The 144179-nt window shown below is 46.3% G+C and overlaps 2 protein-coding genes and 1 pseudogene across 3 annotated transcripts; 2 read left to right on the forward strand and 1 right to left on the reverse strand.

Moving 5' to 3' along the window:
* Nucleotides 1-4438: 4438 nt before the first annotated feature.
* On the reverse strand, nt 4439-85778 carry LOC129710408 (myosin light chain kinase, smooth muscle-like). 2 transcript variants are annotated; one of them, XM_055657389.1, is made up of 13 exons: nt 85096-85778; nt 64483-64599; nt 61011-61163; nt 56741-56944; nt 50145-50238; nt 41165-41368; nt 36302-36519; nt 33514-33637; nt 27118-27270; nt 23994-24114; nt 22568-22664; nt 20476-20613; nt 4439-5386 (listed from the first exon to the last, which is right to left on the reverse strand). In XM_055657389.1, exons 1-13 carry the CDS (start codon nt 85223-85225, stop codon nt 5229-5231), a joined length of 1911 nt encoding a protein of 636 aa, XP_055513364.1. In that variant the 5' UTR covers nt 85226-85778; the 3' UTR covers nt 4439-5228. The 2 variants fall into 2 exon arrangements, with proteins under 2 accessions (XP_055513364.1, XP_055513363.1); XM_055657388.1 differs by lacking the exon at nt 4439-5386 and adding an exon at nt 9804-11882 and having other exon boundaries at nt 85096-85774.
* Nucleotides 85779-119777: 33999 nt separating this feature from the next.
* LOC129710043 (uncharacterized protein DDB_G0271670-like) lies at nt 119778-120385 on the forward strand (annotated as a pseudogene).
* A 16256-nt stretch (nt 120386-136641) lies between these two features.
* LOC129710044 (serine/threonine-protein kinase SBK1-like) lies at nt 136642-140643 on the forward strand. The gene is made up of 3 exons (XM_055656727.1): nt 136642-136807; nt 139239-139441; nt 140086-140643. Exons 1-3 carry the CDS (start codon nt 136642-136644, stop codon nt 140641-140643), a joined length of 927 nt encoding a protein of 308 aa, XP_055512702.1.
* Nucleotides 140644-144179: the final 3536 nt, after the last annotated feature.

A 144179-nucleotide genomic window follows, 5' to 3' on the forward strand; every position in this document is an offset into this window, starting at 1 on the left:
CGGGAGATTGGCGTGCCGTTGGCTGCTGCTGCCAGCTGCCCGCAACTCCGCAGTTCTCCCCGGCCAGCTTTTCCGCAACCTTCGTGGATCTGTTCCATGTCCCCACCTGTAAGGTAAGTGGAAGGAACGCAGAGTCTCCTTACCTGCTGTTCCCGGCTTTCAAATTCTGCCGCTAAGGGGAACGTCGTTCCCCCTGCTGTGACTCATTGCAATGCGTGTAGCGATATGACACGCATGTGTCCTGGCGGGGTTCTTCACGTAGTCACTCACGTGACACCGAAGTAAAATAAAAGTTATTAGTGTTTAAAAAATGTTGAGATTCTCTCTCCTGTCAATCACGCCACAAAGGCCACACCCCTTCTCGTGGGAGAGGGCGGGACTATAAATCCTGAAGTGTGTGGCTCAGTCTGGGCAAGATGGAGGGGGGAGTGGCCTTGCACCCTGCTTGAAATGGTATGAAACTGCACTTGAATTTTGTGGCCTTGCACCCTGCCTGAAATGGTATGAAACTGCACTTGAATTTTGTGGCCTTGCACCCTGCCAGCCCAAGAATCCATTCGGCCCACAATGTTCATACTAGCCCTCTGGAAACCAATTGGTGGAGAGGTGGAATATTGCGTTGGGAGACCAGCCCTCCCGTGTGATGCTGGGACCCAACGGGTCCCACTTTGTCAAGTTTAGTATATATTATGAAATTGTACACTAAGGTGCTATGCGTTATATACTGTCTTAATCTCTCCTGCTCTCGGCTGACTGTCAGTACCTCCACTGACTTCCAACCTTTACCGTAGCTGCTAATTACCATTAAACTGCTTTATGTGATTGGACACAATTCCCTTGAAGACAGCAGCTGATTGGACGGGAGGAGACCGATTTGTTGATTGGACTGGAATTTTAAGGGAAGCTGGTCAGTGATTGGTTACAACGCCCCTCGGAGACTGTGTTTGATTGGCCGCCGAGTGACCAGTGCATTATGTGATTTGACATAATGCCCTTGGAGACAGCGGCTGATTGGATGGGAGGCGACCAATTTATTGATTGGGCGGGAGTGTTAAGGGAAGCTGGTCGGTGATTGGACGCAACCCCCTTAGAGACAGCGGTTGATTGGCCACCAAATAATTGGGCACAAAAAATGGACAAATATGAAAACAAAAAAATCGGATTTCCGATTTAAATCTGATATCAGATACATAGGGTGGGTATCGATTAATTGTAGACTACAGATTATAAAAAATAATCCAACCCCATTAATTCACTCAAGGTGTAATATGATATGTTCTACAGTATGAAGTAGGTATGTTGCAAAACCTACCTGAATCGTCGTTGAGAATCTGCCCCAGGCCGTGTGTGTGATTTTGGCGCTGTTTAGAGGGGGCGGGTTTAAAACCCGCGACCTCTCGCAGCCCCAGGGTTTTATAAAGCAAACAATTAAAGGTATGTACCTTATTTTTACATTAAAAGGGGCTTCTTAAGAACCCTGTACATAAAGTTTTCTACAGCGAGTAGCTAATTTTGGGCTCTTTATATCCCGCAGTATTTTTCTGGGCATTTGAGGGCACAAATCCAGCACAATGTGAACGTTCTAAACCAGCGTGTTCACAGTAACCCACTAGAAAGCCGATTTAAAATTGACTTTAATTTACAGCAATTGAACACTAAATTCCTTCCATTTGGCCTATAAATTGATGTAAATGAGATTTTAAAATCATGTTTTATTGTAAATTATTTGTGAATATTATTTGGACACTTAGGCTATTTAAAAATGTTAATCATTTATTAAGAAATGGATAGATGTTTACATCTAGTAATTAAAGTTTGAAATTAGCTACAATTGGGTAACTAACTAATGATATGCTTTAATTTCAGGTCATCCAAGTAAGATTATTTTATATTTGTTTCAGAATGCTTCAATCTATGATAACTGAAAATTTCATTCAGTTCTCTTAATTTTTAAGAAGGTTATGGGCTTTTGACTGTCCATGATCACAGCTTTTTTGTTATATCCATAGAAAATCAATAGGGAACAAGATGCTAATTTCCGAGTATGAAAATGGCCATAACTTTTTTATTACTTGAGATGTGAAAGTGAATTAGGTGTCAAATTAAACTTATTTTTATGCTTTATCTGATGGGATAAATTGCAGACTTGATTTTTTAAATCTCACAATTTTGTAACATTGCTATATGAAGTGTACAGCAAAACTTGCACTTCCAGAGTGGTCTATCATGTTGTTTCAACAGACCACAGATTTATTTAAAAAGCAAAACATAAAGTGCTGGAGAACTCAGCAGGTCAGGCTGGATCTAATGAGGGTCTGAAGAAGGGTCCAAAACGTCACCTATTCCTTCTCTCCAGAGATGCTGCCTGACCCTCTGAGTTACCCTGGCATTTTGTGTCTATGGAGGGAATGGCTAGGCGACTTTTAGGGTCGGGTTCCTTCTTCAGGCATTTTTTAAGGGGTTGGGAAAGATCGTAAATTTCACGTATTTAAATATGTTGTTATGAATATAGTAGTAGTGTGGGAGAAAATTCCATGAGCCAAAGGAACGCGGCGTCATTAATACTTGGCCAAAATACAATTATATTGACTGAGGAATGCAGATTGATGTATTGGTGACACATTGTATAACTACGTGTTAACTACTGGCTGTTAACAAGTGCTAACAGTAGCAGTTAACAAATCATTTTCGTCTCAGTTGAATCAAGTGACAAACGACTGCAATCTTTCTGCAGTACTCATTAAACCCGAGCTGGAAACTGAAAAGTAGGGGCATGCCATCCCCCTGCGTACCCCCTCCCCCATTTCCATCATTGGTGCCGGTGACAGTTTTAAGAATTAACCGCGGGGCTGTGTTGTTGTCGGTGATAGAGTATGCTGCCCACCAGCCTTATGCGCGGGGCCCAATTAGGAGCAATTGGTCAATTGGCTTAAGGCCAGCCTTGCCTCAACTATCTCCTCTGGCAGCTTCATCCAAACATCCACCACCATTTGTATGAAAACATTACCCCCCCAGATTACTATTAAATCTTTTCCCCTTCACCTTAAACCTATATTCTCTGGTTCTTGATTCACCTACTCTTGGCAAGAGACCCTCTCATGATTTTATACACCTATGTAAGATCACCCCTCATGCTCTCCTGCACTCCAAGGAATAGAGTTCCAGCCTGCTCAACCACTGCCGAGAACTCAGACCCTCTAGTCCTGGCAACATCCTCGTAAATCTTTTCTGCACCCTTTCCAGCTTGACAATATCTTTCCTATAGCACAGTGCCCAGAGCTGAACACAATACTCTAAATGCGGCCTCATCAATCTCTTATACAACCGCAACATGACCTCCCAACTTCTATACTCAATACTCTGACTGATGAAGGCCAATATGCGAAACGCCTTTTGACCACCCTATCTACTTGTGACTCCACCTACAAGGATCTATGCAGCTGCACTCCTAGATCCCTCTGCTCCACAACACTACCCAGAGCCCTACTATTCATTGTGTAGGCCCTGCCCATGTTAGACTTCCCAAAATGCAACCTCACATTTCTCTGCGTTAAATTCCATCAACTATTCATCAGCCCACCTTAATAGATTGAAATCCTGCTGCAATGTTCACAACCATCTTCACTATCTGCAAAACCACCCACTTTTGTATTGTCAGCAAACTTGCCAATCTTGCTCTGTATGTTCTCATCCACATCATTGATATAGATGACAAACAGAAATGGGCCCAGCACCGAACTCTGAGGCAGACCATTAGTCACAGGCCTCCAGTCCGAGAAGTCCGAGAAAGTTCAGTCAGTCTTCCTCCATTCGTTCGCCTGTGTTTGGGGCCTTGACCCTCCGCAGTCGCTGCTATGGACGGCGTGATGTAAAGCCCTCTCGTTGGGTTGATCGAAGCTCCAATGTCGGGACGGATGGAACACACTCCGCAGCTTGGAGTGCCCGAATCTGCCACTTTCTTACCGGAGACTGTGGCTTCTCGATGTTGTAGGCCGCAGGCAGGCCAGCATTCGGAGCTCTTCTCTGGTGATCCCGGGTAAGGGATTCCTGGCTCTAGAATGGTAAAGCTAGAAGCTCTGCAGACTGCAGCATCACAATGTTAATGTCAGCATGCTGGCGGTCAGAGCCTTTCTTCTGTCTCTGCGATGTTAAAGCCCGTGCCAAGCCTGCTACAGAAGCTCTGAGCTGTCTCTGGGAAAGGCTGCAACAATCCAAGTTGTTAGGTAAAATGCTACTAGGTGTAAAGTCGCATCTCCGCCGAGGTAAGTGGCTGGAAACGGTTCCCCCCTTTTCCCCCTCACCACCCCCCCACATAAAAACATAGTTAAACAATAAAACAAACATAGTCAAAATAGCTGGCACACTGCTGGCGAGGCTGTCCCTCACGGTGCCACCCGATGACCTGAATGTATTTTATTACATTATTTATGTGTTTATTACTTTATTGGACTTCAATGGAATATCTTTACACTAAATGTCATACCCTTTATCTGTGCATCTTGAACGGCTTGGTTTTAATCACTGTACCTCAGTGCACATGACAATACAAAAACTAAGCTACTTGTAGAATTACTTATGGGTCTGTCCCACATGGGCGATGTTTTAGGCGAGTGCAGGAGACTCTGCACTCGCCACATGTTCGCTGGTGGTCTCTGGTGATGCATTTCGTTGTCTCTGTACTGTACACTGACAATGACAATTAAAATTGAATCTGATCTGTGAGTCTCTTTCATGGTCGCAAGGAGTTCCCGCATTCTAGTCGCGGCCTCAGTATGGTCGTCGCAAATGTCTCAACATGTTGAAACATTTTCTGCGACCAAAAATTGGTTGCCATGGAGAAAATCGATAATCCTGTAGTCGTAGGTGCAGTTGTAGTGGGGTCGCCATGTAGTTATGGGTAGTCGAGGTGGTCGTAGGTAGTTTTAGTTAATCGCCTTTGCTGACTGGGCATTTTCATTGGCTCATTGTGGAAAAAAAAGCAGGAGTTTTCAGAATCAAGGATAACCGATCGCTGTTAAATGTCCGCCGAACTTCACAGCTGTGTATCTCTAGCTTATTAAAAGTCGTCACTGGACACGGTCAGATTTTCGGAGCCCCGCGCCCCTGCCATACGGTGCCCGTATGCCTCAAGCGACCACGAGGTCGTGTAATTTGCGAGCCAAGGTCACGTAAGTGGGACAGGCCCTTTACTCTCTCATTGAAATGTTTGATCCCTGGGCTTGTAAGGATCACACATTGTGGTGGTGCATCTTTTTGTTGCTGCACACCATGGTGGTCCAATTCTGAGCCGTGCTGAACCTCTGTCTGACATGAAATCTGAAACAACCTTTGAATGTTGTTCTTCCACAGCACTGAACTTTGTTGCGACGCTGCATCACTGCGACACCTACAGAAGAATTACAACACAAATTGGGTGTGATGCTGACTAAAGGAATGTGATGAATATTTTATTATATATGTAAAAATGTCTTGACTTTATTTCTAAACCCTGGCATAATATCATTGAATTTAGGTTGCAATATGAACCTTTCCCAATATTCCTGCCAAATCATTACCAGACAATCCAAACTCATGGTAAACACACAGGCCAATGGCAGGCACTGCAAAACATTACTGATGCATTACCGATTACTCCTATCTTCATATTTTAATATTCTTATTCAGGACACAGCTTGGTAACATAATTATCGTGGAGACCAAATTACTGAGCAGGTAGCTCAAACCTTAGTGGCCACAATTATTACACACCCATGTCACATGAGATGGTTTAAGACATTATGGTAAAAGGGATGAATTAATTTCACAATACACAGTATCACTAAGGGAGCTTTATAATGTAAATTATGGCACAAATACTGTATAAGTGGACATTAGGTTAAATGTTTCAGTTTCCTGAAACTGCCTGACAAAAAAAGTATTTTGGAGAATAATTGTTCTACCAAGATTTTACAAGTTGAAAGCACACAAGTTGTTCAAAAAAGCCATGGTGAACCCTTCATCAAATGGAGCCAATCTTCCTGTAGGTACAAGTTAAGGTTAATTTTATTGTTTGAGTTTAAATGTAAGGTTGTTAAATTGGAAAGGGCAGATGTTATCAAAAATGAGTAGCACTCTAAACTATTGCAGATGGACTGCAGAGAGTTTGCGGCATGATGACAGAAAGAGATTTATAGGAACAGCAGTTTAATATTTAAATTTATTACCTGAGAACTGCAATTAAACAATGAAAAGGAGCAGGATTGTGCAGCTACATAGTGGACATGGTACCAGGTTCAATTCAATTCAATTCAAAGCACTTTATTCGTCCCCGAGGGGCAATTTAAAAAGGCGCATTACAGTAGCTTTTTAAAAAGGGACACAATCAACAAACATAAGCAGCACGCATACTGCACAATCAACCAGCACACGCATTTCACAGACACACTGCACAATCACACATCAACATTCAACACATATCAATAGTTTTAAAATGCTTTCTAAGTGCTTCAATTAAAAAAGTGCATATAGAAGGTTATTTCATTTCATATGTTCATGAGTCAGTGATCAGCATTAAAAAGCTGGACAGCCCTGGGGATGAAGGTTGCCTTCCTCCTCTGTGTCCGGCAACCCGGACAGCGGAGTCTGCGTCCTGAGGGGAGCCACTCAAACTCAGGAAACAGGATGTGAGAGGGGTCCTGAAGAATCCTGCGTGTTAACTTTAAAGACTGTTGGTCGCATAGGGCAGTGAGAGTTCGGACGGGCTGCTCAATTATTTTTGAGCAGACCTTGACCACATTCAACAGGCGGTTTCTGTTTTGCAGGGTGATGGAGTGGAACCAGCTAGTGAAAGAGAAGGTTATTACATTTTCAATGAATGCGTAGTAGAATGTAGTGAGAATGTCTTTGTTTATCCCAAATGACTTCAGCTTCCTGAGTAGGTACTGTCTCTGATGGCACTTTTTAAGGATTTCCTCTATGTTAGAGGAAAACCTTAGCAGGTTGTCGAAGGCTGTTCCCAGGTATTTGTATACCTCCACTATCTCCACTGGCTCCTGCTGGATGATAGTGGTGGCTGCCTCAGCCATCTGTCTCTGTTGGGGGGAAAAAGTCACAATCATGTCCTTGGTTTTGCTTATATTTAGCTCAAGACAAGACTTTTCACACCATACTATAAAGTCCTGCAGGGCTGAGCTGTGATGTTGTGTGTGGCTGGGAAGAAGAGACAGGAGAACTGTGTCATCAGCAAATTTTACGAAGTGGCAGTTTGGCTGGGTGGATCTGCAGTCATCAGTGTAGAGAATGAAGAGAAGTGGGGAGAGGACACAGCCTTGTGGAGAGCCAGTGAAGGTGAAGAGGGTGTCGGACAAGGTGTGGTTCACCAACACCCTCTGTGATCTGTTGGTGAGGAAGTCTATAATCCACAGAGTGAGTTGGTGGTTGAGATGGAAGCGGGTGATGAGCTTCTCAGCCAAAATATGTGGCTGCATGGTGTTGAATGCTGATGAGAAGTCTACAAACAGAAGTCTGGCTGTGGCCTTGGGGATTTCCAGATGCTTATGGATGGTGTTTAAGATGAATATTTTTGCGTCATCGACACCCCTGCCAGCCTGGTAAGCAAACTGCAATGGATCCATCATCGAGCCAGTTGCCTTGGTGATGTGCTCCTTGATGATCCTCTCCATGGCCTTCATGATGAGGGAGGTGAGAGCCACCGGTCTAAGGTCATTCAGGACCTTGGTGGTGCCCTTCTTTGGGATGGGAATCACTGTTGAGTTTTTCCACATCGCGGGGACTGTGCTGCTGGTCAAAGAGGCCTGGAACAGATGCTGGAACACACCTCCCAGCTGCTCAGCACAGTGCCATAGGGTCCGCCCACAGATGTTGTCTGGCCCTGGAGCTGTGTTCTTTTTAGTCCTTTTGAGGGCTCTCACCACCTCAGATATGTTGATGTTGAGGCCGGAGTCATCAGGTCTGAGTGTGGAGACGATTGATTCTAGCTGGGTGCTATTGTCCTTTTCAAATCTGGTGTAGAAGGAGTTGAGGTCATTCGGGAGTGAAGTGAAGCTGCTTCCTGCTACCTGAATGGGCTTGCGGCTGGTAGAGACAGAGTTCACTGCTGCCATGTTCTTGAGGCCCTGCCAAGCCGCACGGAGGTTCCCTTTTCCAAAGGTCTGCTCCACTTTGTTCTTATATTTCAGCTTGGCAATTTTTATGGCCCGCTTGACCTCTCTGTTTACCTCCTTCTTCTCAGCTTCAGAACCGGTAAAAATGTTCTCTTTTTCTTATTCAGTATGTTTTTCAGATCTTTAGTCACCCAGGGTTTATTGTTAGGGAAGATTGTGACTTTCTTGGAGGGGATAATATTGTCTACACAGAAAGTGATGTATGCTGAGACTATATCCGCTTGCTCACTGATGTTGGTGGAGGAGGATGTGAGGGTATTCCAGTCTGTGATTTCAAAACACCCTTGAAGCCTGTCAATACTGTCCGGTGTCCACTGTTTGATGTCCTTGATGACTTTCTCTGTTCTCTTTACCACAGGTGTGTAGGCAGGAACGAGCAGTATGCTGCTGTGGTCAGCAGAGCCTAGGGGAGGGAGGGAGACGGCTCTGTAGGCGTCTGGGACTGACCCATAGCATTTGTCCAGTGTTTTCCCTAGACGGGTGGTACAGTTGACATACTGGTAAAATCCTTTAAGTGACTTGTCAATTGAACAGTGATTGAAGTCACCCATGATGAATTTAGGGGCATCCGGAGATATCAGTTCGAGTCTGTCGAGCATATTTCTTATATGTTCCGTAGCAGTGGATGCATTTGCTCTGGGGTGGATATAAACCAGAATGAAAAACAGTTGTGGGAATTCCCTGGGCAGGTAGAAGGGACGCAGGGAGACAGCCAAGAGTTCAATGTCAGGGTTGCACAGTTCTTCTCTGACAACAACTGTCTTCTCTGACAACAACTAATGCAGAAATATAATGGTACACAAGTCCACATCCCAATTCTCCAACCATGACGTTGTGCACAGTGACTGTTACTGTAGTTTCAAAGCAGCTGGTCATTGCACTCTTCTGTACTGTATATACAAAGCCTTCAGCGTACATGAACTGTCAGCTGGCACCAGTGGTTAATGCGCCAGTGGTTAATGACTGAGACCAGGCTCCAGCTGGTTAGCTCCCTCGTTCTCAGCTGCTATTTCTGGACTGCCGTAGGATGTAACAGCCCAGGCAATCCGACAACTTGCAAAGATGTTGGTGAAAATGTCACTGCAGAAAATGTTATGGGATTGCGATAGAAAGGTTTATTCTCACAATTTCCTCGCCATCCTCAGGCATGCTCTCCTTTACTTCTTCCGTCTGGCAGACATGTCCTGGGACTGCAGGCTGGTGCAGAGGGGGGGTCTGCCCTGAGCCAGGCACTACAGCCCCTGCCGGCCTTTTCTGCCCCCTCTGTCCGAGCTTAGAGCCTGAGGTCACGGTCTATGCTGCATAGGACTGTGGCTAAGATCACGGTCTAGACTGCACAGGTCTGTGGCTAAGATCACGGTCTAGTCTGAACAGGACTGCGCTTTAAGCTGCACAGGACTCACGTCGTATATAAAGCATATTTTAAAAAAAAATTACATTAAAAACACTTAAAATTGAATGTTTAAAAAGAGTATTGCTGCCTCACCATTATCCAGGGATACATCCAATTGGTGCATTGTAGCAGGTGCTTTCAATTTTACCCCCTTAATCAGCTACTATTTGAATGATTGAATGATGAATGAATGAATGAATGAATGAATGAATGAATGATTGAATGAATGAATGAATACGTTTATTGGCCAAGTATTCACATACAAGGAATTTGCCTTGGTGCTCTGCCCACAAGCGACAACATGACATACAGTGACAGCTAAGAATGACACATAAAACATTAATAATAAAACATTATTGATTAAACATGTGGATGAAATAAAATACCAGAGCAAAACGAGGCTACAGATTTTTGGTTATTGAGTAGAGCCACTACTCGTGGGGAAAAAAGCTGTTTTTATGTCTGGCTGTGGCAGCTTTGACAGTCCGGAGACGCCTTCCAGAGGGAAGTGATTCAAAGAGGTTGTGGCCAGGGTGAGAGGGGCTAGAGATGATCTTACCCTGGTTAGCTTCCTGGCTCTTGCTGTGTACAGTTCATCAATGGAGGGAAGGTTGCAGCCAATAACCTTCTCAGCAAATCGGACAATTTGCTGCAGCCTCCAGGTGTCGTGCTTGGTGGTTGAGCCAAACCAGACCATGATGGAGAAGGTGAGGACAGACTCTACGATGGTTGTATAGAATTGGACCATCATTGCCTGTAGCAGATTGTGCTTCCTCAGCTGCCGCAGGAAGTACATCCTCTGTTGTGTCTTTTTGACTGTGGAGTCGATGGTAGCCCCCACACTTAAGGTCCTTGGAGATGATGGTTTCCAGGAACTTAAAAGACTCCACAGATGTGACTGTGGTGTTGTTGATAGTGAGCAGGGTGAGGGGAGGGGAAGCTCTCCTAAAGTCTACAATCAATTGAACTGCCTTAAGAGCATTGAGCTCCAGGTTGTTGCGATGGCACCAGGACGCCAGCTGTAACACTTCCTGTCCGTAGGCAGATTACTCCCCATCCAGGATCAGTCCAATCAGGATTGTGATGTCCGCAAACTTGAAAAGCTTGACAGAGGAGACCGTGGAGGTGCAGTCATTGGTGTAGAGAGAGTAGAGGAGAGGGGCTCCTATGCTGAGCGTTTGCGGGTCCAAGATGTGCTTTCCCAGCCTCACATGCTGCTTCCTGTCTGTCAGGAAGCTGGTGATCCACCGACAGAGAGGTTCAGGCACAGTCAACTTGGAAAGTTTGGAGTGTAGTAGCTCTGGCACAATGGTGTCGAATGCAGAGCTAAAAACAAAATCCTCGCATAGGTCCCCTGGTGGTCAAGGTGCTGGAGGATGAAGTGCAGGCCCGCATTGCTACATCATCCACAGATCTATTGGCCCGATATGCAAACTGCAGAGGGTCCAGCAGGGGGTTTGGTATATTTTTCAGCTTAGCCAGCACAAACCTTTCAAGGGTCTTCATGACTACAGAGGTCAGTGCGACAGGCCTGTAGTCATTAAGACCAGTAATCCTTGCCTAAATCTAAATATTTTCAATATATTTGTGTATAACTGTGTGAAGCATGCCGCTAAATGTTTAAACCTCAGCTTCTGCAAATCAAAAAGTAGGAAGTAACTGGAAACGGCAAGCGTCCGCATTATCCATTGCTGCAAGGAATGAGTAGAGTGAAATGGTTTTAAATGTTCTGGATCAGCTGCTGCATAGTTACTCCTGTGTGTGTCCAATGGACTCTGAGCATGTGATGAGAGACATGTTTAAAAGGCAGTCCCCACACTACAAAGGCAGTCCCCACCCTAGGCATTCAAGGAATGGTGAGAGTTGCGACCATCAATACCCTGAAATGTGCACACATAACTGTGGTGTGTAGGTTGGGAGCAACCTCCACCAACCAGTGTCTTCAGAATAGCCAGGGACCTCTGACATGGGAGCAATGGCTGGAGGCAGGCAGCAGAATACTAGTTTCTCAGTGGTGAATGTCGCTCACACAGTGACGTTGAGGGCAGAGTTGTGGGCAGTGACGTCCTGCACATTTGTTCATCTCCTGATGCCATGTGTCTAACTGCGGTGGGGCAGCTCCAGTGGGTAGACAACCAATGTTGCTGAGCACGTCTTCTCACCCAGATCGTTCAATGCTTTGCATGTGTAATAGCCAGAGTCTTCCTGAGTAACGTTAGTGATGATCAGCGAGCAGCTCCCGTCCTCCTGATAGTCTATTTGATAGTGGGAGGACTCAGTCAGTGCGTCACCATTCTTGTACCAGACCACTTCAGGGTCAGGATAACCTGAATCAGGACAGAAACAGGCACAGGATGACCATTTCCACAACCTTACATATGGGTTAATTTTCAACAAGTGATCACAACAAAACCTCCACAAAAATATTTCTGCTTCTCCCAAGCCCTACTTTTCCACGTGAATATAACCGAAACATAATTAAAACCCAATAAACTGCAGGTTCTGAAAATCTGAAGTACAAGGAAAATGCTGGGAACCCAGCAAGTTTTGCAACAAAGCAGATATGTGAGTGATATTTTTAAAGACTTTTTGATGTGCATATAGATGTGCAGGGAAGGTTATGTGCAGGTAGATAAGTGATGGTTTAGGCACCATGTTTGGCACAGACATTGTGGGCTTAAAGGCCTGCTATTGTGTAAGAAGGAACTGAGGATACTGGAGGAATACTGAAGGTAGGCACAAAATGCTGAAGCAAAGGGCCTGTCCCACTTTCACGACCTCTGCCCAGTTTGCCCTTGACTCATACTCGCAGCATGGTCCTAGGAGGTCGTTGGTAGGTTGTAGCAGGCCGTGATGCTAGCCGTAGGTATTCGTGGCAGCAAGTAGGTCGGGGTGTTTTTTCTAGCCTGATGAAAAATGTTCACGAGTAAAAAGGGTCGTGAATTAGGTCGTGAAAGTGGGGCAGGCCCTTTACTCGGTGGTACAGACAGTATCTCTGGAGAGAAGAAATGGGTAACGTTTCATTCCTCAGTCTGAGTCTGAAGAAGGGCCTGTTATTATGCTGAACTGTTGTCTATATTCTATCTGTGGAAAGAGAAACAGTTAATATTTGGGGGCTGCAAGATATAATTAAACCAAATTGGTTCATTGCCAAGAGTATCGAAGGAAAGTAATACTATGCGACAGAAGGGAAAAGGAGAGAATGTTGGGTACACAATATGCTCATGGCTTAATGAAACATCCCACAGGATTGCACCAACTGATTATTCAGGAAACCCTTGCAGTTGTGTACAAGTAAATGGGGCAGTCATTGTGCCCACAGCAAAGGCCTTCCCTGCTAATGATAATGAGAGCTTTCACTTATACTGGCGCCAGAACAGAATGATATTCATCTGGGAAATCCCCCATTGCTCCCCTCCAATATCTGCTCTAGTTCAGGAACAAGAAGTAATGGGAATAATAGAACAAAAACATTATTCCATTGTGTTTTGCTTTAAATCAACAGTTATTTAGTCAGTCATATAGCATGGAAACAAGACCTAAGGCCCAACTTGGTGGCGGGGGGTGCCAGCAAAGGTTGCCTCGCCAACAGTCTGACTGTCCCTTCCTTCTTTGGTGTTTTATAGTATGTGTTAAATGTATGTTTTAGTGTTCTTTAGCTTGTTTTATGTAGGGGTTGGGGGAAACTTTGTTTTAATCTCTTACCTTGACAGAGATAAGATATTTTAATATATCGTATCTCTGTCTGCACTGCGGCCTAACATCGTGAAGTTGGCGGATCAATCTCGGAGCTCCAACTGATAATATTGGCCATTTTAGTGTCTGACAAAATGGAGGATTTCTGTCTTTGCAAAACCTGCTTGGCATCTTTTGCCAAAGGCTGCAAAGACCATGAGGTTCATGGCTCCAGAATGTCTGGGTCCTGGGAGGAAGCTAAGTACAGGGTGATGTCCAAATGTCCCCTCAACTGTTAATATGTATGAGGGTTGTGCAGAAGGAGCTGAGCCCTGCTGCAAATGCATGATCAGGATTGGTTGGGGAATGGTATGTTATAATACCACTATTAACCATGTTACATGGTCTTTGAACTGTTATCTTGTGATCCCCCCCATGTATTTCGCTCCATGGGTCCAATACAGTATATAAGAGGGGATGGGAGTGAGAGTTAGAGTCCTTGCCTAGGGTGTATGGTGGCAGTTAGGCTCACAAGGCTTTTCTCTAGTGGGTAATTTCCCCACCCCTTAGTTAGTCAACAGCTGTTGCGGACGGGTACCATTGAGTTGGCCTGACACCAAAGAGAGATTTCAAGGGTTGGAGTCCCCGCTCAGACTGGGATAGCAGAATTGGGTACGGGGTATCTTATGAGACAGGGCTGAGTAGGAGACAGTGCTAAGAGAGTAAGTATTGTGTCAATGCTGAGGGTGCAATTGGAAGGACACTTTAGAAATCGGCATCAAAAGCCAGCTCGAAGCGGAGACGTGCTGAAGCCTAGTACTTAGCAGGTTGGAAGGAAAAGCCTAGGGTGTTGGAGTCCCCGCCTGTGTGAGTTGTATACAAACTTTGGATAAGTTTAAGAACTTCGGAACATTACTGGGAACTCAGTGTCGGCGTATAATTGGCTGAAAATACTTCCAAGCAACACGGAGAGGGGAATTGGGAGATGCGTCTATTATTATTAGGATTAGTGGGAAAGGAATTAAAATAGTGGGAAAGGTATTTACGGGGGTATAAAGGTCTAAATTCTTCGATCCAAATGTTACCAAATTCAGGGTGTAATATTGAAGGACTGGCTATTGTATACAGATCCTTTATTGATCTATTCCAGGCTTTCATATTGAGGGCACTGGCTACTGTATATTAATAAGAGTGTATATATTAGATCGTTTGAATTTGAAATTGTTTAAATATTAAACAATTGTAAAGTGTAAAGTGTGTCTAATATTGTCGTTGCTTTATTGTGTATTGCCGTTAATTTAGAGTTGTTTGAGTGCTAGATACTACTGTTTTAATTGTAATTTGAATCGTGACTGTATATTAATCTAGTGTGATTAAGTCTATTGTTGTAATTGGAGTCTGAATCGTGGCTGCGCATCAAGGAAGCATATCCTTCGGTTCCAGGGACGAATAATCTGTTAGTGGAATATAACTTGGAAGAGGAAAAAGTACCTGTTGGTGGAAAAAGTACCTTGAAGGGAAGTGTACCGTCAAGTTTATATTGGGAGAGGAATGAGTAGCAGTTAGCGGATAAGTACCTTGATGGGAAAAATACCACCAAGTGAAAAAGTACTTTGAAGGGAAAGTCTTTTCTCCCCGTGGGAGGGTTTCTTTGTCTGACACCAGCACGATTCGAGTAATTTAAAAATATTGTGATATATTTCTGTACTGTACTGTTAACAAATGTGTTATTAGACGAATGCTTGTGTTCTATATTGCGGTGTGTTTTTGCATGATAGTGATAAGTAGTATAATTTTGTGTTGGAGTACAATTTTGCTTGCGTGTTATGAACTCATCTGTCTGTCTTGATTGAAGAGTTTTGAGTGTAGGGGATTTGCTGCTGAAGTGTGTTTGATTGTTCCGTTGCACCTTAGATTAAAGCACCTTAGATCGTTTGCCGATTTAAGATTGTCCACAGACTTTGAAATTGTTTACAGGATTGAAAGCTTGTATGAATTTTTGTGCGTGAGATTGCGTGAGGAATTTTTGGGGTACCTGGCTTGAAAGGAGAGACCGATTAGATTTATTGTGTGCTGATTGTGTGAGAGACTTGCTGGCGCGTTGAAAAACTTTGGCCATTGTTTGGGAGCGAACTTGTTAATAGGCCATTCTCACGTTATGAGCTGACACAAGAGGTAACCCGAGTTAAACCTCGTGGTAATAACGTACGATTAACGTACGGCACTCGTGGACGCAACGTAGTGCATCGTGGTGCCAACGGCAGGTTCTCTTGTAACTTGTCTACTCTTGCAAAAAATCAAACATGTTTGAAATTTTCCACGAGTCAATTTTACTCTTGTGGTTAATAATTGAAACATTTTAACTCGATTTAAGAATGTAGTGGCCCGTGCGTTTATCTTAGTGTATCGTGAGCCTACTGTGGGAACTCTTTAACTCAGCGGGCAGGCAGCATCTCTGAATCTGCCACGCGAGAGAGATCATGCACTGTTGTAGGTCTCCTTTGCACGTCGGTGTTTCTGTCTTTCTCCACTCATTGTTGGCTCCATCTGTCACCACCCCCACCTACACCACTCTGCTTCCCGGCCATGTGTGTGACCCATTCCCTCCCCTCTCCAGCTCCCCGCCCATTGCACCGGCGTGGGGGCTTTGCACTGTCTTCACGTCGGCGATGCCAGCAGGTCCGTGCCAGTCACCGGAGACGTCAGGACATAATGGGACATCGACCCCCAGGCCCACCAGGCCCACGGAGAACCCAGAGACCCACAGCCAACAACAACTCCAGCCCAGCCCCGCTCCAACTCCAGAGGAACCCGGGTTGCGGATGAGGGGGCGCAGCTCGGGCTGTGGGCGAACTGCCACTTGTCGCCGTAGCAGCCCATCGGGGAGCGGGTTCCTGTTGGTCCTGACGTCTCCGGCCACCCCCCTGTACAGGAGCTGAGACTGGGAACTGTACCGCCCTTGCAGGTGAGCAGGAGAGTGTGGTTGTTTGCAGTTGCAGAGGGAGGGGGCAAGGGCGGTACAGTTCCCAGTCTCAGCTCCTGTCCAGGGGGGTGGCCGGAGACGTCAGGACCAACAGGACACCGACCCCCAGGCCCACTGCAAGCACGGAGATCCCAGAGACCCACAGCCAGCAGCAACTCCAGCCCAGCCCTGCTCCAACTCCAGAGGAACACGCTCCCCGTAGGGGCAGAAGCTGATGGTGTGCAAGGTACGTCTTGTTCTTGGGGTGGCGGATGAGGGGGCGCAGCTCGGGCTGTGGGCGAACTGCCACTTGTCGCTGTAATGGCCCATCGGGGAGCGGATTCCTCTGGAGTTGGAGGGGGAGGGGGGTATTGTGCTGTTTGATCGCCCCCTGCTATCCCTGGGACAGGGAGACACAGCGGCTTTTGAGACTGGTGGGCAATCACTCCCAAAGTTCTGCCCACACAGTCAGTACACCTCTCCCGCTCTAAGATCACCCCCCAGAGAATGATCCCAGCCTAACCCAAGAGCCATGTCACCCCAGACAGATTAATGACGCCCCCCCCCAACCTCTCTCCATCTCAACTCACGCCTGGGCACCAAAGCAACTCAGGAGGCGAACCTTGAACTCCGTCTCACAACAATCTGATGTGCACATCCGTCCACACTCAAAGATTTAATCTCCCGTCTCCCCGCAGTGTGTAGACATGGCAGTAAATTCAATTAAAACATATCAAACCTGTGTGTTTCAAACAAATCATAAGTATAACTGCTCTGGCACTGGATGGTGCGCATTTTCACATCAATAGATGCGACCTACAAAGCTCTGGACAGACTTATTAAACAGTGTGGTGAGTGCCTGGAATACACTGGGGACGGGGTGGGGGGTGGTGAAGGTAGAGATGATAGAGGTATTTAAGAGGCTTTTGGACAGGCATATGCACATGCAGGGAATGGAGAGATATGGATTATGTGCAGGTAGATAAGAGTTAATCTCAGCACCTTGTTCAGCACAGACATTGTGGGCCGAATGGTCTGCTCTCGTCCTGTATTGTTCTATGTTGCCAATGGGAATTTCCTATTTACTGAATATTTTGTTGCCTTCGAGGAAGGATGTGGCGCTATGGAGAGGGTGCAGAGCGGTTTACAAGGATGCTGCCTGGATTACAGGGTATGAGCTGTAAGGAGAGGTTGGATAAACATGGATTGTTTTCTCAGGAGCATCATGGGATGAGGGGAGACGTGATAGAAGGTTGTAAAGTTATGAGATGCATAGAAAGTGTAGTCATAACCTTCTTCCCAGGGTGGAATTATCAAATGAGCATAACTTTGTCAGAGGGGGGAAAGTTTAAAGGAGAAGCACAAAGCAAGTTTTTTTACACAAAGACCAGTAAAGGGCCTGTACCACGGCAATTTTTTCGGCGACTGCCGGCGACATATGAGTGTCGCCAAAAGATTGTGAACGTATTTAAATCCAGCGGCGCCAAAAGAAATGTTGCGACACTTGGAAAAACACCACACGTAATACGTCATCACGCCGCGTCACGGCGCATCAGCCGCGAGTTTTTCAGTGACATGATACGTCAGTCAATGATGCCGGCAGTCACCGAAAAAAATCGCCATGTGGGACAGGCCCTTTATTGTCTGGAACGTACTTCCAGCAATGATGGTAGTGGCAGGTACATTAGAGCAGGTATGATAGTAGCGTATAAGAGGCTTTTAGATGAGCACATGGATATGCAGGGAATGTAGTAATACGGGTCACATGCAGGCAAAGGTGATTAGTTTATCTTAGCATCATGTGTAGCAATGTTACAAAATTTTGAGATTTAAAAAATCAAGTCTGCAATTTATCCCATCAGATAAAGCATAACAATAAGTTTAATTTGACACCTAATTCACTTTCATATCTCAAGTAATAAAAAAGTTATGGCCATTTTCATACTCGGAAATTAGCATCTTGTTCCCTATTGATTTTCTATGGACATAACAAAAAAGCTGTGATCATGGACAGTCAAAAGCCCATAACCTTCTTAAAAATTAAGAGAACTGAATGAAATTTTCAGTTATCATAGATTGAACCATTCTGAAACAAATATAAAATAATCTTACTTGGATGACCTGAAATTAAAGCATATAATTAGTTAGTTACCCAATTGTAGCTAATTTCAAACTTCAATTACTAGATCTAAACATCTATCCATTTATTAATAAATGATTAACATTTTAAATAGCCTGTGTCCAAATAATATTCACAAATAATTCACGATAAAACATGATTTTTAAATCTCATTTACATCAATTTATAGGCCAAATGGAAGGAATTTAGTGTTCAATTGCTGTAAATTAAAGTCCATTTTAAATCGGCTTTCTAGTGGGATCCTGTGAACGCGCTGGTTTAGAACGTTCACATTGCGCTGGATTTGTGCCCTCAAATGCCCAGAAAAATACTGCGGGATATAAAGAGCCCAAAATGAGCTACTCGCTATAGTAAACTTTATTTACAGGGTTCTTAAGAAGCCCCTATTAATGTAAAAATAAGGTACATACCTTTAATTGTTTGCTTTATAAAACCCTGGGGCTGTGAGAGGTCGCAGGTTTAGAGAGTGATTTTTAAACTACTATAACTATTATACAAGGCCATAAAAACTAATAATACCTTTTGCGACGGGGACTTTCAGCGATTTTCCGTTAATCATTTACTAGGCTGAACATTTTCAATTGCAACAACCTAGTAAAAATCGCGTTTTAAACCCGCCCCTTCTAAGCAGCGCCAAAATCACACACACGGGGCTGGGACAGATTCTCAACGACGATTCAGGTAGGTTTTGTAACATACCTATCATGTGCGGCACAGACATTGTGGGCTGAAGGGCCTGTTCCTGTGTTATACTGTTCTTGTTCTACGAGGACGCAGAACATCCTTCCTCTTCTTCCCGATGTCGTTTTTGCCCACATGCACAACTGCTCACCTTCCCTCTCGAGGATGTTCTGAAGTCGGTCTGAGACATCTTGGACCCTGGCACCAGGGAGGCAACACACCATCCCCGAGTCTCCCCTGCCACCACAGTATCTCCTGTCCACATCTCGGACAGTGGAATCACCCCCCACTATGGTTTTGCCCGACGTCGGTCTTGCCGGTTGAGTCTCATCGCTAGGATTGGAGTGTCGTCTGCCCCGACAGCTTCCAAGAGGGCGTATCTGTTTGCAAGAGGAACTTCCACCGAGGTCTCCTGTACCCGCTTCATCCTCTTTCTTTCCGTCCCTACCCGTCGCGCCTCCTGCACTGTTGGAGTGTCAAGCTGACTGAAATCTTTCCCCTCTAACTTTAAACCTATGCCCTATAATTCTAAAATCCCCTATCCTGAGGAAATGATTGTAGCTATTCACATTATCTATGCATCTCATAACATTATAAACTGCTATAAGGTCACCACCCCTCAGCCTCCTATGCACTAGGGGGAAAAGGTCCCATCCGATCAAATCTTTCTTGTAACTCAAACCCTCCACACCTGGCAACATCTTTGTAAATCTTTTTTGCATGCTTTCACTCGATTTACATCCTTCCTGTAGCAGGGTGACCAGAACTGTACATAGTTTTCCAATGTGTCCTGAGCAACATCTTAATCAACAACTGCAATAAATCAGGCAATATTCCCATAAGCTGTGCAACCACCAACCCATGATGATTTTGCATCCTTAAGTTTTGATGAATTTTAAATGCTGTTTAACAGCCTGGAGAAGTAAGTAGCAATTACAGTGTAGAGTTTCAAATGCTATTATCTCGTCGGGCATCAAGTTGGTTTAAAGCATTTACAGCATCGCCAGATCATGAAGGAACAGTACAAATACAATCTGTGCAACTGTAATGTGCAAAACATCTTTGAACTTTAAAAGAATGCACTGTGGTCACTGAAGCCTCATTTTGCAGAATACAAAGTCAGAGACCGGGTTTGATCCTGACTACGGGTACTGCCTGTACGGAGTTTGTACGTTCTCCTCGAGATCTGCGTGGGTTTTGTCCGGGATCTCCGGGTTTCTCCCACAGTCCAAAAATGTCCAGGTTAAATAAAAAGTGTAGGTTAATTAGCTTGATATAATTGTAAATTGTCCCTAGTGTGTGTAGGATAGTGTTGGTGTGTGGGGATCGCTGGTCGGCACAGATTCGGTGCGCCGAAGGGCGTGTTTCCGTGATGTATCTCTGGTACCTGCTCTGGATATCAACATAATAAGAAGGACCTTGTCTCCAATGAGGAGTGAGTGATAATTTGAGAGGAGCTCACCTTCAACGTGACAGTGCAGGCAGCATGTACTGCTTTCCAGCTCCTCCACATCCTGCAAGCTCTTACTGAACAATGGTGTCCTCTGGATCTGCTCATCCTTGAGAGACAGCACCTCCTGGTGCTGGGTCAGACTCACCACTGGGATAGAATAAAGGACGGATATTACATGGGATCTCGTGTACAACCACATCCAGCAATCATATTGATCACATCGATCCTGGGAAGTGGGTAGATACCTTTACTTTCATTGTTTTTCAGCACATCACCCTTGGTCAGGGACAAACAGTAACAATGATAAAGGAACACATCAGGAGGAACCTAGACTTGTTGGACCCCCAGCAATGGCCTGGGAGATATTTGCACAGGGTCACAGAATCATACAGCACAGAAACAAGCCCTTCAGCCCATCATAAGGTCATGTGATTTGAGCAGAATTGGGCCATTCGGCCCATCAAGTCTACTCTGCCATTCAATCATGGCTGATCTATCTCTTCCTCCTAACCCCATTCTCCTGACTTTTCCCAATAACCCGACACCAATACTAAACATGAATCTACCTTTCTCTGCCAAATATATCCATTGATGGTCTCCATAGCCTTCTGTGGTAATCCCACTCTGACCGTTTTACCCATCTACACTGAATTCATTTTCCGCGGGAGGCCCAACAGCTTTGCTTGTTTGTGATATCCTTACCACGGGAAATTCATTTTGACTCACATACGCTTATACACTTCCATCAGGTCAGTCTCCATCACTGCACAAAAACAAGACCAGCCTATCCCAACTTTGTCCAGAACTGTCCTCCAAACAGGTACGACCCTGTGTTCATAAGTTATAGGAGCAGAATTAGGCCATTTGGCCAATCGTCTCCTCCACTATTCAATCAAGGCTGATCTATCTTTCCCTCTCAACCCCATTCTCCTGCCTTCTCCCCATAACCCTCGACACCTGTATTAATCCAGAAGTTTAAGAGTCTCCTCTGCACCCTCTCCAATACAGCTATTTCCTTCCTGTAGTGTGGCCACCAGAACTGCATACAGTTCTGTTTCAGTGTTACATGTCTGGGTTTTCCACAGCTAAAATCTTTCACAATTGAGAGACGTCACCATTGGGCATCTAGTCATATTTTCTGCATAATGTATCGCAGACAATTATTATGGGTAAAGAGAAGCATTGCTTTTGTGGAGAAACAAAAAAATGCAGACGCTGGAATCTTGAGCAAAACTTGAGTGCACTGGGGGAAGTCAGCGGGTCAGGCAGCATGTGTGGAGGGAATGGACATAAGGTCAGGCAGGAGGGCAGCAGGAAACAGACAAGGGGAGCAAGCTATGGTCAGGTCACTCGCTGTTTGTACACAAGCCATGAGTTATAATTGGAGATACATAACTATATACAAATTAAGAGCAAGTGATAGCCATTATCTTTGGTAAGTCAGAAGCAAATAATGTAGTTAGTGCTTCAATTTTAACGTCAGAGTTATCTGTAAGAAGGTTGCCCTAATTTAGGGACAAACCTTCATGAACAGGGAAATGGCTACTCAGATACAGTGCATCACTGTTCATCGTGTATGATGACAAGTTATCAGTGACTTCTCATTGCAAGCAAAAATTGATGGGCTGATTTCTCACAATTCATTTTTCTATATATCTAAAATAGGGCAGCATGGAGACACAGCGGCAGACCCACTGCCTTATAGCGCCAGAGACCCAGGTTCGATCCTGACTACGGGTGCTTGTCTGTATACAGTTTGTACGTTCTCCCCGTGACCTGCATGGGTTTTCTCCGAGATCTTCGGTTTTTATCCCACACTCCAAAGATGTACAGGTTTGTAGGTTAATTGACTTGGTGTCGATGTAAGTTGTCCCTAGTGTGTGTAGGATAGTGCTAGTATGCGGGGATCGCTGGTCAGTGCGGACACGACGGGCCAAAGGGCCTGTTTCCATGCTGTAGCTCTCAACTAAATTGCTTGTTGAGGTAAGATCATCGTTCAAAGGGGAATGGAAAATAAGGATAAAGAACAAAGAGGGAGCAATGCCACAATATTACTGAATTAATGACAGATATTTCTTTGAACTGAAACACATTGGGTTACCGGATTTGTCCTGAGGTTCGAGCACAGATTCTGATTCATCCTGCTTGCTTAACGGCAAAGCCAATCTGTTGAGGGCGAGAAGTACCTTTCCTGCTTTCTGCAATTAAAAAATAAACAGGCGTTGCTGTAAAGCTCACTCCAAAATATCACAGTTTCTCTCCAAAACCACTCCCTGATGACGGCTGTGGGAGGTGAAGGGTGACGTCGGTGGCTGTGACAATGGTGAATACACCTCTTCACAGAGTACCTATGATCCCTCAAGTCCCATGATCGGCTGGCGAAGTGGGACACAGTGACCTCGGCACAGCGAGGCTGCAGGTCGATGGCTGGAGGTGACGCACAGCATGGTCGCTGATCGGAGGCCGCCGCGGGAGGCCCAACAGCAGCCGGGAGAGCGAGCAGATTGAGCGCAGCCTGCGGCAGCTGCACTGGGCCAATGGCATGACGCTGGGCCAAGCCAACCTTTACTTCATCCATCCCAGTGCCGCCAGGACACCGGGCCTTAACATGGTAAAGTAAGAACTTGCCCACCCGGGCAAAACCAGACTTTTCACAGACTTGGAAGTTGCAAAGTACAAATCTCTGCGTGATGTACTGGAAGAGGATCTACTGTACAAAAGTATGGTATGATTTGACAGGAGAACGTGCAGAACAAGCATTTTACTGTAAATCTATACACGTGATAATATATAACCAGAGTAAAAGATCAAGTTCAAGTTCAAGTTCAACTTTATTTGTCACCCGAGAGGATAAAGTGCATAAAATGCATTGTGGCACAGAAGGAATTTTGAGTGCTTCCTGGTTATAGCTCATTTTCAGGACAAAAAAATCCCCCCCCCCTCTCTAAGAGTTAGTAGAAAACTCTTCTAACTTTGAACACCTCCATTACATTCAGTAGAAAAACAGGTACATATTCTTAGAAAATCAAGAAAGCAGCTGATATGTTAAGAAATACTCAGATCAAATCCAAAGGCATTTGAAGATGAGAGGAGACCATCAGAGACTTGGATTTCACTGGGGGCTCTGCTGAACCTTGTTTGGAAGCCAGCCAGAGATATTGGGCACTGACTCCTGTCATCTGGTCCTGGCATTGCCTTCAAAAGGGAAAATCAGGACAATGCCTGGGAAAAAAACTAGGCCTCCATTTGCAATTTCCATTTAACTCGCATTCCTTTTTGGTAACCTACCCCACATTTCTTTCAACCTTCAAAGAGACGAGATTACCCCACAACCTTTGTGAGGGGGATATAATTTCCAGTGGGTGTCAAAGTGGCACATACATAGATAGCACTGCTCTTACAGCTCCAGTGAACCAGATGTGAGCCTGTCACTGAAAGGGTCTTGTGTCATGGTGCCATGGACCAGTTGCCAAGTTACCCTCAGCTGGAAGGAAAGCGACCTCTCATTTACATGGTGAGCTACTTACCCGCCACTTCTGCCTGGCTAAGAATTGCTTCATTCTGTCCTTTGACAGCATCTTGGCTGAACTCTTTTCTCTGTTCTGAAGCCACGGATGATGCAGGCAGTCCTCGCATGTTAAACGCTTCCTAAACAGAGCAATGTTAAATGGCCACAAAGTTAAAAATACCAAGCACAGGACAAATATCACAGAGATTTAGGGAAATGTAATAGCTTTTAAGGTACAGGAAACCAAATACTCCTTTAGTCCAACTGAATCTCTTTGATGCAGTGGCCATACATGATTTAAATCACTGAATAGCCAGTTTGATTTGGATCATGATCGTGTAAACATGAGAAAAGCTAGGAAGTCGCGATATGCAGCGTGAGATTTGTGAAGCATGCTGTGGATCCAATGAGCAGAATCCCATCTCTATCAGAATCTTGGTCATAGTGAGTGTGGGACACACTCTCTGTCTCCCCGACCAACAAAGAGACACAGGAGTTCACACCACTTCACAAATATGACCATGAACAGCAGCCGATGATGATGATGGTATTTTATTGTCACATGATCCAACAAGGTTTCGCTGGAAGGTTAGATTGCATGGGATCCAAGGAGAGATAGCTGAATGGATACAAAATTGGCTTCATGAAATGAAGCAGAGTGTGATGGTGGAAGGTTGCTTCTCGGACTGGAGGCCTGTGACTAGTGGGTGTGCCTCAGGGTTTGGTGCTGGGCCCGTTACTGTTTGTCATTACATCAATGATTTGGATGAGAACATACATGGCACAATTAACAAATTTGCTGATGATACAAAGGTGGGCGGTTTTGCAGATAGTGAAGAAGGTTGTGAAAAATTACAGCAGGATCTTGATCGATTGGCCAGGTGGGCTACGGAATTGTTGTTGGTCGCTGGGGGGCGCTGCAAGACGGCTGCCCTGCCAGCAGCGTGTTCGTCATTTCTACTTTTTGAGGGGTTTTTTGGTGTGTCCAAATGTGTGTTTTAATGTCGATTGGTGGGTCTTGTGTGTGGGGGGGGGAAAGGGGGGGAACCACTTTCGGTCACCTCCTCCATGGAGAGGCGACTTTTTCCATGTCGCCTCCCGAGCTTCAGCAGCTGGAGCAGCGTGGACTTTTTTCATCGGGTAATGGGGTAAACCCATGCCGGGGTCGCCAGAAGGTAGTGCTCCGATCGATGGCCCGCGGACTGTTACAGCCTGAAGTCTGTGGAACTTCTAGCCACGTGCGCGGCATCCAGAGCCTGGGATCCCTCGTTGGGGATCCCCGGAGGAGAAGAGCTCCGACCGTCGGCCTGCAGCCTACAACATCCTGAAGCCGCGGTCTGTGGAATTTCTAGCTGCGGGAGGGGCATGGACCTACCATCCGGAGCGGGATCCCTCCCTGGGGATCGCTGGAGAAGAGCTCCGACCGCCGGCCTGCAGCCTACAACATCCTGAAGCTGCGGTCTCCAGTAGGGGAGCACCAATTCAGGACTTATCTTCCAGACGAGAGGGCCTGTACATCTGGCCCCTTGCTACGGCGACTGCGGAGGTTTATGGCCCCAACCACGGGGGAACAATGAAGGATGTTTGTGTTAAATTTTTATTGTGTATTGTGTGTTCTTTCTGATTGTACCGCTGCTGGCAAGCTCGTTTCACTGCATTTTATTGTGTATGTGATGAAAAAATCTGATTGATTGATTGATTGGAATTTAATACAGAGAAATGTCAGGTGTTACATTTAGGGAAGTCTATCATGGACAGGACCTATACAGTGAATGGTAGGGCTGTGGGGAGTGTTGTAAAGCAGATGGATCTAGGGCCAGCGGCTGCATGTGCTGGACTGGGGGGCGGCAGCTTCGACCACCCCGGGCCACGGTGTTTGAACCGGCCCGTTCGCGGGGTTCGGTGAGCCGTGGGACTGTTTGTACCATCGCCCGGTGGGGAATCGCCTCAGCGCAGAGGGAGAAGAGGAGGGAAGAGACTGCAGCCCTAAGATTTTTGCCTCCACCACAGTGAGGAGGTGTTTGGAGGACTCACTGTGGTGGATGTTAATTTGTGTTTATTGTTGTTTTATTATTGTATTATTGTATGTATGACTGCAGGCACGAAATTTCGTTCAGACCGTAAGGTCTGAATGACAATAAAGGAATTCAATTCAATTCAATTCAATGGTTCCTTGAAGGTCGAGTTGCAAGTAGATAGGGTGATCAAAAAGGCATTTGGCTTTCATCAGTCAGAGTATTGCGTATAGAAGTTGGGAGGTCATGTTGCAGGTGTATAAGACGTTGGTGAGGCCGCATATAGAAATATTGTGTTCTGTTCTGGGCACCTTGTTATAGGAAAGATATTGCCAAGCTGGAAAGGGTACAGAGAAGATTTACAAGGATGTTGCCAGGACTAGAGGATCTGAGTTATAGGGAGAGGTTGAGTCTCTAATCCAGGAGGCTGAGGGGTGATCTTAGTGAGGGGTATAAAATCAAGAGAGGAATAGTTCGGTGGGATGCAGAGTCTCTTGCCCAAAGTAGGGGAATCGAGGACCAGAGGACATAGGTTCACGATGAAGGGGAAAAGATTTAATAGGAATCTGAGGGGTAACTTTTTCACACAAATGGTGGTGGGAGTATGGAACAAGCTGCCAGAGGATGTAGTTGAGGCAGGGACTACCCCAACATATATGAAACAGTTTGACAGGTACATGGATAGGACAGGTTTGAAGGGACATGGACTAAACGCAGGCAGGAGGAACTACTGTAGCTGGGACATGTTTGCCGGTGCGGGCAAGTTGGGCCAAAAGGCCTGTTTTTACATCGTTTCACACTGTGTGACTCTATGTACTCAGTTCCAGTGAAATGCTTTGTATTTGCAGACAAAGTGCACCAGAGTCGCCACAAAGATACAAAGAGTACTCATCCCATCTTGCTCCCCCCCCCCCCCCCCCCTCCTCCCCACTCCTTGCCCCCTTTGTCCCTGGCAACCCCATACACTGTGTCCAGTTTGTTCACCTGGTTAACAGCTGCTGCAGAAATTCTGCTCTAAGTAAAATAGTAACACAGGATATTGCTGGAGGAACAAGGATGTACCTAGCCATGAAACAGGATTCAGGAAGTTACAAACTGAGTGTAGAGCTACAAAGGAACGTTCCTTACCTCATATCCTTCAGCAACAAATGGCTGATAAAATGCTTTGCCTTTCCAGAGATCTCAGCGAATGCATCCTCATCAAACTCCCAGCAAATGGCAGTGACATTAGTCAGGGTGTCCGCATCACTGTCACCTTGGAATGGTGACACGCCGCTCAGCCTGCAACGGGACAGGGTTCACAGTCAAAGCTCTGACACTCTGAGGTGTTTGCTACCACTGACATACTTCAGTCTGCAGCCAACGCTTAGTGTGGAAAACGTGACAGGGCAGAAATGCACTGTTTTTAGTTGTAGCTTTAGAGATACAGCACGGAAACAGGGTGTACAATGGGTGTACAATGGGTGTACATTGTGTTCTGTACTAAAATCTGCGCCCTGCATCATTAACTGAATCAATTTTGGGAGCAGGGTACATTGACTAGGTGCTACCTTATTTCTGTTTTAATGACAGAATTGGAGACAGGATGGAAAAGGCCCTTTAGATCAATGGCCCATGGTGACCATCAGAACTGTGATACCAATCCTAGCTAAACCAACTTTCGTTCTCCCACATTCCCAACAACCGTCTCCAGTTTCGACGCGGTGAGCAATTTACAGCAGGGAATGAACTCTCAGACATGGTCACCTGAGATGTGGAGGAAATGGGAGCACCTGGGAAAAGCTACATGGTCACAGGGAGAACACTCATATTCCTTTGACAGTGCTGGAGGTCAGGACTGAACCTGCTGGTGTGAGACAGTGGCTCCACCAGCTGCGACAGTGCCTCTTCTATTGCTTGAGGAGTGACAATGCTCTGCTTTTCTGCAAGACTGCCTTGGCGTGTTTTGCTAAGTGCCTCACAGAAGGAAACAAGACTTAGCACCTTACTCAAAATTCAGCACATTGGGATTGCAAAGGATAACTCAGGGAACATTTAGTGCTCAAAGGTGAGGGAGAAAATGAACAGTCAAGCTTTACAGCTGGGAGACAACGGCAATGATGATGGAACCCCAACATATCTAGGCAGTGGCGGACTGGGTCTAAAAATATTGGTTGCCAGGAGACAAAGGGGGCCCACACACAACTACAATGCTATCATTTAACAGGGGCCCACTTGCCATCACTTGCTATCACTTCATCAGGGGCCCACTTGCCATCGGGCAAGCTGACACCCTGGCCAGTCCGCCACTGTATCTAGGTGTGGGGGGCAAATTTGATATCATTGTGACAGCAATGCTTCTCCACCCACTCTCTTTCTCCAGCCCACTATACTGCTCCTTCTTTCCAGGCTACAGTAAATGTGAGAATCAGGAATAGATACATACAGAGGGTCAGGGAACATCCTGGAGAAAAGGACTAGGTGACGATTCAGATAGAGATCCTTCTACACACTGATAGTCTGGGGAAAAGGAAACGTGATATAGAAGATGATACAGAGAAATATAGAACAAATGAATGAAAGATATGCAAAAAGTAAACGCAGGTGTCTGTGGTAGCCAGTCTGTGGTAGCCAGTCTGTGGTAGCCAGTCTGGATTAAAATGTGATCATACAGCCAGAGAGTAGGAGGAATCACAGAGGGGGAGCAGCGAGAGAGGATGCTGCAGAACTCTCGTCAAGAGAGGAGCAGAGAGCAGTTTCTTCTCCAGAAGCAACACAGCTCACAAAACAATTATAAAATTTGTCGAATCCTCAGCAAAAAGGTTCAAGGTTCAATTAAAACTTTTTTTTTTTTATATATCGCTAGATGGCATTGCAGCCGAGGAGCAAAATGTTCTAACCAAGAGTTAAAGACCAAGCATCCTTACAGCAGCTGTGATGGATCTTTCAGTCACACCTTGGGGAGCAGTTAGATCACTCAAACGTGGCCCCGCATTTACTCATGGACCTGCCACACCGAATGGCATCAGTTACCATTAGCAGAACCAAGTCCTAGTCCAGATTAAGTAGACAGATGGACAACAGGAGAATATTTAGCCCAAAACATAACTGAACAATGAAGAATGGTGCCAGCAGAGTGCAGGTTGTGAAAGGCTTGGATAGTGTGGATGTGGAATGGATGTTTCCACTAGTGGCAGAGTCTAGGATTAGGGGTCATAGCCACAGAATTAAAGGACGTTCTTTTAGGAAGGAGCTGAGAAGGAATTTCTTTAGTCAGAGGGTGGTGAATCTGTGCAACTCTTTGCTACAGAAGGCTGTGAGGGCCAAGTCAGTGGACATTTATAACACAGAAATAGATATATTCTTGATTAGTACGGGTATCAGAGGTTATGGGGAGAAGGCAGGAGAATGGGGTTAGGAGAGCGATAGATCAGCCATGATTCAATGACGAAACTTGATGGGCCATATGGCCTAATTTTACTTCGGAGTCATGTGAGTGACTACATGAAGAAGGGCCGTCGTCTGCGTGCGCGTCATTACGTCTGAACGCAATGCGCACGACGGTCTGGCAGAGGCACTGTGTCCTCCCAGCCGTCGGGATGGGCAGGTAAGCAAAGTTGAATCACTTACCTGCGTTCTTTCGGGCTTGAAGCTTTTTGTAGTTTCAGAGACCAGATGTCGAGGAGACGGTCCGCGGGGAAGTCGGCTGCCGAAGACCGCAGCATTAGCGCCGGTAGCAGAATCAGCAGGAGACGTTGTGCAGGAGGAGGAGCTCCGTGGTGGTCCTGCGGGACGTAAAACCACCCGCAAGTCTTACAAACCCATTGACTTAGATGAGTCCGGGGAAGAGGTATACCCTCCCTCAACGGAGAGCGTCTGAGGACGACTCTCTCACATGGAGCAACTCAGGGAGAAGTTGCTCCAACAATGATCTGCTCCAAAGGAGGGAGCTGTATCACCAGGCACCTCTACAGCAGGCCGTGCTGGGAGCCTCACACATGGGGCAGCCCAATGTCTTCCCCATTGGAGGGGGGAAGTACATATGGAAGAAACCACTCTGAATCAGAGTACAAAAGCACAGGGGGGGAGGGGGAACCTTCCCAGGGACAAGCAGAAGTAAGTAAGTAAGTAAGTAAGTAAGTAAGTAAGTAAGTAAGTAAGTAAGTAAGTAAGTATAGCACTAAGTCAACTCGCATGACACCAAAGTGCTTTACATAAAATGAATAATAAGCTTCCATACAACCAAAAGAAAATAAGTACTTCTGGAATCATCCAGGTTCCACTGGGTGCTTCCCTGGATGGAGATCTAGCTAATTGACAGTCCGGGTATTATGGAGAACTCGCAGGCAGCGGCACCTGTTTCAGGGCTGCACAAATGTCTCCTGCTCTGAGGAGAGGAGCATCCACGGTCAGTTTCAGTCTGACCCAAAGCAAGAACCTCATTTAGGTCCGCTGGAGGGGTCATGTCAGCGCAGGTACCCTCAGGGGCCTGCGGCAGCACTTGTTTTCAGGGCTGTATACAAATCTCACTCTCAGTGGAGGGGAGTGTGAGTGATCAGTAGGTAACTGATCTCAAATTTAAAGTATGAACATACTGAAGCACATGCATATGGCCTCAAGAGCCAGCAGTTGGCAGAATATCCGCACAAATGCCGGCAAGGGAACAGCGCTATCAGGGTGACTTTGGAGAAACCAGCCGCCGAATCCTCTCTTCAGGTAAGACCAGAAGAAGGAAGCAAAAGCTGTCGGACCAATCAAGGTACCAACGACAAGCAAAACTTCATCAGTAGGCGACAACACACCCCACACCTCCATAGGGGGTAAGCGGTTCACTGAAGCCGGTGGTAGCTTGAAAGCTGGGCACGGAAATATGATCAGAGTCGTCTTTCAAGGCAGACTCAGAATTATGGCCAGAATTGTCTTACAAGGCAGGCTCAGTATGATGAGGTTTTCAGACCAAGACCCAAGCAGAGGTCAGGAGAAACATGGAATCCACACTCCCTACCAGTCCTACTCCCAATCAAGGAGAGAAAAGGAACCCGCATCAGGGGCCTTTGGGCTTACCACAAGACCACCAGTAGCCATGGAGGTAGGTGGGTCTGGATTTACTGAAACAAGGGATTGTGGACCAGTTACATGTTGGTAATTTTAGTCTTGTGTTTTTGTTTAAAATGACAATAACATGAATTTCAGATCTGGTTTTAAAAAACAGATAATAACATGTGATTATTTTTACTGCACAACCTACATAGGTTCCAAGCAGACTTGGAACTCAGACCAGAGTTGTCTTCAATGAGACAGCTCAAGGGAAATCTTGCTCAAAAGCCATCAGGGGTTCTTCAGACCAATGCAAGCGGCTAAGGATGGGGAGCCACAAACACAGTCTAGAGCTGTGGGGGCAGATGGAATGAGCAGGAGTCTGTAATTCCCCAACACATGGAATCAATTACCCAGAATTATTGGGGGCACAATATGGACTCAAGGTTTTCTGTAGCAACATGCAACCGGTGCTTGTTCAAATTCAGATTGATAACACCACTGCGGTGGCATATATTAATCACAAGGGTGGTGTAAAATCTGTATCTTACGACAGATTGTTGAACCTCATTTGGCACTGGTGTATCGAGAGGAATATTTGGGTTACAGCGGTACGAGGTAGATATAACACGGTGACAGATGCTGGATCACGAATGTTTAATAACAACACAGAATGGATGTTGAATCAGGCAGTATTTAACAAAATAACTACACGATTTATCATACCAGATATTGATCTGTTTGCATCTAGACTAAACATCAGTTACCCAGATATGTGTCCTGCGAGCTGGATCCAGGAGCAAAGGCAGTGGATGCTTTCTCCCTCAATTGGGGAGGAATGTTTATGTATGCTTTCCACCAATTTGTCTCACAAACCGATGCTTGACCAAAATCAAGCAAGACTAAGCCACAGGCATATTGGTAGTGCCAGATTGGCCTACTCAAGCCTGGTTCCCAAAAAATTTTGGGAACTATAGTCCAGCCAGTTATGGCTGTACCCAAGAGCAGGGACCTCCTAGTGAACCCAGTTACAGGGAGCAATCATCCACTACATGAACGTATTAACTTGTTGGTCTGCAGATTCTGAGGTGGCCATTTCAAGGCATAGGACTGTCCGAACAAATACAACACAGTTCGGATAACGGATGTCTTGGAGTTCCTATCAACTCTGTACTATAACTATAAACAAAGTTATAGTGCAATCTATGGTGCCAGAGGCGCACTCTCCTCCTATCTGATGCTGGAAGCAGGGCACGGGTCGATAGGAACGCACCCCTTTACAACAAAATTCATGAAGGAAATTTACAATTTAATACCTCCAAGGCCAAGGTACATGGACACATGGGATGTGAGCGTGGTACAAACCCTACTTTGACAGTGGGGTCCGCCTATAACTAACACTGAAGGTGGTATGCTGACAAAGAGTCCAGTCACTGCAAAAGCTACGGTTGGACTACATGACCACCAATATGAACAACATAACATTCGTAATCAGGAACCTGATAAAACAGAGCAGGCCAGGAATGCCAGGGATGAAGATCCAGTTCTTGGCATATCCAGAGAACCAATGGTTGTGTGTGTAGTAACATACTAACACTACTATCTGAGAGTTACGGAGAACCTCAGAGACTTAGAACAATCGGTCCTCATCAACCATAAAAAACCACACCAGAAGGTGTCAACTCCAACCATCTCCAGATGGTCAAAGGAGGTAATGGCGGTAGCAGGAGTGAACATTTATATGGTTAAATCTCACTCCACCAGGGCTGCATCTATGTCGGCAGCAGCTATGGACGTGCCACTTGACGACATTCTAGTGGCTGCAGGATGGACGAATGAAATAACGGTTCACCGTTTTATAACAAACCCATAGCTGGACTGGGGGTTTTTGCACGTACCATTTTAAGTTCTGTCCCCTAGTTTCCCCCCAAGGTTGGGAGGGGTAACTATTTTTAAAAAACGTTCTTTCATTTAAAGCATCAGTGTCTTTACTTAACTGCGTAATGTCTGAATGCTTCAATGATTACACGCATCCATTGTCAATCCATTCAGTGTGTGACGCCTGGATTCATAACCGGCGTAAAATCACAGAGCTTTGAAATCTTCACGTCATCACTCACGTGACTCCGAAGTAAAATAATAAGATTAAACGAGAACTTACCAGTTTGAAGTTTGATCTTGATTTTATGAGGAGTTACGATGAGCGATTACGTGCCCACCGCTCCCACCCTCATACTATCAAGGTCATATGGAAGTTCTAGTTTCTTCACAATCTTACTATTCTCAGGTCTTCTCTTTATCTGTGATTTAACACCGCTGCTTTGAAGATTGACGCGCACGCAGACGGACGGCCCTTCTTCACGTAATCGCTCATCGTAAATCCTCATAAAATCAAGATCAAACTTCAAACTGGTAAGTTCCCATTTAATCTTACTATACTCCTATAAGATTCATAATGATCTTATGAATACATTTGGTCTCCTTGTTACTATAGCCATATTCACTCACAGGATGTAACAGATAACACCAATGCTCCAAACGTCTGTAGGAAATCCGACAGAATCATAATTGATGACTTCTGGTGCCACAAACTCTGGTGTTCCAAACATGACTTTCAGGGACCCATTTAAATCTGCAGAGGGGGAGAGAGGATGGCAGTGTCAATATATCCTGCAGTACCATACAAACCCAGCATGTGGAGGTGGATCACTATCCATGGCACCAAGCACAGTGGCTCTGAGCTCAGGGCACTAGGGCAGCACAGCTCAGACATTAATTAACAGCTAACGGGATGGGATTTAGTGGGGTCATTGTAATCAAAGATAGACACAAACTGATGGAGTAACTCAGTGGGACACGCAGCATCTCTGGATAGAAAGAATTCCCTCTCTCCAGAGATGCTGCCTCCCGCTGAGTTACTCCAGCATTTTGTGTTTATCGTCGGTTTAAACCAGCTTCTGCAGTTCCTTGCTACACACTCAGTGGAAAACTAGGATAAACAGCAAGATAGACATAAAATGCTGGAGTAACTCAGCAGGTCAGACAGCATCTCTGGAGAGAAGGAATAGGTGACATTTAGGGCCTAGACCCTTCTTCAGGCTGAGAGTCAGGGGAAAGGGAAACGAGAGATATAGACAGTGATATGAAGAGATATAGAACAAATGAAAGAAAGATATGTAAAAAATTAACGAGGATAAAGGTAACGGGCCATTGTTGGCTGTGGGCTAGGTGAAAACGAGTTACAGACAATGAGACTCAACAAGACGGCTTTGAAACTAGTGCAACGACTTGGGTGGGGGAGGGACGGAGAGAGAGGGGATGCAAGGGTTACTTGAAGTCAGAGAAATCTGAGGGCGGTCATGCACAGCGGTAGAGTTGCTGTCTTACAGCGAATGCAGCGTTGGAGAACCGGGTTCGATCCTGACTATGGGTGCTGTCTGTAAGGAGTTTATACGTTCTCCCCGTGACCTGCATGGCTTTTCTTCGAGATCTTCGGTTTCCTCCCACACACCAAAGACGTACAGGTTTGTACCTTAATTGGCTTAGTAAATGTAAAAATTGTCCCTAGTGGGTGTAGGATGGTGTTAGTGTGCGGAGATCGCTGGTCGGCACGTGTAGCATCTCCTGCGGTTGCAAGGGAAAGTGCCCGGGCAGGGGGTAGGAAGGGTAGGAAGGGAAAAATTGACCAACGAGTTATGGAGGGAGCGGTCTTTGCTGCTTCATATCCCCCGTCAACTCCATTCAAGGACCCAAGCAGTCGTTCCAGGTGCGACAGAGGTTCACATGTATCTCCTCCAACTTCATCTATTGCATCCGCTGCTCTAGATGTCAGCTGATCTACATCGGTGAGACCAAGCGCAGGCTTGGTGATCGTTTCGCCAAACACCTCCGCTCGGTCCGCTTCAGCCAACCTAGTCTCCCTGTTGCTCAGCACATCAACTCCCCCTCCTATTTCGAATCCGACCTTTCTGTCCTGGGCCTACTCCATGGCCAGAATGAGCACCACCGGAAAATGGAGGAGCAGCACCTCATATTCCGCTTGGGCAGTCTGCACCCCAGCGGCTTGAGCATTTGCTTCTCCAGTTTCCGGTAGCCCTTGCTGTCTCCTCCCCTTCTCAGCTCTCCCTCAGCCCTCGGGCTCCTCCTCTACCTTTCTCCATCCTGCATCAGTCTGAAGAAGGGTTTTGGCCTGAAACATAGAAAATAGGTGCAGGAGGAGGCCATTCGGCCCTTAGAGCCAGCACCGACATTCATTGTGATCATGGCTGATCGTCCCCTATCGCCTGCCTTCTTCCCCATATCCCTTGACTGCACTAGCCCCTAGAGCTCTATCTAACTCGCTCTTAAATCCATCCAGTGACTTTGGCCTCCACTGCCCTCTGTGGCAGGGAATTCCACAAATTCACAACTCTCTGGGTGAAAAATATTTTTTCTCACCTCAGTCTTAAATGACCTCCCCTTTATTCTAAGACTGTGGCCCCTGGTTCTGGACTCGCCCCACATTGGGAACATTTTTCCTGCATCTAGCTTGTCCAGTCCTTTTATAATTTTATATGTTTCTATAAGATTGCCCCTCATCCTTCTAAACTCCAGTGAATACAAGCCTAGTCTTTTCAATCTTTCCTCATATGACAGTCCCGCCATCCCAGGGATCAATCTCGTGAACCTATGCTGCACTGCCTCAATCACAAGGATGTCCTTCCTCAAATTAGTAGACCAAAACTGTACACAATACTCCAGATGTGGTCTCACCAGAGCCCTATACAACTGCAGAAGAACCTCTTTACTCCTATACTGAAATCCTCTTGTTATGAAGGCCAACATTCCATTAGCTTTCTTCACTGCCTGCTGTCCCTGCACGCCAACTTTCAGTGACTGGTGTACAAGGACGCCCAGGTCTCGCTGCACCTCCCCCTTACCTAACCTAGCCCCATTGAGATAATAATCTGCCCCCTTGTTTTTGCCGCCAAAGTGGATCAACTCACATTTATCTATATTATACTGCAACTGTAGGCAAACGTTGCCCATTTCCTTCACTCCATAGATGCTGCCGCACCCACTGAGTTTCTCCAGCATTTTTGTCTAACATGGATAGGAAAGATTGAAAGGGTTTGGGCCAAACGGGGGTAGCTGGGATGGGTGTAGATGGAGCATCTTGGTCAGCATGGGAAAGTTGGGTCAAAGGGCCCGTTTCCATGTTGTATGACTGTGACCCTAGCCTGCGCAGCCTTTCCCTAGAGCACATGCCCTGGCCCAGCGGCTGTCCTCACTCCGCTACGTTACAGGTTTTACTCACCGAGTTTCCGGGCCAGTCCAAAGTCAATTATTTTGATACATGTGCTGTCCTTGTTGACACACACAATGTTCTCCGGCTTCAGGTCCAGGTGCACAATGCTTTGTTGGTGCATGAAGCTCACCCCTTGTAGGATCTGGCAGATGTACGAGATGCAGGTCGGCTCTGTCAGCTCAAAATCCTCGTTCACAATACGCTCAAAGAGCTCCCCTCCAGACACACTGTGCAAGAGCAGTCACATGAGATCACAGTAAATACAGGGCATCCAAATGCAACTACTGACCGGGCTGACCTGGCATCTGCAGCCACAACTGTGCAAAGACAATCTATTAAGTCCAGTCACCCACCCACCCATCAAATCACAGCAACTACAGGCTGTTCAAATGCAACCACCGCCTGGACTGACAACTTTACAAAGGCAATCTAATAAATCCAGTCCCCTCTTCCCCCCCCACCCCCCAAACTCTATCTTTCAGTTTGAAGAAGGATTCAGACCCAAAAAGTCACCTATTCCTTTACTCCAGAGATGCTGCCTGACCCATTGAGTTACTCCAGTATTTTGTGTCTATCTTCTAATAAATCCATTTGATCTTCATGGCAATAAAATACCAGAATCTGTCCTCGTCAGAGTGAACAAACCTTTCTAACAAGTAGAATACATCTTGATATATTGATTGAGATGCCTCTAAGATACATTCCATTGAGGACTGAACATTGAATGAATTTAGCACCACTGAGCAATGATGATCAGAGATATTTGAACTGACAGTACAGTTAATTTTCTGGGAACCAACAAAATAGTCAATGGAGCTTTCAGCATTTATTTCATTGAATTTACAGGTTTCCAATACAAATTCCGATAATAATTAATAATCGTGTACGGAGCAGAATTACCTGCAAGGTGCATCAATGAGTCATTCCATCTGACTGGCATCATTGAGGGTGACCAGCAGCCTCCGGGCTTTGCTTGCGACAAGCAGAGAGAACTGGGACTGAATGTCTAGAAGTGCACATGGCTTAAGATAAAATTGACGGTCGCGCACATAATCATTGTGCAATGGGGAGAACCTTTAGGCAGTGGGATATCTGATGCAAATTCACAACTGATCAAATGTATTGAATTATGACAGGATTTGATCTAAATGACCTCCTGACCCATTATAATTTGTGTCACACCCATAAAACCTGTCAAATCAATGAGATAAATGCTGGCGGCTCCATTGACCATTATGTCAATTCTAATGGCTGAACTATATTGTGAAATAAGAATGACTCTTAAACTCCCTGGTCAGTGGTGCAAAATCTGCTCTACATTCAATCCTCAATGGATATATTAATGGCATTAAAAATACTTTTGATGGGCATATGGATCTGCAGGGAATGGACGGACACGGGGTATGTGCAGCTACAGTGCCCTCCAAAATGTTTGGGACAAAGACCCATCATTTATTTATTTGCCTCTCTAATAAAGGCCATTTTTAAACATGTTGGTTTCACCATGGAGAAATGACTGCAGTGTTTATAGACAGTCCCCCCCATTTCAGAGCACCATAATGGTTCGAACGCAGCAATGTCATGTAAATGAAAGGAGTCATGTTTAGTATTTTGTTGCATAACCTTTGCATGCAATGACTGCTTGATGTGTGCGACATCACCAGTTGCTGGGTGTCTTCTCTGGTGATGCTCTGCCAGGCCTGTATTGCAGCCATCTTTGGCTTATGTTTGTTTTGGGGGCTAGTCCCCTTCAGTTTTCTCTCCAGCATATAAAAGGCATGCTCAATTGAGTTCAGATCAGGTGATTGACTTGGCCACTCAAGAATTGACATGTTTTAGCTTTGAAAAACTCCTTTGTTGCTTTATGTTTTATAGCATTATGTTTGGGATCATTGTCTTGCTGTCGAATGAACCGCCGGCCAATGAGTTTTGAGGCATTTGTTTGAACTTGAGCAGATAGGATGGGTCTATACACTTCAGAATTCATTATGCTACTACCATCAGCAGTTGTATCATCAAAGAAGATAAGTGAGTCAGTACCTCCAGCAGCCATACATGCCCTGGTCATAACACCCCCACCACCGTGTTTCACAGATGAGGTGGTAAGCTTTGGATCTTGGGCATTTCCTTCTCTCCTCCATACTTTGCTCTTGCCATCACTCTGATATGTTAATCTTCGTCTCCTGTCCACAAGACCTTTTTCCAAAACTGTGGTTGCTCCTTTAAGTACTTCTTGGCAAACTGTAACCTGGCCAGCCTATTTTTGCAGCTAACCAGAGGTTTGCATCTTGCAGTGTAGCCTCTGTATTTATCTTCAGGAAGTCTTCTGCAGACAGTGGCCATTGACAAATCCACACCTGATTCCTGAAGAGTGTTTCTGATCTGTCGGACAGGTGTTTGGGGATTTTTCTTTATTATGGTGATAATTTTCTTCTGTCATCAGCTGTGGAGGTCTTCCTTGGCCTGCCAGTCCCTTTGCGATTAGTAAGCTCACCAGTGCTTTCTTTCTTATTGGTAAGCCTAAGGTTTGGCTGATGTCTCTAACAGTTTTATTCTTGTTTCTCAGTCTCATAATGGCTTATTTGACTTTGATTGGCACAACATAGAAACATAGAAATTAGGTGCAGGAGTAGGCCATTCGGCCCTTCGAGCCTGCACCGCCATTCAATATGATCATGGCTGATCATCCAACTCAGTATCCCGTACCTGCCTTCTCTCCATACCCTCTGATCCCCTTAGCCACAAGGGCCACATCTAACTCCCGCTTAAATATAGCCAATGAACTGGCCTCGACTACCCTCTGCGGCAGAGAGTTCCAGAGATTCACCACTCTCTGTGTGAAAAAAGTTCTTCTCATCTTGGTTTTAAAGGATTTCCCCCTTATCCTTAAGCTGCGACCCCTTGTCCTGGACTTCCCCAACATCGGGAGCAATCTTCCTGCATCTAGCCTGTCCAACCCCTTAGAATTTTGTAAGTTTCTATAAGATCCCCTCTCAATCTCCTAAATTCTAGAGAGTATAAACCAAGTCTATCCAGTCTTTCTTCATAAGACAGTCCTGACATCCCAGGAATCAGTCTGGTGAACCGTTTCTGCACTCCCTCTATGGCAATAATGTCCTTCCTCAGATTTGGAGACCAAAACTGTACGCAATACTCCAGGTGTGGTCTCACCAAGACCCTGTACAACTGCAGTAGAACCTCTCTGCTCCTATACTCAAATCCTTTTGCAATGAAAGCTAACATACCATTCGCTTTCTTTACTGCCTGCTGCACCTGCATGCCTACCTTCAATGACTGGTGTACCATGACACCCAGGTCTCGCTGCATCTCCCCCTTTCCCAATCGGCCACCATTTAGATAATAGTCTGCTTTCCTGTTTTTGCCACCAAAATGGATAACCTCACATTTATCCACATTACACTGCATCTGCCAAACATTTGCCCACTCACCCAGCCTATCCAAGTCACCCTGCAGTCTCCTAGCATCGTCCTCACAGCTAACACTGCCCCCCAGCTTAGTGTCATCCGCAAACTTGGAGATATTGCCTTCAATTCCCTCATCCAGATCATTAATATATATTGTAAATAGCTGGGGTCCCAGTACTGAGCCTTGGGGTACCCCACTAGTCACTGCCTGCCATTGTGAAAAGGACCCGTTTACTCCTACTCTTTGCTTCCTGTTTGCCAGCCAGTTCTCTATCCACATCAATACTGAACCCCCCATGCCGTGTACTTTGGTCCTCATGTTGATAAAGAGCAATAAAAGTTTCCAAAGGTGATGGAAAGACTGGAGGAAATACTAGGTGCTGAGAGCTCTCTTATACCTGCATTAAGGAGGCAATTAAACACACCTGAGCAATTACAAAGACCTTTGAAGCCATGTGTCCCAAACATTATGGTGCCCTGAAATGGGGGAACTATGTATAAACACAGCTGTAATTTTTACATGGTGAACCAAATTGTATTAAAAATGCCTTTAATAAAATCTGACAATATGCACTTTAACCACGTGATTTTTTTCTATTAAAAATCTCAAATTTTGGAGTACCGAGGCAAATAAATAAATGATGGGTCTTTGTCCCAAATATTATGGAGGGCACTGTAGATCAGTGATAATATTGGCAGCATCTTCGGCACAGACACAGTGGGCCCAAGGGCCTGTTCTTCTGCTGTACTGTTGCCAAGCTCTATGTTGTATGAATGTTCACTCTCGTAACATTTAAGAAACATATAGACAAGCAGTTTAAGAAGGAACTGCAGATGCTGGAAAATCGAAGGTACACAAAAAAGCTGGAGAAACTCAGCGGGTGCAGCAGCATCTATGGACCGAAGGAAAAAGGCAACGTTTCGGGCCGAAACCCTTCTTCAGACTGATCGGGGGTGGGGAGGAGAAGAAGAAATGAAAAAGGAAGAGGAGCCCGAAGGCTGGGGGACGGGAGGAGACAGCATGAGGGCTGAGGATGAGGAGGAGACAGCAAGGACTAACAAAATTGGGAGAATTCAATGTTCCTGCCCCCAGGATGCAGACTCCCCAAGTGGAATATGAGGTGCTGTTCCTCCAATTTCCGGTGTTGCTCGCTCTGGCCATGGAGGAGACAAATAAACCATATAGACAAGCAGGACTGGTTTAGAGGGATATGGGCCAAACGCAGGCAGGTGGGACAAGTGTAGGTGGGATATGTTGGCCGGTGTGGGCAAGTTGGACCGAAGGGCCTATTTCCACTTTGCATGAAACTATGTATTTTAGAGTCATAGTTAATCAAAGTATCAAAATATATTCCAGAAATCTTCCACTGAGATAAGGATGATCACATGTTATCCATATATCCAGCTGCTCAGAAATTACATTTCTTAGATACAATATCTTACTTACTATTCCATCACCATGACGATCTCAGATCTGTTCTCGAATGCATCAAGGCACTGCACCAACTTTGGGTGGTGTAGACAGTTCATGATCTCAATCTCATCACGAGCGCTCTTCTTGTCTTTAAGTGTGCGGGCTTTGTAAAACTTGCCTGCTCGGATCTTTCCGCTAGATTTTCCCAACAACTTGTACACTTTACCAAACGCTCCTCTGAAAATAAATATGAATTGTGTGGTCAGACACCAATGGCAAGAAATTGAGTCGGCCTGATCTATTCAGTCAGTCCCAGTGTTATCTATTCTTAGAAACATCGAAACATAGAAAATAGGTGCAGGAGGAGGCCATTCAGCCCTTCGAGCTAGCACCGCCATTCATTGTGATTATGGCTGATTGTCCCCAATCAATAACCCATGCCTGCCTTCTCCCCAGAAGTTTGAGAAGCAAATTAATAAACATTTAAACAGGTACATGGATTGGACAGGTTTAGAGGGGCCAAAATCAGGCAAGTGGGACTAGTTGGTCGGTGCGCGCAAGTTGAGCCGAAGGGCCTGTTTCCTCGCTGTATCACTCTATATGCACCCATTCCAACGAAGACATTCCAACTTCATCAAGTTGCCCGGGGAGGTCTGGTAAAGCAAGCTGCAGACAGGACACCTCACGCATGTGACCCGGTCAAATCAGGGAGCATTTGAGATGTAGAGAATTCCAGATGTTTCTGTGCTGTATGGCTATGACTCGAGAGGCTTTGTGGAGGCAAGTACGAGGCTTTGGCTTGTGAGAAGAGTGGGACAGTGGAATAAGGTACGGTCTGTGTTCTTTCTTTCCGTGGTCTGGCGTAGTACAGGTGGCAGGTAGGGCAGCTGTGTGCTCCTTCTGCAGGATATCGGGGGTCAGGGAGACTTCCAATGACCCTGAGGACCACACCTGAGTGAAGTGCGTCCAGCTGCAGCTCCTCACAGACCATGTTAGGGAACTGGAGCAGCAGCTGGATGACTTCAGGACCGTCCAGGAGAGCGAGAAGGTCATAGATAGGTTTAAGAAGGAACTGCAGATTTTGGAAAAATCGAAGGTAGACAAAAATGCTGGAAAAACTCAGCGGGTGAGGCAGCATCTATGGAGCGAAGGAATAGGTGACGTTTTGGGTCGAGACCTTTCTTCAGACTTACAGACTGAAGAATGGAAGTCACGCCCGGGGTAGGGACAGAGAGTGGATGGGTGACCACCAGGAAAGGAGTACTGGAGGCCCCTGTGGCCATTCCCCTCGACAACAGCTATGTCTCTTTGGAGACTGTTGGGGGAGATGTGGTCAGGGGAAGGCCGCAGCAAGCATGTTAGTGACATTGCGGGGAGGGGGAAGTCAGGCAGAGCCATTGTAGTTGGAGACTTGTTAGTTATCAGAAGAACAGGAGACTCTAGCAGCAATCGAGACTCCAGGATGATGGATTGCCTCCCTGGTGCCAGGGACCAGGGCACCTCGGAGTGACTGCATGACATTGTCATGGGGGAGGGGAAGCAGCCAGATGTAATTGTTCACATTGACACAAGTTGTAGAGGTAGGTAAAGGGAAGAAGTCTTGCGGAGTGAATACAGCAAGTTAGGCAAAAGGTTAAAAAGCAGGACTTGAGGGCAATAATCTCCAGATTGCTTGGTGCCACGTGCTAGTCAGAGTAGGAACAGGAAGATAGGACAGTGTGACGCTGAGGAGTTGGGGCAGAGATTCAATTTTTTGGTCCATTGGGATCCCTTGTTGGGTAGAGGTGACCTTTTTCAAGAGGGATGGATCCCACCTGAACTGGAGGAGAATCAATATCCTGGCAGGCAATTTGCCAGTGCTATTTGGGAGGGTTTAAACGGGGTTGGGATCCTACACAGAAGTGAAGTAGGTGAGAGGCTGGAAGTTGGTATGGATGGTGATGAAAGCAAGTTCAGTGGTGCGGATAGGCAGGAGCGCTGCAGGGAGCGAGGAAAAACTGTGGGATTGAATTGCATTTATTTTAATGCAAATGACCTGATAGATAAAGCAGATTGGTATTTGCAACTGGAAAGTTAAAGCCAGTATGGAAACCTGACCAAGAAAGGGACAAGATTGGCCACTTAATGTTCCATGTGACAGGTGCTGCAGGGAGTTTTGGATAACTGATTAAGGAGGACATCACGGCAGAAGTCGAAGATGACATTACTGATGATTTATCACCCATCTTATATATGGGTGGAGCTGAGAAATAAAAAGAGGGTGATCACCTTGTTGGGAGTGCATTATAAGTCTCCAAACAGGTCCAACAGGTTGGGGGAGTGGGCAGATGCATGGCAGATGAAGTTTAACGTGGATAAATGTGAGGTTATCCACCTTGGTAGCAAAAACAGGAAGGCAGATTACTATCTAAATGGCGTTAAGTTGTGAAAAGGGGAAGTACAACGGGATCTGGGGGTCCTTGTACATCAGTCTATGAAAGTAAGCATGCAGGTACAGCAGGCAGTGAAGAAAGTGAATGTCATGTTGGCCTTTATAACATGAGGAATCGAATATAGGAACAAAGAGGTCCTACTGCAGTTGTACAGAGCCCTAGTGAGACCACACCTGGAGTATTGTGTGCAGTTTTGGTCCCCTAATTTGAGGAAGGACATTCTTGCTATTGAGGGAGTGCAGCGTAGGTTTACACGGTTAATTCCCGGGATGGCAGGACTGTCATATGCTGAGAGAATGGAGCAGCTGAGCTTGTACACTCTGGAGTTTAGAAGAATGAATGGGAATCTCATTAAGATTGTTAAGGGCTTGGACACACTAGAGGCAGGAAACATGTTCCCAATGTTGAGGGAGTCCAGAACCAGGGGCCACAGTTTAAGAATAAGGAGTAAGCCATTTAGAACGGAGATGAGGAAACACTTTTTCTCACAGAGAGTGGTGAGTCTGTGGAATTCTCTGCCTCAGAGGGCGGTGGAGTCAGGTTCTCTAGATGTTTCCAAGAGAGAGCTGGATAGGGCTCTTAAAGATAGCGTATTCAGGGGATATGGGGAGAAGGCAGGAAAGGGGTACTGATTGTGGATGATCAGCCATGATCACATTGAATGGTGGTGCTGGCTCGAAGGGCCAAATGGCCTACTCCTGCACCTATTGTCTATTGTCTATTGTCTATTGTCAAATAATCAATGGGAATTAGAAGAACAAATATGCTGGGAGATTGCAGGCAGCTGCAAGACTAATAGGGTTGGCATAGTAGGGGATTTTAACTATCCCAATATAGACTGTGACTGCCACAGTGTCACGGGTTTAGAGGAGGTTGGATTTGTCAAATGCATTCAGGAATGTTCCTTTAGGCAATATGTCGAGGGCCCTACATGGAAGAGGGCAAAGCTTGATCTATGCTTAGGAAATTGGGATGGGCAAGAGACTGGTGTAGCCTTTTGCGCCCAGCGACCACAGCTAATTAGCTTTAAGTTATGGATGAAGAAAAGTTATAGTTGATTGGAGTAGGTGGTTTCCAGGCAAAGACGCCCAGAAGTGGGATGCATTTAAAAGTGATGATGAGAGTTCAAGGCATGCATGTTCCAGTTACAGTGAAAGGCAAGGCAGGTTTGAAGGGAAAGGAAGCCTGAATGATGAGAAATTGAGGCTCTTGTCAGGAAAGAGGAGGCATTGGGCAGGCAATGGTCGCTGGGATCAAGTGTATCCCTGGAGGAGTTTGAGGGATGGAGGAGCATAAGAAGGAATACAGGGGGGCAAAGAGAGAGCTGGAGTATCTCTGGCAATATAGAGATTTCATAAGCACATGTTTTTTACAGTGGAGAAAAAGATGAAGGCCAGTGAACTTGGGAGAGTTAGTGCGGATGTCTTGAGGCCAGTCTATATGACGGTCGAATATGCTCTGGCACATAAATCTAGACAAATCTCCTGAGCTTGATCAGATATGGATGCTATGGGAAGCTAGATAGAAAATTGTGGAAGACCTATTTAATTAGTGAGGATGTCAAGGGTTGTGGGGAGGAGGCAGGAAAATGGGGTTGAGAGGGAAAGATAGATCAGCCATGATTTAATGACGGAGTAGAATTGATGGGCCGAATGGCCTAATTATGAACAACTCAAGGACAACATGAACTTATGAACCTAGCTGAGATATATTGTTGGACATGGGTGAGTTGTCGGATGTCTGGAGGGTAATTAATGCTGTGCCTCTATTTAAAAAGGGCTGAAAGGAAAAGCCAGGGAACTGTAGACAAGTGAGCCTCACATCTGCAATAGGGGCAATTTACTGGAGAGCATTTAGAAAGACATGGGCTGATTAGCGACAGTCAGTATGGTTTTGTACGTGGGTGATCGTGTCTCCCAAATCTTTTTTGAAGATGGTGGTGAGTATATGGAATGAGCTGCCAGAGGAGGTAGCTGAGGGAGAAACTATAACAACTTTTAAAAGACATTTCGACAGGTACATGGATTAGGTTTAAAGGGATATGGGCCAAAGGCAGGCAGGTGGGACTAGTTGATTGGAGTAGGTTGTTTGGAACAAAACAGAAGGTGATTGTGGAAGGTTGTTTTTTTGGATGGGAGGCCTGTGACTAGTGGTCTGCATCAGGGTAGGCACTGGGCACACTGCTGTCGTGGTTTATATCAACAATTGGATGAGAATGTACAAGGTACGATTGTAGAAAGTTTGTAGATGACATGAAAAGTGGTATTGTAGATAGTGATGGTGGTTATCAAAGATATTGATCAGCTGGGCAAGTGGGCTGAGCAATGCCTGATGGAGTTTAATGTCCAAGTTCACTCAAGGTGGCGGCTCAAGTAGATAGGATGGTAAAGCAAGCACATGGCATGCATGCCTTCATTCTAGGAGCATTGAATATCAGAATCAGAAAGTCATGATGCAACTCTATAGGACTGTGGTTCGGCCACATTTGGAGTATCGCAATTCTGATCACCCAATTACAGGAAACATGTGGAAACTTTGCAGAGAGTTTACCAGATTGCTGCCTGGATTAGAGGCTTTCACCTACATGGAGAGGTTACATGGACTTTGATTGTTTTCCTGGGAATGTCAGAGGTTGTGGGGAGACCTAATAGAAGTAGATAAAATTATGAGGGGCATAGAAAGAATAGACAGTTAGAACCTATTTCCCAAGGTGGAAATATCCAACAGCAGAGGGGGCATAGTTCAAAGGTGAGAGGAGAAAAGTTTAATGGAGATGTGCGAGGCAAGTATAATTTTACACAGAGATAAGTGGGGGCCTGGAATACATTGCCAGGGGAGTGGAAATGTGGATATGATACTGGCATTTAAAAGGCTTTGGATAGGCACATGCAAGTGCAGGGAATAGAGGCATATGGATTATGTCTAGGCAGGTGATGTCAAGTTAATCATGTTCGGCACAAACATTGTGGGTGAAAGGGCCCGTTCTTCTGTTGTACTGTTCTACATTCTATAAGTACGAGGAGTTGCATTTTGGAACTGTACCACCATCATGAGGTTAATCCCCAGGATGGCGGGACTGTCATATGAGGAAAGATTGGAAGGACTGGGCTTGTATTCACTGGTGTTTAGAAGGATGAAAGGGGATTGTATAGAAACATATCAAATTATAAAAGGACTGGACAAGCTAGATGCAGGAAAATGTTCCCAATCTCTGGCGAGTCCAGAACCAGGGGCCACAGTCTAAGAATAAAGGGGAGGCTATTTAAAACTGTGATGAGAAAAAATCTTTTTCACCCAGAGAGTTGTAAATTTGTGGAATTGGATGAATTTAATAGATAGAGCTTTAGGGGGCTCATGGAATCAAGGGATCTGGGGAGAAGGCAGGCATGGGTTACTCGATGGTAGGGAGGTCAGTGCCGATGATGGACTGGGCAGTGTTTACAACTTTTTGAGTATTTTCTGCTCCTGGGCGCACAAGTTGCCGAACCAAGCCACGATGCAGCCGGTCAGCATGCTCTCTACTATGCACCTGTAGAAGTTCGAGAGAGTCCTCCTTGACATACCGACTCTCCGTAATCTTCTCAAGAAGTAGAGGCGCTGATCTGCTTTCTTTATAATTGCATCAGTGTTCTGGGACCAGGAGAGATCTTTGGAAATATGCACGCACAGGAATTTGAAGCTCTTGACCCTTTCCACCATCGACCCGTTGATATAAACGGGACTGTGGGTCCTCATCCTATCCCTTCCAAAGTCCACAATCAGTTCCTTGGTTTTGCTGGTGTTGAGAGCCAGGTTATTGTGCTGGTCACATTTGGTCAATCGGTCGATCTCACTTCTATACTCTGACTCGTCTCCATCAGTGATTCGTCCCACAACAGTGGTGTCTTCGGCGAACTTGATGATGGAGTTTGCACGATGACCGGCTACGCAGTCATGAATATAGAGTGAGTACAGCAGGGGGCTGAGCACGCAGCCTTGAGGTGCTCCCGTGCTGATTGTTATCGAGGCTGACACATTTCCACCAATACAGACAGACTATGGTCTGTGAACAATTTGAGAAGGAGAAGGTTAAATAGGATGGGCAGTGATGCAGTTGAATAAAGGGGACTATGAAGGCAAGAGAGAGGAGCTGACCAAAGTAGACTGGAAAGGGAAACTAGCAGGAATGACGGTGGAACGGCTATGGCAGAAATTTCTGATGTGCTTTCTTTATGATTGCATCAGTATTCTGGGACCAGGAGAGATCTTCGTAAATATGCACGCCCAGGAATTTGAAGTTCTTGACACTTTCCACCATCGACCCATTGATATAAACCGGACTGTGGGAACCTATCCTACCCCTTCCGAAGTCCACAATCAGTTACTTGGTTTTGCTGGTGTTGCTGGTATTATGCTGGCACCATTTGGTCAATTGGTCAATCTCACTTCTATACTCTGACTCGTCCCCATCAGTGATACGTCCCACAACAGTGGTCTCATCGGTGAATTTGATGACGGAGTTTGCGATAAGTCCAGCTTCGCAGTCATGAGTATAGAGTGAGTACAGCAGGGGGCTGAGCACGCAGCCTTGAGGTGCTCCCGTGCTGATTGTTATCGAGGCTGACACATTTCCACCAATACAGACAGACTATGGTCTGTGAACAATTTGAGAAGGAGAAGGGTAAATAGGATGGGCAGTGATGGCAAGAATGTCCTTCCTGAAATTTGGAGACCAAAACTGCACACAATACGCCAGTTGTGGTCTCACCAGGGCCCTGAACAACTGCAGAAGGACCACTTTGCTCCAATACTCAACTCCTCTTGTTATGACGGCCAACATGCCATTATAGCTTCCGGACCATAAGGGGAGCAAGATTTAACAGGAACCTGGTAGGCAATTTTTCACACAGATATATTAATCGAGCCATCAGAGGAGGCAATTGAGACTCCATGTCCCTAACTCCCCAACTATTCTAGATTTTAACGGTACATTTACTTTTTCTAATCCCACATTTCTTTGTTACCATTAATAATCTTTATAGAGAAATAACTTTTCTTCTCATTAGATTCCACTATAATAAAAATCCAATGCCCCAACAAAAATGCATGGCCCTATATATTCTGCCCCATTTGATTCCTTGCTCACATTAAAAATTCATTTTTGGAGGTCTGAGGAAGGGCCCCAACCTGAAATGTCACCTATCCAGCACCTCCAGAGATGCTGCCTGAAGTGCTGAGTAAAGGGCCTGTCCCACTTACATGTCCTTGGCACACAAATTACGCGACCTCGTGGTCGCATTGAGCCGAGACGGTCCCGCAAAGGTCTGGCGCGATTTCATGTGTACGCACAGCCGTCTGGAGCGTGTGACGTCATTTGAAGATGGACACAAAGCTGGAGTAACTCAGCGGGACCAGCAGCATCTCTGGAGAGAAGCATGGGTGGCGTTTCGTGTCGAGACTCTTCTTCAATCGAAGACTCTTCTTCTTGACCCGAAACGTCACCCATTACTTCTCTCCAGAGATGCTGCCGGTCCCGCTGAGTTACTCCAGCATTTTGTGTCTATCTTCAATTTTCATGGCCCCGCTCTGGGAGTAGAAGTGGGGGCGGATCCGGACCGCAACGGCCATGAGTCCCAGGCCAAGTTCGGCGATCGTTTGCCTGCTTCTGCTGCTGTTGGAAGTGAGACGTTGCGTCACGCCAGGGTCTTGGGCTGGTCCCACTTTGGCCGTCAGTTCCGCGACAGGCCGTTGCCGCGCGAATATTTCGTTCACTACAAAAGTTTTGGTGCCCCGTGCGATGTCGCGCACAACTACATACCACTTCGCGGGGGCTTCTAAGTGGGACCGGCCCCACGCGGCCATACGATGCCCGTGCGCCTCAACGCGACCACAAGGTTGTGTAATTTGCGTGCCAAGGACACGTAAGTGGAACAGGCCCTTTACTCCAGCACTTTGTGTCCTTTTGTGTATTGACCAGCATCCACAGTGCCTGGTTTTCTCACATGTGGATCATTGGCTATGCTTGATGGTCACATTCTCAGCCACCCTTTTACCTCCCACCACAGTCCCCTCTCCCCAAACCATCGCTAGTCACAAGGCTTTGCAATGTAAATCCACTCCAGATACCTGAAAATCCAGCTGGTTTGAAACCTCAGTGCAGTACTGAGATAGAGCTGCATTGCTGGGGACAGTACATCCTGACAGCCAGGTGTGATACATGCAAAGATCCCGTGAGATGCAAATTTCCCTCCTCAACCCAAAATCAATATTTAACCTTCATCCAACATCAATTATCCAGATCATTTAGCTGTTAGCAGGGGCTAATCAGATGTACAAATAGACGGCCACATTTACAGTCTCACAGCAGATTCGCCACCACAAAAGATGTATGATTGCGAAGCACTTTGGCTCAGCTTGAGGAAGTGACAGTTTCCAAAAAAAAGCAAAGCTTTTTCCTTCTGGAAGCCATCCAATCAACACAGCTACGTTACTTGTTTCTACACAAATTTAACTTTGAAAAATGTTATTTCGGACGGGTTCCATCAGCATACATTTATTGACTCACTCAATGGGACAGATAGAGCCACAATGTAGGTACTTACACTCCAAGACACTCCTGCTGTATATACAGGTCCGTTAGCTTCTCAGAGGTGTTGATTGTTACACAAAACTCCACCACTTCCTCCTCTTCGTTTCCTTCAAAAAGAAAGAAAACTGTGTAAGTGTGGCAGAGTGGTACAGTTGGTAGAGCTACTGTCTCACAGTGCCTGAGGATGATTCTCAGTTGCTGTCTGGGTGGAGTTTGCATGTTCTCCCTGTGACCACATGGGTTTCATCCGGTTTCCTCATCCCAAGGATGTGCAGGTTTGTAGGTTAATTGGCTTGCTGTAATTTGTCCTAGTGTGCAGGGAGAGGGTGAGAAAGCAGGATAACATGTGGGCTCAACATGGATTTGGGCCAAAGGACCTGATCCAAACTGTATCCTTAAATTACAATTTCAATATGACATCTACTTCTTGATTCTCCTACCCTGGATAATAGATTCTGCGCTCATCAACTCTATTCCTCTCATGATTTTATACACCTCTCTATGTGCACAAAAGGGCCTTTTTATCTCTCAACTAAACCAGAATGCTGCCTGGATTAGATTGGGACCTATGGGTGAGTGGTGGAGTATTGCGTTCGGGGAACAGCCCTCCCCTGTGAAGCCACGCGCCCCCCCACTACCCCTCAATCTCTACCCCCATCCCCATCTCCCCCCTCCCTCTACCCTCCTTCTCTACCACCCTCCCTCTCCCATTGCGCCTGCGCAGTTGGGTGCTATGCGTGAATGTATAGGGTGGGGGATGGGGGAAAGGAGCAAATAAAAAATACTAATACTGCTAGAGAGGGGGAGAGGTGGAGAGGGAGAGGGAGCAGAGAGGGAGAGGGGCAGAGGGAGGTGGGGGCAGAGAGGGAGGAGGCAGAGAGGGAGGGGGAAGAGAAGGAGAGGTGGTAGATAGGGATGGTTTAGAGAGGGAGGGGAGGGAGTAGAGGGGAGGGAGGGGGTTAAAGAGGGAGGGGGTAGAGAGGGAGGGGGTAGAGAGGGAGTGGGTAGTTTGGCCCTTGTGGCTAAAGGGATCAGGGGGTATGGAGAGAGGGAAGGTACGGGATACTGAGTTGGATGATCAGCCATGATCATATTGAATGGCGGTGAAGGCGCGAAGGGCCGAATGGCCTACTCCTGCACCTATTTTCTATGTTTCTAGAGAGGGAGGGGGTAGAGAGGGAGAGGGTAGAGAGGGGTAGAGAGGGAGAGGGGTAGAGAGGGAGGGGGGTAGAGAGGGAGAGGGGTAGAGAGGGAGAGGGGGAGGAGAGGGGAGGGGGAGGGAGGGGGTAGAGAGGGAGGGGGTAGAAAGGGAGGTTAGGTAGAGGGGGTAGGAGGGGGGGGGAGTAGAGTGGGAGAGGGGAGGGGGGTAGAGAGGGATGGGACTAGTTAGGGAGGGGGAGGACAACTTGTTCTATTTGGGGCAAGTTTGTTTGTGTGTATTTTTAGTTAATTTATTATTATTATTATTATTATTATTATTTTATCCAGAGGGTGACTGCCTGGAACATGCTGCCAGGTTTAGGCAGACAAGATAATGGCATACTGAGGTAGTTGAGGCAGGTACTACAACAACATTTGGAAAAGTATATGGATAGGAATGGTTTAGAGCAGGGGTGTCAAACTAATTTTAAGGTCAGGGGCAAAATGCAACTTCATGCGCGCCAGATTGTGCCGCACACGCATGAACGCTGTCTGATCCGGCAGCGCGGACAGCTGTAGCCCGCTCTGGCATCGGGGAAATCATCCTGTTGGCCGGATCGGGCCCCTTCGCGGGCCGCATCCGGCCTGCGGGCTGCAAATTTGACACTCCTGGTTAGGGGATATGGGCCAAACTCAGGCGGATGGGCCAAAATAGATATGGCATCTTGGATGTTTCGGGAATGTTAGGCCAAAGGCCTGTTTCCATGCTGTGACTTTAACTCTTTCACCTCTCACTCCTAAATTCTGGAACTTCTTCATAGTAATTTGTGGAATGAGCTTCCAGTGAAGGTGGTGGAGGCAGGTTCGTTTTTATCATTTAAAAATAAATTGGATAGTTATATGGATGGGAAGGGAATGGAGGGCTATGGTCTGAACGCAGGTATATGGGACTAGGGGAGATTATGTGTTCGGCACGGACTAGAAGGGTCGAGATGGCCTGTTTCCGTGCTGTAATTGTTATATGGTTATATGGTTATATAATATTCTTCATAATAATACAGGCAAAAGTCCTAAATTATGCATGATTGTAATCTACAATTTAACCAAGCACACAAAACATATCTCTGTTTTGTAGTTTCCATAACCAACCAACTGTGTTTAATCTTTTTTTTGGAGAGACAGCATGGAAGCAGGTCCTTTGTGGCCCACCCACGCCAAACCATCGATCACCCGTTCACAAGTTCTATGTTATCTCACTTCCTCACCCACTCACTACACACTGGGGGTAATTTACAGAGGGCCAATTACCCTCCAAACCCACACATCTGTGGGATGTGGGAGGAAAAACACATCCTCGGAGGAAACCCACACAGTCACAGGGAGAACATGCAAAATATGGATCGAATCCGGATCTCTGGCACTGTGAGAGCAGCTCTATACGCTGCGCTAATTTCAAGTTCGTTATTTTCAAATTTAATTTTAACTTAAATTTTACTTATTTTAAATTTAAATTTCAGTTTGTACAATCGTACTGAATGACAGATTTTGTTCGATTTTCCTAACTATGCCAGAATGATCTCAGATAGAGTCACAGTGTGGCAGACCCTTCTTCTCGACCCGAAACATCACCTATTCCTTCTCTTCAGAAATGCTGCCTGTCCCGCTGAGTTACTCTGGCTTTTTGTGTCTATCTCTACACTCAGCACCCTGACGAATGAACGCCAATGTACCAAAAGCCTTCTTGACCACACTTTCTACCTGTGACACCAATTTAGGGAACTATGTACTTGCACTCCGAGATCCCTCTGCTCTACGACACTCTCCAGAGCTCTGCCATTCACTGCAAAGTTCCTGCCCTAGTTTGACTTCCCAACATTCAACACCTAGCACTTATCTTTATTAAACATAATTAGCCATTCTTCAGCCCACTTGCCCAATCGATCAAGATCCTGCTGTAATTTTTGATAACTATCTACAATGCTGCCCAATTTAGTGTAATCTGCAAATTTACTAATTATGTCGTTACATTTTCATCCAAATCGTTAATATAAAGCACAAACAACAGTGGGCCCAGCACCAATCCTGAGGCACACCACCAGTCACGGGCCTCCAGGCTGAACAACATCCTTCCACCAGCACCCTCTGCTTCCTTCCATAAAGCCAATTCTCCACCCAGTCAGCTCGCTCTCCCGACAGGGATGTAGCTATGAGTGTCTTATGTCCCCACTGTCGACAAGCTTGATCAGAAGTTTAATGGAAACCTGAGAAGTCTGAGCGCTGATGTTTGGCAACATTAACCCGAACGCACAACTTAATTTAAAACATTTCTAGTTTGAAATTGAGGAATTGATTACTTTAAAAAAAATGAGAAGTCCAAGAGAAGCAGTGATCATGTGCTTCAGGTAACATTGAGTGTCAAGCTCCAACACTCCAGGGCTGAGGCAGCCACAGTGCCCCCTGCAAGACAGCCATTCTGCCCTTCTGGGCTAGCAGCATGGCCGGGCTTCAACAACAAACACAACTTGTTGAAGTGAAAACAAGAAAGATCGCCTGATTTTGAAGGCAGCTTCTTCCTCGAAGGGAATAAAAAGAAATTAAGGCAAGAAGAGGTGACTGAAGGAAGCATGATGGTAAATGAAGCTGGAGGAATATGAACGTAATCTTCATGCAATCTCACTTTGTAAAGATGTAATTCTGTGCATACATTGGACAGCTCTGTGGTTCTCTCCGATTACCAAATCTGATTATTTAAAACTTTTTTAAGAATTGCAGGAGTTATATCATTCAAACCCTGAAGATACCTGGTGGCACATTGGTACAGAGGTAGAGTTGCTGCCTTACAGTGCCAGAGACCCAGGTTCGATCCTGATAATGGATGCTGTCTGTATGGAGTATTTACGTTCTCCCTGTGACTGCCTGGGTTATATCCGCAATCTCTGGTTTCCTCCCGCACTCCAAAGACGTAGAGGTTTGTGGGGTGTAATTGTAAATGGGTAAATAGGGTTTGCTTGGTATAATTGTAAATGGCCCCATTGTGTGTAGGATAGTGCTAGTGTGCAGGGATTGATGGTCGGCACGGACTTGGTGGGCCGAAGCGTCAGTTTCTGCGCTGTATCTCTAAACTCCTCTCATTGATTCAAGTGCTTGCACCATTCACCATTGACCATTTTGTCTTTACATGTGCAGTTTGCCAGAGGCGTTTTGTGGATTTGCTGGCCTCACTGTAACTGGGTCCACAGTGCTCAACTACAGGGTTCCAGCGTCAGACATGTTGTTGCTTTGGACATGCAGACCAGCATTCTCCATGACTGGATGATGTCAGCTCCAAAACGATCTTCCATGATCTGCATCAGGTCTAATTTAAACCTACTACCCACTCCTCCCCAATCATCTTATCTGTTTTGTTTCGCTCTGCTTGCAAATCTTTGTGGCTTCTACTGTTCTTTGATTATTCTGTACAAACCAATTGCCCATCTGTCCTTTATTTAGTATTCCATGTGAAACTAAAAATATTAGCTACTTATGAATCTAGACATGACTTTTAAACCAACTGTTGGAAGAACGATGGGTTAATGACATTTAATGCACTTTCGTGGTATGTTTTGTCCATGTTAATGGAGAATCCAATTCCAGGTGTGAGTGAAGATTTCAGACCTTCTACACCACCATCATCTTTACGAAGGAAAGAATCCCCCTTGCACGGCACACAACATTGGGGAAATACCATTGGTGGATCATGGTCGGACGGTGGTTTCAGCAGCTCGACTCTTCCCAAGATGGTTCTCACACACGAGGTCCACTCAAGGCCATTAACACTGTCTCCCACAGAGCCCAGTGGATGGAGTGATCTCATCCACGTCCATCCGCCACCCTAGCCGTAGTTCTCGTTTCACTGTCGTCCTGTTCAGTTTCACTGTTTGTATCACTTGTTAGCACACCTTCCCCTACTATGGACCACTGTGGGTTCCACCTTTCCTTGATCATCGTTGCTGGCTTTGATCTGTCTTTTTTGCATATCTCTCATTAATTTGTTCAATGTACCCTTTTCATTTTTCTCAGTTCCCTCTCCCCTGACTCTCAGTCTGAAAAATGTTCACGACCTGAAACGTCACCTACTCCTTTTCTCCAGAGTTGCTGCCTGACCTGCTGAGTTGCTCCAGCTTTTTGTATCTATCAAGAAGAGTGTTCCCTGAAGGTAAAATGGTAATGGGAGGATGTTGTTGGCAAGAAGGTACCTTATCCAGATGCAGAGATCTACTCTGCTGTTCTGGGGAGTCGGGTCTGAGGGTTACAGTTCTGCTCCAAAACCCCGAAAACTGGCAAAGCCAGAGTTGCGATCAAAACTGTCGAGGATTGGGGTAGGGAAGTCCAGGACAAGGGGTCACAGCTTAAGGATAAGGGGGAAATCCTTTAAAACCGAGATGAGAAGAACTTTTTTCACACAGAGAGTGGTGAATCTCTGGAACTCTCTGCCACAGAGGGTAGTTGAGGCCAGTTCATTGGCTATATTTAAGAGGGAGTTAGATGTGGCCCTTGTGGCTAAGGGGATCAGGGGGTATGGAGAGAAGGCAGGTACGGGATACTGAGTTGAATGATCAGCCATGATCATATTGAATGGCGGTGCAGGCTCGAAGGGCCGAATGGCCTACTCCTGCACCTAATTTCTATGTTTCTATGTTTCTATCACACTGCAGGTGAGATCATTTGTGGAGGGAGTTGCTCACCCAAAAAAGAGGAGGGAATGACAATGAGAAACCTGCTAAGAAGTTGCTCGTTAAATTCCCTGCGAACAACTATGACAACAAACAGTTTGGCTAACACTGTGAAGCAAAGCTTTATTGGGGACGATCAGCCATGATCACAATGAATGGCGGTGCTGGCTCGAAGGGCTGCATGGTCTCCTCCTACACCTATTTTCAAAAGCATTTTCAACCGCACTGCACCGCTTCACTTTTGCAGCAAAGGGATTTCTTGACTAAAGTGTCAACACCTATTCAGGAAGAGCAAATAAAATGAGTTTAACATTGGAAATTTCAAGTTCAAGTTCAAGTTCAAGTTCAAGTGAGTTTATTGTCATGTGTCCCTGTATAGGACAATGAAATTCTTGCTTTGCTTAAGCACACAGAAAATAGTACGCATTTACTACAAAACAGATAAATGTGTCCATATACCATGATATAAATATATACACACATGAACAAATAAACTGGTAAAGTACAAGTAAATAAATAATCACAGGAGGGAAGAAATAGAGAGTCATATCTGGCTGAAGATAGACACAACATGCTGGAGTAACTCAGCAGGTCAGGCAGCATCTCTGGACAAAAGGAAGAGGTGACTTTTCAGGTTGAGACTCTTCTTCATCTGGCTGGTTGACATAAAGTGAAGATGCATTTGGAAGCACAGATAACTCCACACAATAACTCGCAATTACAGCTAAGGTAAAGCAGACAAAATATTAAGCATTACCTTTAGGAAAACTTTTGTTCTTCAACTTTTGATTCCTATCTTCTGAACACAAAAGACCTGATGAAAATGGTGCCTTTTCACCCTGGCATTGCAAGCTGTAACCACTTGCTCCATGTCCTGAATGGGTTTTACCAAAGCCGCCCTCACAGTTAGTACTTCTCAACTCTTTGGGTAACTGTTTTGACCGTTGAAGTGTTTCAAAGTCTGTTAAGCAAAGGGCATATCTTAGTATTCATCAGAATCTGTTCTTACAACCCAAAGCAAAGAGAATAAAGTAGGCTTTCCCTGTGTAAAGGATGCCTCACCACTGCTTTATTCAGTGCAATTTTTATTTTTGCTAGATTACTGTCTGCATTGATGACCAAGCTGTCCACATATGGAGCACGTCAGGTGATTCGAGGATTGCTAAGTTTTGTTGTGCTCCATCTGCTCAGAACCAAATACTGCAGGAAATAAAGGCGCAGCAGACCAGTGTTTGAAGGGGATGAAGAGGATGGGGGTTATACACAGCAAAGAGTAGCCGGAAGCCAGAGGATTGGGAAACCTTCATAGGACAACAGAAAGGAACAAAACGGGCAATACGGGCTGAAAAGATGAAGTACGAAGGGAAGCTGGCAGGAAGTTAAAGAAGGAGAGTAAAAGCTTCTTTAGAAATGTTAAGGGAAAAAGAGTAACAAAGTCAAATGTGGGTCCCTTGAAGGCAGACACAGGTGAAATTATTATGGGCAACAAGGAAATGGCAAAAGAGTTGAATAGGTACTTTGGATCCGTCTTCACTAACGAAGACACAACCAATCTCCCAGATGTACTGGAGGACAGAGGATCTAAGGGGGTCGAGGAACTGAAATAAATTTTCATTAGGCGAGAGATAGTATTGGATAGGCTAATGGGACTGAAGGATGATAAATCCCCGGGGCCTGATGGTCTGCATCCCAGGGTCCTCAGGGAGGTGGATCCAGAAATAATGGACGCATTGGTGATCATTTTCCAATGTTCAATAGATTCAGGATCAGTTCCTGTGGATTGGAGGAATAGCTAATGTTATCCCACTTTTCAAGAAAGGAGCGAGAGAGAAAACGGGGAATTACAGACCAGTTAGCCCGACTTTGGTGGTGGGAAAGATGCTGGAGTCAATTATTAAAGAGGTGATAATGGGGCATTTGGTTAGCAGTAAAAGGATTAGTCCAGGTCAACATGGATTTATGAAAGGGAAATCATGCTTGACTAACCTTCTGGAATTTTTTGAGGATGTGACAAGTAAAATGGATGAAGAGGAACCTGTGGATGTAGTGTATCTAGACATTCAGAAAGCCTTTGGAGACTGGTGACTAAAATTAGAGCAAATGGTATTGGGGGTAGGATGTTGACATGGATAGAAAATTGGTTGGCAGACCGGAAGCAAAGAATAGGAGTGAACAGGTCCTTTTCAGAATGGCAGGCAGTGGCGAGTGGAGTGTCGCAAGGCTCGGTGTTGGGGCCGCAACTGTTTACCATATATATTAATGATTTGGAAGATGGAATTAGGAGCAACACTAGCAAGTATGCGGATGACACAAAGCTGGGTGGCAGTATGAACTATGAAGAGGATGTTAGGAGGTTGTAGGGTGACCTGGGCATGTTGAGTGAGTGGGCAGATGCATGGCAGATGCAGTATAATATAGATAGATGTGAGGTTATCCACTTTGGTGGCATAAACAAGGGGGCAGATTATTATCTCAATGGGGTTAGGTTAGGTAAGGGGGAGGTGCAGCGAGACCTGGGCGTCCTTGTACACTGGTCACTGAAAGTTGGCTTACAGGTACAGCAGGCAATGAAGAAAGCTAATGGAATGTTGGCCTTCATAACAAGAGGATTTCAGTATAGGAGTAAAGAGGTTCTTCTGCAGTTGTATAGGGCTCTGGTGAAACCACATCTGGAGTATTGTGTATAGTTTTAGTCTCCTAATTTGAGGAAGGATATCCTTGTGATTGAGGCAGTGCAGCGTAGGTTCAAGAGATTGATCCCTGGGATTGCGGGACTGTCATATGAGGAAAGATTGAAAAGACTAGGCTTGTATTCACTGGAGTTTAGAAGGATGAGGGGAGATCTTATAGAAACATATAAAATTATAAAAGGACTGGACAAGCCAGATGCAGGAAAAATGTTCCCAATGTTGGGCAATTCCAGAACCAGGGGCCACAGTCTTAGAATAAAGGGGAAATCATTTAAGACTGAGGTGAGGAAAAAAGTCATCCTCCTATGCTCCAAGGAATAGAGTCCCAGCCTACTTAACCTCTGCCTATAGCTCACTGCCTCTTGTCCTGGCAACATTCTCGTAAATCTTCTCTGTACCCTTCCAACTTGACAACATCTTTGATAAAACAGTGCCCAGAACTGAACACAATAACTCTAAATGTGGCCTCACCAATGTCGTATCTAACTACAACATGACCTCCCAACTTCTTTACTCTGACTGATGAAGGACAATCTGCCAAAAGCCTTTTTGACAACCCAATCTTCCCGCGACTCCACCTTGAGGGAACTGTGCACCTGCATTCCTAGATCCCTCTGCTCTGCAACAGCCCTATCATTCACCGTGTAGGTCCAGCTCATTTTAGACTTCACAAAATAGAAATATAGAAAATAGGTGCAGGAGGAGGCCATTCGGCCCTTGGGCCAGCACCACCATTCATTGTGATCATGTCTGATCGTCCCCAATCAATAACCCGTGCCTGCCTTCTCCCCATATCCCTTGATTCCACTAGCCCCTAGAGCTCTATCTAATTCTTAAATCCATCCAGTGATTTGGCCTCCACTGCCCTCTGTGGCAGGGAATTCCACAAATTCATAACTCTCTGGGTGAAAACGTTTTTTCTCACCTCAGTCCTAAATGGCCTCCCCTTTATTCTAAGACTGTGGCCCCTGGTTCTGGACTCGCCGAACATTGGGAACATTTTTTCTGCATCCAGCTTGTCCAGTCCTTTTATAAGTTTATATGTTTCTATAAGATCCCCCCTCTATTCTAAACTCCAGTGAATACAAGCCTAGTCTTTCAATCTTTCCTCATATGACAGTCCCGCCATCCCAGGGATAAATCTCGTGAACTTACGCTGCACTGCCAAAATGAAACACCTCACATTTCTCTGTATTAAATTCCATCAACCATTCCTCAGTCCACTTGGCCAATTGATCAAGATCGGGTTTCAATTTTTCACAACCATCTTCACTATATGCAAAACCACCCACTTTTGTATCATCTGCAACCTTGCTAATAATCTTACCATGTATGTTCTCATCCAAATTTTTGATATAGATGACAAACAGTAACAGGCCCAGCACAGAACCCTGAGGCACACCACTAGTCACAGGCCTCCAGTCCAAGAAGCAACCTTCCACCATCACCCTCTGCTTCCTTCCATTAAGCCAATTTTCTATCCACTCAGTTATCTCTCCTTGGATCCCATGTGATCTAACCTTCCAGAGCAGCCTACCTTGGTTGGTTTATTGGTTTCTTGGTCCTCCAAAATATTCCAAATTGAATTTAAACTGGAGGTGGTACCATGAGGAACCTTGTGGAATGTTTTACAGAGGTCCATGTATACATTATCTTTACCTCTGCCCTCATCAACCTTTTTGGTCACGTCTTCAAAAAAACTCAGACTTGTGAGATTCGAACACCCACGAACAAACCCATTTTGGCTATCCCTAATCAACTTTTGTCTGTCTAAATCCCTGTATATCCTATTCCTCAGAATACCCGTTAGTAATTTTCTAACTACAGATGTTAAGCTCTAATTACTTTACAGATGTAATGAGGGAGGAAACTGGAGCAACCGGAGAAAACCCACGCTCTCATGGAGAGAATGTACACACTCTGTACAGAGAGCAATTGTAGTCAGGATGGAACCTGGTCTCTGGCGCTGTAAGGCAGCAACTCTGCCGCTGTGGCACTGTGATGATCTTAGTCGGGGAAATGAATAAAGATAGTCACAAAGTGCGGGAGTAACTCAGCGGGTCAGGCTGCATCTCCGGAGAAAAAGGATAGGGTGGGGATGGGACCATTCATCAAACTGAAAATAGGGGTTGAGCCGGAGAGGTGGAGGAGAGAAAAGATCAGGACCAATCAGGGCCGGGAGGATATACAAACAGCGTACAGCCAACACCCATAGTCAGGATCAAAGCCAGGTCTCTGGCATTGTAAGGCAGCATCTCTACTGCTGCACCACTGTGCCGGTTATAGTAATGATTTGGAATCGATCATTGGACTAGATCCTGCAGAGTCCTCACTTACCTCGAATGGTCACTGTTGCACTGCTTGATACTCTTCCCCAGGGACTTTCTGCAACACACACATACGTGCCAGCATCCTCTGGCAAGCAGTCCTCAATCACCCACTGAGCAACACCATCACTGACAGAAGCATGGCCAAACTTTGCAGCCTTACCTGAAACAGACCAGAAGGTTATCAGACATACCATTCATCAACAAATGTCAATTACTATTAAAACACAAAAATACTTGAGCTATAACATCAGGATAAGTATTCAACCAAGAAAACCACCCCAAAGCCAAAGTAGTATCTAAACTGCCGATACCAACATGCCAGGGACAGTGACTAACTCTATATTCAGTAATAAGTTATCAGCATGTTACCTAGCACATAAACCTAGGCATGTAGATGCCAGTATATCATTGGGGTTATCAAGTGAGCACCTCCCTTCATTGGTGTTCCATTGAGTTAGGCCCACAACAACTCAGGAAGACACAGTTAGTTCTGGTGTCCCTGAAACAGCCCCCTCAATACCTGCTCCCACCACCTATGCTAAGCACTAAGCAGCTAACTATGTAAATATCTACTAAGTAAGAGAAATCACAGAAGATTAATTCAACACTCAAACAAATGCTAAACACTCACATCCTGTCTTACACTTGTCCTAACCTACCACCAAGCAATCGTAGTCCTGATAATATCAACCTCATGTAATATGCAATCCACTGAAGATACAATTTAAAATTAATATAGCCTGGGAATTTATTGCTACCTATTATTGTAGGAAAGCAACACACTCTCCAGAGCAGTTCACACCCATCCATGGATCAAGTAATTGCATTTGCATGCGGCCAAGAACTGTGATTGGGATTTTGATGTGTCCAATTTTGGCTGCTGGTGATTGTTCACCTGGACATTGATACCTCATTGTGTACAATCAATTATCCAGTTGATTAAAGATGCCTGCATTGTGTAGGAATCGCAATGCTTCATCGCCATCTACTGTGGCTTCAGCATGTAACAATTATTGTGCCTGATATGCGATGGTAGCATTCGTGTTTTACTTTTAGTTTTAGAGCTCCAGCGTGGAAACAGGCCCCCCGGCCCACTGAGTCTGCACCGATCAACAATCATACATACTCTAATTCTATCCCATACACAAGGGACAATTTAAAGAAGCCAACCGACCTACAAACTGGCAGTCATTTAAAGAGTGAGGAAATCCATAGATTAGATTAGATTAGATTAGATTAGATTAGATCCTTTATTTGTCATTCAGACCTTTCGGTCTGAACGAAATGTCATTGCCTGCAGCCATACATATAATAATAAACAACAAAACACACAATAAACACAAATTAACATCCACCACAGTGAGTTCACCAGGCACCTTCTCACTGTGATGGAGGCAAAAGTCTTAAAGTTACTGTCTCTTCCCTCCTCATTCTCCCTGCGCTGAGGCGATATGTTGTTACCCCACCGGGCAATGGTAGTCAGTCCTGCGGCTCAACCGAGCTCCGTGAATGGGCCGGTTCAAGCTCCGCGGTCTAGGGTGGTTGAAGCTGCCGCCCTCCAGTCCAGCGGACGCAGCTGTTGCCGCGGGAGCTCCGGAAAACAGGCACCAGCCTGTGACCTGCTAGTTCCCGACGATGTCGTCCACTGGCCCGCGGACGAGCCCCGGATTCAAGTCAGCGCCGCCGGAATGCTGCCTCACCCACCGGAGCACCGTCTCAGCACTGAGTCGGGCAGCCCTCACCGGAGCGCCTTCTCAGCCCCGAGTAGGCCCGTCCACACCGGAGCGCCGTCTCAGCCCCGAGTAGGGCCGTCCACACCGGAGCGCCGTCTCAGCCCTGAGTCGGGCCGTCCACACCGGAGCGCTGTCTCCGCCCCGAGTTGGGCCACCCTCACCGGAGCGCTGTCTCAGCCCCGAGTTGGGCCACCCTCACCGGAGCGCCGTCTCACCCCCGAGTTGGGCCGCCCTCACCGGAGCACAGCCTCAGCCCGAGTCGTGCCGCTGCCACTGGAACGCCACCACAGCTCCGAATTCGGTCAGCCTCGCGTTGGTAAGTCGTGGCTGGCTCTGCTTCCAAAGCTTCGAGGTCGGTCACAGTTGGAGGCCGCCAGCTCCGCAATTAGGCCTCAGGGCAGGCGGAGGCAGAGAAGGGGGGATACGACAGAAAGAGTCGCATTCCCCCGAAGGGAGAGACAGAAAACCATGTTTCAGCCCCCCCCCCCCCCCACACATAACACAACCTAATAACTAAAATTTGACTAAAACAAGACTAAAAAAAATCAACAACAAAAAAGTAAAGACAGACGGACTGCAGGCGAGCCACAGCCGTTCAACAGCACCGCCACTTCCGTAGGTGCTAAGATTATCAGCCAATCACCAAATCGACTGTATGGACTTTGTACGTTCACCCTGTGACCAGCATGGGTTTTCTCCGGGATCTCTGGTTTCCTCCCGCACTCCAAATATGTACAGGTTTGTAGGTTAAGTGCTTTGGTAAAATTATAAATTGTTCCTAGTGTGTAGGGTAATGTTAGCATGCGTGGATTGCTAGTTGGCGGGGACTTGATGGGTCGAAGGACCAGTTTCGCACTGTATCTCCAAACTAAACTGAAACGAAATCCAGTCACTTAACATGTCAAAATTCTGACCAAAGCATTTCACATATCCAGTGTTCATTATCCATTTCAGTATTCAGTATTTACTTTAATGTCATTTTAACTGAGTATTTACATACACAGATGAAACAAAAACATTGTTTCTCAATCAGTTCCCATCAGTCCAGTTAATAAAAACAGAATAAATACATATAGCTTTAAAAATTAAAATGACCATATCTAAAATAGGCCTAATAATTGAAATAAAAACAGACATTCAGACCGAACAGTGGCTTTGCTTTGACAGGTGCCTAACTGTCAAAGTATGGGCGAGGTTAGATGTGTTGGTGTATGATATATGGGGAGGGGACACAGTCCGTTAACCAGTCTTATTGCCTGTGGAAAGAAGCTGTGTAGCATTCGGCTGGTTTTGCAGCTGATGCTCCTGTACCTCTTCCCAGATGGCAGAATGGAGAAGATGTGGTGTGATGGATGATAGGGGTCCTTAATAATGGAGATAGCTCTGCTGATGCTCCGCTTCTTATAGATCTCCAACAGAAAGGGGAGTGGGGCACCAATGATCCTACTGGCTATCTTCACTATCCTGTGAAGTTGGTTTTGCTCATAAGTCTTGCAGCTTCCAAACCAGGGAGTGATGCCGTAGGTCAATATACTCTCGATGGTGCCCCTGTAGAAGGTACTTTAATGAACAGTAGGGAGACCTGCTTTCCTTAGTCTCCGGAGGGAGTGGAGCCGCTGCTGAGCTCTTTTGATCACTGCTATATTAACCTTGATCCCTCTATACCCTTTTCATGAGCCAGTCTGTTCTTTACAAGTGACGCAGCACTAGAGTGTGTGAGCAGTTGGTGCCAGGGCTCAAGCTCACCATTTAGTAACCAGGAGATGGTGATTGGACTTGTTCCAACAACTGTGCCCTGCAGTACGATGGTGCTGCTTTCATCAGCTGTGACATCCGTCAGGGGTTTTGTGAAAACCGGGCACTCTGCAGGTACAAAAGTGACAGTAGTGTTAGTACAGATACACAATGCTGGTGGTGCAAAACCTTTTACACTTGAGACTTTAGAGATACAGCGCTGGGCAGGGATTGAAATATGGAAGCAGAGGGATGGTGGGTGGATGGGAACGGTAGGGGGAGGGATAAAGAGAAATGGGAGAAGGAGAAAGAAGTTTCTTGTGGAAACTGAAGCTTGAGGATCAGGTACAGAAAGTCACGAGTTCATGTCTGAGGAGAAAGATGAGATCCTTTGTGACTGATTGGAGTCTGTGAACTGGTCTGTATTCGGGAACTCTGCAGCCCAACATAATGATTATGCATTGCGTCACAAACTTCATCAGTAAGTGTGTAGAGGAATGCATGTCAAAGTAGTCAATCGGAGGCTTCCCCACCTGGAAACCACTGATGAACCACAAGTCCACTCCCAGGTAAAGTTCTTGTAACATTCAAGTTGGATGCAGGAAATATCGGTACAGCATTCCAAAAGACATCAGGGATGTCAAGAAGCAATTCTGGACAAAGCTAGAGTGCCAGAATAACTACACAGACAACCATCGATTGTGACTAGGCTTCAGGCTAAATGTTTTACAAAGCAAAGTCAGCTGGTATCGCTGACAACAACGCATCCGTCCTCGAACAGCTCAATACATTTTGTGCTCACATTGAACAGAAGGTCAGGGAAATGCCGCCGGCCTGGATCATCTGAATAACAAGAACATAGTCAGACAGTACAGAAAGATAGACAATCAGACTCTTTTTTTCCCCACAATGGAAAAACCAAATAGGAGAGAGCGGAGCTTTGAAGGTGAGAGGGGCAAAGTTTAAAGGGGATGTGCGGTGCAAATTATTTTTGTACAGTGTGCCTGGACCATGCTGCCAGGGATGGTAGTTGAGCAATTACATTAGTGGCATTTAAAATACTATTGGATAGGTATATAGATATACAGGAAATAGCGGGACATGGATTATGTATGTAGATAAATGATGGCCATGGCATTATGTTCAGCACATTATGGGCTGAAGGGCCTGTTCTTGTGTTGTACTGGTCTGTTCTATGACACCAATGTTAAATTTCTGATTATTGACTATAGCTCTGCTATCAACACCATAATTTTTGTTTTGATTTGATTTAATTTATTGTAATTGTCTTCAATTAAGAGACAATTAAATTATCTTTCCCTTACAGTCATACAAAAAAACAACACAAAAAACCCCACAAAAACACATGAACACAGTAGTCCACAACACAAACATCCCCACAGCGGCACCAACGTTCCCCACTGTGAGGGAAGGAACCAAAGTCCAGTCAACCTCCTCACTAATGTTCCCCAATGTTCACCCTTGGTCCTCAGGAAGCACAACCTGGACTCTAACCTGCTGCTGACCTTCTACCGCTCGTCCATCGAGAGCCTGCTGACATACTGCATTACAGCATGGTATGGCAGCTGCACCATGGCAGACAGGGAGAGGCTTCAGAGGGTAACCAGGACAGCGCAGAGGATCATTGGTTGCCCTCTCCCCTCCCTGATGGACATCTACACCTCCCGCTGCTTTAGCAGGGCAAAGAAGATCACCAAAGACAGCTCCCATCCTGCGTTTGGACTGTTCGACCTGCTGCCCTCTGGAAGGCGCTATAGGTGCATCAAATCCAGGACAAACAGACTCAGGAATAGCTGCTTCCCGAGAATTATATCTACCATAAATTCAAATCCACACATGCACTGACTACACCGCCCAACACGGACTTCCATCTGTATATATGTATATATGTATGTAGCGCCGTAGAATTTGTGCACCTATTCCCCCCCCCCCCATCTCCCTTCTGTTTTGTTTTTCTGTTTCTTGTTTTTTTGTGTAAAATTGTATGTATGCACTGAGTACGAGCAGCTTTCAGTTTCACTGTACTTGTATAGTGACAATAAATGGCATATCTATCATATCTATCTTTTTTGCTTAAGTCCAAGTCAAGAGTCAAGCGAGTTTTATTGTCATGTGTCCCAGATAGGGCAATGAAATTCTTGCTTGCTACAGAACAGGAGATAAAGGTTCAGTGTGTCTATAAACTATAGACCATATATCTACACAATAAATAAACAGATACAATGCAATAGGCTGTTATTTTTCAGAGTTTGGTGGTGGTGGGTCCACCAATTTAAATTCCATTTCGAATATTTTTGGAGGATCAGGAAACCAAGAAGTAAGAGTTACTCCAGGGAGTTACTGCAGCTCCAGGGAGTGATTCTGTGTTGTTTTTCTGCGGTCGCGGTGAGGCAGCAACTGGACAGCAATGGCGGCCAGAACTCCCACAATGCAAAGGGAGGGAGAAAGTGGCCGACGCCGGCCAGTTGTCGTGGCAGTGCGCATGTGCAGGGCCGCACATGCGCACAACCACGGCCGGTGATGTGCTCGGCGGCCAGCCGTTCCGAGTGGAGACCCGAGACCCGAGTCCCGAGACCCGAGTCCCGAGCGCTAGCGCCGAGTGGAGACCCGAGACCCGAGTCCCGAGACCCGAGTCCCGAGCCGAGCGCTAGCGCCGAGTGGAGACCCGAGACCCGAGTCCCGAGCCGAGCGCTAGCACCGAGGGGAGACCCGAGAGCTAAAGCCGAGCCGAGACCCGGACACAGATGTATTTGTCCAAAGTCTTTTAAATGTTGTTGTAGTTCCTGCCTCAACTGCCTCTGGCTGCTCGTTCCATTATTCCACTCAGCCTCTGTGTGAAAAGGTCCTTATTCAATCTTTTTCCTCTCACCTTAAACCTATGTCCCTTTGCTCTCTCGATTTCCCTACTCTGGGTTTTCACCCTATCTCTTCCCCTCATGATTTTATGCAGCTCCTTAAGATCACTCATCAGTCTCCTGCACTCCAAGGAATATCGTCCTTGCTTGCCCAACCTCCCCCTATAGCTCAGGCCCTGGCAAAATCCTTGTAAAGTTTCTCTGCTCTCTTGTGTAGGAAAGAACTGCAGATGCTGGTTTAAATCGAAGGTAGGCCCAAATGCCGGAGTAACGCAGCGGTACATGCAGCATCTCTGGAGAGAAGGAATGGGTGATGTTTCGGGTCGAGCCCACTTCTTCAGATGTCACCCACTCCTTCTCTCCAGAGATGCTGCCTGTCCCGCTGAGTTACTCCAGCATTTTGTGTCTACCTTCCCTGCACGTTCTCTACCTTCTCCAGTTTAACAACAGCTTTCAGGGTGACCTAAACTGAACACAACAATAAAAATCTAGCCGCACCAACGTCTTGTACAACTGCACCATAACATCCCAACTTTTATATTCAATATTTAAGAGGGAACTGCAGATGCTGGAGAATCGAAGGTTACACAAAAAAGCTGGAGAAACTCAGCGGGTGCAGCAGCATCTATGGAGCGAAGGAAATAGGCAACGTTTCGGGCCGAAACCCTTCTTCAGACTGATCGGGGGCGGGGGTGGGTGGGGACAAGAAAGGGAAAAAGGAGGAGTAGCCCGAAGGCTGGGGGATGGGAGGAGACAGCAGGGGGGCTGAGGAAGGGGAGGAGACAGCAAGGACTAACAAAATTGGGAGAATTCGATGTTCATGCCCCCGGGATGCAGACTCCCCAAACGGAATATGAGGTGCTGTTCCTCCAATTTCCGGTGCTGCTCGCTGTGGCCATGGAGGAGACCCAGGACAGAGAGGTCGGAGACGGAGTGGGAGGGGGAGTTGAAGTGCTGAGCCACCGGGAGGTCAGCTTGGTTATTGCGGACCGAGCGGAGGTGTTCGGCGAAACGATCGCCCAACCTCCGCTTGGTCTCACCGATATAGATCTGCTGACATCTAGAGCAGCGGACGCAATAGATGAGGTTGGAAGAGATGCAGGTAAACCTCTGTCGTATTCAATACCCTGGCTGATGAATCCTCCTTGACCACCACATCTACCTGTGACATCACTTTCAAGGAACTGTGTACCTGCACTAGTAGATCCCCCTGCTATTCTCTTAACAAACTAAAAAATAACAAAAAGAAAGAAAATACAAACAGACTGCCAGTAGGGCAATCATCTCCCCCGGCGCCCCTGGTGGTATGATAATTTTGTTTATTTTGTTCATGTATTTTAAATTGTAATGATGGTTCATCAGTATGTTGCTTCTCAGGAGCAGGGAGGTTCTACTGCAGTTGTATAGGGTCTTGGTGAGACCACACCTGGAGTATTGCGTGCAGTTTTGGTCTCCAAATCTGAGGAAGGACATTATTGCCATAGAGGGAGTGCAGAGAAGGTTCACCAGACTGATTCCTGGGATGTCAGGACTGTCTTATGAAGAAAGACTGGATAGACTTGGTTTATACTCTCTAGAGTTTAGGAGATTGAGAGGGGATCTTATAGAAACTTACAAAATTCTTAAGGGGTTGGACAGGCTAGATGCAGGAAGATTGTTTCCGATGTTGGGGAAGTCCAGGACAAGGGGTCACAGCTTAAGGATAAGGGGGAAATCCTTTAAAACCGAGATGAGGAGAACTTTTTTCACACAGAGAGTGGTGAATCTCTGGAACTCTCTGCCACAGAGGGTAGTTGAGGCCAGTTCATTGGCTATATTTAAGAGGGAGTTAGATGTGGCCCTTGTGGCCAAGGGGATCAGAGGGTATGGAGAAAAGGCAGGTACGGGATAGTGAGTTGGACGATCAGCCATGATCATATTAAATGGCGGTGCAGGCTCGAAGGGCCGAATGGCCTACTCCTGCACCTAATTTCTATGTTTCTATGTTTCTCTATTCCCTCTTTTTAATAATTACTTTGACTCTGACATTGTTTCTTGTGTTTCTCATTGACTCAACCTGATATCACAATTGCATAGTTTAATCTGATTGCGTGGAACATGCATTGTTGCAACTTGTTGCAAGAGTCACACTCTACACGATTTGCAAACTGGTCAAAATATTTACTTTTATGTAGAGCTTGTGGTTTCAGAACTTTGTGTAGAATACATCCTCTCATCTGCCGAAGCTCTGCTTTAATGACCACTTTTAAGTCTGAAGAACGGTTTCGGCCCGAAACGTTGCTTATTTCTTTCACTCCAGAGATGCTGCTGCACCCGCTGTGTTTCTCCAGCACTTTTGTCTACCATCTATTTTCCAGCATCTGCCGTTCCTTCTTAACCACTTTTAAATACATGGGTGAGAGTTTCCTGCTGCTGTAACAAGTCCCTCTACACAGCAGAACTTTAACAACAGCATGGTTTACAAGCAGCCTAGTCTGCAGACTCAGCTTCCGGCAAAATTAACTGGCCACTTCTGCAAACATCCCTCACACTACATTTAGGGAAAGTGAAGGAGGAAGTACTTTAACTGTAGTTTAAACTTCCTGTTAAGGTAATGAATAAAATTAGATCAAAGCTATGCAGCACATTAACAGAGCCTTCAACCACAATCTGTCCAAGTTGCCCAACCAAGCCTGGTCCATATCCCTCCAAACCTGTCTTCCCCATGTAATTGTCCAAGTGTCTTTTAAATGTTACTACACCAAGCGCAGACCCATTGGGTCTGCTCCCCCAATGCACCCGTCCCCTACCCGTAGCCCCCATGGGAGGCGTGGTCCTCCAACTTAACCCGTTGCCGAAGGTAAGATTCGAGCACTCCTCAGCAAAGATCAAAGCTCATGAGCCTCCCCAGCACTGCAATACCAATTGACCCTCCCCCTCCTGTCCTGCCAGGAGCTATGATTTCAAAGTAAAAAAACATTTTAAAACATTTTCAGTAATGAGTCGAGAAATAAAGCCTGAAATTTTCAGATAAGTAGAATGTGAGTCTCGTAAACCTCCTCTGGACACTCTCCAAATGCCAGCTTCCTCAGATATGGGGCCCAAATCTGCTCACAAAACACCAAAAGCAGTCTGACCAGCATATTATAGAGCCTCAGTGTTACATTCCCGCTTTTATATTATCGCAATGAATGTTAACATTGCATTTGCCTTCCTTAGTTGCCCCCCCCCCCCCCCCCCCCCCCCCCCCCTCGGTCATGACTGGCCATGGGTGATGGATCCTAGTTTGCAGGTGATGTGTGGTCGGATGCAAGCCTGGGCGATGTCATATGGAGGACAGGCTGTTGCCCATGCAGTACGTCCCATCTCTCCACGTCGCTGATCAATCGAAAGGAACAGAAGGGCCATTACAGTTTGGCACCAGCGCCGTCGCAGGAGCTGCCAGAGCGAGGTTGTAGACAACGACAACTTATCTTAGGGGCTCCGACTCCAGATTTTCTTGAGGTTTATCCAGGAGCCATTTCCATGACTGGATATGGCCACAAGGCAGTGGAGGTTTTAAATCAGTTTTCCCTCTCCTAGATGGACCACCTTCCCAGGCTGACGAGCCCCATCTCATGGGGGCGGGAGTGTCTACCTTCCCATGCAGGACTATAGCACCTGGCCACTGCCTTCCTTACTACCAATTCAACCTGAAAGTAACCTGTTGTGAATCCTGCACTAGAATTCACAAATCCCTTTGCACCTCTAATTCCTGAATCCTCTCCCCATTTGAAAATAGTCTACATCTTTATTTTTGAAACCAAAGTGTATCACTACACTTTGCTAAGCTATATTCCATCTGCTGCATCTCTGCCCACTCTCCTAACCTGTCCAAGTCCTTCTGCATAGTTCCTGCTTCCTCTACACTACCTGCCACTCCACCTATCTTCATGTTGTCTGCAAACTTGGCCACAAAGCCTTCAATTCCATTATCCAAATCATTGATTATACAATGTGAAGCAGCAGCAGCCCCATGTGGAACACCGCTAGTCAACAGCAGCCAACCTGCAACCCATGCTAATATCTTCCCTCTGATACCATGGGTCCTCACTATATTTATTCCTCACTAAGCCATATTTAAGAGGGAGTTAGATGTGGCCCTTGTGGCTAATGGGATCAGGGGGAATGGAGAGAAAGCACGTACAGGATACTGGGTTGGATGATCAGCCATGATCATATTGAATGGCGGTACAGGCTCGAAGGGCCGAATGGCCTATTCCTGCACCTATTTTCTATGTATTTATGTTTCTCACCTTGTGCAGCAGGCTCACATGCGGCACCTTATCAAAGGCCTTCTGAAAATCAAAGTAAACAACATCCACTGACTCTCATTTGTCTATCCTGCTATTTATTTCTTCAAAAAATCCCAACAGATTTGTCGGGCAAGATCACTCCTTTCACAAAACCATGCTGATTTTGGCTTGTTTTATGGTGTGCTTGTGATTACAGGTTGAAGACTGATTTTCCAGCACGCTCGGTTCCAGAGCCTTTCTGGATTATCGTTTCTCAGGGTCGACAAAGGTCACATGATAAAGAAGCAACAATACGAATACTGGCACACAAATGACACCCTTCCCATGTCTCTAAAGCACATGGAATGGCAGAAACATAAATAAAACAAGTAAGAGATGTAAGCTGAATGTGAATGGAATGACCTGCTGACCTATCCCCAGCTCCCACTGTCTCCCTGGTCATTTGGGGCCCGGCATCCGACCCCTCTCCCGACTAGCAAAGTGCACCGGCCAGCGAGTCTTTCTTCACCCACCGCACGTTACCCTGGGACAGCACTTTCTTCGGGTCACAGCCCCCTCCCCCCACGCTCCCCAGATCCTCAGCCCTTCCCTTCCTCCCCCTCTTATCCTCATCAAGATTCAATCTCCAATTCCAAGCTGCAGTTTAAACATCATTAACTCACAACAAAAACCTAACTAATTATTTTATCTTTGCTTGTGGGTCAAAGATCCACACAAATATAGTTTATAACTTCAAAGACAACCCATGTTTGTTAATTTTAACGGTCTTCTAAGTACACTTAATCTTTGCAGTTCAAAGAGCAATGCAGATTAAAGAAAAGCCACAACCAGTGCTTGTTTACAAAGAAAGTATATCAGAATCTTAAATGAAGGAAACCCAGAAACAAACTGAATTTGTATATAAATAACCAGACCTCCCTTGATGGGCTTTCATTTGAGAAATGATATTAAATAACTGGGCCGTTGAGCCAATATGAAATAAAAGAGATACTGCCGTTCAACAATGTGTAGATGCGTACTCTATGTATAACTCTAATCCTCCCCAATTCTTGTCAGTGTTTCCTTACTAATTAACATGCATTTGCAACAGTAGTGGTAATCTTTCCTTCAGGTCAGAAGTTACCTGCAAGTGGTGTCACAGTGGTGTATAGTGGTGAAAGCAACCTTTAGCACGCTGGCCCTCATTAGTTTAGTTTACAGATACAGCCCGGAAACAGACCCTTTAGCCAACAGAATCTGCTCTGACCAGCGATCCCCTATGATCTTGTTCTGTTCGACACACTAGGGACAATTTACAGAAGACAATTAACCTGCAAATCTACACGTTTTTGGAATCCGGAAGAAATCGGAGCACTGGAAGAAAATGCATGCAGTCACAGGGAGAAAGTGGAAATGCCACAAAGACAGCACCCGTAATCAAGATCGAATCCGGGTCTCTAGTGCAGCAAGGCAACAAATCTGCTGCTGTGCCACTGTGCCAACCTTAGTCATGGAAATGCATATAGATAATGACAAAGTGCTGGAGTAACTCAGCAGGTCAGGCAACATCTCTGGATAAACAAGATGGGTGACGTTTTGAGCCGGGATGGGACCCTTCTTCAGACTGAAAGTAGCGGGTGGGGTGAAGAACTGGAGGTGAGAAAAGACCAGGAGCAATCAGGGCTAGGCACCAATAACCTCAGGCAGTAGGCCCATTGTTGGCTGGGGAAGGTATGATCTCAAAGAGAGAAACAACGTGGAGAACTGTGCAACTGGTAAAATGACTAGGGTGGAGGAAGGGGACAGGGGGCAAAAGGACATTAAAGTAGAAGTTATTTAAAATTTGAGAATTCAGTGTTCATACCGTTAGGTAGTAAGCTGCCCAAGCCAAATATGAGGTGATGTTCCTCCAATTTGTGTGTGGCCTCACTCTGGCAATGGAGGAGGCCCAACACAGAAAGGTCAGAATGGGAATTGAAATGGTTTATGACCGGGAAATTACGTAGACCTTGGCGGACCAAGCGCTGATGTTCAGCAAATCGGTCACTGAGTCTACTTTTGGTCTCGCTGATGTACAGGAGTCCACATCAGGAACACTGATGCAGATGAGGTTGGAGGAGGTGCATGTGAACCTCTCTCTATCCTGAAAAGACCCCTAGAGCTCTATCTAACTCTCTTTTAAATTCATCCAGTGAATTGGCCTCTACTGCCTTCTTTGGTAGAGAATTCCACAAATTCGCAACTCTTGAAAAAGCTACTTATCTTAACTACTAAACCAGGTTCGCTTCTTAATAAACAGACACCACCCAAACTGTTTGGTAGACCAGTTCAAAACTTTACTTAACATCGGCCGATGGAAGGGAGGGAGAACTCCAGCTAAGTGACCAATGTAGACACTTAACTGTGCTCAGCCACCTTCTCTGAACAACAGAATTACATTGCCTTAAATAGGGTTTTTTTGTCCCCTTAGCACATTCCACAGACATTAGTCATGGTCAGAGGTACAGGAAAAGGTTTCCACAGAATGCATCACATCAAACCTTTTGTTTACATGGTACAAGATATACTAAAAACATTGGCCATTTGCTTTAGGTAATTTTATCTCCAAAGAGATCACCCTAGCTCTTTTCCTGCTTCCTCTCTGTCACTTCCTCACTTGGGAGACAATGTTATAGGATTTATTATCTCACACACCGCAACCTGAGGTAAACCTAATTTGACACTAAATATAAGCTGTAAGCTAGCCCAGAAGCCAATTTAATATCTTCTTATATTTTTAACTAAAATTCGGCTTCATCATTCTGAGTGAAAAAGATTTTTCACATCTCAGTTTTAAATGACCTCCCCTTTATTCTTAGACTGTGGCCTCTGGTTCTGGACTCCCCCAACAATGGGGAAAAAATTCCTGCATCTAACTTGTCCAGTCCTTTTATAATTTTATTAGTAAAATTATAAAAGTCGGTGTAGTCAACGACTTTGTTGAGTGGTGTGGACTGAATCACCTGCAGCTCAACACCAATAAGACTAAAGAGTTAGCGGTGGACTTTAGGAGGAGAGGAACACCCCTGAGCCCTGTCTCCATCAATGGTGTGGATGTGCAGTTTACCAAGGAGTACAAATACCTTGGCGTCTACTTGGACAGTAAACTGGACTGGTCCAGGAACGTTGAGGCCCTGTACAAGAAGGGACAGAGCCGGCTGTACTTTTTGAGAAGGCTCCGATCATTCAACATCTGCAGTAAGATGCGATTCTACCAATCGGTGATAGCCAGTGCCATCTTCTTCGCTGCCGTGTGCTGGGGCACCAGGGCGAAGGCCATGGACTCCAACAGGATTAACAAATCAGGAAGGCTGGCTCCATCCTGGAGGTGGAGTTGGATTAATGGGAGGTGGTCTTGGAGGGGAGGATGTTTCTCAAACTACAGAGCATCTTGGACAATACAGCTCATGACAAACGCTGGTCAACCCGAGGAGTACCTTCAGCAACAGGCTGGTTCCACCAACATGCAGGACAGAACGCCACAGGAGATCCTCCTTCCCTGTGGCTATCAAACTGTACAACTCCTCCCCCTTCTGTCGTGGGGTAGACTGACTCCCCTCCCCAATTTTTGCACATCCCCAATCCTTCCCACTCGTCACTTTAATTTCATGTCTCATGTATCTTGTATTTTATGACTGTTGGCAGATTAATTTCCCTCCGGGCATAAATAAAGTTCTATTGTATCGTATCCCTCTTGAGATCACACCTCTTATAGCCAACAATGAGCCTATCCTGAGGTCCTGCCTGAGGTCATTTTTGGCTGGCCCTCATGTTCCTGGTCTTTTTTCGCCTTCAGCTCTTCACTCGCCTCCCCCCTCCTCCCCTACTTTCAGTCAGAAACATCACCCATTCTTTTTCTCGAGATGCTGCCTGATCCGCTGAGTTGCTCCTGTACTTTGTATCTATCTTTGGTATCAACCAGCATCTGCCACTGTTGTTTTATACCCATATAGAAGTTGGCATATGATGTTACAGTTGTACAAGACGTTAGCTAGGCCGCACTTGGAGTACTATGTTCAATTTTGGATACCCTGCTACAGTGATTTGCTTTTAAGCTGAAAAGTGTGCAGAGAAGACTTCAAGGATGTTGTCAAGTCTTGAGAACCTGAGATATAGAGAGAAGTTTGTCAAGCTTGGACATTGTTCCTTGGAGCACGTGGCATGTAAAAACATTAGGGGAACAGTCAGGGTGAATGTACAGAATCTTGTTCCCAGGATAGGGAAATCATGAACAATAGGTTTCTGGGAAAAGAAAATTTCATATAAACCAGAAGGACAATTGTTAACCAGAAGGACAGCTATATTTAAGAGGGAGTTAGATGTGGCCCTTGTGGCTAAGGGGGTCAGAGGGTATGGAGAGAAGGCAGGTACGGGATACTGAGTCGGATGATCAGCCATGATCATATTGAATGGCGGTGCAGGCTTGAAGGGCCGAATGGCCGACTCCTGCACCTAATTTCTATGTTTCTATGTCTATGTTTCTATGTTTTGCAATTGATAGTGAATATGGAATGAGCTTCCAGGGGAAGTAGCTAAGGCATGTACAATAGCAATCTTTTTTTTAAATACAATCAGACAAGGATATAAATGGTGTTCAAGAAGGAACTGCAGATGCTGGAAGATCGAAGGTACACAAAATTGCTGGAGAAACTCAGCGGGTGCAGCAGAGTCTATGGAGCGAAGAAAATAGGCGACGTTTCGGGCCGAAACCCTTCTTCAGACTGGGGCATTCTTCAGACATTAAGGGACACATCTTGTAAATAGTAAATAAATAGTAAAACAAATTGGGGTGGGAGGGGAGAAGGAAGGAAAAATGGGAGGAGGAGGAGCCCGAGGGCAGGGGGATGGGAGGAGACAGCTCGAGGGTTAAGGAAGGGGAGGAGACAGCAAGGGCTAGCAAATTTGGGAGAATTCAACATTCATGCCATCAGGATGCAAGCTGCCCAGGCGGAATATGAAGTGCTGTTCCTCCAATTGCTGTTCCTCCCCTCCCACCCCAATTTGTTTTACTATTTATTTACTATTTACAAGATGTGTTCCTTAATGTATACATTAGAAAACTTTCACTTTTTATCAACATATAACACAATCTATCACATATCATTGCAACAGTGTCTACACTGACCAGAGAGTGTTTTGACATATCCAAAAAGTATAAACACTGGGCTTTATTCCTTATACAACATGGACTGCAGTCATTCAAAGTAAGGTGCCAACAGATTCAGAACATCAATTGAGTTGAGTTGAGTTGTGTTTAGTTTATTGTCACAGGGACAGTGAAAAGCTTTTGCTGTGTGCTAACGAGTCAACAGAAAGACAATACATGATTACAATCGAGCCATTCACCGTGTATAGATACATGCTGAAGGGAATAACGTGAAAGTAAGAAATGTTGCTGTAGGAGTAGACATTTAAAAGAGCCGAGCGATTGTATTGCTTGATTGCAGATCCACTTCAGTGAATAGCACACAAAGCATGGCCTGGGAATTAATTTTCATAGATTCTTAGTTATACAGTATGGATACAAGTTATTTGGCCCAACTCGTCCATGCTAACCAAGATAAAGACATTTTCGCCACCTCTAACCACATCTTCCCATCTCCATGCCTTCCCACTTTCCCCAGAGACTGTTCCCTCTGCAACTCCCTGGTTAACTTGTCCCATCCCACCCAAACCATCCCCTCCCCAGGTACTTTCCCTGCAACTGCAGGAGATGCGTTACCTGTCTCTATTCCTCCTCCCTCGACTCCATCCAGTCTTTTCAGGTGAGGCAGAGGTTCATTTGTACCTCCTCCTACTGTATTCGCTGTTCCAGGTGTGGACTCCTATATATCGGCGAGCTCAAGCGCAGACTCGGCGATCGTTTCGCTGAACACCTCCGCTCAGTCTGCCTAAACCTACCTGATCTCCTGTTTTCCAAACACTTTAAATCTAACTCTCTCTTGAAAACATCCAGTAAATTGGCCTCCACTGCCTTTTGTGACAGAGAATTCCAATCTTCTATAAATTCTGGATCAGTTCCTGTGGATTGGAGAGTAGCTAATGTTATCCCACTTTTCAAGAAAGGAGGGAGAGAGAAACCAGGGAATTATGGAACAGTTAGCCTGTCATCTGTGGTGGGGAAGATGCTGGAGTCGATTATCAAAGATGTAACAGCGGCGCATTTGGATAGCAGTAACAAGTCAGCATGGATTTACGAAGAGGAAATCATGCTTGACAAATCTTCTGGAATTTTTTGAGGATGCAACAAGTAAAATGGACAAGGGGGAGCCAGTGGATGTACTATACCTGGACTTTCAGAAAGCCTTTGATAAGATCCCACAGAAGATTAGTGGGCAAAATTAGAGCACATGGTATTGGGGGTAAGGCATTGACATGAATAGAAAATTGGTTCGCAGACAGGAAACAAAGTAGGGATTAATGCATCACTATCAGGATGAAAGGCAGTGACTAGTGAGGTGCTGCAAAGATCGGTGCTGGGACCACAGCTATTTACAACATACATGAATAATTTAGATGAAAGATTTAAAAGTAACATTAGCAAATTTGCAGATGACACAAAGCTGGGTGTGGCAGTGTGAACTATGAAGAGGATGCTATAAGGATGCAGCGTGACTTCGAAAGGTTGGGTGAGTGGGTAGATGCATGGCCGATGCAGTATAATGTGGATAAATGTGAGGTTATCCACTTGTTGTGTTGAAGCAAAGCAAGAATTTAATTGTCCCATCTGGGACACATGACAATAAACTCTTAAATCTTGAATTTTTGGAGGCAAGAACAGGAAGGCAGATTATTATCTGAATGGTGTCAAGTTTGGAAAAGGGGAAGTACAACGAGACCTGGGTGTCCTAGTACATCAGTCACTGAAAGTAATCATGCAGGTACAGCAGGCAGTGAAGAAAGCAAAAGATATGTTGGCCTTCAGAACAAGAGGAGTTGAGTATAGGAGCAAAGAAGTCCTTCTGCAGTTGTACAAGGTCCTGGTGAGGCCACACTTGGGAGTATTGTGTTTAGTTTTGGTCTCCTAATTTGTGGAAGGACATTCCTGCTATTGAAGGAGTGCAGCGTAATTCCCAGGATGGCGGGACTGTCATATGACGAAAGAATGGAGCGACTGGGCTTGTATTCACTGGAATTTAGAAGGATGTGAGGGGATCTGAAAGAAACATATAAAATTAATAAGAGATTGGACAGGCTAAATGCAGGAATTATGTTCCCGATATAGGCAGAGTCCAGATCCAGGGGCCACAGTTTAAGAATAAGGGGAAGGCCATTTAGAACTGAGATGAGGAAAGCTCTTTCACACAGTCCAGTTGTGACTCTGTGGAATTCTCTACCTCTGAAGGCAGTGGAGGCAGATTCACTGGATGCATTCAAAAGAGAGTTGGATAGAGCTCTTAGGGCTAGCGAAATCAAGGGGTATGGGGAGAAGGCAGGAATGAGGTACTGATTGTGGATGATCAGCCATGATCGCATTGAATCACATTGGCTCGGAGGGCCGAATGGCCTACTCCTGCACCTACTGTCTATGTATGTATTCACAACTCTCTGGGTGAAGGTATTTCACACCTTACACTTCCTGTATCTCCCTCCCCCCTGACAGTCTGAAGAAGGATTTCCACCCAAAACATCACCCATTCCTTCTATCCAGAGATGCTGCCTGTACCACTGAGTTACTCCAGCATTTTGTATCTATCTTTGGTTTAAACCAGAATCTGCAGTTGCTTCATATAACTAGGATATCTATCAATTGCTTGCATTTGTCAGATTCCTCAAAAACTTTACTCTCCATGTATCTATTTTTTAAACATGTTTAGAGGTCAATTACCCTCCTCTATTACGTCCTCAGGCAACTGATCCATCTCCCTGCCATTCTTTGTGTGAAAACCCTGTCCCCCAGATACCCTTTACATTTCCCCCTCCCGTTTTAAATAGAAAATAATAGACAAGAAACAATAGGTGCAGGAGGAGGCCATTAGACCCTTCGAGCCAGCACCGCCATTCACTGTGATCATGGCTGATTATCCACAATCAGTACCCCGTTCCTGCCTTCTCTTCATATCCCTTAACTGTGCTATCCCTAAGAGCTCTATCTAACTCTTGAAAGCATCCAGAGAATTGGCCTCCACTGCTTTCTGAGGCAGAGAATTCCACAGATTCACAACTCTCTGGATGAAAAAGTTTCTCCGTTCTAAATGGCCAATCCCTTATTCTTAAACTGTGGCCCCTGGTTCTGGACTTCCCCAACATCGGGAACATGTTTCCTGCCTCTAGCATGTCCAATCCCATAATAATCTTATATGTTTCAATAAGATCCAAGAGTTCAAGAGTTCAAGAGAGTTTATTTTCATGTGTCTATGAGAGAACAATGAAATTCTTGCTTTGCTTTAGCACACCAGAACATAGTAGGCACGAATGCAGAACAGATCAGTGTGTCCATACACCATTGTATAAATATATACACACGTGAATAAATAAACTGATGAAGTGAAAATAAACAGATTATGGGCTATTAATGTTCAGAGTTTGTCCAAGCCAAGTTTAATAGCCTGATGGCTGTGGGGCAGTAGCTATTCCTGAACCTGGTCGTTGCAGTCTTCAGGCTCCTGTACCTTCTACCTGAAGGTAGTGGGGAGGTGAGTGTATGGCCCGGATGGTGTAGGTCCTTGATGATATTGCCAGCCTTTTTGAGGCAGCGACTGCAATAGATCCCCTCGATGGACAGGAGGTCAGAGCCGGTGATGGACTGGGTAGTGATTACTACTTTTTGTATAGTCTTTTCCGCTCCAGGGCGCTCAAGTTTCCGAACCAAGCCACGATGCAACCAGTGCTCTCTGTGCTCCGTCAGCATGCTCTCTACTGTGCACCTGTAGAAGTTCGAGAGAGTCCTCCTTGACATACTGACTCTCCGTAATCTTCTCAGGAAGTAGAGGCGCTGATGTGCTTTATGATTGCATCAGTGTTCTCAGACCAGGAAAGACCTTCAGAGATATGCACGCCCAGGAATTTGAAGCTCTTGACCCTTTCCATACCCTCTCATCCTTCTCGATTCCAGTGTGTACAAACCCAGTTGCTCCATTCTTTCAACATATGACTGTCCCGCCATCCCGGGAATTAACCCTGTGAACCTACGCTGCACTCCCTCAATAGCAAGAATGACCTTACTCAGATTTGGAGACCAAAATTGCACACAATACTCAAGAGTCAAGAGTCAAGAGTCAATTTAATTGTCATTTGGACCCCTAGAGGTCCAAACGAAATGCCGTTTCTGCAGCCATACATTACACACAAATAGACCCAGACACAACATAATTACATTTAACATAAACATCCATTACATAACTGTGATGGAAGGCCAAAAAAAAAGACTTTCTCTCCCTGCATCACATTCCCCCCCGATGTAGAGTCAAAGTCAAAGCCCCCGGCTGGCGATGGCGATTGTCCCGCAGAATGAAGCACATCAAACCTTTGGTGCGAGGTCGCACACCGATATCTAAATGTTGGAGCCCCCGGCGTGCGCTCGCAGAGTCCGCGGCTTTATCCGCGCAAATAGAGTGTAGGCCCCTAGCTCTTTTCGGAGTCTCTTCAACCCCATAAACTCGGGCGGGGGGAAGTCGCCAAAGAGGAGACCCGAAAAGCGGTCTCCCTTCCTTTAGCCGCGCGGGTCGTCCGAGCCGTCCGCATACCCGCAGTAGCAGCCTCCAACTCAGCAGCAGCAGCGGCATCGGCAGCTGCTTACAGCAGCAGCAAGATATCGGTCTAGCTCCTCCACTTGGGAGACCCGCTCCGTCTGTCAGCACCGCGACCCGCAACGGTAAGTCAGCACCAGAGTCCCCGGCTTCTTCCCCGTTGGAGCTGTAAGGCCTCAACGCCCTGAAACCCGACGAAAAAGGTCTTCTCCATAGGGAGAGACTCAAAAGTTTCCCCCCCATCCCATATGACCCCGTCCCGCCATCCACGGGAACATAAAATAACAAAAACCTACAAAAACACAGACAAAAAATAACAAAAACGCGGACAGGCTGCAGAGGCCGCTGCTGGCCAGAGCCGCGCCGCCTACCGCAATACTCCAGGTGTCGTCTCACCAGGGCCCTGTTCAACTGCAGAAGGACCTCTTTGCTCCTATACTCCACTCGTCTTGTTATGAAGGCCAACGTGCCATTAGCTTTCTTCACTGCCTGCTGTACTTGCATGCTTACTTTCAGTGACTGATGAACAAGGGCACCCAGATCTCGTAGTACTTCCCCTTTTCCTCACTTGACATCATTCAGATATTAATCTGACTTCCTGTTCTTGCCAACAAAGTGGATTAACCACATTAAACTGCGACTGCCCACTTACCCAACCTGTCCAAGTCACCCTGCAGCCTCGTAACATCTTCCTCACAGTTCACATTGCCACCTAGCTTTGTGTCATCTGCAAATTTGCTAATGTTACTTTTAATCTCTTCATCTAAATCATTAATGTACATTAATGTATATTTTAAATAGCTGCGTCCCCAGCATCGAGCCTTGTGGTACCCCACTGGTCACAGCGTGCCATTTTGAAAGGGACCCGTTAATCCCTACTCTTTGTTTCCTGTCTGCCTACCAATTTTCTATCCATGCCAGTACCCTACCCCCAATACCATGTGCTCTAATTTTGCCCACTAATCTCCTATGTGGAATCTTATCAAAGGCTTTTTAAAAGTCCAGGTGCACTACATCCATTGGTTCTTCCTTGTCCATTTTCCTAGTTACATCCTCAAAAAATTCCAGAAGATTAGTCAAGCATGATTTCCCCTTCATAAATCCATGCTGACTCAGACCGATCCTGTTACTGCTATCCAAATGTGGCACTATTTCATCTTTTCTAATTGACTCCAGCATCTTCCCCACCACCGATGTGAGGCAAGCTGGTCTATAATTCCCTCTTTTTCTCTCTCCCTCCTTTCTTAAAAAGTGGAATAACATTATCTACCCTCCCATCCACAGGAACTGATCTTGAATCTATAGAATATTGGAAAATGATCACCAATGCGCCCACGATTTCTTTATCCACTTCCATAAGTACCCTGGGATGGAGACCACCAAGCCCTGGGGAATAATCAGCCCTCAGTCCCATCAGTCTACCCACCACAATTTTCTGCCTAATGTGGATTTCCTTCAGTTCCTCCATCACCCTAGGTCCTCTGGCCACGCGTACATCTGGGAGATTGTTCGCGTCTTCCTTATGCCCCTGTCCCACTTAGGAAACCTGAACGGAAACCTCTGGAGACTTTGCACCCCACCCAAGGTTTCCGTGCAGTTACCGGAGGTTGCAGGTGGTTGCCGGAGGTTGCAGGTAGAGGAAGCAGGTAGAGAGACTGACAAAAACCTCCGGGAACCGCACGGAAACCTTGGGTGGGGCGCAAAGTCTCCAGAGGTTTCCGTTCAGGTTTCCTAAGTGGGACAGGGGCATTAGTGAAGACAGATCCAAAGTACCTGTTCAACTCATTTGCCATTTCCTTGTTCCCCATAATAAATTCACCTGTTTCTGTCTTCAAGGATCCAACTTTGGTCTTAACTATTTTTTCCCTCTTCACATACCTAAAGAAGCTTTTACTATCCTCCTTTATATTATTGGCTAGCTTACCTTCGTACCTCATCTTTTCTCCCCATATTGCATTTTTTGGTTATCTTCTATTGCTCTTTGAAAGTTTCCCAATCCTCTGGCCTCCCGCTCATCTTTGCTATGTTGTACTTCTTCTCTTTTTATCCATGGTCACCTCTTACTCCCCTTGGAATCTTTCTTCCACTTTGGAATGAACTGATCCTACACCTTCTGTATTAATCCCAGAAATACCTGCCATCGTTGTTCCACTGTAATCCCTGCTAGGGTATCTTTCCAGTCAACTTTGGCCAGCTCCTCCCTAATGGCTCCATAGTCCCCTTTGCTCAACTGTAAAACTGACACGTCCAATTTACCCTTCTCCCTCTCAAATTGTAGATTAAAACTTATCATATTATGGTCACTACCTCCTAATGGCTCCATCACCTCGAGTTCCCTTATCAAATCCATTTCATTACACAACACTAAATCCAGAATTGCCTTCTCCCTGTTAGGCTTCAGTACAAGCTGCTCTAAGAATCCATCTCGGAAGTTCTATGCTCTCTCGTTTTACACTCCCCTACTCTGGGAAAAAGATTTTGACTACCAACCCCATCTATGCTCATTGTATGAAGCTCTAGCAGGTCACCCTTTGCCTCATTCACTCCAAAGCCAACAGTCCCAGTCTACAAGCCTTCAAATCTTGTCCGCACTTGTGTAGGAAAGAACTGCAGATGCTGGTTTAAATGCGAAGATAGACACAAAATAACTCATCGGGACAGGCAGCATCTCTGGGGAGAAGTCTGAAAAGGGGTCTCGACCCAAAACGTTACCCATTCCTTCTCTCCAGAGATGCTGCTTGTACCACTGAGTTACTCCAGCATTTTGTGTCAATCTTTTCTGCACCTTGTCCCGGTTTATCTCATCGTTTATATTGACCTTTGCTTCATTGTGCACGTTCTATTTTTTTTTTAAGTTATTTGGATTTATTTTAAAAAGCTGCAAAAGTTCACACACAAATAGGAACATTTAAAACGGATCAATTCGCATCATAAAAATGCAACCTCGAATATTGCATCCAGGAGCCGCGGCCATTCTACTGTTTCCAGGCATAGTATACGGACACATATCCGCATACACGGATATGTCTGATCCTTTCAAAAGTCTCCACTCAAGTACTCAATTGGAAATGCAAATTAAGAGATTCGATATATCCACGTTGTTGTTTTACTTTGGGTCTTTTTTTAAATCACCAAGTACAAGAATGGGGCGGCGCGGTGGTCGAGTTGCTGCCCCACAGCGCCGGAGACCCAGGTTCGATCCTGACTACAGGAGAATGGTGAATCTCTGGAACTCTCTGCCACAGAGGGTAGTTGAGGCCAGTTCATTGGCTATATTTAAGAGGGAGTTAGATGTGGCCCTTGTGGCTAAGGGGATCAGGGGGTATGGAGAGAAGGCAGGTACGGGATACTGAGTTGGATGATCAGCCATGATCATATTGAATGGCGGTGCAGGCTCGAAGGGTCGAATGGCCTACTCCTGCACCTAATTTCTATGTTTCTATGTTTCCATGGAGTTTGTACCTTCTCCCTGTGACCTGCGTGGCTTTTCTCCGGGTTCTCCGATTTCGTCTCATACTCCAAAGGTAAAAATCCCTAATTATCCCTAATCCCGAATTATCCTTAGTGTGTGTAGAATGTGTTAGTGTGCGGGGATCGCTGGTCGGCACAGACGGAATATCTGTTTCCAAACAAATCTCAAACAAATATGTATCTCTAAACTAAACATCGGTGAAGTATCATTATTAAAATACACGACCACGATAAAAGTGGAATTTGTACAATGGAGACAACAGAGCAGCGAAGATGAACTGTAGCAGGACCACTCACCTGCCCGCGGCTCCCCCGCTCCGCCCTCGGCCTGGGCTGCCGACATAGACTTGTTGCTGGCATCCCCTGCCCTGCCCGCCGGCCTGGAGGCTTTCTGCAATCTGATGTGAAGCGTGGACACGTAACTCATCGCTTCCTCTCCCTCGCTCACAACTCAACCCGTCACTCGCTGCCGAACGTTGCAGATGTTGGCTTGTCGGGACTTATTCCCCCGCGACCCAACCAAAGCTGATAAGTGTTGTGATATTCCTCCCCCCGGGGAAGCTGGCACTCCGCATACACGTGTGTGTTTAGCAGCGCCGGTGCCCTGGCCACGGGCCAGCACAGGAGAGACAACACTACAGCATACACCGGCCAGTTGTAAACACGGGCTCTGTCAATGCCTCAACCAAGCGTGACCTGTGCTTTTAAATACAAGGTCCAAATGCTTTCAGATGGTAATGCGATACTAAAAACGATGTGTGCATCGACACATGGAGGCGGGTGCTGGCGGTGTAACCGCACGTTGCTGCTGGTGTTCAGCCTCGCCATTGTCCATTGTCTCGTCCATCAGAGGCCAGGATGGCAGGACGGGGCGCGGCATGTACTCATGTGGGTCCCAGGAACAGAAACTGTGGAAGGAGTTTATGCCCACGGCAGCGCTCACACGGCGCGGCTTTCATTCACCTTACTTTCCTGCAGTGTTGCAATACTGTGTTCTTAGGTGTCGGGACTCGGAGCTGTCAAACAGGGGCGTCATTTCAGGTTTTGCTTGGGGAGGGGGTTGGGGGGCAAGCTCGTCTCCCAAGAGGGTCAAACAAGATTATAGTCTATCACTACATCCCAATGTATAACTAGTACAATAAAGCATATAATACAATTTAAGAATATGACAAAATATTGCACGGTTGCACTCACTAATTATCATGAAATATAATTATCAAGCAAGTAAAGAAAAAGACGGTAATCATGTATTCTACCGATTTGCAAGTAATTACCTACTTACCAAATACCACCAATGAGAAGTTTCGCAATAATTTCCACAAAGGCTCTGGCATAATGTGTCCGGGGGTCTGAAGCAACTCTTGTCTTCTGCTTACAATATATTTTGAAGGGATTAAAAGTAACATTAGCAAATTTACTGATGACACAAAGCTGGGTGTCAGTGAGAACTGTGAGGAGGATGCTATGAGGATGCAGGATGACTTGGACAGGTTGGGTGAGTGGGCAGATGCACGGTAGATACATGTGAGGTTATCCACTTTGGCAGATTATTATCTAAATTGTTTCAAGTTGGGAAAAGGGGAACTACTATGGGACTAATTTGAGGAAGGACATTCTTGCTTTTGAGGGAGTGCAGCGTAGGTTTACAAGGTTAATTCCCAGGATGGTGGGACTGTCATATGCTGAGAGAATGGAGCAGCTGGGCCTGTATACTCTGGAGTTTAGAAGGATGAGAGGATATCTCATTGAAACATATAAGATTGTTAAGGGTTTGGACATGCTGGAGGCAGGAAACATGTTCCCGATGTTGGGGGAGTACAGAACCAGGGGCCACAGTTTAAGAATAAGGAGTAAGCCATTTAGAACTGAGACGAGGAAACATGTTTTCTCACAGAGAGTGGTGAGTCTGTGGAATTCTCTGCCTCAGAAGGTGGTGGAGGCGGGTTCTCTGGATGCTTTCAAGAGAGAGCTAGATAGGGCTCATAAGAATAGCGGAGTCAGAGGATATGGGGAGAAGGCAGGAACGGGGTACTGATTGAGGATGATCAGCCATGATCACATTGAATGGTGGTGCTGGTTCGAAGGGTCGAATGGCCTAATGCACCTATTGTCTATTGTCTGGGATCCGTGTACATCAGTCAATGAAAGAAAGCATGCAGGTACAGCAGGTAGTGAAGAAACCGAATGGCATGTTAGCCTTCATAATGAGTAGTTGAGTAGAGGTGCAAAGAGGTCTTCCTGCATTTGTACAGGGCCTTACTGAGACCACACCTGGAGTATTGTGTGCAGTTTTCCTCTCCAAACTTGAGGAAGGACATTCTTGCTATTGAGGGAGTGCAGCGTAGGTTCACCAAGTTAATTCCCGGGGTAGCGGGACTGTCATATGTGGATAGATTGTAGTGGCTGAACTTGTTTATTCTGGAATTTAGAAGGATGATAGGGCTTTTATTGAAACATATAAGATAATTAAGGGTTTGCACACTCTAGAGGTAGGAAACATGTTCCCAATGTTGGGGGTCCAGAACCAATTCAATTCAATTCAATTCAATTCAATTCAATTCAATTCAACTTTAATGTCATCGCACAAATACAAGTATGAGTACAACGAAATGCAGTTTTGCATCAGTCCGTAGTAGTTGTGCATAAAGAAATTTAAAAAAAATAGAAAGAGAGAAGATACAGAATAATCAAAAAATGCAGAATAATTAAACAATGGGGACGGAGAGACCGGAGAAATCTATCGGCGGGACTCCGAGTTCAGCAATGTGATTGTATTATTGTAGAAGCTGTTCCTCATCCTACTAGTACGTGACCTGAGGCTCCTGTACCGCCTCCCTGATGGGAGGAGGGCAAACAGTCCATGGTTGGGGTGTGAGGGGTCTTTGATGATCTTCCCAGCCCGTCTCAGACACCGTTTTCGGTGGAGGGCATCCATGGCACGGAGCGGGGCACCGATGATGTGCTGCGCGGTTTTCACCACCCGTTGTAGTGCCTTCCTGTTCGCAGCAGTGCAGCTGCTGTACCATACCTTGAAGCAGGTGGTCAGGATACTCTCTATGGTACAGCGGTAAAAGTTGGTCAGGATCCGGGGGGACAGGTGGGCTTTCTTGAGCCTCCTCAGGAAGTAAAGGCGCTGCTGTGCCTTTTTGATCAGCTTGGAGGTGTTGAGGGACCAGGACAAATCCTCCAAGATATGTACTCCGAGGAATTTATAGCTGGAGACGCGCCCCACCTCAGTCCCATTTATATGGATGGGGGTATGACTGCCTCCTCTGGTCTGCCTGAAGTCAACAATAATCTCCTTCGTCTTCTTGGAGTTGAGGACGAGGTTATTGTTGGCACCTCAGGCAGAGGGAGGAGATTCAGGTGCTGGATCTCCTCCCTGTAGGCTGACTCATCGTTGTCGCTGATCAGTCCTACTACCGTGGTATCGTCAGCAAACTTAATAATGGCGTTGGATCCGTACTTTGGGATGCAGTCGTGGGTGAAGAGGGAGTAGAGGAGAGGGCTGAGCACACAGCCCTGTGGCACTCCGGTGTTCAGTGTTATAGTGGAGGAGGTGAGGTTATTGACCCTAACAGACTGTGGTCTGTTAGTGAGGAAATCCAGTGTCCAGTTGCAGAGGGAGGTGGAGATGCCAAGTCCACTGAGTTTGGTGATCAAGCTGGCTGGGATGACGGTGTTAAAGGCAGAGCTGAAATCAATGAACAGCATCCTGATGTAGGAGTTGTTGTAGTCCAGGTGGGTCAGGGCAGAGTGTAGGGCCGCCGATATGGCGTCCTCTGTAGACCTGTTGGCCCGGTAGGCAAACTGATGGGGGTCCAGTGTTGGGGGGAGGCAGGCTTTGAGGTGAGCCAAGATCAGCCGCTCAAAGCACTTAGCAATGACAGGGGTGAGTGCCACTGGGCGGAAATCGTTGAGACTCCCTGTAGCTGACTGTTTGGGCACTGGCACGATGGTTGATGTCTTGAGGCAAGTGGGGACAACACCCTGGGCCAGTGAGAGATTGAAAATGTCGGCGAGGACTGGGGATAGTTGTCCAGCACATGCCTTAAGCACCTGGCCAGGGATGCCATCGGAGCTGGCAGCTTTGTGCTCATTCACCTTGCTCAGTGCATCTTGTACAGCAGAGGTGGAGAGGCTGAGAGGTTGTTCATTCGGGGGTGGAGCAACTTTAATGGCTGGGGTTTTGTTGTCCCGGTCAAAGCGAGCATAGAAGTGGTTTAGCTCGTCAGGGAGGGTGGCGTTGTCTGGGGGAGGGGTGTTAACTTTCTGGTAATCGGCAAGGGATTTGATTCCTTGCCACATGCGTCTGGGGTCAGAGTTGTTATGGAAATGCTCCTCAATCCGCTGTTTATGATTGAGTTTAGCAGTCCTAATTCCCATTTTCAGATTGGCCCTGGATGAGCTGTATCCCTCAGCGTCGCCAGATCTGAAAGCGGCATCGCGAGCCTTCAGTAGGAGTCTGACCTCCCTGCTCATCCACGGCTTCTGGTTAGGGAAAGTCTTTATCTCCTTGTGGGTAGTGACATTATCGGTACAGAATTTTATATAGTCCAGAACTGTTGAGGTGTACGAGTTGATGTCCACTTGTGAATTGAAGGTGGACTGAGTAGCAAAGAGACTCCAGTCTGTCTGCTGAAACTGCTCCTGTAAATCAGAGACAGCCCCCTCAGGCCAAACCTTCACTGTCCTCATGGTAGGTTTCACACGTCTGATCAGAGGTGTGTATTTGGGGAGCAGGAACAGGAAGAGGTGGTCAGACTGTCCAAGGTGGGGGAGGGGGAGGGCTTTGTAGGCTTCAGTAATATTAGTGTAAACTAAGTCCAGAACATTGTTTCCTCTGGTTGGGCAGGAAACATGCTGATGGAACCTGGGGAGTACAGTTTTAAGGTCGGAGTGGTTGAAATCACCCGCAACAATAAATGCCCCCTCTGGGTGAGCAGATAGATGTTTGCTGATAGCAGCTTGCAGCTCTTCCATTGTTAGCCTGGCATTAGCGTCCGCGGGAACATAGACTGCAGTGATAACAGTCGATGTGAATTCCCTGGGCAAATAGAAGGGCCTGCACTTTAACATCAGGTATTCCAGGTCAGCCGAGCAGCGACTACCAATCTTAACAACGTCCGTGCACCATGTGTTATTCACATAAATGCATAGTCCGCCGCCCTTGGTCTTACCGGAGTCCTCCACTGATCTGTCGGCCCTGAAGACAGTGCGTCCCTCCAGCTCAATGGCGTTGTCTGGGATGTTGTCGTTGAGCCATGTTTCAGTGAAGACCATGGCGTTGCAGTCGGCGATCCTTCTGTGTGTGGTGATCCGCAGCCTTAGTTCGTCTATTTTACTCACCAGGGACCGGACATTCGCGAGGAAAATGCTGGGCAGAGCTGGCTGGTGCGGATTTGATTTCAGCCTAGCTCGATGGCCTCCCCGCTTCCCACGCCTTTGTTTGCGGTCCCTGCACCGCCTCCGGGTACTTCCTGTCGGGGGCGCTGACCCGCTAGACCATGGTGTCCTGGCGATCTCCGGCGGCAGTTGAAAGTCGCTTCTGGGGATTATTACGCAGAGACGGCCGAGCAGGCCGAGAATAACCAGGGGCTATTGTTTAAGAATAAGTGGTAAGCCATTTAGAACGGAGATGAGGAAAATCTTTTTCACACAAAGAGTTGTGAGTGTGTGGAATTTGATGGAGGCTGGTTCTCTGGATGCTTTCAAGAGAGAGTTAAATAGAGCTCTAAGGGATAGCACAGTTAAGGGATATGGAGAGAAGGCAGGAACGGGGTACTGAATGTGGATGATCATTCAATGACTTGATGGGCTGAATGGCCTACTCCTGCACCTATTTATTGATTTGTAGTACTGCAGGCACGATGTGACATCATGCGACCCGCTGTTTATTTTGGCTTTGTTTTACAGAGATGCCAGAGCTGCGCTCCGGTGAGCTCCAGCAGAACTGCATCCCTGCTTACCTGTTACTTTTTATGTCATTCACGCTCATTCACACCACCAACACTGATGCACCCACTCACAGATAGTCCTCCCTGAAGCCTTGACTGCAACATGTGGGCAGCTGCGGGGACTCCATTATTTCACCACTGAGACCAATGCTCCACGTGTCATCCTTACATAGAACTTTAAGCTCCATTAAAACCCAGGAATAATTCTGTTAAAAGACGCTTCACTTTTAGTGTTACTCATTCCAGCTTAGTTGAGGGCTGGCTATTTGGGGGGGGAGAGCACACAAAGTGCTGGAGTTACTCAGCTGGTCAGGCAACATCTCCGATGAAGGGTCTTGACCTGAAATGTCACTTATTCCTTTTCTCTGGAGATCTGATTGGTTGAGTTACACCAACCTTTTGTTTCTATCTCTGGAGAACATGGGTAGGTGTCCTTTCTGGTCTGGACCCTTCCTTGAACCAATCCACGCTCTCCAGAGATGCTGCCTGTTTGTTTATGTATTTTTTAAATAAACCTGCACCTGCAGTTCCTTATATCCCCATGACCACTTTGAATGGTGTTGCTCCAACCCCTAACCTAATTGCAACATGGCTGCCTTGAGTTTGACTGGGCCAATTGACCGTCATCGAGTAAGCAAAGCACAATGGAGAGATCTCATGAGGTGAGTGCCATTAATAAATAAAATCTCATCGAAGGCACAAATGTACATGGGGTTAGTAATGTTAACATCAGGTGCAGAAGGGGCAGTCCAGAACAGACTGTAAACCTGGATAACATGCTCATATGTAGAGATTTAATGTATTTTAATGTTGCTGTTTTACCTGCTTTTAACTATTTACACTGTTTCATCAGGGACTGGATTGTTTTTACTGTTATTATGTGTGAAATGTTTAAGTTTCGTGTGCGATGCTCCGGTATTCCCTGGGAAACATCTTCTCATTTTGCACTGTACAACTGTTGCTTTGCAAGATGACAATAAGGGTTGATTGATTGATTGATTGATTAATTGATTGATTGACATTTAGACAAAAGTGATCAATGTTCTCGAAACTCCTTGGACAATTATGGGGTGGAAAAATATGGGGTGGACAATTATGGGGTGAATTATCTGTGAAGTCCAAAAGGAAAACTATGTTGTTAATGTAGTTCCTCAACTAAGTTTGAAAAGAGACATGGTTCCAGGCATTCTCTGATAATTAGTAAGGTTTGTTGGTTATTTAATCTCCGGTCAGAGAGCAGGTGAGAGACATAAGGCACTAAACTAATTCTTCATTGTTGCCCGCTTAGCTGATGGGAATTAAAAAATTTGGACCTACTGTTGGACCTACTACAACAAATGGGGTTAGTCCAAGCAATGCCCCTGCATCACTGTGAGCACTTGAAATGGAAGGTGGAACCTAATGAAGCCTGACTATGTAAAGCAAATCACAAATAATGTTTCACCCATTCCCATCTTCTACAAAGATAATCTCCGGTCACTTTCAGGTCACTGCAGTGTTTGTGCAATGGCAACATTGACCTTCGAGCCCCATCCATAGCTCCTGCCAGTCATCATAGACAGACAAACACATGAGGAGAGGTCAGTAACATCAGTACACAAACCGTCAGCATCTCACAATGACCTTTGCTTTAAGTGAAGTAGGAGGTTATAACACCATTTTATTAGTACTTAGGTCCTTGTGTTCAACATTGTGTGCAGGTCATTGTGGTAATGATTAAAAGACAATGTGAAAAGCTGGGAAAAAATAGTGTGAAACTCCAATCTTAACCCTCGAATTTTACCCTGGATTAGAAGTTTTCATCTGCAGGAAGAAGTTGGATACACTTTGGGTGGGGAGGTTGTAATTATACTTGTGATATGAGGAGAGGTTAGTAGTGATGAGGCAACTATATTAAAGGTACATGCACATGTCATCTACACACTTGGGATTGTTTTCTCTCGAACATTGGAGAGAACTTGATAAAAGTAAGACTTGGTAAAATTTATGAGAGGCATACATAGGGAACCTTTTCCCATAGTGGAAATGTCCAACATTGGAGGGCACACAGGTAGCTCTAAGGTGAGAGGGAAAAGTTTAATGGGGATGTGTGCAGGACATTTTTTTACACAGAGAGTTGGGGGCCTGGATTACATTGCCAGGGGTGGTGGTGGTGGTGGATTCAATAGGAGCATTTAAGAGGCTTTTAGATAGGCACATGTAAAGCCAGGGATATGGATCATGCGAAAGCAGATGAGTTAAGTTTAATTTGGCATCAGGTTCCTGTGCTGTACTGCTCTATGTTCTATTGTAAAGAATTAATGGTGCCTTGCAAGCATATCTTGACATCAACGTATGTATTAGAAAATATCTTCCATGTTCCTCTGTAATAATAGTCCCTTCTCTGGATTCACATCTCCCTCCAGAAGCTTGAGTATAAGATTCAGGCATACTGAGGGATTGATATTTTATATGATGTTCCATCTTCCAAGTGAGACTGTCTCTCCTTACAAGCTGATGCAAAAGATCCAATGGACACCTTTATGAAGTGGAGTTCTCCTCATTGTTTTTGGAAAAATATCACTCCACAATCATCGCTTAAAGGCAGATTTATTTTGTCATTGACGATCTGGAGCTTGTGGAACTCTTTGTACACATATTTATCATTATCATAGCACAAGCAATGGAATTGTAGTTAATTGAATGTTAACCCCATGTACCCATAGAATGCATCAGCAGAATCCAGTCCCTGATATTTATGTAGAAACATAGAAACATAGAAAATAGGTGCAGGAGGAGGCCATTCGGCTCTTCAAGCCAGCACCGCCATTCACTGTGATCATGGCTGATCGTCCCCTATCAATAACCCGTGCCTGCCTACTCCCCATATCCCTTGACCCCTTTAGCCCCTAGAGCTCTATCTAACTCTCTCTTAAATCCATCCAGTGATTTGGCCTCCACTGCCCTCTGTGGCAGGGAATTCCATCAATTCACAACTCTCTGTGTGAAAAAGTGTTTTCTCACCTCAGTCTTAAATGGTCTCCCCTTTATTCTAAGACTGTGGCCCCTGGTTCTGGACTCACCCAACATTGGGAACATTTTTCCTGCATCTAGCTTGTCCAGTCTTTTTTCTAATTTTATATGACTCCATAAGATACCCCCTCGTCCTTCTAAACTCCAGTGAATACAAGCCTAGTCTATTAAATCTTTCCTGATATGATAGTCCCTATCCCAGGGATCAATCTCGTGAACCTACGTTGCACTGCCTCAATAACAAGGATGTCCTTCCTCAAATTAGGAGACCAAAACTGTACACAATACTCCAAATGTGGCCTTACCAGAGCCCTATACAACTGCAGAAGAACCTCTTTCCTTCTATACTGAAATCCTCTTGTTATGAAAGCCAACATTCCATTAGCTTTCTCCACTGCCTGCTGAACCTGCACGCCAACTTTCAGTGACCGGTGTACAAGGACGCCCAGGTCTTGCTGTACCTCCCCCTTACCTAACCTACCCCATTGAGATAATAATCTGCCCTCTTGTTTTTGCCGCCAAAGTGAATAACCTCACATTTATCTATATTATACTGCATCTGCCACGCATCTGCCCACTCTCTCAACCTGTCCAGGTCACCCTGCGACCTCCTAACATCCTCTTCATTTTAGCAGAGCAGTCAGAGCTCATTCCACACATTTACAGAAAAAACAAATGCACAGTGGCACATTGGTAGGGTTGCACCCAGGTTTGATCCTGTCCTTGGGTGCTGTCTGTATGGAGTATGGAATTTCTCCCTGTGTTCACATGGGTTTTCCCTGGGTGCTTTGGTTTCCTCCCATGCTCCAAAGACGTACAGGTTTGTAGGTTAATTGGCATTGGTAAAAATTGTAAATTATCCCTCATGTGTGGGATAACGCTAGTTTATGGTGACCGCTGGTTGGCACAGACTCGGTGGGCCGAGTGGCCTGATACCATGCTGTATCCCTGAAACTAAATTCAAGGGTCTACATTGCCTGATGTTTTTCGAAAGTTGATAAGCATTCTGAATGTATATATATGTATATATAATACCATTGGCAAACTAAGGATAGAATCATAGCAATAATAGCATAAAAGTAGCAAGTTCCCCGCCTGTGGCCTAACTTGAAGGAAGGAAAAGTTCAGAAGTTCAGACTCAGGCAACGTAGACCCTTGAATTTAGTTTTAGAGGTGCAGCACAGTAACAGGCCCTTCTGCCCATGCCAACCAGTCCGTGCCAACCAGTGGTCCCCGTACACTAGCGCTATCCTACACATGAGGACCAATTTACAATTTTTATATATACACATAAAACAATGGAACAATTAAATACTTTTCTTCACAGCAGAGAATTAATTTTTATATGTACACATAAAACAATGGAACAATTAAATACTTTTCTTCCTTAAGAATGAGGAAGGGTGGTATTCATTTCAGTTTTGAAGAGGTGGAGATACATCTGCATATCTACTTTCAAATCAGCATGGCAATTACACACCAACTTCCAAATGGTTCTCACAGGGTGAGGTCCTGGTGTGATGGCAGGAAGATTTTGGACAACTGGAAACCAGGCAATGCTGCCCACATTCTATGACTACACAACCTGCCACCAACCAGATATGCAGCAATGCGGATATGCAGTATTAAGCACTTTTACTTCAGGTCCACTCTCTCCCATCCCCCCACCTTTGCTCCCCATCCATCTTTAGCTCTTGCCTCAATCTCCCTATAATTTCCTCATTCTCTTCTTGTTCCCCTTCCTCTCAGCTCCCTCCCTCTTCACTTGCCTTCTTTACTCTTGCTGCTTCTTTCTCCATTTAGCTGCTGACCCATCTGACCTGCCCCCATTCTCCTGCTCTGCCCACTCTCCCCATGGCTGAAACTGCAGCTGCCCGCCTTCTGAGGGTTGCTCCCCTACAAGTAATTACCTCCACTCTAAACCTGACACAGAAATCAAGCCACCTTGGTCTAGGCTCTATCCTATGGTGCTCCTAAACTCACAGCTCCACCCTCTGTGAAGCCTGGTTTACCACCTTGTACTCCAATGATTGATTGCCAGGATATGTAAAAAAGATGAATGGTTGAGTTTATGTGAAGAAGTGATCTCGTAACACCCCCGGGATAGCAAGTTACTTCAAAGTGCTCACAAAGGCAGGGTTTTTAAGAATCACAGGCATTTTATGAAATGGATCAAGATCCCAGAATATGACATTGAATCGCTTTATTTGCATACATGTGTAAACACTGTTTACACATGTATGTGTGTTTAGTGATGTGATGCAAACTCCACTGACCCTTGAGAGAAACCAGGGCAATGAACAGCAAACAGTGATAAAACAAAATGCTTGTTTTTTTTAACAGTTTCTAAATGAGTCATGCATTCTTTACCCATCCTTTGGAACTAACCCAAGCAAACAAGTCCAGCCTGTTATGTTACCATTAAGCCTTAAGGGAATCGAGACATAGAGGAGAGTGGCAATACAGTAATAAAACAGTCACAAACTAACATAGAGAGCCAGTATGCTTTCTTCTCTTTTGTTCTTATTTCCAAGATTTTTCTTTTTTTAAATGCAGTGGGTACATTAAAAAAAGATTATTGTGTCTTTAATCCACAAGTGGTTTGTAAGGAGATTATAAAATCATATATATATATATATATAATATGTTGTGTTAGGCAAAAGCAGCTTATTGCACATGATAGTTAACCTAAAACACATTGGGTCTTTGTCTACCGTGGCACTCTGACTTCAGTGCCAGAAGCCGATGTACGTTCTTGGTTCCTGACATGGAGAGATACTCCTTTAGTTGTGTTTATTATTGCCATGTTTTGTTTAGTTTAGTTTATTGTCACATGTACCGAGGCTTTTGTTGTGTGCTAACCATCGGGGGGGGGGGGGGGGGGAGGGGGGGGGGGGGGGGGGGGGAGGAGACTCATCCTTGATTATGCTGCTGGCATTGCCGAGGCAAGTGTGGATGCAGTCAATGGAAGGGAGGTTGGTTTGTTTGATGGTTTGTATGGACTGTGAAAGTTACAGTGAAATCTTTTTTTTTGCATGCTATCCAGTCAAAGAAATGACTATACAATAACATAATCAAGCCGTCTACAGTGCACAGATAAAAGATAAACAGTACACCATACAGTGCAAAGATATAACATCAAAGTTTGATAAAGTTAAAGATGGTTCAAAAGTCTCCAATGAGGGAACTGACAGGTCAGGACCATCTGTACGCTAGCTAATGAGAGGGCTGCTCCCTGATAACAACTGGGAAGAAACTGTCCCTGAATCTAGAGGTATGAGTTTTCAAACTTCGAACCCTCTTGCCTGATGGAAGAGGGGAGAAGGGGGTGTGACCGGGGTGAGGCTGGTCCTTTATAATGCTGGCAGCCTTGCCGAGGCAGCGTGGTGTAGATGGAGTCAATGGAAAGGAGGCTGGTTTGTGTAATTGTACTTTTATACTGTATTACGGAGGGAGCATTTTTCCCAAGCCATGAAGGGAATAATTTACAAGGCTCTGTAAACTGTTCAACTATTTTGACTGAAAATGGGCAAATTGAGCGTTTCTACCATATTTGGTTTATCTAATCATGCAATCTATGCTTTGATGATGTGGCCCAAGCAAGTAAACAAGACATTGGCCATTTGTAGTTGCCCTGTGGTTATTTCCTGGACTGTTTACTGTGGCACAGCTAATAGAGCTGCTATCTCATAGCCCCAGCTACCCAGGTTCAATCCTGACTTCGGCACTCACTGTATGGATTTAAAGGGAAATGCAGAGAATTTCTTTGAAAACTGAATATAATCAAAGGAAACAGCATTGGAATCTCTCAAAGTGGTTTGAAGGCAACAGGGTTGGTTGCATTGTTTACTGTTGCAGCCTCTTCCATTGACTGAGGCTATCATTGGCAATTTTACCCTTGTCAGGAGTGCAAGCACAACCCGTTCAGAATTGGACTATTGCATTCAGTGGAACTGAAATTGCTGGATAGTGGATGTGTGCTTCTAGTCCAGCACTGGGTGCTGTGCAAGAGCTGTGCCTCAGGGCAAATACAGGCAGATCACTCAATGTCCCACGGCATTGGTCTGTCAGTTTGAGAGCTAGCGGCTCGCGAGTGTGCTTTGTTAGTCCGTGTGGTGTCAGCGTGGTCTGTGACTAGGTGGGACCTGGGACAAGGTGGAGACAGACCCACAGTTTGACAGATTACTGGAGTGGGTTTAGATTGCATGAGAACTGCAAAGTGGTAGGTGGGTGGACACAGCGGGGAGGAATGGGAAGGGATAAAGAGGCCTTGGGGGTTCTGAAGGGCAGACAGGTGAGTATATTGTGTAGGAAGGAACTGCAGATGATGGTATTTTCCAAAGAAAGACACAAGATTTGGAATTTTTTCCAAAAATAAATGTATTCAATTATTATCAATAATAATATTAACAAATAAACAATAACAATGCACCCGCCACCATAAGAAAATTCTTAATACTAAATATTAATGCTCAATAGGATCCATTCAACTGCTCGCGGTGCCCAGCAGTCCCGGAAAACACAGCGTGTTTCTTTTCCAGAGGACGTAACCCCGGAAAAGGGGCAGGCATTTGCCCTCTTCTGCCTGGTGCTGTGACTCATGGATGACCAACTTGGCCAGGCCTGGGAACAACCCAACCAAGACATCTTCAGTTCCACCCTCTCTCCTATGCACAGGATGTCCAAAGATGAGGATGGTGGGACTGAAGTGTGGCGAGCAAGTAAGAAGCAGGCCATTCAAATACTCAAACAGGAGGCTGCAACCTCACACACTACATGTATGCGTGGAACACAGATTCTTCCAGCCCGTAGAAGTGGCAGGTGGCTGGTGAGTCTGAACTGGCTCAGGAATTAGTTGCATGGCACTCCTCAGTGTAGTACCCTCCACACCAGGTCCCTCTCTAACTTCTACAGGTGCACAGTAGAGAGCATGCTGACCGGTTGCATCGTGGCTTGGTTCGGCAACTTGAGCGCCCTGGAAAGGAAAAGACTACAAAAAGTGGTAAACACTGCCCAGTCCATCATCGGCTCTGACCTTCCTTCCATCGAGGCGATTTATCGCAGTCGCTGCCTCAAAAAGGCTGGCAGTATCATCAAAGACCCACAACATCCTGGCCACACATTCATCTCCCTGCTACCTTCAGGTAGAAGGTACAGGAGCCTGAAGACTACAACGACCAGGTTCAGGAAAAGCTACTTCCCCACAGCCAGGCTATTAAACATGGCTCGGACAAAACTTTGATTATTAATAACCAATTATCTGTTATTTGCACTTTATCATTTTATTTATTCATGTGTGTATATATTTATATTATGGTAGATGGACACATTGATCTGGTTTGTAGTAAATGCCTACTATGTTCTGTGTGCTGAAGCAAAGCAAGAATCTCATTGTCCATTGTCAGGGACACATGACAATAAACTTCACTGGAACACTTGAACTTGATATAAAAAGGAAGAATCACAGTACAGAGAGACTACCACTGAGGGTCCCTCTCTCAACTAGATGGTAAAATGGACCACCACTTTGTGTCTGAGGGATGGACAAAGGCAAGGAAGTGTAGCGTGTGGAGGAGGAGTTTATACAGGGGATGCCTCTCTGCACCTCCGAGGGGTTTATAAGCTGTCGAGGAAAGACAGCATGGATAGTAGGTTGGCTGGATGGCAGAAGGCAAAGAGTGGCAATAAAGGGGGCTTTTTCCGGTTGGCTGCCAGTGACTAGCGGAGTTCCACAGGGGGTCGGTGCGGGGGCCGCTATTCTTCAAATTGTATATCAATGATTTGGATGAGGGGATTGAAGGCTATGTGGCCATGTTTGTGGATGATACAAATAGGGGGAGGAGCAGGTAGTGCAGAGAAAGCAGAGATTCTGCAGAAGGACTTGGATAAGTTGGGAGAGTGGGCAGAGGAATGGCAGATGGAATATAAGAGAGCAAAGTGCAGTGTCATGCATTTTGGTAGTAGGAATAAAGGCGTAGATTATTTTCTAATGGAGAGAATTCAGAAATCACAGGTGCAAAGGGACTTGGGATTCCCAAAAATTTAATTTGCAAGTCGAATCGGTGGTAAGGAAGGCAAATCCCAAAAGATTTTATAAATACATGTGGGAAAGGGTAACTAGAGAGAGAGCGGGACCTCTCAGGAATCAAAGCAGTCACCTCTGTGTGGAACCACAGGAGATGGACTAGGTCCTTAATGAGCATTTCTCCTCTGTATTTACTGAGGAGAAAGACAGTGGAATGGAGGAAATTGGAGCAGTTACTGGAAGTGTCATGAGAGCAGTCAGGGTTACCGTCGAGGAAGTTCTGAAGGTACTGTTGTCTTTGAAGTTAGACAAATCTCCGGGGCCTGATCAGCTATATCCGAAGACATTGCGGGAAACTAGAGAGGAAATTGCGGGAGCCCTGGTTGAAATTTATAAGTTGTCCTCAAATACAGGAGAGGTGCCAGAGGATTGGAGGGTGGCAAATGTTGTGCCACTTTTCAAGAAGGGCTGCAGGGAAAATGCTGGGAACTAAAGGCCGGTGAGCTTAAACATCTGTAGTTGGTAAGTTAGTGGATAGTTTGAGGGATAGGGTATACAGGCATTTGGATGGACAAGGGCTGATTAGGGACAGTCAGCATGGTTTTGTACATGGGAGGTCGTGTCTTATAAATCTGATTGATTTTTTTGAAGACATGACCAAAATGGTTGATGAAGGCAGAGCAGTAGATGTTGTGTACATGGACTTTAGTGAGGCAAGGTACCGTATGGTAGGCTGCTCTGCAAGGTTAGATCGCATGGGATCCAAAGAGAGATAGCTGAATGGATAGAAAATTGGCTCCATTGAAGGAAGCATAGGATAATGGTGAAAGGTTTTGCAGTTAGTGAAGTTAGTTGTGAATGATTGCAGCAGGATCTGGACAGAGAGCTGGTTGATGGAATTTAATACAGAGAAGTGTGAATTGTTGCATTTTGGGACGTTGAACAAGGGCAGGACCGACACAGTAAATGTTAGGCCTCTGGGTAGTGTTGTAGAACAGAGGGATCTAGGAGTACATTTGCATGGTTCTTTGTAGGTCGAGTTGCGGGTAGATAAGGTGGTCAAAAGGGCCAAAGGCACTTTGGCCTTCATCAGGCAGAGTATTGAGTATAGAAGTTGGGAGGTCATGATGCAGTTGTATAAGAAGTTGGTGATACAGCATTTAGAATATTGTGTTCAGTTCTGGGCAGTATGTTATAGGAAAGATATTGTCAAGCATGAAAGAAAAGATTTATGACGATTTAGGACTAGAGGGTGTGAGCTATAAGGAGAGGTTAAGTAGGCTGGGTCTCTATTCCATGAAGTGAAGGAGGATGAGGGGAGATTTTATAGTTATACAAAATCATGAGAAGAATAGATCAGGTAGATGCACAGTCTTTCACCCATAGTAGGGGAATCGAGGACCAGGCAACATAGGTTCAAGAAGAAGGGGTAAAGATTTAATAGGAATCCAAGGGGTAACATTTTCACACAGAGGTGATAGATGTATGGAACAAACTGCCAGAGGAGGTATTTGAGGCTGGGACTATCCCATCATTTAAGAAACAGTTGGACAGGTACATGGATAGGACAGGTGTGGAGGGTTATTTGCCCAAGCGACTAGGGTCGCTGGGACATTGTTGGCTGGTCTGGGCCAGTTGGGCCAAAGGGCCTGTTTCCACCCTGTATCACTCTATGACTCTAAACAAATCCCTTTTTAGTAATCCAATCAAACTCATGCATCCACAACACCTTAGAGTTTCTCTGCAAGGTATTCATACATATTAGCAATTGCAAAGATATTTGAACCTTCCTTATCTGATGTATTGATCTGGGACCTAGACTTCTCCTGGCAGTTTGTGGCTTCTTACACAGAAAAGGGCTAACAGGCCTTGTGAATGCATGAATCCTCTGCTTTATTTTGGCTCCATTTTGGCCATTCCCTCATCTTATCGTATGATAACCTATCATCAATGATAACTAAAGTACAATAGTGACTTCCATTCTAACAAATATCTTAACAATAAGATGCTGATGTATTTTCCAAGAATCTCATCAAGCTTCCCGAGTTTTTGTTGGCATAGCTTCATGATTTCCGTCTGATGAGTCTTCACCTCCCAAGTTTTCATGGGTGCGAATCCCATCCATCCATATTGATAATTCATCTGTGCTGATCCATAGTAGAGAATGAAGTTTCTAAAATAACCTGGAATAAAGTAAGTTGTAAGTCCATATTTCCACTGTTACTCGTGAGATGAACCCATACATTCTTCCCTTCTACTCTTAACAGAAGGCCTCTCTCTGTACACTGCTCCTACTCTATAATACAATTCTTCCACCACTGGAATCAAAGCTATAATATGATCAGTCATCTCTCAGTCACACAATGAAAAGTGATAATTTCCACTGTACTTTTAAGTATGGTATTTATAAAGGTTTCTCATATGAATTTCAGCTGGGTTCAGTCCAGATTTCCCTACAGGCGTGACTCTTATTTAAAATAACCATGGGGAATACTTTAATCCAGCTAAATTCAGTCTCAGCCTTTAATTTAATTAATTTAGGTTTTAGGGTTTGTCCCTTTTACAAAACCAACAGGTTGTGGTCGATATTTACAATTCAATTACTGCTGGATTCCCAGCTGTTCACGTAATTTTCATCAATTTGTTTTAATATGATGTGGATCATTATTTGAACTAAGTCGAATAGGGATGCCAAATCTAGGAAGAATTTTCTTTAATTCCTTGATAATAGTAGCCGCTTTATTATCAAGGGACGGATACATTTTGATCCACCGGTCAAATGCATCGACTCTGACAATAAGTACCCTCTACCCTGGTATTTCCTCTAACTCAATGTAGTTCTTCTTTCTAGGTGGTTAGCATCGACCTCTTGAAGGAAGCCTTGTCGCTCGAACTTTTAATTCCTTATTATTTAACTATTTATACTGTTTCATCAGGGACTGAATTGCATACTGTTATACTGTTATTATGTGTGAAATGTTTTAAATTTCATGTGCGATGTTCTGGTATTCCCTGGGAAACGTCTTCTCATTTTGCACTGTGCAACTGTTGCTTTGCAAGAAGAAAATAATGGTTGATTGTTTGATTCATAAACTATATTTCACGTTTCCTGGGTATTCTTTTATATAGACCAATACCGCAATCCCAGATATTTGCCAGATTCTGTCCTTCCCTTGATGATCGCTAAATAATCCCATTCCATCTCTGGCTGTCTTTCTGGGGGTGAGACAAGAAATGGCCAATAATCAAATTTCCAATTACTTTTGAAACAGATCCCATAAGCCATCCATAAATGCCAGATTTTTAAAGTCCTTCCAATACACGACCGTACTTATGAATCATGTCCTACAATTTAAGGAATCTAATTTACAACTGGTCAAATTATTATGCATGGTAATTAGAATTTTGGCGCAAAGTGGGTGTTTCCCCTAGCCACAGAGTTGTGTCCATTTCTATATTCCTATATTTAATTTGAAATTGCCCATCCAGACAAAGTATTACAGTACGATGGTTTTTTAAGTTGGAGCTTGCTTCAATGATTTTTGGAGACTTTCTGTACTTTTCCAGTTTCCCGAAACTTTGTTCTTCTGCTTCATGGATTTAAGAGAGAGTTAGATAGAGGTCTAGGGGCTAGTGGAGTCAAGGGATATGGGGAGGAGGCAGGCACGGGTTATTGATAGGGGACGATCAACCATGATCACAATGAATGGCGGTGCAGGCTCGAAGGGCCAAATGGCCTCCTCCTGCACTTATTTTCTATGTTTCTATGTTTTTCTATGTTTAGAAACATAGAACATAGAAACATAGAAATTAGGTGCAGGAGTAGGCCATTCGGCCCTTCGAGCCTGCACCGCCATTCAATATGATCATGGCTGATTTCACTGGTATCAAAAGTTGGGTTCTTAATTTTATGTTGGTATGGTTTGACACTAGTGTGTGTGGAGCAGCTCTATCATCAAGTCAATTATTGATTAGTATATAAGTCTTCTCCTTCTTCGTGATGTTGAATCTGCAAGTAGAAATACCACTGTGAGGAAGAACCTTTATTGTCTTTTGGCATTTCCCTAATTGCGAATGTTGTTGGTGGCCTCTGATCTTGGACATTGGAGGGACAGTGTTACTCTTCTCTAGAGAGCTACTTGGATGGAAATGATGGTTACACATCCTGCCTAAGCTGCGTCCTCCACCCGTTCTGAGGGTTCACACACTCTTTTACCTCACTCTGGTCCACCAATGTGGTGTGGTGGCGCCTATCGGCCGCGACTCGACTACAGTCCGTCTGCCTTTTTTTTAATGTTTGTCTTGTTAAATGTATATTTTGAGTCTAGTTTTTATTATTATATGTGGGGGGTGGGGGAAACCATTAGTCTCTTCTCCATTCGGGGACCTGACTTTTCCCTGTCGGGTCTCCGGTGTCGTTGGGCCTAACATCGTGGTGCAAGGGGCGGCCTCCGGACGAGACCTACCTGGAGGCTCCAGTCGCGAAGCTGGCTGTCTTCGGAATGGGAAGAGATGTGGTGGCGCGTGGCTGTGACCCGACTTCGGAGTTTCGGAGGCTCCGGCCGCAGGCCCGATGGACAGGAACATCGGGAGCTCATAGTTCCCTGGTGGGAGACCGGTTTTTGGAGCTCCCGCAACTGCAACTTCTCTCGCTGGAATTGCGGGGTTTAAGTGACTAGGAGCGGGTCTAACATCGCCCCGCGTGGGTTAAACGATCACAGGACTTACCATTGCCCGACAGGGTGTTTAACATTGGAAGCCCCAGTTCGCCTCGATGCTGCAGTTGGACTGCTGGTCCATGGGAGAAGAACAAAGGGAAGAGTGAGTGAGGTGTTGGAGATCCATTTAGATGGATGTTCATGAAAACTGTGTTAAGTGTGTGTCTTGGGTTTTTTTTTGTAATGTAAGACTGTAGAAAATGCAATTTTGTTCAAACCAAGCTGTTTGGCATTCTATTCTACTCTCCAGATGATGGCGTATACAGGCAACACTGTCCTGAAGGCATAACAAACTCACCAACAGCTTGATTAAATGAATGTACATTTGTTTGGGTGTGCCACAATTCCTCCTGTTTATTATCATTCCAATACTACCTGCACTTGCTGACATTCCTGTGTAATTCATAGCTTCTCTTCTTTAACTAGTGCCAAATCTGATTCCCATCAAGTTCTTCGTCTTTAACACCAGCCACTTTGTCTCCCTTCTTAATTTCTTTATTTATTTTTTGTTCTCTTCATATTTACTCCGTTCTGTCAACATAGAAACATAGAAATTAGGTGCAGGAGGCCATTAGGCCCTTTGAGCCAGCACTGCTATTCATTGCGATCATGGCTGATCGTCCCCAATCAATAACCTGTGTCTGCCTTCTCCCAGTATCCTTTGATTCCACTAACACCTAGAGCTCTATCTAACTCTCTCTTAAATCCATCCAGTGAGTTGACCTCCACTGCCCTCTGTTGCAGGGAATTCCACAAATTCATAACTCTCTGGGTGAAAAAGTTTTTTCTCACCTCAGTCTTAAATGACCTCCCCTTTATTCTAACACTGTGGCCCCTGGTTCTGGACTCGCCCAACATTGGGAACATTTTTCCTGCATCTAGCTTGTCCAGTCCTCTAACATCCAGTTTCTCTAACATCCCCTCCCCATCCTTCTAAACTCCAGTGAAAACAAGCCTAGTCTTTTCAGTCTTTCCTCATATGACAGTCCGGCCATCCCAGGGATCAATCTCGTAAACCTATGCTGCACTGCCTCAATCACAAGGATGTTCTTCCTCAAATAGGAGACCAAAACTGTACACAATACTTCAGATGTGGTCTCACCAGAGCCCTATACAACTGCAGAAGAACCTCTTTACTCCAATACTGAAATCCTCTTGTTATGAAGGCCAACATTCCATTAGCTTTCTTCCATGCCTGCTGTACCTGCACGGCAACTTTCAGTGACTGGTGTACAAGGACACCCAGGTCTCGTTGCACCTCCCCCGTACCTAACCTAACCCCATTGAGATAATAATCTTCCCCCTTGTTTTTGCCACCAAAGTGGATAACCTCACATTTATCTATATTATACTGCATCTGCCACGCATCTGTCCACTCACTCAACCTGTCCAGGTCACCCTGCAACCTCCGAACATCCTCGTCACAGTTCACACTGCCACCCAGCTTTGTGTCATCCGCAAACTTGATAATGTTGCTCCTAATTCCCTCCTCCAAATCATTAATATAGTAAATTATTATTATATTATTAATTAGTAAACAGTTGCGGCCCCAACACCGAGCCTTGCGGCACTCCATTCGCCACTGCCTGCCATTCTGAAAGATAGATAGATAGATAGAATCTTTATTTGCCACGCAACCAGGGTTGGTGGTATTTGGGTTCGGTACATGATGGTACACTGCTTTAGTTACATACCACTAATAACACAGATCACCGTAATAAAGTGCATCCATACCACATCACAAATCACAAATCTCACCAACAATACATAGTGCAAAAGAACAAACAAAGACCATAGACAAGACACTGTATACATCAAAAGTCATATTATTGTCTGATTATTGGACGGAATTGAGAGTTCTTATTGCTGAGGGGTAGAAACTGTTTTTAAAGCGGGTGGTTTTAGTAGCAAGTAACCTGAGGCGCCTCCCTGAAGGGAGAGACTGAAAAAGGTGATTTGCTGGATGGGAGTGGTCCGAGATGATCTTTTTTGCCCGTTTTGAGGTACGTTGGAGATAAATGGAATGGATTGAGGGGAGGGAGGAGTTGATGATCCTGGAGGCCTTGGAGACAATGCGCTGTATTCTGTGTAGTGAGTGACTATCGGTGTTACCGTACCTGACTGTGATTGAGGAGGTGATTGTAGATCAGTGCATGTTCCTTTAACCATAGTGACCTCCCCATTACTAACCACTCCCCATTGTCTCCAGTATAATTGTAGTGTCCCCACCTCTAGCTCGCTCTCTAGCTCCAGTGATGACCACGGACAGCTACAGCCTAGTGTTAACTCTCAGTTAATAAACAGTTACAGTGAAAAGACTTGTGTGTGCAGTAAGTCATTTTACATGGTGTCAGAAGTGGGATCCGGTACATGGTTACATACCACTAATAACACAGATCACCGTAATAAAGTGCATCCATACCACATCACAAATCACAAATCTCACCAACCATAGTGCAAGGACAAACAAAGACCATAGACAAGACACTGTAACATCAAAAGTCATATTATTGTCTGATTATTGGACGGAATTGAGAGGTCTTATTGCTGAGGGGTAATCAAAGCCCCCACTACCTGAGGCGACCTCCTGAAGGAGAGACTGCAGTCCGAGTGATCTTTTTGCCTCCCTTGGAAATGGAATGGAGGATTGAGGGGAGGGAGGAGTTGATGATCCTGGAGGCCTTGGAGACAATGCGCTGTATTCTGTGTAGTGAGTGACTATCGGTGTTACCGTACCTGACTGTGATTGAGGAGGTGATTGTAGATCAGCGCATGTTCCTTTAACCATAGTGACCTCCCCATTACTAACCACTCCCCATTGTCTCCAGTATAATTGTAGTGTCCCCACCTCTAGCTCGCTCTCTAGCTCCAGTGCTGACCACGGACAAGCTACAGCCTAGTGTTAACTCTCAGTTAATAAACAGTTACAGTGAAAAGACTTGTGTGTGCAGTAAGTCATTTTACATGGTGTCAGAAGTGGGATCCGGATCTGCATCAACCCCAAGGACCTCAACCTTGCCATCAAGCGCCCCCACTACCCCATGCGGACGGTAGAGGACGTTGCTGCACAGGTCGGCCCTGCAACTGTCTTTTCTGTCCTGGATGCCAAGAGCTCCTTCTGGCAGATCCCTCTGGACGAACGCTCCTCATTCCTCACTACCTTCAGCACTCCCTTCGGCCGGTTCCGTTTCCTCCGCATGCCGTTTGGGATCAACTCTGCCAGCGAGGTTTTCCAGCGCACCATAGAACAGCTGTTTGCCGGCTTACCGTGCGCCATCATCGTGGATGACATTCTGGTGTACGGGAGGGACGTTGCTGAGCACGACCTGAACCTCCGCAAAGTCCTGGACAGAGCGCGGGTGATAAACCTCAAGCTTAACCCGAAGAAATGTCGATTCCGGGTCCCGGAAGTCACTTACGTTGGCCATGTCTTCACGGCAGGGGGTCTCAAGCCCGACCCCCAGAAAACGTCAGCGGTCACAGATATGCCCGCTCCTACCGACGTCCCTGGCCTGCAGCGCTTCCTGGGCATGGTCAATTACCTGGGTAAGTTTATACCCGACCTCAGTGAACTGAGTGCCCCCCTGCGGGAACTAATCAAAAAGGACTCCGCGTGGGTCTGGCTCCCGCACCATCAGTCGGCTTTCGTGACTCTGAAGTTGAAGCTTGCCGCTACCCCCACTTTGAAATTTTTCGATCTGCACCGACCCATTATCCTCACTTGCGATGCCTCTAAGTTTGGTCTCGGTGCCGCTTGTCTGCAGCTCTACGACGGCCTTCAGCTGCCCGTCTCCTACGCTTCTCGCACCATGACCCCTGCCGAGCAGCGCTATGCCCAGATTGAAAAAGAACTGCTTGCCGTGGTCTTCGCTTGCTCCAAGTTTAAAGACTACATCCTCGGCATCTCTTTCACCATCGAGACTGACCACCAGCCGTTGGTGACAATCCTGAATAAACCTATCCATGTTGCTTCTTCCCGGTTGCAGCGCATGATGCTGCAGCTCCAGCGTTTCACGTTCCAGATCGTCTACCGTAAGGGCAAAGACATGTTTGTAGCTGACACCCTATCTCGTGCTCCGCTGCCTTCCGTTGTCCACCACCCGTACGAATCCTCGGATCTTCTGGTACTAAACGTCAACATTGTTCCTTCACAGCAGATGCACTCTCTGGTGCAACACACTGCTGATGATCCTGCCCTGCAACAACTTGCGGACGTTATCCGCCGTGGTTGGCCTGACCGTCGCTCCGAACTGCCTGCTGGCGCTGTGCCTTATTTCCTCGTTCGCGATGAACTGGTGCTTCACGCCGGCGTGGTGGTAAAGGGTCACAAAGTCGTTGTGCCTGCCGCCCTGCGGGATCATTACTTCCAGTCTGCTCACAGCGGCCACCCCGGAGTGGAAGCTACTTTGTCCCAGGCCCAGAGCCAATTCTACTGGCCAGGTATGGCTCAGGACATCCGTGACAGGGTCTCCGCCTGCGCTGCTTGCAACACCCTGCACCCCCATCAGCAGCGCCAGCCTCTCCTGCAGCCGCCGGCTCCAGAGCTCCCATGGATGGCCGTTGCCACCGACCTCTTTGAGTGGCGCGGAAAGCACTTCCTGGTCCTGGTGGACTCCTATTCCAGCTGGTTCGAGGTCGATCAGCTGACCTCCATCACCTCTGCCGCTGTCATCGGGAAGCTTCGCCGCCACTTCTCCACCTTCAGCTCCCCGGTGACCCTCCGGTCCGACAACGGCAGCAATTCTCCAGCGACGAGTTTAAAACCTTTGCTGCCCGTTGGAACTTTCACCACATTACCAGCAGCCCCGAGTTTCCTCAGAGCAACGGACTTGCTGAACGGGCCGTACGTAGCGCCAAGGAGCTGCTGGAACACTGCCGCCTGTTCCGTGCTGATTTCCACCTTGCCCTGCTCAACCTCCGCAACATTTCCCGCGACCCCGCGCTCGGTTCCCCTGCCCAGCGCCTTATGTCACGCACCACCAGACCTCCCCTGCCGGTCTCCCAGCAGTCCCTCAAGCCCTCTGTACAGAATCCTGCCACTGTCACTGAGCGCATTGTCAAGAAACAAGTGATCCAGAAGCGCTCCTTCGACAAGTCCGCCCGGCCCCTTCCACGTCTGTTCCCGGGGCAGGTTGTCCGAATGCAGTCCCCCTCTGGCCACTACCGCCTGGCCGTCGTAGTCGGCGACGCCGGTTCTCCGCGCTCCTACTTCGTCGACTACGAGGGGGCTATCTACCGTCGCTCCCGCCAGCACCTGCTGCTTGTGAATGAGCCCGCTCCGCCTCCCGCGGATCCTTCCCACCCCCCCATTTCTTCTCGAACTCCCGTTGCCCCTCACGCCCCGACAACTCCTCGCATGCCGCGCACCCTACCCTCACAACCGTCCGCCCGTTCCCCTGCCTCGCCTGTCAAGCCGGCTTCGCCCGTCAAACCTGCCTCGCCTGCCAAGCCTGTTTCTCCGCCCGGAGCCCCGCTTTCTCCTCCGCCCGCCTCTCCTGCCGATCCCCCGGCTGCTGTCCCTTCTGTTCCCGACGATGAGGAGGAGGGCGGCTTACGCACCCGCTCTGGCCGGCTGGTCAAGCCGCCTGTCCGCTACGGGGAGCTCGCATAGTTTTATACTGTTGCCGGTGCGATTGGTGTTCGTAGCGTATGAGCCGTGGTCACTCTGTATAGTACCTGCCATGCTTTTGTTTCTAAGAGGAAGGATGTAGATCAGTGCATGTTCCTTTAACCATAGTGACCTCCCCATTACTAACCACTCCCCATTGTCTCCAGTATAATTGTAGTGTCCCCACCTCTAGCTCGCTCTCTAGCTCCAGTGATGACCACGGACAGCTACAGCCTAGTGTTAACTCTCAGTTAATAAACAGTTACAGTGAAAAGACTTGTGTGTGCAGTAAGTCATTTTACAGTGATGATGCTTTCAATGATTGATTGATAGAAACGGACCAGGAGGTGTTTATGGACTCTGAAGTTTTTGAGCTGTCTGAGGAAATATAGGCGTTGTTGACCTTTCTTGATGACGTGGTCTGCATTGATGTGCCATTTTAGATTATTGGAGATATAGGTGTCTAGAAACTTAAATGAGTTCGTGGAGGTTATGGGGTGAGAGTTGACATGGACCAGGGGTTTGTTGTTTTGATTGCGTCTGAAAACTAAGGTTTTTGAAGTATTAAGCTGGAGGTTGTTGTCTGCACACCATTTGACTGCGCTATCGACTGTTAGATGGTATTGTGATTCGTTGTTGTCTGAGATGAGGCCAATTATTGTTGTGTCGTCTGCATATTTAAAATTTTTAACTGAGCTGCATTGGGATGTGAGGTTGTTGGTGTAAATGGAGAAGAGCTGGGGTGACAGAACGCACCCTTGGGGGGCTCCTATGTTGAGAGTCAGAGGGCTGGAGAGTTTTTCACCCACCTTGACTAAAAGAACCCTTCACTCCTACTCTTTGCTTCCTGTCTGCCAACCAAGTTTCTGTCCATGTCAACACCCTACCCCCAACACCATGTGCTCTAATTTTAGTCACCAGTCTCCCGTGCAGGACCTTATCAAAGGCTTTCTGAAAGTCTAGATACACTATATCCACTGGCACCCCTTCACCCATTTTACTTCTCACATCCTCAAAAAATTCCAGAAGATTAGTCAAGCATGATTTCCCTTTCATAAATCCATGCTGACTTGGACTAATCCTTTTACTGCTATCCAAATGCCCCATTATTACCACTTTAATAATTGACTCCAGCATCTTTCCCACCATCGAAGTCAGCCTAACTGGTCTGTAATTCCCCATTTTCACCCTCGCTCTTTTCTTGAAAAGTGGAATAACATTAACTATCCTCCAACCCACAGGAACTGATCCTGAATCTATTAAACATTGTAAAACGATCACCAATTGCAGACCATCAGGTCCAGGGGATTTATCATACTTCAGTCCCATTAGCCTCCCCAATACTATTAAGTAAACATGTTAGTCTGTGTCCAAAATGGCTGTCGGAAGGGAGCGTGGACGCTGGCGCGCTTTAGCTGCCGCTGCTCTCTCTTCACCTTGTGTTTTTTGATTTTTTGTCTTTGGAGCGATTTCTGTCTTTAATTTGTGTATTGGTGATGTCCTTATTATTTATTTTACTGCGACTATATGTTTTTTCTCTTTTGTTAATTTCTGTAAGGTGTCCTTGAGACTTTGAAAGGCGCCCGCAAATAAAATTTATTATTATTATTATTATTATTATTTCTCGCCTAATGCAAATTTCTTTCAGTTCCTCGACCCCATTAGATCCTCTGTCCTCCAGTACTTCTGAGAGATTATTTGTGTCTTCCTTAGTGAAGACAGATCCGAAGTACCTATTCAACTCTTCTGCCATATCCTTGTTGCCCATAATAATTTCACCCGTGTCTGCCTTCAAGGGACCCACATTTGATTTTGCTACTCTTTTTCCCCTTAACATATCTAAAGAATCTTTTACTGTCCTTCTTTATATTCCTGGCCAGCTTCCCTTCGTACTTCATCTTTACAGCCCGTATTGCCCGTTTTGTTTCCTTCTGTTGTCCTATGAAAGTTTCCCAATCCTCTGACTTCCAGCTACTCTTTGCTGTGTTATACATCGTTTCTTTTAGTTTTATTCTATCCCTAACTTCTCTTGTCAGCTACGGTTGCCTGCTACTCCTCTTAGAATCTTTCTTCCTTTTTGGAATAAAATGATCCTGCTTCTTCCAGATTATGCCCAGAAATTCCTGCGATCGCTGTTCCACCGTCAATCCTGCTAGGATCCCTTTCTAGTCTACATTGGCCAGCTCCCCTCTCATGCCTTCATAGTCCCCTTTGTTCAACTGCATCACTGACACTTCCGATTTAACGTTCTCCTTCTCAAATTGCAGGTTAAAACGAATCATATTATGATTACTACCTCCAGGCGGTTCCTTTGCCTCGAGTTCTCTTATCATATCTGGTTCATTAGACAACACTAAATCCAGATTTGCCTTTTCTCTGGTCGGCTCCATTACAAGCTGCTCTAAGAATTCATCTCGGAGGCATTCTACAAACTCTCTTTCTTGGGGTCCTGAACCAACCGGATTTTCCCAGTCGACCTGCATATTGAAATCCCCAATCACCACAGTGGCATTACCTTTGTTACATGCCAGTTTTAACTCCTGCTGCAACTTACACCCTACATCCGGGCTACTATTTGGGGGTCTGTAGATAACACCAATTAGTGTCTTCTTGCCTTTACAATTCCTCAACTCAATCCACAGTGACTCTACCTCGTCAGTCCCTATGTCCTCCCTCGGAAGGGACTGAATTCCATCCCTCACCAGCAGATCACCCCTCATCCTCCTGCGCTCCATGGAATAGACCCAGTCTACTCAACCTCTCCCTATAGCTCACACTCTCGAGTCCTGCCAGCATCCTTGGGAAGCCAAAGCTTTATGAATCTATACAGTTCAATGTTTCAGGCCGCCTCGGCTTTGCCCCCTCCCCTCGGCACTTCCTCCCCCCACCCCCCCCCCCCATTCCTTCCCTCCCTCCTTGCTCTCTGCCACCAATCCCTCCCTCTGTCCCCCCTCCCTCCCCTAATCCCTCCCTCCGCCTTGAAACCCCCTCCCTGTCTCCCCCCCTTTTTTGCAGCCAGTTGGTCCGCACAGGTTTTAGATCACGACTGGGTATACCATCAGGTCCAGGCGCTTTCCGAGGGTTCAACCCTCTAAAGGATTTTCTGATGTCGACCTCTGTGACTGTGACCACGACCGAAATTCCATCACAAGCAATCATATAACCATATAACGATTACAGCACGGAAACAGGCCATCTCGACCCTTCTAGTCCGTGCCAAACACGTATTCTCCCCTGGTCCCATATACCTGCGTTCAGACCATAACCCCCCATTCCTTTCCCGTCCATATAACCATCCAATTTATTTTTAAATGATAAAAACGAACCTGCCTCCACCACCTTCACTGGAAGCTCATTCCACACAGTCACTACTCTCTGAGTAAAGAAGTCCCCCCTCATGTTACCCCTAAACTTCTGTCCCTTAATTCTCAAGTCATGTCCCCTTGTTTGAATCTTCCCTACACTCAGTGGGAAAAGCTTATCCACGTCAACTTTGTCTATCCCTCTCATCATTTTAAAGACCTCTATCAAGTCCCCCCTTAACCTTCTGCACTCCAAAGAATAAAGCCCTAACTTGTTCAACCTTTCTCTGTAACTTAGTTGCTGAAACCCAGGCAACATTCTAGTAAATCTCCTCTGTACGCTCTCTATTTTGTTGACATCCTTCCTATAATTAGGCGACCAAAATTGTACACCATACATAATGCCTTGTACAATTTTAATATTACATCCCAACTTCTATACTCAATGCTCTGATTTATAAAGGCCAGCACACCAAAAGCTTTCTTTACCACACTATCTACATGGGATTCCACTTTCAGGGAACTGTGCACAGTTATTCCCAGATCCCTCTGTTCACCTGCATTCTTCAATTCCCTACCATTTACCATGTACGTCCTATTTTGATTTGTCCTGCCAAGATGTAGCACCTCACACTTATCAGCATTAAACTCCATCTGCCATCTTTCAGCCCACCCTTTGGATTTACTTTCAACTTATTTGCCAAAGCAACCTCATATCTTCTTTTAGCTTTCCTAATTTCTTTATTAAGATTCTTTTTACATTCTTTATACTCCTCAACCACCTCATTTACTCCATGCTGCCTGATCTCTCTCTTTTTCTAAACCAAGTGTCCAATTTCCCTTGAAAACCATGGCTCTTTCCAATTTTTACTATTTCCTTTCAACCGAACAGGGACATAAAGATTCTGTACTCTTAAAATTTCACCTTTAAATGTCCTCCATTTCTCTTCCACATCTTTCCCATAAAACAAACTGTCCCAATTTACTCCTTTTAAATCCTTTCGCATCTCCTCAAAGTTAGCCTTTCTCCAATCAAAAATCTCAACCCTAGGTCCAGTTCTGACCCTCTCCATAATTATATTGAAACTAATGGTATTGCGATCACTGGTCCCGAACTGCTCCCCAACGTATACCTCTGCCACCTGACCCATCTCATTTCCTATCAGGAGGTCTAGCACCGCCCCTTCTCTAGTAGGTACTTCTATGTATTGCTGCAAAAAACTATCCTGCACACATTTTACAAACTCCAACCCATCCAGCCCAATTACAGAATGTGTTTCCCAGTCTATGTGTGGAAAATTGAAATCTCCCACAATCACTACCTTGTGCTTACTACTAATATCTGCTTACATATTTACTCTTCCAATTCTCGCTCCCCATTTGGCGGTCTATAATACACCCCTATAAGTGTTGCTACCCCTTTCCCATTTCCCATAGCCTCCCTAGACGAGCCCTCTAATCTATCCTGCCAAAGCACTGCTGTAATATCTCCCCTGATAAGCAATGCAACACCTCCTCCTCTTGCCCCTCCAATTCTATCACACCTGAAGCAACGAAATCCTGGAATATTTAGTTTCCAATCACAGCCCTCCTGCAACCATGTTTCACTGATCGCCACAACATCATACTTCCAGGTGTCAATCCAGGCTCTAAGTTCATCCACCTTTCTTACAATGCTTCTAGCATTAAAATATACACATTTAAGAAACCCACCCTCTCTTATTCTCTGTTTATTGTCTTTTTCTTCATCAAGCATGATTTCCCTTTCATAAATCCATGTTGACTTGCACTAATCATTTCACTGCTATCCGATACCCCATTATTACCTCTTTAATAATTGACTCCAGCATCTTTCCCACCACCGAAGTCAAAGACTCGCACTTTACTCACAAGGCACTTCCCTCACTGCCACTCACTGAGAGCAGTCTTGCTTATATTGACTGATAAATTGCCTAATTTACCAATTTACAAACCAAATTCCTCAGTTTTAAACGGTTTCCCCTTCTGACTCACCTCTAACTCTCTTCCCTCTCGGGCTTGAGCCAATCAGTGCTTTTTCCTGCTTCTCTTTGTTGCTGCTTGTTCAAAATCCACGTAAGTTCTGAGTTCCAGCTCCATCTTCATCCCCTGCTCCATCTCCAGCTCCCGCACATCCAGGTCAATCTCCAAGTCTATCTCCATCTCTATCTCTAGTTCCACCTCTATCTTTTTCTCCAGTTCCATATCTTTCTTTCTCCAGCTCTAACTCCACCTCAAGCTCCAGTTCCCTCTCTATTTCCTTCTCCAGCTCCATCATTAGCTCCACCTATCCCAGCTCCAGTCCAGCTCCGTTTCCAGCTCCTTCTCCTGCACCAGCTCCAGCTCAATCTCTAGCTCCATTTCCCACTCCATCTTCAGCTCCATCTCCATCTCCAGCTACATCTCCTGCTCCATATCTACAGCTCCATCTCCCACTCCATCTCCAGCTCCATCTCCATCTCCAGCTACATCTCCAGCTCCATATCTAACTCCATCTACAGCTCCATCTCCCACTCCATCTCCAGCTCCATCTCCAGCTACATCTCCAGCTCCAGCTCTAACTCCATCTACAGTTCCATCTCCCACTCCATCTCCCACTCCATCTCCAGCTCCATCTCCATCTCCAGCTACATCTCCAGCTCCAGATCTAACTCCATCTACAGCTCCATCTCGAGCTCCATCTCCAGCTCAAGCTCCATCTCCACCTCCAGATCCATCTCCCGCTCAAGCTCCATCGCCAGGTCCATCTCCAGCTCTAACTCCAACTCCAGCTGCATCTCCAACTCTATCACTAGCTCCATCTCCCACTCCATCTCCAGGTCCATCTCCAGATCTATCTCCATCTCCATCTCAACTTTTGCACTAGCTCCATCTCCAGCTATAATTCTAGCTCCATCTCCAGCTTCATCTCTAGCTCTAGCTCCATCTCCAGCACTACCTCCATTTCCAGCTACACCTGCAGCTCTACCTCTATCTCCATCTCCATCTGCAACTCCAGTTCCATCTCCAGCTGCAGCTCCAGCACCAGCACCAGCTCCATCTCCAACCATAGCCAGCTCTAGTTGCAGCTCGAGCTCCAACTCTAGCTCCAGCTCTACCACTAGCTCTAGCTTAAGCACCATCTCCAGCTCTATCTCCATCTCCAGCATCATCTCCAATTCCAGCTCCCTCAATTTCCAGCTCCATCTCCAGCTTCATCCCCAGCTCTAGCTCCATCTCCAACTCTAGCTCAATTTCCAGCACCATCTGCAGCTCCATATCTGGCTCCATCTCCAACCCCATGTCCAGATATACCTCTAGCTCCAGCTATAGATTGATCTCAATCTCTAGCTCCACCTCCAACTCTAGCTCTGGCTCCATCTCCTGCCCTATCTACCTCAATCTTCAGCTCTATCTCCAGCTCCAGCTCCAGCTCCAGCTCCAGCTCCAGCTCCAGCTCCAGCTCCATCTCCAACTCCTTCTCCAGCTCCAACCCCATCTTCAGTTTTAGGTCCATCCCCATCTCTAGCTCCAACTCTTGATGCAGCTCTACCTCTAGCTCCAGCTCCAGCTCCACATCTGGCTTCATATCCAGTTCCACCTCCACCTCCAGCTCAATCTCCATCTCCTGCTTCATCCCCAGCTCCAGCTCCATCTCCAACTTCAGCTCTATCTCTAGCTCCATCTCTAGCTCAATCTCTAACGCAATCTCCAGCTCTAGCTCCACCTCCAGCATCTCCAGCTCTAGCTCAAGCTCAATCTCTAGCTCCATCTCCCACTCCATCTTCAGCTCCATCTACAACTCCATCTACATCTCCAGCTCCAGATCTAACTCCATCTACAGCTCCGTCTCGAGCTGCATCTCCAGCTCAAGCTCCATCTCCACCTCCAGATCCATCTCCCGCTCAAGCTCCATCGCCAGGTCCATCTCCAGCTCCATCTCCAGCTCTAACTACAACTCCAGCTGCATATCGAACTCTACCACCAGCTCCATCTCCCACTCCATCTCCAGGTCCATCTCCAGATCTAGCTCCATCTCCATCTCGCTTTTGCACTAGCTCCATCTCCAGCTATAATTCTAGCTCCATCTCCAGCTTCATCTCTAGCTCTAGCTCCATCTCCAGCACTACCTCCATTTCCAGCTACATCTGCAGCTCTACCTCTATCTCCATCTCCATCTGCAACTCCAGTTCCATCTCCATCCCCAGCTGCAGCTGCAGCTCCAGCACCAGCTCCATCTCCATAGCCAGCTCTAGCTGCAGCTCGAGCTCCAACTCTAGCTCCAGCTCTACCTCTAGCTCTAGCTCAAGCACCATCTCCAGCTCTATCTCCATCTCCAGCATCATCTCCAATTCCAGCTCCCTCAATTTCCAGCTCCATCTCCAGCTTCATCCCCAGCTCTAGCTCCATCTCCAACTCTAGCTCAATTTCCAGCACCATCTGCAGCTCCATATCTGGCTCCATCTCCAACCCCATGTCCAGATATACCTCTAGCTCCAGCTATAGCTTCAGCTCTATCTCCAGCTCCAGCTCCAGCTCAGTCTCCAGCTCTAACTTTTAGTTTTAGTTTTAGGTCCATCCCCATCTCTAGCTCCAACTCTTGATGCAGCTTATCTCTAGCTCCAGCTCCAGCTCCACATCTAGCTTCATATCCAGCTCCATCTCCACCTCCAGCTCAATCTCCATCTCCTGCTTCATCCCCAGCTCCGGCTCCAGCTCCAGCTCCATCTCCAACTAGCTCAATCTCTAGCTCCATCTCTAGCTCAATCTCAAACTCAATCTCCAGCTCTAGCTCTAGCTCCATCTCCAGCATCTCCAGCATCTCCAGCATCTCCAGCTCTAGCTCAAGCTCCAACTCCAGCTCTAGCTCCATCTTCAACTTCAGCTCCAGCTCCAGCTCCAGCTCCAGCTCCATCTCCATTTCCATCTCCAGCTCAATCTCCATCTCCTGCTTTATCTCCAGCTCCAGGTCCATCTCTAGCTCCATATCCATATCCATCTCCAGCTCCAACTCCATCTCCAGCTTCAGATCAAGCTCTCGCTTCAGCTCCATCCCCAGTTCCATCTCCTGCTCTAGCTCCAGCTCCATCTCCTGCTCTAGTTCCAGCTCCATCTCGCGCTCCATCTCCAGCTCCATCTCAAGCTCCATCTCGAGCTCCATCTCCAACTCCAGCTCCAGCTCCATCGCTAGCTCCAAATCCTTTGCTAGCTCTAGCTCCATCTCTAGCTTTACGTCCATCTTCCTCTCCATCTCCAGATCTAGCCAAATCCCCATGTCCATCTCCATCTCCAGCTCCATCTCCAGTTCCATCTCCAGTTCCAGCACCATCTCCAGCTCAAGACCTTCTCCAGCTTCAGCTTCTCCATCTCCAACTAGCTTTGGCTCCATCTCCAGTCCCATCTCCAGATCTACTTCTAGCTCCAGATCTATCTCCACCTCCAGCTTCAGCTCCATCTCCATCTCCAGCTCCAGCTCTTACTTCAGTTCCAACTCCATCTCCAGATCCATATCCAGCTCTAGCTCTAGCTCCAACTTCAGCTCTAGCTCCATCTCCATCTCCACCTCTATCCCAAGCTCCATCGCCAAGTCTAGCTCTGGCTCCATTTCCAGCTCCTGCTCTTGCTACATCTCCACCTCAACCTTCAGCCTCGAGACCCAATTCCAGCTCCATCTCCAGCTCTAGCTCTTGCTCCATATCTAGCTTCAGCTCCAGCTCCAGCTCTAGATCTATCTCCAGCTCAAGCTCTAGCTCCATCTCCAGGTCCAGTTCCAACTCTGACTCCATCTCAAGCTCAATCTTCAGCTCTTGATCTACCTCCCTGTTCAGCAACATCTCCAGCTCCAGCTCTAGCTCCATCTCGAATTCCATCTCGAGGTCTAACTCAAGATCCATCTCCTGCCCAATCTCCAGCCCCAGTGCGAGCTCTAGCTCAATCTCCAGTTTGAGCTCTAGCTCTAGCTCCAACTCTAGCTCCATATTCAGCTTCATCTCCAGCTCAATCTCCAGCTCGTATCTCCAGCTCCATCTCCAGCTCCATCTCCAGGTGTAGGTCTAGTTACATCTCCAACATTAGCTCAAGGTCCTCCTCCAGCTCTAGCTCCAGATCCCGCTCCAGCTCCAGCTCCAACTCCACCAACATCTCCAGCTGTAGCTCTAGCTCCCTCCATATTCAGCTCGAACTCCAGCTCCAACTTTAACTTCATCTCCAGCTCAACCTCTAGTTTCATCTCCAGCTCCATCTCTAGCTCAATCTTCAGCTCTTGCCCAACCTCCAGCTCCATCTCCAGCTCCTACCTCCATCTCCAGCATCATCTCCATCTCCAGGTCCATCTCCAGCTCCAGCTGCAACTCTATCTCTAGCTCCATCTCCAGCTCAATCTTCAGCTCTTGATCTAGCTCCCTGTTCAGCTACATCTCCAACTACACCTCCAGATCTAGTTCAAGCTTCATCTCCTGCTCCATCTCCAGCTCCAGTACCAGCTCTAGCTCAATCTCCAGCTTGAGCTTTACCTCTAGCTCCAGCTCTAGCTCCATATTGAGTTCAATCTCCAGCTCGTATCTCCAGCTCGTATCTCCAGGTCTAGGTCTAGTTACATCTCCAGCATCTCCAACTTTAGCTCAAACTCCATCTCCATCTCTAGCTCCAGCTCCAGATCCCGCTCCCTCTCCATCTCCATCTCCAGCTCCACCAACATCTCCAGCTCTAGCTCTAGCTCCCTCCATATTCAGCTCGAGCTCCAGCTTCATCTCCAGCTCCAGCTCTATATCCATCTCCAGCTTATGCTCTAGTTCCATCTCCAGCTCCAGCTCTTCCTCCATCTCCAGCTCAATCTTCAGCTCTTGCCCTAGCTCCATCTTCAGCTCCATCTCCAGCTCCAGCTCTTTTTTAAAAATATTTATTTTATTAGAAGCAATTGTACAAGGAGAAAGTAATTGACATAACAATTATACAATTTTTGTACAGCTTCAGTTTTAACATTTTATAAATTAATAAGTAAATCGGAAAAAAAGAAGAAAGAAGGGCAAGGGAGAAGAAAGGAAAAAGAAAAGAAAGAATTTCGAAAAAGATACGAAAAAGAAAAAAGAAAAACCCCATAACTAACGAAGAAGTGAAAAAAAACGGAGATATATCCCACTACCCATTCTTACGCCCGCTCACCTAACCCTAGCATCGGTTTTGAATTTGTGTTCAACCATTATGATGTTGAAGAAATTCAATGAAAGAAAACCATATTTTGGAAAATTGATCTGATTTGTTAGACAAAACAAACCTTATTTTTTCTAAATGTAGTGTCTCGGTCATTTCTGTGATCCACATCGTCACTGTGGGAACTGTGGGAATCTTTTTCCAGAATTTAAGTATACGTTTTTTCGCAGTTATTAAACCATAGTCAAGGAAGCGTCTTTGGAATATCGTCTTTGGAATATCGTTAACTTTGGAATATCGTCTGACATTCCCAATATTATTAATTTTGAATCTGGCTCCAATTGAATTTTGAGTGTTTTAGAAATGGTATTGAATATTCCTGTACAGACGTTTTGTATTTTTATACAGGATACAAAAGAATGGGTTTGGGTAGGTTCTTGGAAGTGACATTTATCACAGAGAGGGGAGACAGTTGGGAAGATCCTGTTCAATTTGGTCTTTGAGTAGTATAACCTGTGCAATACTTTGAATTGGATCAGGCAATGCACGGCATTTAAAGAACAGCAGTGTATGTATAGTAGGCTTTCCTCCCATATATCTTTTGAAATGGGTAAACCCAGCTCGTCCTCCCATGCTCGCCTACAAATCTCAGAGGGTGGGGTGTCAATATTTAGAAGAGTGTTATAAATGTAAGATATCAACTTCCTTGTATCGGCATGTCTATTCAAACAATCGTCTGATATATCTGGACCCATAAAAGGACAGTCTTGCGTATGTGTTTTCACATAATCTCCGATTTGAAGATATCTAAAAAAAGTGTTGGCGTTCAAGTGATATTTCTCCTGTGGTTCTTGAAAAGAAGAGAGAGTCCCCTTCTTATAGAGGTCTCCCACAGTATTGATTCCCAGGTTCTTCCATTGAACAAACAACATATCTAAAGTAGACGGTTTAAACAAGGGATTGTTTGCAATAGGAAGAAGGAGAGACATGTTTCTCAATTTAAGAATGAATTTCAGCTGTTTCCAGATACGGATAGTACTATGTATTATCGGATTTTGATCATACGTTGACTTATTCAAATGTATTGGAGATAGGAGGATCGAGCCTATACTAAAAGGCAAACAATCTTCCCTCTCCATTTTTAACCAATTTACATGTTGACACGTATCGTCCAACCAGAACGTTATATTTTTAGTATTAGTTGCCCAGTAGTAAAAAAGAATATTAGGTAGAGCTAGTCCTCCATTTTCTTTGGATTTGCACAAATGTCTTTTGTGTATTCTATCCAATCCAATCCAACTTTATTTGTTAAGCACTTTAAAACAGCCAATGTTGACCAAAGTGCTGTACAGAAGAATAAACAAGACATCATAAACAGACACCATAACAGCTCACATGAGGCGCAAAAATTACATATGAAATACAACAATAAATTAAAAGACATAAAACATGAGTAAAAATGATAGCCACGGAATAAAAGCAATAAAAAAATAAATAAATCAAGTAAATAAATAAAGTCGACATCTTACTGGGTATCAAAGGCCACGGAGAAGAAATGGGTTTTAAGAAGTGATTTAAAAACAGAGAGAGAAGAGGCCTGTTTAATGTGGAGAGGCAGATCGTTCCATGATTTGGGTGCCGACACAGCAAAGGCACGGTCCCCTCTGAGCTTCAGCTGAGTTTTAGGCCCACTCAGGAGCAGCTGATTATCTGACCTGAGAGAGCGGGCGGGTGTATAAGGGTGTAGAAGCTCAGATAGGTAGGGCGGGGCAAGACCATTCAGGGATTTAAAAGCAAATAAAATAATTTGTAAATGGATCCTAAACTGAATAGGCAACCAGTGGAGTGAGGCTAAAATGTGCGAAATGTGCTCATGTTTACGTGTGCCAGTTAAAAGACGTACAGCTGCATTCTGTACCATCTGGAGACGGGCGATGGAGGACCCACTAACCCCCACATACAGTGCATTGCAGTAATCCAGCCGAGTGGTAACAAAGGCGTGGATTACCATCTCAAAGTGCTGCCTTGACAGAATTGGCTTTATTTTGGCCAGCTGCCTCAAATGGAAAAAGCGTGATTTAACAACAGCCTTGATCTGACTGTCAAATTTAAGCTCAGGGTCCACTTTAACCCCTAGGTTTGTGATGCTTGATCTGATATACTGGGCCAGGGAGCCCAGATCTACAGGGGGGGCCCCAGTGGTGCCACCAAAAACCATTACTTCCGTCTTTTTATCATTAAATTTTAAAAAGTTCAGAGCCATCCAGGCCTTTATGTCGTTGAGACACTCAAGTAACAGTCCGACAGAGCATGCATCCTTCTTTTTAAGAGGCACATAAATCTGACTGTTGTCTACATAAAAGTGGAATGAAATTCCGTGCTTCCTTAGTATGGAACCAAGTGGCAGCAAATAGAGAGAGAAGAGGAGAGGGCCAAGAACTGAGCCCTGTGGGACCCCACACGAGAGAGGAGCAGAGGAGGATACAGAGTCCCCAAGGCTGACACATTCTATGGGTTTTGTTGTCCCAAATAAAGTTAGTGAGAATAGAATCAATTTAAAAAAAAAACTTTTAGGGAGATATATTGGTATTGATTGAAATAAATATAAAAGTTGCGGAAGGAAGATCATCTTTATGGCATTTAATCTACCAATAAGGGAGATAGGAAGTGTTTTCCAAAATTGAATGCAGGCATATAGTTTAGTGATTAATGGTGAGAAGTTTATTTTAAACAGAGAGGAATACTTTCTAGTCATGTAAATTCCAAGATATCTGAAATTTTCAGTAACAATTCTGAAAGGAAATTGTTGGAGTTGAGAAGAGTCTTGTTCTTTTATTGGCATGATTTCACTTTTATTCCAATTTATTCTGTATCCAGAGAAAGAACCAAATTGTTCTATAATGTTTAGAACATTTGGAATACTAACTTGGGGATTAGTAATGTATAGAAGTACATCATCTGCATATAACGAGATTTTATTGGTCGTATATTTGGTATTCTATCCATAAATGCCTGATACTCTTGGCAAGAGGTTCTATGGCTAAAGCAAATAACATTGGAGAAAGGGCACACCCTTGCCTGTTACCCCTAGATAAATAACAATTTAAGTGAATTTGATTTGTCAGTATTCTAGCTGTCGAATTAGTGTATGAAAGCTTCACCCATAAAGTAAGGTTTTCTCCCAGTTTAAATGTTTCCAACACTGTAAAAAGATAAGACCAGTCCACTTGGTCGAAAGATTTTTCTCCATCCAGAGAAATAATTGTTAGATCTTCATTTGGCATTCTCTGCAAATATATTATGTTAAACAAACGTCTCAAATTATAAAACAAATGTCGTTTAGGTATAAACCCAGTTTAATCTGGATGTATTAGTTTACCGATAACTAAACTTAATCTGCGAGCCAAAGTCTTAGCTAGTATCTTCTGATCCATATTTAAAAGGGCTATTGCCCTATAGGATCCAGGCTCATTGAGATGTTTATCATTTTTTGGAATTAATGTAATAGTTGATTCAGCAAGAGTTTATGGTAAAGTATGTTCTTTAAATGCTTGAATATAAAGGGCCTGTAAGCGTGGGGAAATTAAATCATTAACATTTGTATAAAATTCGTCACTAAACCCGTCCGGGCCAGGGATTTTTCCACTTTGCAATGATTTAATAGTCTCTACGATGTCTTTTGTTGTTATCTCTGCTCCTAATTCATCCCATTCCTCCTCATTAAGGAATGGGAGATGGCAATTCTCAAGAAAACTTTTCAACTTTGCAGGATCGACTGCTGTTTTTGATGAATATAGTTTTTGATAGAATTGTAAGAATCTTTCATTAATATCTTTAGGCAATGTAAGCAGAACTCCTTTTTCTGACCTAATTTTGTGTATTGTACGGCTATTCTGTAATTTGCTATTAGCTTGTGTGGTTTATCACCAAATTCAAAAAATGTTTGCTACGTAGAATGAAATTTTTGCTGAGAGAATCTGATTTAATTTAAAATTTAATGCAGCTATCTTATTATGTGTCACAACGGTTGGGTCTGCTGCGTTTTCTAGGTTTTATCTGATTTTCTAATTCCAATTATTCAGCCTTATTTTTCTTGTTTTGAAAAGCTTGGTATGCGATAATACAGCCTCTAACATTGGCTTTAAACGTTTCCCACAGCAAAGATGGAGAATTGCCAGGGGTGTCATTTGTCTCAAAAAATTGTTTCATCTGTAGCTTCAGATAGTCACAACAACTTTTCTCAGCTAGTATTTGTGGATTGAATCTCCAAAACGATTGTTTATTATACATTCCTTCCAATTTTACTGAAAAAGTGAGAGGACAGTGATCCAAAATAATAATGTTGTGATATTTTTGGTTATAGGTAAAAGGGATAAGTTTGGCATCCACCAGGAAATAGTCAATTTGTGTATACATTTTATGAACACCTGAATAAAAAGAGTATTCTCTTCCAGACGTATTGGCAATCCTCCATACGTCACTTATGTTTGTATTATTTATATGTGTTTAAAAGTTCACTCGATTTTGAAGTACTTTTCCTTTGACATGAAGATTTATCCAAGTATTGATCTAATACACAATTTAAATCTTCTCCAATGATCAAATTCTTCTGACCAGAGTCTGAAATTATATTAAATATTTTACTTAAAAAAATGGGGATTATCAAAATTAGGAGCATAAATATTCACCATAGTCAATGTAGTTGAATACAATTCCCTGGATATTAGAATGTACCTGCCTTCCTTATCAGCTATAGTGGATTTATGTTTGAATGGTATACCTTTACGAATTAGAATTGCTGTTCCTCTTGCTTTGGAAGAAAACGTAGAATTATATAATTGACCAATCCAGCTACCCTTCAGCCTGTTGTGAGCTCCATTTTTGAGATGAGTCTCCTGAAGAAATATTATATCAGTATTGATAGATTTTAAGTGGGCAAATACTTTACCACTTTTAATTGGCTCTTTAATACTAATATTCCAACTACCAAATGTAATTCCTCCTATTTTCTTAGCTACATCATCTTGCATTTTAAAGCTTACATGATCTCTTTTGATTTAAATGGTCCAACACATTATTTGAAATATTTCCTTTAATTGCTGGGTGGGTGAGCCCTATCCTATTTCCCCCTATCCCCCAGAGATATATTCAAGAAAAATGTGCATTAGTAAAGATAGATAAGATATTTAGTAAAGAAAATAGAAAGTGAAAAAGGGAAACAATGGAAATTACAGCATATAGGAATGCTGCTGGTGAATACCACCCAATGGTGGTTGGATTAGTGAAAGCTTCTGTAAGATAGATAATATTAAATAACTCCGCACCTTAAGTTAATAAAAACTAAACAGAACAAACCTTAAGAATGTTTAACAGTATTTAAATCCGTCAGGGAATCAACATTCCCAAGAAATTATGTATCTTGGTGTGCTCTAATTAAGTAGTTGAATATTGAGAAGTTTAACTAATATACGGCACTTTTACCTAACTTTCTATTAATACTGTTTTGACATATTAACCGACTGTCAGTAAGTTTATAACAACTTATTGATTACAAACACAGTTTCACACACTAATTTTCTCCCTCTCTCCCTATTTTTTTTCCTTTCCAAAACTTTTTCGACACAATCATATGATACAACACATCAAAACATAATCAGAAATTACAATATAACAAATAATCATTATAATACAACAATGCATTCATTATTTACAATACTCTCAACCCCACGCGGTGACCAGCGCCCACGGATGGCCTCCAAAGACTCCGTGGACACTGCGTGATCTCTCTCCAGGGACACACGTGCACAGACATAGGCCCGAAAGAGGGGCAGGCAGCAAACTCTAGCCTGACCATCGACCGCCCGCTGCCTGGACCAGGAGCAAACTGACCGGGAAGTCCCCCCCCCCCCCCCCCGATCGGCTCTCCCCCACTCCCTGCCTTATGTCCAAACACTAGAATCGTGGGACTAAAATGCAACCAGAACTTGAGGAACAACCCCTTCAGATATTGGTATAGGGGCAGTAACCTCTCACACTCCATATACGCATGGAACACGGTCTCCTCCTCACCGCAGAAAATACATGTGGCGGACAAGCCCGTGACCCGACTCAAAAGTTTATTGCATGCCACCGCTCTGTGCAGCATTCTCCAACCCAGGTCCCCAATGTAAAGGGGGACAACTCCCTTGTAGAGGGACCCCCATTGGGGACCTCCCCCACCTTCGGGTGGTACCACCGTCCGCCATGGTGTGTCAGGACGGGAGACGAAGGCAAGGAGGTGCAGAATGTGCAGGAGCATTCTGTAAAGTGCGCGTCTCTTCGCATCACGAAACGGCATGCTGGCCATCTCAGAAAGGCGGCTCAGGTTGTGTGGAGCCGGTGCCCGAGAAATATCCCGGAGCCTAGGCCCGATGAGCAAATCTGACGGAGCGGGGCTAAGCTCAGTCAGAGCCACTCTAGGGTGAGGACCGGCCACTCCCGCAGCCGCAACATCCCCATCCCCTCGTGGCACAACACGCTGGTTGAAAACAGCCAATTTCCTCACCCTGAGCACATCCCGATAGAAACTGATGCCAGCCACCGGGAGCCGCGAGACCCCCCTTGACAACGACCCCGACGGAAAAAATAGGTGGCCAGAGCGTGCCATCTGGGGGGGGGGTGGGGGGGGTTCTCTACATACATATACCTCCACAGAGTCCTGAGGCGGAGAGCCGCCACCTGGGTACGCACGCATACCAAGGACTGGCCGCCCTCCTCTAACGGGAGACTCAGGACTGCTGCGGAGACCCAGTGCTTCCTATTTCCCCAAAATAAATCTACCAGCTTCTTCTGTAAAGCAGTTACAATTATGGAAGGCGTGACAAGAGTAGCCAGCCGGTACCAAAACATGGAGGCCACCAGCTGGTTTATGACCAACACCCTTCCCTGAAAGGAAAGAACTCCAAGCAGGCCTGACCAGCGCCCCAGCCGGGCAACCACTTTCGTCTCCAACTCCTGCCAGTTTGCCGGACAAGCATCCTCAGTGGGGCTCAGGTACACCTCCAAATAGAAGGTTCCACGCATACATTGTCATCTCCTCCGGCAGAGAGTCTACTTGCCACTGACCCACTAAAAGCCCAGAACACCTACTCCAGTTAATACTGGCAGAAGATGCAGCCGAGAAAATCTACTGGCAATCACGCATCCTCTGCAGGTCACAGGATCGGTGAACATAAGGAGTACATCATCGGCATACGCCGAAAGAACCACATCCACCACCGGGCCAGGTAGGGCCAGGCCTGTCAACCTCCTCCGAAGAAGACACAGGAACGGCTCCACACAGACCGAGTACAATTGACCCGACATGGGGCACCCCTGACGGACCCCCCTCCCAAAATGACAAGGAGCCAACAACACACCATTAAAAGTTCACAAGACACTCCACTGCAGCGTACAAAAGCTGACCCGGGCCACAAAATGTGGTCCAAATCCAAACGCTTGCAACGTCCCAAAGAGGTAGTCATGCTCTACCCTATCAAAAGCCTTCTCCTGATCAAGAGAAAGAAAAGCAGCAGACGGACCAGTTCCCTGTGCTAGATAAATCAGGTCCCCAACCAGGTGGATGTTATCCTGAATGGACCGACCAGGGACTGTGTAGGACTGGTCATGGTGAATCAGTTGAGACAGCACGGAGCCCAGGTGATTTGCCATTGCCCGTGCAAAAACATTATACTCTGTACATAGGAGGGAGACCGGGAGCCAGTTCTTCAACATGCGGAGTTCCCCCTTCTTGGGCAGCAAGACAACAACTGCTTTACGCCACGAGAGAGGCATCTCCCCTGTCGCCAGGCTCTCCCCCAGAACCAACATGTAATCACCCCCCAGGATATCCCTGAAAGCTCTACCAAATTCTACCGTCAACCCATCCAGCCCGGGGTACTTATCCCTCCTGAGCTGATGCAGGGCACGAGTCAACTCCTCCAGTGATAAGGGGCCATCAAGAAGATCGGCCACCTCCCTATCTACAGTCGGTAGACCCTCCCACAGGTCCCGCTGAGCCTCCCCCATGAACCCATCTGCGAGAACAGGGACGCATAAAAGGACCTGACTAAGGCACTGATCCTCTCCGGATCAGTGACAGAGGAGCCATCATCCGCGAGCAGCTCTTCGAGTTGTTTGCGGGCTCCCGCCCCTTCTCCAGAGATAAAAAGGTGAAGCTCGGTCCAGATTGTGCAGCATCTGGACCCGCGACCTCACGTAAGCACCTCGAGACCGCTCAAGCTGCACGTACCTCAAGACTTCCTTCGTCTCCTGAAACTCTCCCCATTTGCAGGAGTCCTCACCAATCCAATCCAGGCGAGTCTCTGTGTCCATTAGCTCTCTCTTAATTCTCTCGACCGCTGAGTCCCGCCGTCTGGTTGACCCCCATGTGTATTATTTACAAAAGAGACGGATGTGAACTTTTCCTAGATTTCCAAGAGTGCCTGGAGATCGAGGGTAGGAAAGATTTTGGTGTCTTTGTTGTTTCCAGCACTGATTTTCTGCCCTAAAATCATTTTGCACAGTGTTGCTGCCAGGCTTAATGTGAAGAAAGGACTTTTGCTTTCCAGCATAAACTGCTCTCGGCTGTGGACGACCTTGGGAACTTGTTTGCAGCAGGAGGAATTTGTCTCTGCTGCTTATCTTAGACTATGACAGTCTCTGTGATTTCAAATTGAGCTGAGCTGCTGGGGTGCCTGGGGCTGGTTTTGTGCCATTGTCAAGATGGCTGGGGCATGGCCGAAGGCCTGGAGTTAAGCAGCTGTGGTATTAGCAGCGGGTGCAGGGCCATTTGAGGATGAACTTCATGTTGACGGGTTGCGACTTTTTCGGCATCTCGGTCCAAAATGGGCTCCTGTGGACCAACTCGAACAGGTACTTCGGATCTGTCTTCACTAAGGAAGACACAAACAATCTCCCAGATGTACTGGAGGACAGAGGATCTAAGGGGGTAGAGGAACTGAAAGAAATGTTCATTAAGCGAGAAATAGTATTGGGTAGGCTAATGGGACTGAGGGTTAATAAATCGCCTGGGCCTGATGATCTGCATCCCAGAGTCCTCAGAGAGGTGGCTCTAGAAATAGTGGACGCATTGGTGATCATTTTCCAATGTTCAATAGATTCAGGATCAGTTCCTGTGGATTGGAGGATAGCTAATGTTATCCCACTTTTCACGAAAGGAGCGAGAGTGAAAACGGGATATTACAGACCAGTTAGCCTGACTTCGGTGGTGGGGAAGATGCTGGAGTCAATTATTAAAGAGGTAATAATGGGGCATTTGGATAGCAGTAAAAGGATTAGTCCAAGTCAGCATGGATTTATGAAAGGAAAATCGTGCTTAACTAATTTTTTGAGTATGTGGCAAGTAGAATGGATGAAGGGGAGCCAGCGCAATGTAGTGTATCTAGACTTGCAGAAAGCCTTTGATAAAGTCCCGCTTGTAAGACTGGTGACTAAAATTAGAGCACATGGTATTGGGGATAGGGTGTTGACATGGATAGAAAATTGGTTGGCAGACAGGAAGCAAAGAGTAGGAGTGAACGGGTTCTTTTCAGAATGGCAGGCAGTGGCGAGTGGAGTGCTGCAAGGCTCGGTGTTGGGGCCGCAACTGTTTACCATATATATTAATGGTTTGGAAGAAGGAATCAGGAGCAACACTAGCAAGTTTGCAGATGACACAAAGCTGGGTGGCAGTGTGAACTGTGAAGAGGATGTTCGGAGGTTGCAGGGAGATCTGAACAGGTTGAGTGAGTGGGCAGATGCGTGGCAGATGCAGTATAATATGGATACATGTGAGGTTATCCACTTTGGTGGCAAAAACAAGGGGCTGATTATTATCTCAATGGGGTTAGGTTAGGTATGGAGGTCACTGAAAGTTGGCATGTAGGTACAGCAGGCAGTGAAGAAAGCTAATGGAATGTTGGCCTTCATAACAAGAGGATTTCAGTATAGGAGTAAAGAGGTTCTTCTGCAGTTGTATAGGGCTCTGGTGAGACCAAATCTGGAGTATTGCGTACAGTTTTGTTCTCCTAATTTGCGGAAGGACATCCTTGTGATTGAGGCAGTGTAGCGTTGGTTCACAAGATTGATCCCTGGGATGGCGGGACTGCCATATGAGGAAAGATTGAAAAGACTAGGCTTGTATTCATTGGAGTTTAGAATAATGAGGGAGGATCTTATAGAAACTTATCAAATTATAAAAGGATTGGACAAGCTAGATGCAGGAAAAATGGTCCCAATGTTGGGCGAGTCCAGAACCAGGGGAGTCTTAGAATAAAGGGGAGGACATTTCAGGCTGAGGTGAGAAAATACTTTTTCACCCAGAGAGTTGAGAATTTGTGGAATTCCCTGCCACAGAGGGCAGTGGAGGCCAAATCACTTGATGGATTTAAGAGAGCTCAATAGTCAATAGTCAATAGTCTATTTAATTGTCATTTGGACCCCTGGAGGTCCAAATGAAATGCCGTTTCTGCAGCCATACATTACACACAAATAGACCCCAGACACAACATAATTACATTTTACATAAACATCCATCACATAGCAGTGATGGAGGCCAAAAAAACGTATCTCTCCACTGCACTCTCCCCCCCCGATGTCAGAGTCAAAGTCAAAGCCCCCGGCTGGCGATGGCGATTGTCCCGCAGCCATTAAAGCCACGCCGGGTGGTGCGAGGTCGCACACCGGGTCTTGGTGTTAAAAACCCCGGTGTGCGCTCGCATAGTCCCGCGGCCATTCCAAGCCGCGCGGGGCAGTGCTGTTAGGCCCCGCTCCAGGAGCTCTTCGACCCCGCAACTCGGGCGGGAGAAGTCGCCGTTGCAGGAGCCCCGAAAAGCGGTCTCCCTCCAGGGACCCGCGGGCTCCCGGTGCCGCCGTCCGCAGACCCGCAGTAGCAGCCTCCGCATCAGCAGCAGCAGCGGCAGTGGCAGCAGCAGCAGCAGCAGCAGCGGCAGCGGCAGCGGCACCGCTCCTCCACCGCTCCACCCGCTCCGGTCTCGGCCAGCTCCGCGACGGCAACGGTGAGTCGTAGCACCAGAGTCCCCGGCTTCTTCCTGTTGGAGGCCGCTCCTCGTTGCGGCCCCAACGACAACTGAGACCCGACGAGAAAAAAGGTCGGGGTCTCCAGTGCAGGGAGAGATTCAAAAAGTTTCCCCCTCCCTCCCACCCCACCCCCACCCCCCCCACACACACACCCCAACATAAAATAACAAAAACGACATAAAAACACAGACAAAAAAAAATAATAAAAAAACACGCGGACAGGCTGCAGAGGCCGCTGCTGACCAGAGTCGCGCCGCCTACCGATCCCTAGATAGATAGAGCTCTAGGGGCTAGTGGAATCAAGGGATATGGGGAGAAGGCAGGCACTGGCTATTGATTGGGCACGATCAGCCATGATCACAATGAATGGCGGTGCTGGCTCGAAGGGCCGAATGGCCTCCTCCTGCACCTACTTTCTATGTTTCTAAAATAAAGCCAAAGATTTATTTTCTTACATCATTACTCACATCGACCTCTGCCTGCTTCTAAACTGAGGGGGAGAGGGAGGGAGAGAGAGGAAGGGAGGGAGGGAGAGAGAGAGGGAGGGAGAGAGAGGGAGGGAGGGAGAGAGAGAGAGAGAGAGAGGGAGAGGGAGAGAGAGAGAGAGGAGAGAGAGGGAGATGGAAAAAGAAAGGAGGGAGAGGGAGAGAGTGAGAGAGAGGAGGGAGAGGGAGGGAGGGAGGGAGGGAGGAGAGGGAGGGAGAGAGAGCGAGGGAGGGAGGGAGAGAGAGAGAGGGAGAGGGGTAAGGAGGAGGTCGGTCTGTGAACATATTTGGCCTTGCTATGCTGAGAAATTTGCACTTACAGATACGTTGAAGATCGCTGTGAACTAGCTCTTACAGATAAATATTATCAGGGGAGACTCAATTTCTACTTAGCTCTTGAACTCTCTCTCTCCTCTCTCATTCCCCCCTCTCTCTCTCTCTCTCTCTCTCTCTCTCCTCTCTCTCCCCTCTCCCCTCCCTCTCCCTCCTCCCTCTCTCCCCCCTATCTCTCCTTCTCCTTACCCCCATAGTGTGTGACAAGACTAAGAGCAGCACCCTCTGTGACTTTTCTCGATGCCTCCCTCCCCCCTCCGCCTCCTTGTGACACCCCCTCCATTCAAAAAAAGACATCTCACGACATCTTTCATCCCTTCCGGGGGCTGGAGTTTGTGGAGGGTGCGTTAGGAGAGGTGGGGCGATCCACCTGTGGTATCTGGATTGTAATACTAGGAATCATCTTGTCGACTTTAAACCCCCTCTCACTCTCTCTCTCCACCCCCTCTCTCCCTCTCTCGCTCCCCCCCCCTCTCTCTCCCCCTCTCTCTCTTCCCCCTTCCATCTCTCTCCCCCTCCATCTCTCTCCCTCTCCCCTCCCCTCCCTCTCTCCACCCTCTCTTCCCTCCTCTCCCTCCCTCATCCCCTCTCCCTCCTCTCCTCTCTCCCTCTCTCCTCCCCTCTCCCCCACCTCTCTCCCCCTCCCTCTCCCTCTCCCCTCCCCCTCTCTCCCCTTCTCCTCTCTCTCCCCTCTCCTCTCCCCTTCCTCTCTCTCTCTCTCCCTCTCCTCTCCCCTCTCCCTCTCTCTCCCCACCCCTCCCTCTCACCTCCCTCTCTCTCTCCGCCCCATCTCTTCCCTCCTCTCTATCTCCCCCTCCCTCCCTCCCCCCCCCCTCTATGGCCTAGGAGGTTAAGTATAAGCTGTATGCTTGACTTTGTATAAATATAATCAGGGCGGACTGGATTTCTACTTGGCTCTTGTACTAGAGTGTGGCTTCATTGTATCTATTTATAACTTTATTGTATTTATTAATAGTATTAGCTGATCTGTTTGATTCAGAGCTAAATACATAAACAATAGGTGCAGGAGGAGGCCATTCGGCCCCTGTGGACCAACTCGAACAGGTACTTCGGATCTGTCTTCACTAATGAAGACACAAACAATCTCCCAGATGTACTGGAGGACAGAGGATCTAAGGGGGTATTGGAACTGAAAGAAATTTTCATTAGGCGAGAAATAGTATTGGGTAGGCTAATGGGACTGAAGGATGATAAATCCCCTGGGCCTGATGGTCTGCATCCCAGGGTCCTCAGGGAGGTGGCTCTAGAAATAGTGGACGCATTGGTGATCATTTTCCAATGTTCAATAGATTCAGGATCAGTTCCTGTGGGCCCTGTACAACTGCAGAAGGACCTCTTTGCTCCTATACTCAACTCCTCTTGTTATGAAGGCCAACGTGCCATTTGCTTTCTTCACTGCCTGCTGTAGCTGCATGCTTACTTTCATAGACTGATGAACAAGGACCCCCCGATCCCGTTGTACTTCCCCTTTTCCCAACTTGACACCATTTAGATAATAATCTGCCTTTTCCTGTTTTTGCCACCAAAGTGGATAACCTCACGTTTATCCACATTAAACTGCATCTGCCATGCATCTGCCCACTCGCCCAACCTGTCCAAGTCACCCTGCATTCTCATAGCATCCTCCTCACAGTTCACACTGCCACCGAGCTTTGCGTCATCCGCAGATTTGCCAATGTTACTTTTATTGCTAATTCTGTCGCTAATTCACTTATAATTCTAAACTATATTCGGCACTCTGTATCTTCCCCTTTGTTAATGGTTTAGTTTAGAGATACAGCGCGGAAACAGGCCCTTCGGCCCACCGAGTCTGCGCCGACCAGCCATCGACCAGCCATGACTCCACTAGCCCCTAGAGCTGTGACTAACTTGATTTGAGAGATTTGTTTGGAAATCTTCTCCATACATCCTCTCTGGGATTAGACGGTGGGATTAGCAGTGTTTTGAAAACAGATACACCGTTGCTGTGCTTAATATCCGTGCAGAAGCATTTACAGCTCCTGGAAAAATATGGTGCCCTTGTTTAGGAATGTTGTACAAATAGTGGGAGCATGGCCAAGGAATTGTAGATAGTGACTCACAGTGATGAAGCAGGCCCTTCAGCCCACCCAGTCCGTGCTGACCGGAGATCGCCCGTTCACACACTAGTTTAGCTTAGAGATACAGCGCGGAAACTGGCCTTTCGGCCCAACTTGCCCACACCGGCCAACATGCCCCATCTACACTAGTCCCACCTGCCAGTGTTTGGCCCATATCCCTCTAAATAATCCCAGGAATGAGTGGATTAACGTACAATGAACGTCTATCGGCACTGGGCCTGTACTCGCTGGTGTTTAGAAGAACGAGGCGGGACCTCATTGAAACTTCCCCAAATAGCGAACGGCCTGGACATGACCAGAGGACATGGGTTCAAGGTGAGAGGGGGGGGGGGGAATTTTAATTTGAACCTGAGGGGCAACGTTTCCACATAGGTGGGTGTATGGAACGAGCTGCCGGAGGAGGTAGTTGAGGCAGGGACTATCACAACACTTGGACAGGTACATGGATAGGACAGGTTTGGAGGGATATGGGCCAAACGCAGGCAGGTGGGACAGATAGCACAATGGGCTAAGAGTTCGGCTGGCGACCGGAGGGTAGCCGGTTCAAATCCCGCTTGGAGTGCATACTGTCGTTGTGTCCTTGGGCAAGACACTTCACCCACCTTTGCCTGTAATGGAATGTTACGGCGGCAGGCGCGGGTACACCGCGACGCCCTGTGTCTCCCTTTCAAGGGAGATGCTAAAAATGCATTTCGTTGTCTCTGTACTGTACACTGACAATGACAATAAATTGAATCATTTCATCATTTCATCATTTCATTTCAATCATTTCATTTCATTTCATTTCATTTCATAGTGTAGATGGGGCATGTTGGCCGGTGTGGGCAAAGTGGGTGGAAGGGCCTCTTTCCTGTATCACTCTGTGACTCTCTCTCTCCCTTTCTCTCTCCCCTTCTCTCTCTCCCTCTCTCTCCCCCCTCTCCCTCCACTCTCTCCTCTTCTCTCTCTCTTCCCCTCACTCTCCTCTCTCTCTCCCCCCTCTTCTCTCTCTCCCCTTCACTCTCCCATCTCTCCCCCTCATTGTCTCACTCTCTCTCTCCCCCTCATTCTCTCCCCCTCTCCCCTCTCCCCTTTTCTCTCTCCCCGTCTCCCCCTCTCTCTCCACTCTACCTCTCCCATTTCTCTCTCCCTCCCCCCTCTGCCCCCCATTCCCGCCTCTCTCTCCCCCTCTCTCAGCCACTCTCTCCTCCTCTCTCTCATCGTCTCTCCCCCCCTCTCGCTCTCTCCCTCCCTCTCCCCCCCCCTCTCTCTCCCATCTTTATAAATAGGTTTGTGTGCCTGTTGTTTCAAAACCGGGAACACTTCTGAGATCGGTGAGTGAGCGATATATTATATGTATATATATATCGAGAGAGGGGGAGAGAGGGAGGGAGAGAGGGAGTGAAGGAGAGAGAGAGAAGAGACAGTGAAAGAGAGGGGGATAGGGAGAGAGAGAGAGACAGAGAGAGAAAGCGAGAGGGAGAGACAGTGAGGGGGGGAGAGAGAGAGAGACAGACAGAGACAGAGGTAGAGAGCAAGAGACAGAGAGACAGAGAGAGAGGAGATAGAGAGTGGGAGAGAGAGACAGAGAGAGAGTGCGAGAGAGAGGAGAGAGAGAGAGAGAGGAGAGAGAGAGAGAGAGAGAGAGAGACCGAGAGAGTGAGAGGGAGGTGAGAGAGGGGAAGAGACACAGAGAGAGGGAGGGTGGGCAGACAGGGAGATTTCACAGGATCTGAGGAGATGAGCCTAACTTGGCAGGGAGATAGGGAGAGAGAAACATGAGCCTTGAGAGCCGAAGAAACTTTTCCTGGCAGTACTGTTCTATGTTCAATGTGGGAGAAAAGAGAGAGAGGAGGGAGGGGGAGGGGGGGAGAGAGAGGGAGAGAGAGAGATGGGGAGAGAGGGAGAGAGAGGGAGAGACAGAGAGGGAGGGAGAGAGGGAGGGAGAGAGGGAGGGACGGTGGGACAGAGAGGCAGATATGGCAGGATCTGAAGAGGTTAGTCTAACCAGGCATTGGGGGCTAGCACGCGCCTTGCGGGCCAAACGGCCAGCCCCTGAACTCTCCGGCCACCCCTCCCTCCTGCCCCCACAGGCTAGACATGGACGGGGGAGACTCACTGGGGCCTGAGATCTTCATCGAGGAGATGATGTTGTTGATGGGCCAAACGCTGGCCAAGATGGAGATTGACGACCATTACCAAGTGATCCGCCAGATCGGTGCGGGGACATTTGGCACCGTGCAGCTCGTCAGGCACAGGCAACAAGGTTTGGAGAAGTATCACCAGGGATCAGCAGATCTATAATTCCACGAGACATTCTCTCATCCTCCAAGCATTATAGTCCTAGCCTGCCCCGACCATCTCAGCGACCACTAGGGACCATCAGAATCAATTAGAAGTTCTCACCGCCTACTAGACCACCAGATCTCACCAGAGACCAGGAGAGACCAGCACATCCCATTAGAAGTTCTCACTGCCCACCAGATCCCACCAGACCTCACCAGAGATCAGCACATCCCATTAGAAGTTCTCACTGCCCACCAGATCCCACCAGAGACCAGCGCATCCCATTACAAATGTTCACTGCGCACTAGACTCCACCAGATCCTACCAGACAAGGGGAGAAGACAGGAACAGGGTACTGATTGTGGATGATCAGCCATGATCATATTGAATGGCGGTGCTGGCTCGAAGGGCTTAAAGGCCTACTCCTGCACCTAGTGTCTGTATCTATGTATCTCTCACCTCCTCTCTTCCCCCTCTCTCTCTCGACACCCTCTCTCTCCTCACTCTCTCCCTCTCTCTCCCTCTCTCTCTCTCTCTCTCTCTCCCCCCCTCTCTCTCACCACCCCTCTCCCGGTCTCTCACCCCCTCTCTCTCCTCTCTCCCTCCCCTCTCTCTCCCTCTCTCTCCCTCTCTCCCCCCCCCCCCCCCCCCCTCTCTCCCCCCCTTCTGTCTCTCCCCCCCTCTTTCTCTCCTCCACTCTTTCTCACTCCCCCTCTCTCAAAAGAGAGATAGGTAGTTAGGGCGAATGGAGTCAGGGGATATGGGGAGAAGGCAGGAATGGGGTACTGATTGTGGATGATCAACCATGATCACATTGAATGGCAGGGCTGGATCAAAGGGCCGAATGGCCTAATCCTGCACCTATTGTCTATATTTCTATGAATAAAGTCCTAAACTGCCCACCGTGGACCAATAGAAGTTCTCACCCCCTATTGGACCACCACATCCCCATTAGAAGATCTCATAGCCTACCAGAACCCATCAGATATCAGCAGAACCCACCAGAGCCCAGTAGAGACCACCACATTTCATTAGGTCTCACAGCCCACCAGACTCCAGCAGAACCCACTGGATACCAGGCGTGACCACCACACCCCACTAGAAGATCTCACAGCTCACCGGTTCCCACCAGAACCCACTAGAGACCAGGAAAGACTACCAGAGATCATCAGAAGTTCTTTCTGTCCACCACAGACCACTAGAACCTTTCCCTGACCACTGGATAGCAACATAAACCATTAGAAGTTCTCACTGCACACTAGACTCCACCAGGTCCCACCAGACACCAGTAGAGGCCTCAAGAAGCTGATAGAAGATATCCATGATCATCAGAGGCCATTAGAGGTTCTCCCTGACCACCAGAGACCAACAGAATCAATTAGAAGTTCTCACCGCATACTCGACTCCACCAGATCCCACCAAACCTCATCAGAGACCAGGAGAGAGCACCACAGACCCTTGAAATGTCTCACAGCGCACCAGATCCCAGCAGACTCCAACAGAACCCACCAGGTACCAGGAGAGCCCAGCACAGACCCTTAGAAGGTGTCACAGCCCACCTTATCGTGCCAGACCATCAGATCCCACCAGAATTTACCAGAGACCAGGCAAGATCACCACAGGCCATTTGGAGGTCTCACAGCACACCAGATCTCAACAGACTCCAACAGATCCCACCACAGACCAATAGAGAGCATCACAGACCCTAAGAAGGTCTCACAACACACCAGATTCCACCAGACACCAATGGAAGCCTCAAGAAGCTGGGTGAAGTTCACCCTGACCACCAGAGGCCATTGGAAGTTTCCCTGACCACCAGGGATCAACATAATACAGTAGAAGTTCTCACCGTCTACCTTACTCCACCAGATCCCACCAGACCTTACCAAGCACCAAGAGAGACCACAACAGGTCATGAGAAGGTCTCACAGCCCAATAGATCCCACCAGACTCCAACAGAACTCACCAGAGACCAGGAGAGACCGCCACATGGCATTAGAAGGTTTCACAGCCCACTAGATCCCAGCATTCCCCAGCAGACCCCATCGGAGTCCAGGAGATACCACCACAGACCATTAGGTCTCACAGTCCACCAGACTCCACCAGAGACCAGGGTAGACCACCACATCCCACTAGAAGGTATCAGAATCTACCTGATCCCATCAGACCTCACCAGAGACCACCGCAGGTGATAAAAAAATTCTCACAGCCCACTAGTTCCCAACAGACCTCACTAGAAACCAGACGAGTCCACCAGAGACCACCAGAAGGTATTTCTGTCCACCACAGACCATTAGAACATCTCTCTGGCCATCAGAAACCAAAATAATCCATGAGAAGGTCTCACAGCCGACCAGACTCCATCAGATGCCACCAGAAGCTCCCTGAGGGTCCCATCTCTCGCCCGGCAGGTACTCTGATGGCCCTGAAGCTGATGGAGAAGGGGCGGACGGAGGTGAGGGGTTTCCTGAGGGAGTACAGCACTGGCCTCTTCCTCTCCCCCCACCCCTTCATCACCTCTGCATTTGGTATCGCCTTCGAGTCCAGCGAACATTACGCCTTCATGCAGGAGTTTGCCCCAATGGGGGACCTCTTTGACCTCATCCAACCTCTGGTAGGTGATGGAGAGAGGGAGAAAAAGAGAGAGGGAGGGAGAGAGGGAGAGGGAGGAGAGTGATGGAGAGAGGGGGAAAGTGAGAGGGAGGGGGAGAGAGGGAAGGAGGGAGAGGGAGAGAGAGAGAGAAGAGAGAGAGAGGGAGAGTGGGAGATAGGGAGAGAGAGAGGGAGGGAAGAGAGAGGGGGGGAGGGAGCGAAAGAGGAGGGAAGGAGGGAGGAGAGAGGAGGGAGAGAGAGAGAGGGAGAGGGAGAGAGAGAGAGTGGGAGAGAAGGAGGAGGGAGGGAGGTGAGAGGGAGAAGGAGAGAGTGAGAGGGAGAGAGTGAGAGAGAGGGAGGGCGAGTGAGAGGGAGGGAGAGAGAGAGAGAGAGGGAGAGAGAGAGAGGGAGGGATAGGGAGGGATGGAGAGAGGGTGGGAGAGTGATGGAGGGAGGGATGGAGGGATGGAGGGAATGTGACATGATCAAACCCTCAGAGTGAATTACCCCGCTTTGTTCTTGCCTCTCCACTCCAATCCCTCCCTCTGTTTCCCTCCCTCTTTATCCCTCCCTCCCTCTCCCCTTCCCACTCTCTCCCTCTCTGTCTTTCCCTCCCTCTCTCCCTCTATCTCCCTCTCACCCTCCCTCCCTCCCTCCCTTCCTCAGGTTGGTATCCCACAGGCCGCAGCTAAGCGTTGTGGCCTACAGCTCTCTCTGGCCTTGGATCACCTGCACCAGAGAGGCCTGGTCCACCGCGATGTCAAGCCTGACAACGTTCTCCTCTTCGACCGCGAGTGCAGGCACGTGAAACTCTCCGACTTCGGCCTGGTCCGCCGAGAAGGTCTCAGGCTTCGGCCTGGCAGTGACCAGGGCCCTTATGCCCCTCCGGAAATTGTCCCGGGGGTGAGAGGGGCCCGCGTGGCCAGGCCCGAGGACGCCTGGGCCTTCGGTGTGCTAATTTACGTCCTACTGACTGGGAATTTCCCCTGGGAGAGAGCCACAGACCTCGATCCGCGCTTCCAGGCCTTCAAAGCCTGGCGAAATAGGCCGGAAGGCTTGCAACCACCCCCGGAGTGGGCCGGGGTGGCCCCGGGGGCTTGCAGGATGCTGAAGGGCCTACTGGCCTTTGATCCTAAGGAGAGGGCCCCGGTAAAAGTGGTTCGCGATCATATTAGGGAGCGCTGGGCGGTTGGAGCCTGTACAGAAGGTCCAATATCGGGTTGAAACACCTACAGGAGGACCAAGAGGCCTGGATTTCGGGACAAAATTGAGTAGGCCGTAAAGCCTTGGCCTTCAAGGCGATTTTCAGCTTTGGAAGAGGTCCATGATCTTTTTATGGCCCATTATACATCCCCGCACTAATCCCACCTCCCCTCTCTCTCACCCTGTATACCTGTATCCACACTAATCCCACCTCCCCCCTCTCTCCCCCTGTATACGTGTATCCACACTAACCCCACCTCCCCTCCCTCTCTCTCCCCACCTCCCTCTCTCTCCCCCTGTATACGTGTATCCACACTAACCCCACCTCCCCTCTCTCTCCCTGTATACGTGTATCAACACTAACCCCACCTCCCTCTCTCCCCGTGTATACGTTTATCCACACTAACCCCACCTCCCCTCTCTCTCCCTGTATACGTGTATCCACACTAATCCCACCTCCCCTCTCTCTCCCTGTATACGTGTATCCACACTAATCCCACCTCTCTGCTCTCTCCGGTATCCGTCCCCACTAATCCCACCTCCCCACTCTCCCTAAATCTTCCTGTCCCCACACTAATCCCACCATGAATTTGCATCTTTGCTTTCAAATTCACAAATTTGACACAAATAAAAGGTTTACGAGGATGTTGCCGGGACTCGAGTGGCCTGAGCTACAGGGAGAGGTTGGGCAGGTTGGGTCTCTATTCCTTGGAGCGCAGGAGGATGAGGGGTGATTTTATAGAGGTGTATAAAATCACCAGAGGAATGGATCGGGTACACGCACAGAGTCTCTTGCCCAGAGTAAGGGAATCGAGGACCAGAGGACACGGGTTTAAGGTGAGGGTGGGGGGGAGTTTTAATAAGAATCTGAGGGGCGACTTTTCCACACAGTATGGAACGAACTGCCGGAGGAGGTAGTTGAGGCTGGGACTATGACAACACTTGGACAGGTAGATGGATAGGACAGGTTTGGATGGATATGGGCCAAGCGCGGGCAGGTGGGACTAGATGGGGTATGTTGGCCGGTGTTGGCATGTTGGGCCGATGGGCCTGGTTCCATGATGTGTCACTCTGTGACTCTATCCATTAAATTATCAATTAATATTTACTGGGGCGGAAATTGTGCTTGTTTCTTCATTTTAGTACAGATTCTCAGAGAGATCGGCACAGTGGCGCAGCCGTAGAGTTGCTGCCTCACAGCGCCAGAGACCAAGGTTCCATCCTGACTAAGGGTGCTGTCTGTACGGAGTTTGCACATTCTCCCCGTGACCTGCGTGGGTTTTATCCGAACGCTCGCGTTTCCTCTCACACTCCAAAGACGTGCGGGTTTGCAGGTTAATCGGTTTCAGCAAAATTGTAAATTGTCTCCTAGTGTGTGTAGGATAGTGTTAGTGTGCGGGGATCGCTGGTCGGCAAGGACTCGGTGGGCCGAAGGGCCTGTTTCTGCACTGTATCTCTAAACTAAACTAGTGTTTAGTTTGAGAATAGGGAAGATTCAAACAAGAGGACATGACTTCAGAATTAAGGGACAGAAGTTTAGGGGTAACATGAGGGGGAACTTCTTTACTCAGAGAGTGGTAGCGGTGTGGAATGAGCTTCCAGTGGAAGTGGTGGAGGCAGGTTCATTGGTATCATTTAAAAATAAATTGGATAGGCATATGGATGAGAAGGGAATGGAGGGTTATGGTATGAGTGCAGGCAGGTGGGACTAAGGGAAAAAAAGTTGTTCGGCACGGACTTGTAGGGCCGAGATGGCCTGTTTCCGTGCTGTAATTGTTATATGGTTATATGGTTATAGTGTGTGAACGTGCGATTGCTGGTCGGCACGGACACGGTGGGCCAAAGGGCCTGTTTCCGCGCTGTATCTCTAAACTAAACTAGTGTGAGTATTTTCTAATGGGTGTTTATTCTGGAAACATGCATGGAACAATTCTCTTGGTCGAGAGAGAGGTGAGGAGTGAGTCAATAAATATTGGCAGAGATTTCACCAACTGGAGAATTGCAATCCCACTAAATCCCTGGAACATCGTGTCCAAAGCTTGCTCAAAGCCAGCGCATTTTCAAAAGGCTTTTAACGCATTCTAGAAAGTTTAATCTGTGTCCTTCTCTGCTTTAGAGGAGAAGCGAGGGTCAGACACATGCATACATTATTTTATAAATTCGATTAGTTTAGAGATCTCTGATTATGCACAGTTAAGAAAGTTTAAGAAAGAACTGCAGATGCTGGAAAAATCGAAGGTAGAGAAAAATGCTGGAGAAACTCAGCGGGTGAGGCAGCATCAAACATAGCATGATTATACACAGTTTATCAGTGATTATTGATCACATCATTGATTAACACCTCCTTCCATCCATAAGAGAGACACAAAATGCTGGAGTAACTCAGCGGGTCAGGCAGCTTCTCAGGAGAATGTGGACAGGTACAAAGTGCTGGAGTAACTCAGCGGGTCAGGCAATATCTCTGGAGAGAAAGGATGGGTGACGTTTCATCGGACGTTGGTTAAACTGATGATTTTATGGTCTTATCAACTCTCTCTCTCTCTGTCTCTTCCTATCTGTCTCCTTCCTCCCCCTCTCTCTCTCTCCCCCCCATCTCTCCCTCTCTCAAGCTCTCCAAAACTTTCTCACAACTTTTCAAAACTATCCCAAACTTTCTCACTCATTCCCTTCCTCCATCCCTCCCTCTCTCTATCTCCCTCTCTATCGCCCTATCTCTCTCCCTCCTTCCCTCTCTCAAGCTCTCCAAAACTCTCAAAAGTTTCTCAAAAGTTTCCAAAGCTCTCCCTAACTTTCTCACACTAATTCCCTCTCTCCATCCCTCTCTCTCACTCTCCATCCCTCCCTCCCTCTCTCTTTCTCCCACTCGAGATACAACTGTAAAATTAAAACTCTTTCTCTGTTTCCTTTAATGTCCTTCCAAATAAAATAAAAGCATTGTTTATACATTGTGGACAACTCGATGTTTGAATTGTGTTCTTCAACCATTTTAGTTGAGTTTAGTTTAGAGATACAGCGCGGAAACAGACCCTTCAGCCCACCGAGTCCGTGCTGACTAGCAATCGCCCGTTCGTACACTAGTTTAGTTTAGAGATACAGCGCGGAAACAGGCTCTTCGGACCACCGAGTCCGTGCCGACCAGCGATCCCCACACACTAACACTATCTTACACACACTAGGGGACTATTTAAAATTTTTACCAAAGCCAATTAACCTACAAACCCACACATCTTTGTGTTGTGGGAGGAAACCGGAGCGCCCAGAGAAAACTCATCGACTTCTACTGTGTTCGTTCCAACACAAAACAATGGATATCCAGTTTTCTGGCAAAACGTCTTCAGCGAGTGTGTGTGAATGGAAAGAGCTCTGATTGGCATCCAGTGTTGAGTGGTACACGTCAGGGCACAGTACTGGGCCCACATCTGTTTTTGCTTTACATTAATGACATCCATGAAAAAGTCACAAGCACGACCAGACTGTTCGCAGATGATTGTTTGCTGTACCGTCCAATTAAGTCAGCTGATGATGAAGATGTCCTCCAAAAAGATCTCGATACTATG

This window comes from Leucoraja erinacea, chromosome 27 (genome assembly GCF_028641065.1).
Source record: "Leucoraja erinacea ecotype New England chromosome 27, Leri_hhj_1, whole genome shotgun sequence".
Taxonomy (NCBI): domain Eukaryota; kingdom Metazoa; phylum Chordata; class Chondrichthyes; order Rajiformes; family Rajidae; genus Leucoraja; species Leucoraja erinaceus.

Bases quoted from the DNA above. Each gene is read 5' to 3' on its own strand.
- LOC129710044 (XM_055656727.1), top strand. From the start codon at position 136,642: ATGGACGGGGGAGACTCACTGGGGCCTGAGATCTTCATCGAGGAGATG. The intron at 136,808-139,238 runs GTTTGGAGAAGT...CTCGCCCGGCAG, and splicing joins CGTCAGGCACAGGCAACAAG to GTACTCTGATGGCCCTGAAG. The intron at 139,442-140,085 runs GTAGGTGATGGA...TCCCTTCCTCAG, and splicing joins TTGACCTCATCCAACCTCTG to GTTGGTATCCCACAGGCCGC.
- LOC129710408 (XM_055657388.1), bottom strand. From the start codon at position 85,225: ATGAGTTACGTGTCCACGCTTCACATCAGATTGCAGAAAGCCTCCAGG. The intron at 56,945-61,010 runs GTAAGTGAGGAC...TTTGCTTAACAG, and splicing joins TGCAACAGTGACCATTCGAG to ACTTTGAAACACTTCAACGG. The intron at 36,520-41,164 runs GTAAGTAAGATA...GCTCTTGCACAG, and splicing joins ATCGTCATGGTGATGGAATA to TGTGTCTGGAGGGGAGCTCT.